The 144,179-nt window shown below is 39.4% G+C and overlaps 5 protein-coding genes and 1 non-coding gene across 8 annotated transcripts; 2 read left to right on the top strand and 4 right to left on the bottom strand.

The window, feature by feature from the left end:
* Positions 1 to 8,267: 8,267 nt before the first annotated feature.
* On the bottom strand, positions 8,268 to 11,108 carry LOC146436712 (calcitonin). Of its 3 annotated transcripts, XM_085063201.1 has the most exons (5): positions 11,083 to 11,108; positions 10,540 to 10,636; positions 10,018 to 10,113; positions 9,605 to 9,736; positions 8,268 to 8,801 (listed from the first exon to the last, which is right to left on the bottom strand). In XM_085063201.1, the coding sequence occupies exons 3-5, from the start codon at positions 10,101 to 10,103 to the stop codon at positions 8,603 to 8,605; spliced, it is 417 nt and encodes a 138-aa protein (XP_084919327.1). In that variant the 5' UTR covers positions 10,104 to 10,113; positions 10,540 to 10,636; positions 11,083 to 11,108; the 3' UTR covers positions 8,268 to 8,602. The 3 variants fall into 3 exon arrangements, with proteins under 3 accessions (XP_084919327.1, XP_084919329.1, XP_084919328.1); XM_085063203.1 differs by lacking the exon at positions 10,540 to 10,636 and having other exon boundaries at positions 11,083 to 11,102; XM_085063202.1 differs by lacking the exon at positions 11,083 to 11,108 and having other exon boundaries at positions 10,540 to 10,875.
* Positions 11,109 to 20,212: 9,104 nt separating this feature from the next.
* Positions 20,213 to 25,596, top strand: CYP2R1 (cytochrome P450 family 2 subfamily R member 1). The gene is made up of 5 exons (XM_085063199.1): positions 20,213 to 20,510; positions 22,323 to 22,464; positions 22,753 to 23,385; positions 24,404 to 24,733; positions 25,305 to 25,596. The coding sequence occupies exons 1-5, from the start codon at positions 20,241 to 20,243 to the stop codon at positions 25,478 to 25,480; spliced, it is 1,551 nt and encodes a 516-aa protein (XP_084919325.1). The 5' UTR covers positions 20,213 to 20,240; the 3' UTR covers positions 25,481 to 25,596.
* A 5,555-nt stretch (positions 25,597 to 31,151) lies between these two features.
* Positions 31,152 to 32,676, top strand: LOC146436710 (uncharacterized). The gene is made up of 2 exons (XM_085063812.1): positions 31,152 to 31,202; positions 31,249 to 32,676. Exons 1-2 carry the CDS (start codon positions 31,152 to 31,154, stop codon positions 32,674 to 32,676), a joined length of 1,479 nt encoding a protein of 492 aa, XP_084919938.1.
* A 9,780-nt stretch (positions 32,677 to 42,456) lies between these two features.
* PDE3B (phosphodiesterase 3B) lies at positions 42,457 to 122,405 on the bottom strand. The gene is made up of 16 exons (XM_085063198.1): positions 121,030 to 122,405; positions 60,588 to 60,638; positions 59,687 to 59,932; positions 57,068 to 57,213; positions 54,822 to 54,928; positions 54,444 to 54,654; positions 53,810 to 53,883; positions 53,206 to 53,309; positions 52,333 to 52,467; positions 50,380 to 50,491; positions 49,526 to 49,639; positions 47,729 to 47,913; positions 46,160 to 46,363; positions 45,765 to 45,926; positions 44,763 to 45,012; positions 42,457 to 44,423 (listed from the first exon to the last, which is right to left on the bottom strand). The coding sequence occupies exons 1-16, from the start codon at positions 122,023 to 122,025 to the stop codon at positions 44,197 to 44,199; spliced, it is 3,324 nt and encodes a 1,107-aa protein (XP_084919324.1). The 5' UTR covers positions 122,026 to 122,405; the 3' UTR covers positions 42,457 to 44,196.
* Positions 93,042 to 93,229, bottom strand: LOC146436709 (U2 spliceosomal RNA). Its single transcript, XR_014852958.1, has one exon. It is a non-coding gene; the product is annotated as a U2 spliceosomal RNA (small nuclear RNA).
* A 1,635-nt stretch (positions 122,406 to 124,040) lies between the features above and the next one.
* LOC146436707 (uncharacterized) lies at positions 124,041 to 128,753 on the bottom strand. Its single transcript, XM_085063200.1, has 2 exons — positions 128,204 to 128,753; positions 124,041 to 127,870 (listed from the first exon to the last, which is right to left on the bottom strand). Exons 1-2 carry the CDS (start codon positions 128,471 to 128,473, stop codon positions 127,661 to 127,663), a joined length of 480 nt encoding a protein of 159 aa, XP_084919326.1. The 5' UTR covers positions 128,474 to 128,753; the 3' UTR covers positions 124,041 to 127,660.
* Positions 128,754 to 144,179: the final 15,426 nt, after the last annotated feature.

Raw genomic sequence — 144,179 nt, 5'->3', positions numbered from 1 at the left:
GCAGCTTCTGCAAATCTAACAAGCAATGAAGATTTTGTCGAGGAGAAAGCCACTGGAATAACAGAACAAATGACACAAATCCTATCAAAAACTTCAGTCACAAAGGCACTTCAGTAAGTTAAATACTAAGTGCATATGGGTTTAAAACACACAGTTATAAACCCAGTGCTTTGACACATGAGGAGCAAGGTAACACATAGCTCTGCCATTGTCTATTAGAAAAAGGTGCTATAAAGATGTTTTGTTTCTACTGAGAAGGTAAGCTATTAAAAAAAAGCAAAACGCAGCTTCACATAATGCAAACAAACCTTTTGTACACTGAAATGTGTAACCTTAACAAGAACAAGCTTAAAATAGAAAAAACCAAAAGTTTATGAAAAAAAATCTTTGACTTCACTTTCAACATACATAAAGTCCTTCAAGTCACTTGGTCTCTCATCTGCTTATCTGTAAGCCTTTTAAACAAAAACTAAGGCAGCTTTCATTTAAACTCTATATTTACAGCCTTTGAAGGTCAGAACTATTTCCTTTTTCTATGTAATTCTCTGCTTCTATTACATTAAGAACACAAATCAATATTCATTTTCATAACTAATTTAGCTCTTAGATAGTATCTTTAACTACAGAATGATAAAGAAGGACCACATTTACTAAGAGTAAAACCTTCCTTGGGAAATGTACACACTCAAGAATGACCCTGGCAGCATTGTCTCCTTCAGCCTGACTGGCAGGATTGACATGCTAAAATGTTCCCCTAAGCTACTGTTCCATAGATAAAATTTGCCAGTCCATGTGGAAGTCACTGACCTACAAGGATTGTCATCCTTCCCCTGATGCACCTTCCTGGGATTCATTTCCAGTAACAGGCCATTCCTACCCACCACAAATAACAACTATGATCTTGTTCCATATAAAGTCATGGTCATTTCATGGGCTAAAAATGGAATTATAAACTATTTATTCAACTATTTTAGGAACACATGTTAATTAGAATAATTGGTTCCCTCCACAACAAGAGACAGTAAAGACCTATAACAGTCTTTCGAGCATGTCAGCAGAATAACACACAAATTAATGTGTCTGACACAATAAATTTGGACTTTCTGTGTTTGCAAAGCCACAAAGAAACTATAAAGACTCCAAATAGCTGTGTGATGATGTTCCTTTAGTGTGGTGGGTTGACCCTGGCTAGACTCCAGGTACCTACCAAATTCACTCTGTCACTCTCCATCCTCAACTGGACATGGGAGGGAAAATAGAATGAAAGGCTCATGGAACAAAAGAACAGGGAGAGATCACTCAGCACTCACCATCATGGGCAAAGAAGACCAAACTTGTGGAAATCAGTTTCATTTATTACAATCAAATCACACTGAAATAATAAGTAAAACTGAGTTTTAAAAATACCCCCAGCACACCTCTCTTCTTCCCAGGCTTGACTTTACTCCCAATTTCTCTACCTTTCCCCAGCTTGCAGTGCAGGGTGATGGAGAGTGAGGGCTGTGGTCAGCTCATCGCACAATGTTTCTGCAGCTCCTTTCTCCTCATGTGGAGGACTCCCTACACTCCTCCCCTGCTCCAGTGTGGGGTCCCTCCCACAGGAAAAAGTCCTCCACAAACTTTTCCAGTGTGAAAAAGTGGCTGCACTTCTTCATTAACTGCTCCAGCACTGGTCCCTTTTCACAGTGCAGTCCTTCAGGAACAGGCTGCTCCAGCCTGGGTCCCTCATGGAGTCACAAATCCTGCCAACAAACCTCCTCCAGTGTGGGGTCCTCTATCCATGTCTCCACAAGTCCTGCCAGGAGCCTGCTGTGCCCATCAGCCCTGGCAGAGGAGGAGGAGGAGGAGGAGGAGGAGGCACTCTGCAGCACTCTGGGTCACAGCTGCTGGGGGAGGACAGGACCCAGTGACTGCAAACACTAACCTGGCTGTCCTGTCCACCTTCTCTGCTCCAAAGGGATAGGTGGCCTCTCAGTGAAACACCTGGGGTGTCTGGCAGCTCACAGCCAGCACTGCCTCTACATCTGTGGCTGGTAATCACACAAATTGCTCAGTGTTTAAAGCCCTCGCAGCTTCGCATTCCGACTTAAAGGCAATTATTTGCTTTCGTGGAGGTGACACTAATAATTTAGCTGGGATCACAGCTCAGCCCCAGCCAAAAGAGTAATTGGTGAAAATAAGAGCTGTGGTGAAGCCAAGAATAGAAAGAAAAGATAAATGTTGCAACGATTCTGATTACTCCATTGAATCAGAAATCTCAGAGAGATCGGAAAGCTCACAGAGAAAGTATGACAATGTTAGGTGTAGTTTGGAAATGGGAATTATTTCCTTTTGAGGGATGGGAAGAGAGGTACTAAGCTCCTTGGACATTTTCTAGCAAAAAGACCCCAGATTTAAAATGCATAACGAACATCCAAAGTAGAGAACAGGGGAACTATGTGGTGTCTTTTAGAACAGTAAAGAGACAGCAAATGTGTGCACCATGCAGAGCCCTTGGAGCTGCCAGGGCAGCCCTCAGCTGACTGTCAGAAGGAGTGATTGTGACCAGTTTGGAACCAAGCTGCCAGTGTTCAAACCTGGGTGAAGCCAGGCTTGAGGAATCCAGTTTATCTCTAACAAGTGTTCACCTGTTCTGAGACAGTGCAGTCTAGAAAAATGCACAGACCCGAACTCTCCAGCATGTTTTAAACTCTTCACCTCTTAGAGATGTTCAATCTGCTAATTAGACATGACAATGCTGGATTAGATAACCAATACCAAAATTTACTACTGCCTGATATAAGTTGCTTTTGGCAGTGTTCAGTGTCAGAAGCAATAACATTAGCTCTGCTCCTTTCTCACACTGCAGATAATGGAAGCTTTCAGGAAGATGAATTAAATTTCACTAACAGAAGTAGAAAAAAAAATTGCCACAGTGGAAGTCCACTTGGGTTATTTCAAAATGATGCTCTATCAAGACATGCAGTGATGTCTTGGTGAACAATCCTGAACCAAAAAGTCAGATCTAGGAACAGGAGAACACCTGTCCCTTGGGGAAAACTCAGGTGGCTTTTGGGGCTCATGACAAGAGCAGGACTTTGCCTCCTGTCACCAGCTCAGCTCATGTCCAGCTGGAAGCTGCACCCAGCAGCAAGGCACACATCTGAGGGTCCCTGGATGCCCTGCTCTCACTGTGCTTAGTCACTGGCCACAAGATGGGGCTTTTTTACCTCCCAGTAGCTCAGAGCAAAAGGTAAAATTTATAACCTTTCATGGGCCCTCAAGGTGCATGTGTCCATATTGGTACTGAAAACCAAACCACTAGAAAACAACTTGCAAATTCAAGCCCCAAAAACTCTACAGTTACATGAAGACAGTCTACAATAAGTTATCCTCAGAAGTTTCTTTCTCAGAAATTTCTTCTGCTTTTCCCTTTACTTGCAAAGTACTCTCCCAAGACTTCATTTACACTCAGATTTAAAAAAAAAACCGTAGTGGTTAAAGGAAACACACACAGACAAACATCTAAAACATTAGAACCATAGTCAGGCTGCTACTGCCTCTTAAACAATAACACAAACATTGGTGCATGACTGATCTGTAGAGTCTTTGCTGACTGAATAGTTTGGGTTTAGTGCCACTCACATTCACTGCACCAACATTATCTTTTCCACCAGCTTTCAGTATGTTTAGAACAGCAATGTAATTGAAATAGAAAGATAAGTACATTAGAAACCACACTTTTCCTTTTTAAATGCTAATTCCAAAATAGATTTTCTCCTGAGGTACAATTTTGGGGTTTATTTAAGAGCTGACAAGTTTGGGTAATATTACCCAAAACACTACTTTTTAAAAATGTAAGCAATTTCTTCCTCTTGTTCACAGCTGGTCAAAGCAATAGATAACCTTCTAGCAGCTTTGCAATTCCTTCTACCATGTTTACTGCCTTAAAATTTATAAGAAAAAAATTAAATATTACTGTTTACAACTTTGCTTTTCTCTAGTTTCAATAACAATCTGCTTCTTCCAAAGCTCTGAGCATGTCAGTTTTGTGGTGAAGGGTTTCTATCCCTTCCCATTGTGGAAAAGTTCTTTTGTATTCACCCTTGCTTCCATAGTGCTCAGCCCTCAGTCCTTTCCAGGGATATGTACTGCTAAGTGTATTGCATTGAGGAGCAGACAGAGATGCTAAGGAGAAATAAGACAGAAGGCAAAACAGGAACACAGCTTGAGATGGGAGAGTAGCTAGTTCTTCCTAAGGAAAAAGAAAACAACAATCAACACAAAAACCATACATTAAAAAATTCACCCAGATTTCTTACAACCAGAACAACATAAAAGCCAGCAGCAAGGCTACTAGAATGTTTTACATGTTGGGCTTGTGCCTTGGGGAACAAGGTTGGTCTGAAGAAATCCCTTTGTCTGACAGAAAAATGCATAACTTTGTTAAGCTGACAAGAAGAACAAATGGTTTTTAGACTAGATGGACGCTACAGCTGTCATTTGATTACACAGAGCCTCAGGTGTATCTCAGCAGAGAGTGGCTGTAAATGGAAAAAATAAACTGCCTGGCCCTTTAGACTTTAAAGCCAGAAGGGGCCTATGAACATTCCTTGGCTTCTTGATGAAAATTAATCACTAAATTACATGTATTCACCCTGGTAATTGTGCTTAGCATTCTATCTTGGAGAAGATTAAACTGCTGAGTGCTGTATTAGGGAACAAAAGAAACAAGCTGCCACCTGTGCCCAGAGGATCTGCAGTGACAGGGAAAGGTGTTGCTGAGGCAGCCAGGTGATCCCAGCATATAATCCCCACTTTGTGTGAAGAAAAATGGACAAAAATATCTGAAACACAGCAACAAATGCACACAGGCTCCAAAAGTGACAGTTTGGCCAAACTCAACCAGCTCCTTGCACAAAGAGAGTGAGAAGGCTCATCTCCTACCTGGTCTGCTTTTTACACTGACTTACCAGGGCTGGTGCTCTCCACGGAGTGAAACCACAGCCAGGAGCAGCACGGGCTGGAAGCATCATCCCTGGGCAGCCTCACTGCCTACACCAGGCTGGCCAAGCTCCTCGTTTGCATTACACCTGCAGCAGAGACACACAGAGACACCATGAGAACCTTCACCTCTGCTTTGCACAGCAAGGGACAGCCTCCCTCCCTGGAGGTATTCCAGAACCATCTGGATGCAATCCTGGGCCGTGTGCTGTAGGATGACCCTGCTGGAGTGGGGAGGTGGGACCAGATGACCCTCTGTGGCCTCTTGCCTTGCCCATTCTGGGATTCATCTGAACTGATGAAGCAGATTTTAGGGTCAGGCTGTCAAGCACGAAACAAATCTAAACAAATATCTGACTCAGCTACTAAACTGAAACAGCAGCAGCTTTGAGAAGGAAGTTGGCAGCACCACTTAGAAATCGATGGAATGCATCCAGCTACCCTCTTCTCCACTCACTCTAATTATTTATCCCTGATCCCTAAATAGACTCTGTCTCAGGATTGCTTCAAAGAAATGTACATTTCCGTAGCTTCCCTTTCTCTTCCTAATTCACTTGTTTGACCTTACACAAAAATCCACAGTGTATGTCAGGCCATTTCATCTGAACTAGAGCCTGTATAAAAAGATTTAGTCTTAAACCACACATGATGAAATTTGTCTCCAGGTTTTTACTAAATGTATCTGTGGCTTTTTATTTTTCTAGCAGAAGTCTCACTAAGTGATGTCTTTTGGTTCGTTTGGGTTTGGTTTTTTTTTTTAATATATCTAAAAAGCAGCTCTTCTCTCTGTCCTGAACTTTTGACTCAAATCCTAGTATTTATAGTTAATAAAGCTGGAGCAGATCAATGGACTAGCTGATCTGCAATGATGTTGGCTTAGTGCCACATGCTTCCATAAGTGTGTCTAAATGAAAAATCAGTTTCTCAATCCAAGTGTATCTAAAATACTTTTTTTAATTTTGCGTAAATTCACAAATAATACAATATTGAAGTGATTTCTTTTTTCTTAAACATACTGTACAATCAGGTTAGTTAAGTGCTTTACATCAAGGCACAGCACACTGTATAATACACATATGCCTTGCCAGGCAGCAGTTTAGTATAATCCCCGAGATTTGGCAGTAGGGCCAGCATAAGTAGCATGGATCACATAAGCTGGAAGATAAATAAATAATAGATGCCGTCACATTTTATTTGAAATAGAGTTGCATATAAAAAGAATATACAATAATTTAACTTTAATAACTAGATTCTCTTTTACTATACATAACAGAAGTGTTTTCATTTGTATTAAATAAAACATTTTCAATAGTAGGATGAAAAATTAATCTTTTTGGAGGTCTTGGTTTATGAAGAAGAGTTGCTTCCATTAGAAATTAAAGTCGAGTTTTCAGTTTCATTGCAACCTGCAAGAAAGAAAACCACAGTTACTGGTATGTTGATAATGAAATTTTAATGGTAAAACAAGCAAATAATTCCCACCAAATTGTTGTGTTTAGTTAAGGTTTAGTTAAGGCATTGTGAAGGTAGTTACCCAAGAAGAACATCTGCAAAAGGTCTTCTCCACATGTCTTTGTTCTCTTTGTAGCATCTTTTTTCTTTTTACACTGTTACTTGCCCTGCCTTGTTACACATTACCCCTGCAGGTCTGTTATTCCATTCACCCAGACAAACCAACGCTTTGGTGATGCCACAAGCTGCCTGCAGTGCAGGTTCTGCCTGGTGCAATGTATTTACCATGTTCATGTCACCATTCCGCTTCTCATATCTGGACGCTTCTTCTTCGCCTGCCGAAGGCCTTGGAGCCCACGTTGGTTGGGACAAAGTTGTTCTTGCCCACTGCCCCTGACCTGCTCAGGAAGTCTGCCAGGCGGTGGGTCACGCAGGTGGCTGTGTTGCAGGCCCTCTTCTGTGCTGTGACACTGCTTTTCAGGAGGAAAAGGAAGAGTTAGTTGCCACAGCACATCCCCTGCACGCAGCGAGACATCGGTAAGGAGTGCTATGACTAGCAAAGACTCTTGGGCAGGATTAAAAGCAGGCTGGCTGTGCAGGCTTGGGCAGGATTAAAAGCAGGCTGGCTGTGCAGCAGGCATTTGCACCTCCTGTGAGCACAGCTTACACAACTGCCAAACAATGCCTCTTTGTGGTTTTCTCAACGTCAGGCTCGCTTTACAAAAGTAGTTGAACTGAAGACTAAATCCACTCCAGATTTTCACACCGGAGCTACTGCCTGCCTCTAGCTAAGCATTATGGCCACTGAGAGGTGCTAAAGAGGTTCAGGTCTGGAGCATGAAAACAATCCCTCTTCCTCCAAAAGCTCACATTTTGCTTGAGTCGTTCCTGAAAGGCAGTAGCAAACACAGATTTTTCACTTCTCACTTCAACACCTGTGCACCGTAACAGCCAAAAAAAACATGGAGTTGCAGCATCACTGATCACTGCAGGAGCTTTGTCAGTGACTCTGACAGGGCTGTACTTGCACAGCAGCTGACCAGCATAAACCACACATAAACTGCTTCCAGGTACTTGGTGGGAATGGGAGAACCTCTCTTTCCTGCACTTAGACCTTTGTCTACTCCAGCACTTCACCATGGAGCTGTTCACACTTTGACAGTATTAGTTCTGTGCTCACAGTTCAGCTAACAACTGTGCCAGATGGGGAACTTCAAGGAATATGCATTCACACAGTCCTTGCTTGAGGAATTTTCTACTAAAGTAATGACTTTTTCTTGTAGTAGGAGGGGTTTTTCTCAGCTAAGCATCAAAAGGCAGTTTATTAATGTTAACAATGATGAGTTGTACAATCAATGTCAACTTTTTGAAAGAGACCTCTGATTACAAGATAGGTGCAGTGCTGCAACAGAACTGTAAAGAAATCTGGCTGAATTGTAAATCAACAGCAATATTTTAAAGGTAAATAAGTCTTAAATACTGTGCAAAAACCTATTGTAAAATAAGAAGAAAAAACACAAAATTCTTACCTGGACATGTTCAGTACCCAGTTTTAAACAGGATTACATTTCTAGGTTTTTTTGAATGAATTTGTAAGAGCCTTTCCTGATGTCTTTGCTTCTCAGGATCCTTACTAACAGGATTGCATGCATGCCTGATTACAGCAGTACATATCAATGTACACGTAGAACTTTGACTTCTGAGTTATTTCAACTTTTCTAGAAGTTACTAGCATTGCCTCTCCAACATTAAGACAAATTGTAAAATTTTTCTAGCCTCATCTAGAACTCTCACATTCTAAAACAAACTGTTAAACCAAGCAGATCTAATCCTTATAGAAAAATAGGTTTATTGAATAAGTGCATGGGCAAGCACAGAAGAATCTACTCGTACATTTAGCAGCCAGAAATGAAGAACCTTGTTTAGAATTTTTTTTTTAACCAGTGTCTAAGAAAATCATTTGGAATGTCAAGGCAGTGCTGATCATTTTTATTTATTTTTTCCCCTAGTTTGGTATGCATGTTATGTTCTCTGTCTTCCTAACATTAGGTCCATCTCAAACATTCTCTGTCGAAAACAGAATCAAAAGAACATAGCAAAGTTAGCAATCAAAGTTAGATCCACATGCATCAGGTTAAAAAAGGGAGAGGGGGACAAAGAAACACGGCTAGTTGCTTCCTAGGGGTTCCCCATAGTTTGCATAGCGTTCATGTTCCAGGTCACTCAGCACATTCCGTTTCTTGCCAGGAGTTCCAGCCCCGACGTCAGTGCGAGGGTAAGTTTGCAATTTGTGCAATTCTTGAGACAGTTTGCCCAGCACACAAGTACTCAGACTGGCACAGCGTTTGGAAATGGGTCTGTCCAGGCTGCAGGGGGGAAAAAAATAAAAACATGCCCAAAGGAAGAGTAACCTCAAACATGCACTTTCATGCATTTCTTCCCTACATAAAGATCTACTGCTAGGAAACTTAAAACGTCATTCAAAATAAATCCAAACCCTCTGCATCACATTCCATGCAAGGCAAGTTCATACAAAAGCAGTCAGAAGGAAAACACCATTTGTTAATGAATCCAATTTTGTTGACAAGCAAGTCCATTAGCCTTTTGGATGCTCATATAGTCAGAGGTCAGGAAGCTGAACTTCCCCCATATTCCGCATGCTGCTCAGTCTCTCATCCATCCCCATGCATTGCAACGCAAATCCTGTTAGGATAATGCAAATGCTCCTGCATGCCTTTGGTCCAAGGGAGAGTGGTGCTGCGTGCACTGGGAGGAACACATCCCTCCTGCCAGGGACTTTCCATGCCTTACAACAGCATGCACTTGCAGGACAGAGAATCCAAGAGTGACTGGATAATCCCCTAAAGCTCCCACTGGGAGGACATACCTTTTGCTGCCATATTTTAACATAACCCCCTCATTCAAGCTCAAATCGCCCTCCATTTCCAGGGGTAAGAGAGAGATAGAGGCAGGTTAACTAGGTGGAAGCCATTCTCTTGACACCAACACTAGGATGTCTCTGCAGTATCATCCTTTACCAGTTAGCCATTACCCCAAGAAAACAAAAAAATCATGACCTGAAGAAGGTCTGCTCAGATGGCTTTTGCTAAATATCAAACATATAACCCTTCCAAATTGCTTTTGTCCTGCCCAGGACTGCAGTCCTTACCTGTTCCCCTCAGAGGCTTGCTCCAGTTCCTCTGCTGTCATCTGTATGAACTCTTTCACGAGCGCATTTAATAACCTCCGAGCTTCGTAGTCACTGAGAGTCACTCGGTCCGTTATGGACTCCAAGCCAGGTCTAGGCAGAGGCAAGGAAAACAAGGTGAATAAACCCCAGGCTGCTGCAGAGAGAGGGCTTTGACAGGCTGTGTGTCATTGACAGTGCCTTTCAGGGTGTGAATACGCAAACCCCTCATGCGCAGCGTCAGGCGTTTCACAGACAGAACCAAAAAGGCACAGCATAAAAAGCAGCCACCTTTCTCCTTCACTGTGGTCTGTTTGCCTGCTAGACCTCTAGAGAATATTAAGCATTTTCATACCATTCAGACAGAGTGCTCAGCAACAGGACCAGCTTCTTACCTGACTGGGGCTGCCTGGAAGCTGTCCATCTGGCACACAACCAAGGCATAAACAGCAAGGAAAGATGAAATCTTCAGCATGACCATGATTTCCTCTCTACAACAAAGAGGTACATCAAGCAATGGCTGTTTTCCATCCTCTCAATCCTGCAAGTTCCACTAAAGAGGTCATTGCTTCCTAGCCACAAGTAGCACAAACACTAACAGCTTTTTTTTTTTTTTAAGTTGACCTTTTGGTTTATTTTGATTATTGCTATTGTGCTTTAGTTTTCTCAGAATTCTATGGTAGCTTAGCACTCTCACAGGGCAGAAAAATGTGGCTTTTCAGACCTGCAGTTTTGTACAGCTATTTACATTCAACTTAATGCACTTTTCCTCAAACTGGAAGAAAACACCTTCCCCTAACTACTGCACACAATGTCACACACAGTGTATCCGACACAGACAGATTTGAGCCACAAAGAAAAACAAACAATTAGTGTTTAACATTTTTAAGAATGAAGTGCCCCTGTTAGCACTTTACCTGAAGCTCCTTGCTCCTTGCCAGCCAGCACACTAACACCCCAGTTCAGATTACACTTTATGAATTAAGTAGTTTAATTTCAATAAATATTTCTACTCTGAAACCAGAGAAGAGATAAGTTAAACACCAGTCAAAAGCACAAAACCTGTAAAAATATCTGTAATTCAAGATAACTGCTTTGAGATACACCTCTCTCACAGCATCAGCACCTCGGACTCCAAGAAGCACACCATCACCAGCACATCCTCATTTTTGGCAGCTCCCAGCACTCGACGGGGCTCCCGGGAACTACGAGCTCCCTTCCAAAGCACGTCCCCCTTCCCCACGGCTCCCCGGGCCGCCCCGGCCGTGACCTTTGCCGCAGCACTTTGTCCTGCCCGGACACGCCGCGCCGCTTGGGCGGGGTGAGCAAGTGACAGAGCGGGGAAGGACTGCCCGTGTCACCCCCGCCTTGGCTGTCGCTGCCTCGCGTACGCGAGCACATGAAGGGAGCTACCGAGACCCCGGGAGGGAGGCGCGCAGGGAGCCGCGGAGGGCGCTTACCGGGGTGCGGAGCGGAGCGCGGAGGGCGCTTACCGGGGTGCGGTGCGGAGCGGAGCGCGGTGGGGCGGAGGAGCGGGCGCGGTGGGGCGGTGGGGCGGAGGAGCGGTCGCGGTGGCGCTGCCGGTGTCGCCGCCGATCCGCGGTGTCACGCACTGCCCGCCGCCCCCTTTATACCTGCCGCCGCCGCCTCCTGCGTGGGCGCCCGCGCGCGCCCGCCAGCCAATCGCCGCGCCGGCCGCCCGACGGGGCGCGCTCCGCCATTGGGCGCCGGTGGGGCCCGGCGGTGACGTCATGGCCCGCTCCGTGAGCGTCCCATTCACAAAATCGCGGCTCGGGGCGAGGCGCGGCCGGGGCGCTGCGCAGGGAGGGGCTGATCCCGCCGCGCCCCGCGGGACCGCTCACGCGTGGCGACCTCTGCAGCGGTGGGACCGCATTGCAGAGCGGGGCCGCTCCCTCCCCGGGAATTCCCGCCCCCCCGGCCGCCGCCGCCGCTCCGGCGCGGCTCTCCCGGCGCCCCGACAGCAGCCGCGGGCGGGTGGGTGAGGGTTCCGTACGGGCGGGCACGGGCAGGATGCGCTCAGGCAGGGGCACGGCGGGCGGCAGCGCTGATCGCCGCCCGAAGGCAGCGCACCGGGGCCCCCTGGGCTGCCCGGCAGAGGAGGGAGCCCTGGCGGCACCCGCCGCTCCTCACCGGGGCGAGTGGCACCTGCGAGCGGCTCCCGAGCTGTGCCCGCCGGGACGGGGCCGCGGAGTAACTCCGCGCTCCTGGGGGAAACCGGCAGCGTCACCACCATCTCCATCACACAACTTGAGGGGCAGGTGCAGCGTCTTTCCGTGCGCGGAAGAGGCGCCCGGGAAGGGAGGCTCGCCCCCGCGCTGCCCGGCGGGGATTACCGGGCAGCTGCCCGCCTCCCATGCATCGCCCGCCGCCCATGCATCACCCGCCGAGGGCTCTCTGTCACGGCCGCCGCCGCACCTGCCCGCTCAGGATGTTTGCCCGGGCGGCTGTTTGCCCAGGCGCAGCAAGCCCCGGCGCGGCGGGGGCGGCCGCGGGGGGACGCGACACGGGGGGACACACCGGGGGCAGAGGCGGCCCGGGCGAGATGCTCTGCGGCGCCTGGGCGCAGACAGCGCTTCCACCGAGACCCGGGGAGCGCCTCTCCTGCCCGCCCGAGGTGGCTGGGCGTTCGCCGAGCGCGGCGGCACACGGGACACCCCAGCGGGCGATGCCCCAGCGGGCCACGGGCCGGGCCGGGATGCGCAGGGTCCCTGCCCGTCCCCGGGACCCCCGGTGCCCCGCGGCTCCGCCCGTCCCCGGCCCTGCCCTCGCTCTCCTGCATCGCTTCCCCGTTCCCGGCGGCTGCGGGCACCGCGGCGGCAGCGGTGGGAGACGCCTGTGCCGCTGTCGCTGTCGCCGTCCCCGGCGGTGACCCCGCGGCGAGCAGAGCCCCGCGCACGGTGCGCGGCCGCGCAGGGAGCAGGTGACCAGCGCGGCTGGATGGCGCGTGTCGCTGCTCAAATGGACGGGGAGCTTTCCCGGGAACAGCCCGGCGGCTCCTCGTTCCTGTCTTTGCAGACGCCAGTGACAGGGTGACTCCCGGCAGGAACTGTGCGTTCACCGGGCGGCGGATAAATTTTGGGGTAGGCACGGGGTGGGTGATGTTTTACTGATGCGATTTTAGCTGGGAAGTTTAGGAGAAAAAACCCACGAACACACAGAGACCACATGCGAGGAGAGGATGGCCACAACAATCCGGGCAGGGACTGTGGCCATCTCTCTCAGCCTTTCGGGGTCCCCCGGCCCCGTCCCCTCCCAGCGCCGGGGTGCCACCGGCGGGCGCTGCTCCGCTTCGCCGCCCTCGTTTTGCAGAACTATGACTGCAAAACCCTCTCGGGTTTTGGGGTCTGGATTCTGCTTTTTTCCAGGTGACAACCCAAGCCACTTTTTGGGGGGGGTTGGGGTTGAGGTTTTTTTCCCCCCCTCTAACACGTCTTCGTAGCGCTTCACGAGCTGCAGCCCTGGCGGGGTGGCAGAGGGGATGCTCTCCGGAAGGCTTCCTCCTCCCCTCCGCCCTGCCAAACTTGAAAGTTCGTTTTAAACAGCAGCTCCCTCGCACGTAGGGTCATCACGGGAATCCCGCGGGAGAAGGAGTCTAAGTATTTGATTTAATATCTCTTCCGTTTTCAGGATTCCTGGTTTTAAAGTAGTTTTTCTGAGGCTGCATTTACAAACATTAGGCAGCACCTAAAGGAACGGCTCGGCTTTGCTTTTGCTGTTTTAATATGATTTATACAGCTACACCAACAGAAATAAAATGTAGGAACTCAAATGACTGGGCTCCCAGTCTGATATCTCTCTAACTCCACTCTTCCTTTTCTCTTCCCATGCTAACAGTTAATCGTTCCCATTTCCTTGGGGGAATTATTTACTCCTTGTCCACACAGAATCTTCCCCGTTTAAAGTTAAAACAATACAATTCCAGACGATTCTGTTGTAATAGCAGATTTCGGTTTCCTCCTTCAGGGAGGGAAAAGCTAAATTTTGCCTTGTGGCTGATTCCAGTCAGTTCAAGCCCTTCTCCTGCCAGTGTGGCTGAGTCCCGGGCTGGAGCCTGTAGGATGCGGTGATTACAGGATTTCAGGTGCCAACATTTCTACTTTAAGCTTTCACAGGAAGGAGTGTAAATTTATACCAACAGGTACGAATGCCAATAGATCCACTTTTGTGCACGTAGCGATGATGTAGCACTTGGATGTTGGCAGGCACTTTGGCTGCTCCTTGCCAGCGCTAATGGAGGGACTCCCAGCTGGAACGCTTGTCCTATTTTCCCTCCCTCAGCTATATGTCATCTGTTCTCCCCAAATATATTTCCTTTTTTTTTTTTTTAAATCTCTCTTCTCTTGTATGTAAGATGGAGGAGAAGGGCAGTTTGACCAGTTTGCCTACTTCTGAAGCTGTAAAAAGGATACAGAGTTTTCACAGGACGATGTTCTCTCATTGCTTGATAAATCCAAAGCTAGAGGTTAAGTATTCATGGAAAATCTAGCAGAGAGGGGTACTTTGCAGCACTGCAAAGTGAGATATACTGAAACAATCTGTTCCAAGGGACTTGCTCTGCCTTTTTCAGTGCTAGGTATAGGTTCACAGCAGATCAAATAAAAAATCCACAGAATTACTGGATTGGTTTTTTGTTGATTTTTTTGGTTTTGGGGTTTTTTTTGTAATTTTAAGAAATAAGATGATCTGATGCAACCCACATAAAAGAAATTCCCTTTTCAAATAAATTTGTTTAAATATGTAGAGAATAAGAAAAATCTGGGCTATTTTCAAGTGACTTTCTCTACACTATATGCAACTTCTTACAATATTATACTCTTTGATAACATTTAACCAATTCCTTTTCCAAGTGTGATCATGTTTTCTGCTGTAAATATTGCCAATATGTCAAGAAGCCACAGACACTGCAGTGAAGTTCTTAAATGCTGCCAGCTGACATGCTGCTAAACAAAAATATCCCATTCATTCAGTATGTCACAATTTTTGTTCAATATTAAAATGTAATTCTTCAAGAAAGACAAGTCTGTGAGCTGCACAGGTGAAACCTCCATTCCCAAGAATGGTTCATATCAGAGAAAAGTGAACCCTACAAAAATGAAAGGGGAGACAGTGATGATGCCACTGTCCACAAACACAGTAAGTTTTCCACGAGGGAGGTGAGCATGATTCAGGTCTCTGCTCTCTCTAAGTTTGTTCTTCATAACACCTAATCAAGATTTTTTTCAGGTAAGGACAACTCATGATAAAGCCAGCTGTAAAAATCCGATGCTCTTTCTTTACAAAGAGAACCTGGGAAGTTACTTCTCCGGGTTTTTGGTGGATCCTGGTATTTCTAATCCAGCATCCTGTCTCCATGAGCAGCCAGCAAACACTGCTGCCTGCAAAGACTCTACAAGCCACATGGGGCAAGGTGAGCAGAGCTAACATTCTAACATTTCCTTGAATCCTGCTCTGCAGAAAATGAAATAGGCTAAGCCAGACTTAATGGTGTTGTGCTGCTGTAAAAGCAAGCTCTGTATTAGCAGGAGTATCTTGTTTAAGGCCTGGGAGGTAATCCTTACACTCTACTTGTTTCTGATAAGGTCTAGATCAAAAAGACTTGGGCAAGTTGGGAAAAGTCCAGAAAAATGCCAGTAGGAGTTATCAGAAATCCCATAAAATTATTTAGGGAAACAAGCTCAAAGATCGGGGAGATTTAACAGAAGGAAAAACTATGGAGAAAGGTGATAACAAAAATATAAATGCTTGCCACAAAAAAATAACAATCTGCAGTCTGGTACTATATGATATATATACAGTTTTGAAAGGCAACAAAGGAGACACATGAGAAGAGTTTTCTACAGCTGAGATTGATGACATGCAAGAATAGGTTTCATTGCAGTTATGGCATCTCTTTCAGTGGAGGATTTTATGTTACTCTAACATCTGTCAGGAGTGACATATATAGGTGAGATGCTCTGGGGAAGGAACATAATCCATTACATTTGTTCTCCTCATATCCTTCACCTCCAATTTCTGTGATACCATAATTTAAATAGCTTGAGAGTGGCTTAAACTCTGAAACCAACACTGTCATCCAAACTTTTGTAGGCATTTGGTTTTGCAAAACTTACGTCCCTAATTCTTTGCTTAACCCTGCTTCCATAGCCTCTGAAAAGCCAGATTCAGATTTAGCATAAAATCACATTAAGCCTATCCACATAAATAACATCGTACCTATCTATCTTGTAGTTTGACTTGAATTTGGCCCAAAAAGGAAAGCTTCTTTTTTATAAAAATGTAGTACTTTCCTGAGAACCAGAACACTGACATAAATCCCAACAATAAAGCATTTCCATTTTAATGGACGTTAAATCTGGATTTAGGCTGCTTCAGTGCCTACTTTGGAGAAAGTGGAACTGCTGTTAGCTAATTAGTGAAAAATCTATGAATCACTCTGGAAGAAAATTTTCCTCAAAAATGCCTGAGAAAAGCTCCAAGAATGATTTATGAAAGACATTTTAAACAGATCAGTGTTGCATTGGTTTAATCTCCTTAAAACATTCCCATTGCACAAGAAAAAAAATCTCGTAAGTTTTGTGGCAATTTCTCCATATATATTCAAAATCCAGTTTGGAATAATCTTTTAAACCAGACTGGGCCCCACTGTCCTGCACTGAGGTTTGCTTGGCTGGGCAGAAGGAGCAGACCAAAAGGAAGTTTGCTTTGACTTTGTCATCTTTCGTCCTGTGTTAGCACAGCTCAGGCTCACAGCAGGTTCTCCAGCCCTCTCCTGCCACTTGGAAAGACATTCCCACCCTCTGACAACTGGCAGAATTCCAGTTCCATCCCAAGCTACACCCCCAGCAGGCTGGCAAGGAGAAGCCCTCCTCACAGGTCACCAAACAGAGCCAGGGTCACTTGCAGCATGACCAGCATAGCACCTAGGGGATGAGCTGTGGAGGAAAATCTCACTCTGAAAATGTTTTAAAATCAGCACCTAGTTCCACTTCAGGTTTTTTTGCATTCTGCAGGTAAAAGCAGAGTTGAGAAAACAACCTCAGAACAGAAAACTCATCTTTGACTTCATTGCTTGCACAAGTGCTGTGATAGTATCTCATACATCATCAGAGCATGTCAGCAAAAATATGGTGAGAAACTGTCAAATCATCAAGTTAATCCCTGCTTGTTCTTTACAGGATATAAGGAAAGAGGAAGATTTCACGTCATCATTTCATTCTTTGTCTTGCCAGTACTGAGGTCTGATGGAGTCACAGGGTAGTTTTGTATTTTCCTCAGTCCTTACAGAGCCATGCAGTTGTCCTGACATTGTTAGGTCCTACAGCACTGATTCAGCCTCTGCCTTCAGCTAAATTTGGGGCTAAAAAAGATCTCTCTCCTTTCAGTACTGGTAAGCAGTACATGATGGCAAAGGCTATTACAACATTATATTTGCTAATCTACGTAGAGCAGAGTTTCTGGGAACTGATAGTCATGTGAGACTATCAATTAAAAAGATAAATTTCTAAATTTATGCATGGAATTGACCTAAGTATACTAGGAAAGAACCAGAAAATACAACATGCCAAAACTGTTTTTGAAGTTAAGCCAGTCTCTGAGCTTTCTGAGTCTGCTTGACAGACATGAAACTTTCAGGCAGAGTAGGACTGTGGTGAAGGAAAAGGATGTGACTGCAGGAAAAGGTGGGGTTTTTCTCAGCAATCAATCACCACATTCACAAGGGAGAACACCAGATGTGTTTTTCGGTTTTAGATAATCTGTAAAGCACCAGCATCATCACAGGCTTGGCTCAGGACATAACTGTACAACAGAAGGTGATCATTCACTGTGACCACCTAGGTTAAAAAGAGCTTTGTGAGTGTAATAGATAACATCTGCACACGACTCTCAACTTGTCATTGGGCTTATGAAATTAATTTCTTTCATGACAAGCACACCTGTTTTACATACATCTCTACAGATGTCTTTCTTTTCCCTGACTCACCATCAAAGGCTAAGAGAAGAATCTTTACAAATTTATCTATAAAGAAGTTGTTATCCTACATTTTATGAATAATGTCATGATTTCACTGGACAAGAGACATTGCTGTAGGAATGGAAAACACATTAACATGATAAAGGTTTACCTTGTGTTCCTGAAGTGCAGCAACAATGTCAAATGTGAAGAATACGAAAACCAAAGCCTGTTTCAAACTTGTAGCTAAATATAAGTTTGTGAGATATTTAATGGAACTTGAAAACAACTTAATTTTTCCTAGAGTGTAATAAAGTTATCATCAAGATCGTAACATTGCTACTAAAAGAACAGCCACACCTGTCAGTACATTTCTTCAAAAGTCAAAGCTATATATAAGTGTGTGTAGTCAAAGAATACAGAGCCAAATAATTGCTTTCTGATTTTCCTGAGAGGACAGGAATACAATCATTTCCTGTTACTTGATTGTCTCCGACTTCTGCTTACAGAATTTCCAGTGCTAAGTAATTGCAAAACTTGATGACTAGAATGTTTTAGAATTTAATAAAGATACATGCTTTAATGGGTTTCTTTACTCAGCCATCATTTTTATAATTGAAATAAAAAAACCTTTATTCATCTTAAGACTTTGCTCATTTGATCATCCATGATTAAGATGAGTAAAACGTTCCCAAAGAAGCAATTCAGCACAAGCTGCCCACACACTTCTGAAGGAATGAATGAATGAAAAAAAAAATAATAATAAAAAAAGATCAATCAGAAACTGGCAAGGAATCCTGCCCTTGGACAGCAATTGGAGTCTTGCATCCCTAAACCTGCATCCTTAAGTGATTTCATCTGTCCACAAGGGTTTATTTATCACTTACTTTTGACAAGTTTCAGTCATCTTTGTCCACACTGGTGCTTTTTGCCTCCATTTAATCACGCATCTTTTAGAGGTTCTCGGATCTTCAATCTTGGTTGATTCACCACCTATCAGCATTTGGCTTGCCCAAAATGGATTTTATTTGCCTGAAATCATGCTCTTCAGTTTCCCTCTTTTACAGTGGATAATATCACTGTCTCTTCTCCATCCCCATGGCTCAAACACTATGGTAAGGTCAGCTTTGGCTGTTCTCTCCTCTGCTTGAAGATAATTGTCAAATATTATTGGTTTTTTCCTCCCCCTACAAGTCTATTCCTTCCCTTTTAGTCAAATATTTGGACTTTTCTTCTGTATCTTTTCTCCTCCTCTTCTTGGGTCTTTCCTATACTGTTTTTTCCCTGTTTTTCCCCTTCAAAACACTTGCTGCCAAATCTGTTAACCACCTTTCCTTTCTTTTCTTACACAGATGCATAATCATCTAGAAAATTGGGGTGTTACACAAATAGCAGAACATTGAAGTTAATAAATAAACATAAACCAAAGCAATAGCACCTCTTCCAATGTTTTCTCAGATATTTGAGGAAGTGCACATCTTACTTTACTCCTTGGCCATTCATCCTCATTATTACTCTTGCTGGAGCCACAGTGAGGTCCTGAATCTCCTGCCCTTTGGTGAGAATTCTTGAGGCACTGATATTGAAAATACTGACCTTTTTTTGCAGCTATGACCTAAATAATTAAGACACCAGGCAGTATCATACTGAAAGAAAGAATGAAGAAATTACCTGGAAGAAGAAGGAAAATATAAACCTCCAGCAACACTCAAGCCACTTCTTAGTATTCTGACAAACTTGGTAAGATTTTGATACAGGATGCTGACATTGACACAAGTAATTAAGGAGCTTCATCAGCCTACATTCCTTACCTGTTTAGATCCTATCAATGTTTTTAAAAGTCTATGTACAGCTAGTTATCTCAATTCAACAAGAAGGACATCTCAAGTTGGAACCACATGGCATAGAAGTCGTGACAGGCCAGGAATGCTTCTGTTATGCCTAAAATTGCTGGTAAAATAGTAGTAATGTAATAGCAAAACCTGAGTGAGTGGAAACAAATCTGGGCTTGTTTACCAAGTGTTTTGCCCAGGATGTCACATGGCTCAGCAGCACTGCTCTCTGACCTCTGCCTTGGTCTCTCCTGCAGCTCAAGCCCTCCTTCCTGAGCCATCATTCCGCTGAGTAACAACAGCTTTGCGTGTCATATATGTGATCTTAGAGCGTGGGGACATTCCCTGCTGTGCTGCCTGTGAGCTCAGGGACTCCAGGCGCTTTCCTGCTGCTGTCCTGCCGGGCTGTGCTGGGCAGTGACCACAGGGAGTCACGGGCACCGCACACGGAGCTGGACACACCTACTGCCACAAATCGCAGCGGGATTTACCAACCCAAGGCTCCCGAGCCCGAGGTGTCTCTGGGAAAGACACCCCAAAACTGCGGGTTTGAGATTCCACAGAGGCTTAACGAGGAGCAGAGGAGCTGCCAAGCTCAGCGCGGGGAGCGCGCAGCCAGCGCTGGGTTTCGCCACTCCAGAAACCCCGAGGGACCAGCTCCGAGTATCATTCCAAGAAAAGCCCAGCAGACCGACAAAAAAAAGCAGAAGCGGTCCTGACGCGGCGGGCGGAGCCTGGGCGGGCCAATGCCCGGGGATCGGCGGGGCGAGGCTCGGCAGGGCAGGAGGAAGCGGCGCGGCGGCGGCTCGGCCCGATGCGGGCGGCGGCGGAGCCGGGGCAGCGCCCGGGCGCGGAGACAGCGACAGCGACAGCGACAGCGGGCGGAGGAGCCTGGCTGGTGCTGCTGGCGGCGGCGCTGGCACTGCTGCTGCTCACGCCGGTGGTGCGGCAGCTGCTGAAGCAGCGGCGGCCGCCCGGCTTCCCGCCCGGCCCCGCGGGGCTGCCGCTGCTCGGCAACATCCCCGCGCTGGGCGCCGAGCAGCCGCACGTCTACATGCGGCGGCAGAGCCAGATCCACGGGCAGGTACGGCGAGAGCCCGGGGCGAGCAGCCGGCCGGGAGCTGCTCCTGCCCCGGCCCGGCCCCGGGCGGCTCCCGAGGGAGGGAGCAGAGCCGCAGGGAACGGGACCGGGACTGGGACAGGGACCGGGAGCGCTGCTGCTGCTGCTGCTGCTGCCGCCAGCCCGGCAGCGGGGAAGGGACGAGGGCTCCCACCTCTCCTGCGCTCTCCAAGGCTCTTGGTTCCTTTTGCTTTAGTGCTGAAAGCAGTGTCCTGCAGCGAATGGAGCTCCCTTTTTCCATAGCCGCGAGCCCTGGGTTTAAAGTAACAAAATTACAGCACTCAGGCACGGAGATAAGGCAACATTTTCACTGGAAACAGCTTGCTTCAAAGTGCCTTCAGTGGCATATTTGGGATACTTTAACTCCGTTTGTGTAACTATATAAAAATTAACTTTTTTTCTTTTTTTTTTCTTTTTTTAAGTTGTCCTTTCGTACATATCTTTTCCTCAGCCAGTTTCAAGCCGCCAATCCCTTCTTGCAAGCATCATAAAAGTTAACACTAGTGAACAACCAGTTAAAGCTAGATCTAGCAGGGAAAGGCCAGAATGTCTTTTGGCACTAGGGGGCGGGAAAAAGGAAAATACTGGGAGAAATAGAATGGAAATAGGAAGGAAAAGGTGTCGTCAAATAAAGCAAGTTTTCTACTTGCCTGGAATGCTGTGTGGAGTTTTAGTCAGCTGCTCCCAGAAAAGATCCTGCAGAATTTGAGGGAACTTGGAAACAGCATGTTAGCATTTGGGGGACTCTGGAAAAATCCTATCAAAGGATTTTTTTTTTCTTAAATCATGTATGACAGAGGAATAAAGATAAATAAGCTAGATCAAAGTATACAAAACTCACGAATTGTTTGCAGAAATATCCTGAGAGTATCTTCTTGTCACATAAAAAGGAACAGCCACTATAACAGTGAAAATACCAAGTTTGCTAAAATAAAATAGTCAGACTCATAGAATCATTTAGGTTGGAAAAGACCCTTGAGATCATTGAGTCCAATGCTGTTTAATGCTGTTAACCCAGCATTAAACTGTGTCCCCAAGTGCCACATCTACACAGCTTTTAAATACCTCCAGGGGTGGCAACTCCACTCTTTCCCTAGACAGCTTTTTCCAGTGCCTGATAATTCCTTGGGTGACAACCCAGTTGTCACAGAATGCATAATTAGGCTAATATAATTCCATGTTGTGGAGGTCAACAGCTTTGACATGAAGAGAAATCTAGAGATTTGTATAGATAAAAATACAGATTTATAACACTGTATAGAATGTATAGAAAGGGATATAAGATTTCAATCTTGGGTTTAGCCTCTGTTTTAATTTTTCAAACATAGGTTAAGATTTTAATATTTTCGTCGTGTCTGTGCCTCCTGCAGGCTGTACTGCACCTTTCTCCAAAGCACCTCGTGCTAACCACGTGTGGAACCAGGAGCTGGGCCTGGCTGGGCTCTGCTCTCAGCTCTTGGCTGTCACCATGGCTCTCACTCCTGATATATGAACGTGTCCCCAGTCCTTGGTTTGGAGAGCTGATAGCTTTAGGTGCACTGCAAAGCACAGAATGTAGTGTGGGCTAATTTACTTTACCTTTTGGCAGACCAAATGAGCTCACAACAGGCTCTACTGTGTAATGCCACAGCTGTCCCACCTCTGTGCCCTTCTGAAGGTTATTCAAGCCTGCATTTTGAACTGATGTTTAGTGTTGTTTCACTTCTTCATTCCTTGTTCTCAAGCTTTGCTTGTGACAACATTTTACACTTTTTATTCCTTTTCTCCCCCCCAAAGATCTTCAGCCTTGATCTCGGAGGTATATCTGCCGTGGTGCTGAATGGCTATGATGCAGTGAAGGAATGCCTTGTCCACCAAAGTGAAATTTTTGCAGACAGGCCCTCTCTTCCCTTGTTTAAGAAGCTGACAAACATGGGAGGTGAGTGCTAATGTGCTTCATATAAAAATGTAATTTTTCTCCTGGAGATGAACAAATCAAGTGAAACGTTTGCTTTAGCCATTTTCTCTCACTTGGTGTCCTTTCATAAAATACTTGTTGCTTCTTTAAAGATATTATTTGGAAAGGATTGTCACTCGTGGACTCTGTTCCATAGCAAGATGTCTGCAATTTTTTGTCTCATTTTTTGTCTTGTTGAATGATTTTATTATCTTATGGGGGAAAAAAATAAAGCATTGCATAAAATACCATGTCAAAATATTTTTTCAGGCTTACTGAACAGTAAATATGGCAGAGGATGGACAGAACACCGCAAATTAGCTGTAAATACCTTTCGAATTTTTGGATATGGTCAAAGGTCCTTTGAACACAAAATTTCAGAAGAATCTCTGTTTTTTCTTGATGCCATTGACACATACAAAGGCAGACCGTTTGATCTTAAGCACTTGATAACAAATGCTGTGTCAAACATTACTAATTTGATTATTTTTGGAGAACGTTTCACATACGAAGATACTGAATTTCAGCACATGATTGAGATTTTTAGTGAAAACATTGAATTAGCTGCTAGTGCTTCTGTATTTTTGTATAATGCTTTTCCTTGGATTGGTATCTTGCCATTTGGGAAACACCAGCAGCTCTTTAAAAATGCAGCTGAAGTCTATGAGTTCCTTCATGAGCTTATTGAACGTGTCTCTGAAAATAGGAAGCCTCAGTCACCTCGACATTTTGTAGATGCATATTTGGATGAGATGGATTGCAATGGAAACGACCCAGAATCTACATATTCAAGAGAAAATTTAATTTTCTCCGTTGGAGAACTCATCATAGCTGGGACAGAAACCACAACAAATGTTTTAAGATGGGCAGTGTTATTTATGGCTCTTTATCCAAACATTCAAGGTAAGAAATTTGACGTTTTGAGGAACTGCTACACTTTGCTATTTCAAATTTAAAATGCTTTTTCAAAGCCGTGCTTTGACCCATAGTCATCAGCAAAAGGAAGGTTTGAATATATTATTCTAGTGCATCATTTACCAAATATACTGTGGGCAGAGGTGGAAAGTTTGTTTTAAATGCTGACAAAGAGGATGTCAAAAGTCAAGTGTCACAATAAAGTTTTAACATATTATTTTGTGAATGCATTTTTATGAAGCTTTAATGTTTTTAAGTATTTCTGATATATTTAAGTTTAGCATTGTGATGCATGGTCTGTTGTTGGCAGATGTACTAATCTATGTAGTTAATAAATAATAAGAAAATGCAATTCAATATGAAAGTAATAAATTGAAAATGTACAAGTGTCAGCAAAAATGTAAATCAGGTTGTGGTTAACAATTTAGGTACAACTTCTTTTTATCTTAAGTGCCCCAGTTCACAATAGATTTACATATTATAGACAGCAATACTTACACTTTTGGAAGAACAGAAATGGCATTTAAAGATAAAAAGATGTTTTAGAGTCATCATGAAGTAAGACAACACGTGTCTGAATGTCAGAACAGGCATTTTGAGCAGAAGTTTGGAATTTAAAAGTGAACAGTCATGTTTCTGGTTTCACTGCTTCCACTTCACTTTTTCTGTCAAAATTTAGCAGTGCTTGGTACAACTGGGACATCCAGAATTTGGAGGAAGAGCAGCCCAGATAACTTGGAAAGTTACTGCTGGTACTTTGACCCAAAAAACATCGCTCTAATATCAACTTCACCATTGTTTCAGAGTGGGGATAATAACACTACCTGTGGATAGGAATATAGAGTGTAAATGTTAAAGCTTGTAAGCTACTATATTTTGTGTAAGATATTTCATGTTGCAGTATTCTTTTAAAAGTATACATACATATATATATATAAATATACTTCAGCTTAAATTAAAGTGTACAGGCTGTTACAAAATAAACATCAGCTTTCATTCCTAACAGGGCAAGTTCAAAAAGAAATCGATGTAGTCATTGGCCCAAACAAGATGCCCAGCCTAGAGGAGAAGTGCAAGATGCCCTACACTGAGGCTGTTCTGCACGAAGTGCTGAGGTTCTGTAACATAGTCCCACTGGGGATTTTCCATGCCACTTCCAAGGATACTGTTGTGCGTGGTTACACAATTCCCGAGGGCACCACAGTCATCACAAACCTCTACTCTGTTCACTTCGATGAAAAGTACTGGAGCAATCCAGAGGTGTTTTTTCCTGAGAGGTTTTTGGACAGCAATGGGCAGTTTGTCAAGAAAGATGCGTTTATTCCTTTTTCACTAGGTAAGAGCAATTCCTTCCACTGGTCCTTTTCAGAAATCCAGAGATGTGTAACCTGTAAGTGGTGGCAGTAAATGATATCCTCAGTTCTGATGAAACAGCTTTAAAGATATCTAATAGAATGTGCTCTGGAGATAACAAATTTTAGCATAATACCTTTTATGTAGACGATCTCAGTATTATACATAAACTCATAAAAATCCACCTTACAAAGTTACAGTAATTGCCAGTTAACTGGCAGTAGATGTAATTAAGAAAACAGCAGGGGTGAAAGGATGAAATTCACATTATTTTTTAAAGCAGCTTCTGTCCAGACTGGCACTTCAAGAGAAGATACAGTAGTTAACAAGTGTATCTAAATAAATTGAACAGAATTAGTTCCAATGGCCTTTGTGAGGTGAGAGCAACAAATTCTCTGAAATCAGTTTCTTAGTGTAGGTTGTCACCTATCCTTCCTACAAAATACAACCAGAAAGTTCACACAGCACTCTTAGAAATGACCATTCCTCTTCATAATAAGAGTGAAAATGCAACTGAAGATATCTTAAGTATTAAAACCTTTGTTTCAATCCAGGAAGAAGACATTGCCTTGGAGAACAGCTGGCTCGAATGGAAATGTTTTTGTTTTTCACCTCACTGCTACAACGATTTCACCTGCATTTTCCACATGGAGTGACCCCAGAGCTCAAGCCAAGGTTAGGGATGACCTTACAACCACAGCCATACCTCATCTGTGCCGAAAGGAGGTGAAGAGAAGGGTTGGGATGAGCAGGTGGAGCACAAGCTGCAGCTCAGGGTCCACTTTGCCTTCTAGTCCTAAACGTGTTCAAGTCAGAATAACAAAAATTTAAAGGACTGCCAGATCAAGTCTGTTGGAAAATATAATTTTCCAGCAAAATTCATGCTAACCGAGCAGAACTGAGCAAGGCTTCAGTGTTCCCAAGCCTCAGTAAAATTCCGACAAGCTGCAGTAGTTGTTTGTCTGAGAATGTTTTGCGGGAAGAATGCCATGAAAAAGATTAGGAGTCAGGAGTGTTATGAGAAAAGAATAAGGGAGTTAACAAGAGAATTCCTGAGTGTGTGAGAACAGCTGCAGGTGTACGTGTGTATCTATGAATAGAAACTTCTGTAACGGTATTTAAGTCTCTCGTTTAGCGAAATAAAGTTGGAGCTTACTTTATATCTCATATTGAGACTGCCGTGAGTTTTCCCTCGCGCCGCATCTCGTTAAATGGTGACCCCGATGACTACGGACCCTGACAACGGAGTTTTACAACCCGGCTTCTGAGAGCGGCGCGAACGGAGAGGTGCTAGAGGAGTGCAGCCTCAGCGTGTCGTGTCTTTGCCCGAATTGGCAAAGGTCGGAAGACACAGGTGATTACCTGCCTACCGTGAGGGCTATAACTCGGTATACTGCACAACTCTGGCAACTTGCGAGCCTCGATCGAGTGCTTAGACGGTGTTGACCAGGACCCTGAAAACCAGCTGGACCAAAATGGAATCAGAGGTAGCCCAAGACTTATTATTACGCTTTTTAGAAAAGCGCAGAGTAAGCAGAGATGCTATAAAATACTTAAACGCTTTAGTTACTGCAGGGAAAGATAAAGGGTTGTTTGCTGACCCTGATTTATTGTTTGATGAGGTCGAATGGCGAAAAGTTGAACACATCTTGTTTGATGGATTGCTAGAGGGTGATAAAACGTGTAATAAATTAGCGAGACTGTGGAAAGAAGTCATTAATTGCTTACAACGGTTTCAAGCAGAAAAGAAAATAGCTGCCGTAGCTACTGATAAGTTGGGATCTGATGCCGGGGGGAGCACTTTGAATTGGGAAAAGGAGTGAGAGAGATTGAGCGTCCTGCCCCGGGCACGCTTGCTGTGGGCGCAGATCCACCCAGCTTGCCCCCGCCGGGAAAGTGCAAAGTGTTAGGAGCGCAGAAATCTTTAACTACACACTGTACTACATTTGATTTAAATCCTGTTAGTATACCAAGCTCTGACGGGTGGCCCAGCGCACCTCCCCCGCCTGCTGAAATTTGTGTCAGACAGGCTCTTCAGAGCGATTCTCGATTATCAGGCAAGCGCAGAGTTAATTGGAAAGGTGTTGCAGAAAAAGCTGTACAAGAGGGTAATATATCACTTGCAGAAACACTAACATTACTAAGTCGAGCCGAACAAGCATTTCCTGTACTTTTTGAACCGATAGAAGGGGGTGGGCAGCAAGCGACCCATGCTGCTACCGATTGGAAGCTGCTCACGCAGTTGCGTAGCACAGCCACTGAATCAGGGTTGCATGGTGAACCAACAAGAGTAATGTTGAATTATATTTGGGGAAATTATATATTGTGCCCAGAAGACATCAAAAATATTATTAAAATGATTATGACCCAATCACAACAGCTGCTGTGGCAGGCTCACTGGCAAGAGCTGTGCCATCAGTCAGCGAGCCAGCCACGGGGGGAAAATGACCCCTTACAAGGGGTCATTCCAGAACAATTAATGGGCCAAGGCCGGTGGGCTACAATTATTGAACAATTACAATTGGGTCCAGACATTTTAATAGAATCCATGCGAACTGCACGAGATGCTATTTTCAGAGTGCACACTACCCCCCCCACACCATCTTATATGTCTATTAAACAGGGCAGAGATGAGTCCTTTGCTAGCTTTGTTGATAAAGTTTCAGCTGCAATACTGAATGCTGGGGTAGAACCATGGATGTCAGGAGCATTATTGCGCCAGTGTGTGACAGAAAATTGTAACCAGCAAACGAAAAGTATTCTTGTCACACTGCCCGTAAATGCTACCCTGGAAATGATGTTAGAACGAATGAGTCGTGTACCGGTAGGCACCCAGGCATTTGTAGCAGAGTTAGTGACAGCTATGGGAGATAAGCTAGGAGAGAAATTAGCCCAAGCACAGTCTCAAGCCTTTGCTGCTTTAGGGCCACTGCGACCCCTTAGCTCGCCTGCAGGAGGGGAAAGGTTAGGGAAAGGTACGAGGTGTTATCGTTGTGGGCTTGAAGGACACGCAAAGAAGCAATGTAGAGATCCAGTCTGGTGTAAGAAATGCAACAGCGATACCCACGCCACGCTAGCTTGTCGGCGATCGGGAAACGCGAAGAAGAGCGCGTCCAGCCGCCGCGCCCCGACACAAATAGCAGCTCCAGCCCTCACCCCCGCGACTATCCCACCACCTCATCCTTCATACACAACGACATCTCCGCCGATGAGCTCGCCCGCCGTCAATCCCTTCGACCAGCAAGCATCCTCCGACCTGCCACCAAGGGAAGCCTCGGCCTGGACCTGGCAACAGCAGTAGGTGTAACAATCATCGATTTACGCCCTGTAAAAGTTCCCACTAGGATTCAAGGCCCGCTTTGTATTAACAACAAACCTGTGGGCGCGCTCCTAGTGGGTCGTTCATCTGCTAGCATAAAAGGACTGTTCGTCTTACCAGGGATAATTGATGCTGACTTTACAGGTGAAATTCACATTATGGTGCAAACTATGTTTCCCCCCATTTATATTCCTAAAAATACAAGACTAGCTCAACTCGTCCCGCTCCCGCAAATGGTTGCACAAATGCAACAACACGAGGCTCTCGTGGATCGTGGAGCCGGTGGATTTGGCTCAACAGGAGAACTTGCAATGTTAACAGTTCCATTAACAGAACGACCAGTTGTGGAAACTACTTGGACTCGGGGGGAAATCTCCCAAACACTGCCAGCATTACTTGATACAGGTGCAGATATTACGATAATGTCTACTGCTTGTTGGCCAACTGAATGGCCACATCACCATACTTTGAGTGGAATTGAAGGCGTTGGGGGATCAGTTTCAGTACAGCGGAGCTCTGACCCAATTCAAGTAGCAATCGAGGGCAGGGTGGCAACAGTTCATGTAACTATTATGCCCTTACCCAAAAAGGTGAATGCCTTAATTGGCCGGGATGTGCTAGACCAACTAGGACTCGTGTTAACCAATCAGCATTTTCCCCAGCGGTCGCTGTCAGATGGACTTTCCCGATCCAGCTCACATGGACAACAGACAAGCCTGTATGGATAGGGCAGTGGCCGCTAAAAAGGGAAAGTCTAATACAAGCACAGTTGTTGGTGCAAGAACAATTGCAACAAGGACACCTGCGACCTTCCACGAGCCCTTGGAACACGCCCATTTTTGTCATCAAGAAAAAATCCGGCAAGTATAGACTGTTACATGACCTGCGAGCAGTTAATGCTCAAATGCAAGCAATGGGGGCCCTTCAACCTGGATTGCCAAACCCTGCCATGCTTCCTGAGGGATGGCACCTGTTAATCATTGATTTGAAAGACTGCTTTTTTACAATTCCGCTGCATCCAGTGGACACTGCGCGATTTGCTTTTACCCTACCAACAATTAACAGAGAAGCCCCTTTCTTGAGATTCGAATGGACTGTTCTGCCACAGGGAATGAAAAATAGTCCCACCCTGTGCCAACTGTTTGTAGCCAATGCATTACAACCCATTCGTACAGCATGGCCTGAAACAGTGATTTACCACTATATGGATGACATTTTATTTGCTCAGGCCTCAGCTTTTACTGGCGAACAAGAGAATATGCTTCAACAACAATTAAGCAGACATGGACTAACCATTGCCCCTGAGAAGATCCAGCGTTCTCCTGTTTGGAAATACTTAGGATGGCAAATAACACAAGGGCATGTGAGACCACAAAAATTACAGCTCAACACACATGTGAAGACATTACATGACGCACAACGCCTCCTAGGCGATATTCAATGGTTACGTCCAGTTATTGGCATTTCAAACGATGACATTGATACCTTGCGACCACTGTTACAAGGCACCGACCCAACACGGACAGTACATCCAACCCCGCTGCAACAGCAGATTATTCAGAAAATCGGCACACAAATTGCACAACGCTGGGTTGATCGTTGCGACCCGGACATTCCGGTAGACCTCACAATTTTAAGCGGCGAAAAACAAATCCTTGGTGCACTTACGCAGTGCAAAAATAAAGAGAGGGAGAACAAGGTGAAAATATTGGAATGGCTGTTCACTAGCATCCAGCCCAAAACTACAATTCAACAAAAGATTGAAAACATAGCAGAATTGATCCAGAAGGGTCGCACCAGGATTTTACAGTTAACAAGCCAAGAGCCGGAAACCATTTACCTGCCGATGAAACGACGAAACCTCGAGTGGTATCTTCAGAATTCGCAAGCACTGCAAATCAGCCTACTGTCTCAAGCAGTGGAAATTAAAGTGGAGCCACTGCGATCTACCACCCTGCGTTGGGTGAGTAACCAAGATTGGATTACAATACCAAAAAGGAGTGAGCGCCCATTGCAAAACGCAGTGACAGTTTTTACAGATGCAGGACGGAAATCTCGACGTGCAGCAGCAACTTGGATGCAAGACGGCAAATGGCATCATCACATATTACCGGCGAAAGAAGAAGATTCACTGCAAACATTGGAACTGGCAGCAGTCGTTTGGGCCTTTGTGAACTGGCACTCTACGGAGTTAAATGTAATTTCTGACTCCATGTATGTCACTGGCATAGTACAGCGTATTGAAGATGCCCGGCTCAAAGATTGCCAAAACAAACGACTTTTTGAACTATTGAGACAGCTGCAGGCTGCAATTTATCAGCGAGAGTGCGCCTATGCTGTCATTCACATACGAAGCCACAAATGGTCAAAAGGCCTTGGGGAAGGCAATGAGAGAGCAGATCGTTTAGTTTCAGTAGTGGTGCCACTGAGCGAATTTGTTAAGGCCAGAGAAGCTCACAACACTTTTCATCAAAATGCCAAGGGACTCTTCCACCAATTTAAGATTACTATGGAGGAAGCAAAAGGCATTGTCAGAGCTTGTCCAAGTTGTAGTCATCATGGACCAGGCTTAGGAATTGGAGTAAATCCACGAGGGTTAGGCCCTTGTGAACTTTGGCAGATGGATGTTACCCATGTCCCTCAGTTTGGTCGATTAAAATGTGTGCATGTTACAATTGACACATACAGCAGATTTTTGTGGGCCACAGCTCAAACAGGAGAAAAGGCCACCCACGTCATACGGCATTTGACAAGTTGTTTCGCAGTTATGGGAGTGCCGCAGCAGATCAAAACCGACAATGGGCCCGCATATAGCGGTGAAAAAATGCGACAATTCTGTCAACAGTGGGGGGTCAAGCATGTAACGGGCATTCCCCATTCACCAACGGGACAAGCCATTGTTGAGCGAGCAAATCAGACTTTAAAACGATATTTAGACAAATTTAATGATGTTCGAGATGTTAGTGAAAGGCTAGCTAAAACATTGTTTGTGTTAAACTATTTGTGTATTTTTTCAGACCAGGATTCTCCTCCCGCACAAGTGCATGGCCGAGCTCCCGCTGCAGAACATAAAGAACCCATGATGGTCATGTATCGCGACCCGTGTTCAGGCCTGTGGCGAGGCCCAGCAGAAGTGAAATATATAGGGCGTGGTTACATGTGTGTGCTTACATCCACAGGTACACAGTGGGTCCCTGCGAAGTGGACCAAAGCTGTTCCTCGTGCTGCTAGCGATCAAGGCTCTAATATCGGGCTCAGCCACGACCCTCATAACGAAGGTTGAAGAAAGACAGAACCTGTGGGTGACCTGGGCCAGTGCTACGCATAACCCAGAATTTTGCCTCAGTTTGCAATCAGCTACTGCACCATTTAAAACATGTTTAGTCGGTGTGCCTTTGTTCAGTTTTGAGGCGTTTAGCAATTATAGCACCTATCTTAAATGTTTTATAGCAAAAAGCACCTCTTGGTGTGCTGCAAACCTAATCAATCACTTAAATACTACCTTGCCTTGGGACCCAGAAGAGTTACATCTCTTGGGGTCCATGAAAATTGGTAATACTTCCAGCAATTGGACCCAAACATGCATTTGGTTTGGAAATAGACAACAAAATCTAACCTTAAGTTATTCTATCAAAGGCTGGACAAATGTCAGCCCGATAAATGAAGCAGATTATTCATACAATGTTAAAGGCGGCTATTGCGGGAGTAACAACACTGCTAATCAAAGTTTGGGTGCTTTAGGAGCTGAAATAAAGAAATCGCCAATTACGATTTGGAACAACGGAACGCCAAAAGCGTTGCCCCCATCTGTATTTCTAATATGCGGAGATAGAGCATGGCAAGGAGTCCCTCATAACATCTTTGGAGGGCCATGTTATTTAGGAGAACTAACTCTTTTAGCACCCAACCAGCGCATGTGGCTTAGCGTAGTCGCCGAGCCAAAACGTCAACGGCGCTCTCTGTCTCACCAATTGAATTCACGGTGCAAAGATGATGTTGAATTATGGTCAGTAACAGCTAAAGTATTCACCTCCCTGTTTACCCCCGGAATAGCTGCTGCAAGAGCCCTCAGGCAAATTGAAAAACTTGCATGTTGGACAGTTAAACAAGCAAATGTTACTACTAATATCCTTTCCCAATTACTGCTGGATCAAAAGAGTTTGCGACATGCCGTGCTTCAAAATCGCGCTGCTATTGATTTCATATTATTAGCTCAAGGCCATGGTTGTAAAGACTTTGAGGGGATGTGCTGCTTTAATTTGTCAGATCATAGCAATTCTATCCATAAGCAATTAGAGTGGTTGAAAAAGCATACCTCCACAATTACAGTTGATGTCAATCCCTTAGACAAATGGTTATCATCCCTGTTTGGAGGTCTGTCACCATGGTTGATACCCTTGATTAAAGAAGGTTTACGTTGGTTATTGATTCTTATATTAATAGTTATTGTAGTGAAAATTACTTATAAGTGTGTTGTTAAACAAATTGATCAAACAACTGACGGAGTCTTGCTCGCCCAAAAGAGAAAAGGGGGAATTGTTACACAATGGCTTAAAGATCACGGACATGATTTATTAGAAGAATTGTGCGAGCAAGATCACTGTTAGGCTAAGTAGCACTTAGGCCATAAGCTGTAAAGTTATATTGAACAATTTAAATTACCTGTTAAGTACTTTTGATTAAGCATAGATTCTGTTAAAGTTAAGTAATAGTGGATTTAAATTCTATTAAGTTGTAAGTTCTGTTAAAGTTAAAATTCTGTTAAGTAATATTAAGTGATGTTAATTTTAAATTCTGTTAAGTTTTAAATCTTGTTAGCGTTAAGTTGTTAAGGTAATATCAATTTTAAATTTCATTATAGTTAAGTTCTAATTGTTAGTTTAAGATAAGAGTTATTAAGATTAAGTTTTATTCATTTTTAGTGATATTAATTTTAAGTTTTAAATTTCTTAGTTTATATTATTATTCACAAAAGCTTTGCAGTTTTATCTTTTTAGTTAAAGTTAAGTAATAATATCTACTGTTTTCAAATATTTCATCTCACCTTATATAGCTATCTATAAAAATAGTAACATGTTAAGATACTCTCCTTATTGATATTAATCAAAGCTTGTTTATAAGATGTTCTGAGAAAACCCTTCCACTTAGCACTTAAGCTCTGGCCAAGCTTTAGTTCTAACTGGCTGGGAAACATGCCATGAGTCTCAAAGTGTTTTGTACCAAAATATGATCAGATAATTTTCATTTACCAAATTGAATTTATAAAAGCTAAATCTTCTTCCAAGTAAACTTAGAGTCCTTGCCCGGGAAAGGTTCTCTAAGTTTTACCTGTGAAGTGAATGTTTTCAATGATGATAATTTCCAGACCATGGCAACACATTTAACTAATGAAATTTCCTTAAGTAAACTTATAATAAATCTAATAATAGAAATTACTTATAGCAAAGCAAATTAATTTGATAACAAGACAATGTCTGTTCTCACAAGAGAAACGGGGGAATTGTTGGAAAATATAATTTTCCAGCAAAATTCATGCTAACCGAGCAGAACTGAGCAAGGCTTCAGTGTTCCCAAGCCTCAGTAAAATTCCGACAAGCTGCAGTAGTTGTTTGTCTGAGAATGTTTTGCGGGAAGAATGCCATGAGAAAGATTAGGAGTCAGGAGTGTTATGAGAAAAGAATAAGGGAGTTAACAAGAGAATTCCTGAGTGTGTGAGAACAGCTGCAGGTGTACGTGTGTATCTATGAATAGAAACTTCTGTAACGGTATTTAAGTCTCTCGTTTAGCGAAATAAAGTTGGAGCTTACTTTATATCTCATATTGAGACTGCCGTGAGTTTTCCCTCGCGCCGCATCTCGTTACAAGTCTGACTACTTGCACAAGTAAAGGTTTTTTTTTACTTGGTTTTCACAGGAAAAAAAAAACCTGAACCAAAAGTGTGGAACACATCCTTTGTAAAAACGATGTTTTCACTCCAGAAGACTATTTTTAAAAAATCTAAGTTCTGATACAGTTTTAAAATACTTAATTGCTTAGCAAGCCATTTTCCTTTGAGAGTATATTTTCATAAGCATGGAGAATATGGTTCAAAATGTTTATACTTGAATTCATCCATGGAAAAATCATTTACATTATTCCACCTAAGCCATTCTTTGTAATTCTCCATTAAATTTTCATAGCTAACTGGGGTGTAAAAGGTCTCTATTTAAATATCTGTAAGCAAGAATAAACTATATTTTCCAGCCTTGAAAAACAGAAGATCAATTAATGCATTATAATCCTTCTTTCTCCTTGCCCTATCTTCCCAGTTGGTCATAATTTTCTAGTGAATCAGATAACTGTGAATTCACTTTTAAGAGCTTTTATGGCTTGTTTCTCACTTAGCATCATACACAAAATGTTCAATTATTGCCATACTCCTGACCATTACAGGACTGTTTCTTCTCCAGTATATTGCATTTCCAGACACCTGTCCTCCATTGCCTCCCAATACAAAGTACTGTGTAATGATTAATCTCTGCTTAAATAATCTGAAAAAAGCAGTGTTTGTGTTACCAGAATCACACACAACTATACTACAAGTAAAGAAAATAAGCTCTTCTCCCTTCTGACCAGAAGAGAGACTTTTTTGGAGAGGGCAAGTGGAATAGGATGGGGAAAAACAGATTTTAAATGGATTTTAAGCACAAATTTTAGGTGTGAGGACTACACTTGACTTCTGCCAGCTTCATTTACTGTCCTTGCTTTGTGGCTATTGGTTTGTGGCTATTGGGAGATAAAGATTTGTGTCTGCAGACCTTACAGGAGAAGCTGAAACTCCAAATACAGTGTGGGGAGAGAGGGCCTCGGGACAGGGTTCAGAACAAAACACACGCTGAGCCAGCAGCTATTTAAGGACAGGGCTCAGTGTTTGACCTCACTTTTTATACAGATAATGCTGCAACTTGGAGCTGCAGGGAAGCTGAAAGGCAGGAATTGGTGTTTTTCTGCTGACCTAATGTTTTCAGCTTATATTGAGGGGAAATACTTCCTTTCTTTTGAAACAGCAAAAGAGGAAAAATCAAAAGAGAGCTGATTCCAGTCCACTCGTATCACAGCCTGTTGACAAGATGCAGCAGGTCCAGAGTAATTTACCCACAGGTCTCACTGAGAGCACCTCTAACACATGTTCCTGTTGCTCTGAAGAGGCCACTCCACCCCCTGATTAACTGACTGCCTTTTGCAGAGAAGATTAAAGTCTCAAAAAGGAGAGGAGGGAGGCAAACCTGCTTGCTGCACGTTGGGCACACCATGAAAACTGTGAATAAACCACTCCTAAGCCACTGGCAAACAGTGGGGTTAGGAGTCATGATCAAGGTTTTCCTGGTTAGCAAGGAGATGTTTTGTGCATGTGAAGTGCATAAGGAAAAATTGTGGAATCTACTGAACTTCAGTGCCTTGAGGGTGAGGCACTGAAAAGTTCAGTGCCACAGTTTTGGACTCATGGTAACTCCTCCTGTTCCCAGCCCTGTGCTCTTAGATCAGACAGACAGAATTTGGTTAGTATCTAGTCTTGCCTTTTGGGTTGCAAGAACTCCAGGCCATCCTTTGGTTAAAACATGGTTCAAATGATGCTAATTGAAGTGGGGGGAGGATTAAAAACCATCTATAGCCAGTTCTTGTGGGGGGCTACACTCAAAATGCAGCTGGCCAGCCATAATTCCCTTTTGCTGAGGTATTTTGAGAGCTAAGTCCTGGCTAGTCTTTAATCCATTTAATGAGAGCCATATTGATTATATGTCGTTCTGGTTTCTAAATCAAAATGCCTTATAAAAGCCTCAGAATATCAATCCAAACTTTTACCATTATCTGCCAACTTATGGTCTCGTTTAAGCAATCAAATACATTTGACAAACTGTCTTTTCCATAAATCTGTATCAGTATTGGTTGTATTTACATTTCATTCTCTATCAACTTATTCATTATTTTCCCTCTGACTTAGAATTATCCTAATGACCCAATTTATTAATCTGAAATATTGACATAATAGTAGTTTTTTTTAGTCCTCTGGAATTTCTCCCCCATATCAACAGTGATTAGTAATGAACATCAGTAGCCAGCCAGATGTTCAGAATTTCCTGGTGGGAGTTTTCTACAGCTGAAATACCTAGTATGGACAGCAGCTGGCTGCTATTTAAAATTGGATTAATGGTTAATATATTAACCAGTGTATATCTTCTTAACACTGCTGCAAGAGCTGCAGTCAGCACCACCATACTATCTTAAATCCTCCTTTCCAAATCTCTATCCTTACATTTAAGTTTTTGGGTTGTTTTTGGCCATGTCAGGATCCCTAGAGATGGAAAAGGGAAGACTGCTTCAGAATAAATGCTGAAGAAAAATCTTACTCATTATCACTTAATTCTCAGAGCTTCCACCAGTTTCAGTGATACTGGTGAACATATCCTTAATGTGAATCTAATAAATGCAGTAAGGTTCATTAATGAATTAATTCAGAAATTAACTATACAAAGGGTGGTTTCATAAAATTTCAATTAACATTACTGCTTCTCTGAAAGCAAATAGTTTAAACTAATTGTGATGTATTTTCATACGTATCCAGAACGTGTTGTGAGAGAAAAACTTGGAAAATATTAATAATGCTTTTGGTGTTTTTTTAGTTTGCCAGTATGCACTGGAAATAGGTCACCTAACTCAGTCTGTATAAAAGCATGGAACTACATCTTTTTTCAGTCAAGAATCAAAGTGAGAAAAGTAGCAAGATCAGAGAGAAGCCCAGTGAAAAATAGTGAAATCCCTTTGGAAAATGACTGCAAATTAGATTGTGTCAATTTTCCAGCAATGCTGTGGATATGAAAACATAAGGATTCGGGATAAACAATGGGGAAAAAATCACAAAGGTGAGGATGCCAGATCAGAATTTGTCTTTGGTTGAGAAATGGAATGATGAAAACCCAAGATAGCATGGCCAAGTTCAGAGGATTACTCAGGAGGAGTTTGAAAGAAAAACTCTCAGTATCAATTGCTCTGTGAAGGTACAGACATGTGTTTTCATACCAACAAGTTGTCCAAGGTGATTTTTTGGCACCAGCCTGATAATTCCAACCCTTTTCCTAATGAAGATTGAGTTAAACTACAGCTCTGGAAATCTCCTGCCTTACTCTGTCCTTTCATAACAATATAAATTGAGCACCAGCAGATTCTCCCAGTTCTAGGTTATCCCTCCAGGCATTTTTGAAGTCTGTCAGCTATCTTGATGTGATTAGAAAAAGGCAGGACCCTCACTCAGTCATCTCTTCGGGAGACTGCCAGGCTTCAGGAGACATTACATTTGTTACATTCTCCCGAATAAGTAACATTCCAAATAGATTAAACCCATTAAAATAATGGAGCACATCAGGAATGTGCAATCTAATCCAATACCTTACTATTACTGCAGCAGATGGCTGCTTGCCCAAAATTTTACATGTGATGTAGACCAGCCTATAGCAATATCCCAGAAAACAGAGTAAATTTACTACTTACTCTGCTGCTGGTTTCAAGTGCTGACTTCCTTTTCTACACTCATGCCAAAAAAAAACTGAAATATTTTTAATCTGTGTAAACCCTGATTTATCAGAAGCATGAAAAAATATTAAGTGTTAAAAAGCTTTTTACATTGCAGTTAGTTTGTTCAGATGCTTATCCAGATCCAGATCCATCCATGCCCCATGGACAGTTAAACCCTCACCAAAACCAGGGGATAAAGGATGCCTCATTGCTCAGGTCCCCCACTAATAGAGGTAATACAAGTACATTTTCATACCAGTAAGGAATGAAAGAGGGAATAGAATCACTATGGTTAAAACATTTTCAAAAATTCCAGTTATTCTCAGGTAATTAATTTTCCTTTCTCCACAGGCATCCCCCTTTAAGGAGCCAAAGTGCCCTTTTGGTTCTCTTCAACTTAGAAAATAAGCTCAATTTAAAATAATAATAGTGCTGAACATGCAGCACAGCAGAATTTTGTAAGCCAGATTTTTCCAGGAAAACATTGTTACTTACGACACTTCTTTAGCTGATACAGCTTAGGAGGTTAATTTAATTGCCTTTTTTTGGAAGCATTAAAATTGCTTTATAAAGCCACTTCAGGACATTTTCAGATCCTGTTCCATCTTATTTTACATTCTGTAAAGACACACCTTTTCTCTCACAAAGCACGTACAGTTTAAACTGCCACAATATAAAAAGAAATGCAACATACCTTTATATTGCACTTATTTCAGCACAAATTGTAGGTATAATCTATAAAATATGCAAGCTCTTTGTACCATGATGAATGCCATGATTATATATTTGAGAAGAGACTATAAGAATAATTCATAGTTGATTGGAATAAAATTTAGTGCTAAGAGCTAAAATTTGTTTCAAAATCGCCAATCACTCAAATTAATTCTTTTGGTAAGTATATGAATTACATCATCTTCTAAAGCATCCAATGTCTTAAATATGCACTTTCTTAAGATCTAGAAAGGCCCACATAACTTGACAAATATTTAAAATATAACTAGCTTTAGCAAACTAACTTTAGATAATCATATTTAAAAAAAAAAAAAAACATTTTGGCTACTGCCTCTCCATTTATTCACAATCTGGCAATTAGACAGATTCTTATCTCTGGCTAAGGTTCAAATCTCGTCTTGAAAAGTTAGAATCCTTTTTTCAAGAGGATTCTAACCCTCTCCACAAATAAAAACTGGTGGGAGATGCATTATGGGTTAAACACATTTAAAATAAAAAGGTTTTAATATTGACTGAAATGAAGTTGATACATCAACTTCCTGTTGTTTGAATGTTATTATTGCTATAACTGTGCACATTTTCTTCTTGGTATTTATGGTTTCCATATCAGACCTCTACTCTCTAGTCCTAGTGTTTAAAAAAAAATAGGTTCAGAAAGGATCTCAGTAAGTTATGCAGTTCACTCATCCGGTTCACTAATAGTTTTACTAAAAGCTGTTTTTCAGATCTCTTTTTTATTTTCAGAGACTTTCTTAATAGCCCAAAACAATCCATTTCAGTGAGTCACAGCCCTCTCCATCCTTAGGCAATTAGTCATGTTGAGCCTTTCAACCTAAAGGTGTTACTTCTTGTCCTGAGCACTATAAACACTGGAAGCATTATTCTGATTACTCTAAAACAGTCTCATAAGGTAACCTTAGAATATCTCACTTGAGTCTCGTTTTCTCCAGATTAGGAAAAATCTCTTTAATTAATTTTATCTTTCTCCTTCTCTTCTGGCCACGTCATCAGTCTCACTGGTCTGTGCTGGAATTCTGCAATCTCTCTAATGGGCAGGGGTTTTTCCTGGGGTGTCACATCTGAAATTAGAAACAATGCTTTGGTAATGACTTGGGCATGAAGAATAGAACAAAATGATTACAAACCTGTTCTCAAAGATAAATAGGGGAGGCTTACTTATTCACTTTTTTGACTGAGAGGAAGCTTAGTTAATATGAGTCAGATAAATGGCAATGCTGCAGAGATTAATAAATTCTAGTAGGATGGATGGCATGATAAAAAGGAAAGAGGGGCATGCTAAGCCCATTTGAATGACTATTTATAGGAGCAAGTTTTCACATCTGACTGGCAAAGGGGACAAAATCTGCACTCTGCTCCTCGTGTGCAATAAGTAATGTCAACCCTGTCCTCTGGATTTTTGGTATGATACCTGCATTTTGAGCTAAGCATCACTCTTTGTTTTATATGCAATTTAAATGAAGATATTTTGATCTCACTCAAGGAGCAAAGGGTTCTGCTGATCTGGAGAGATGAGTCAGAAGTGACTCATCACCTGTTTTTTGGCAAGAAGTTTAGAACATGGACAACTCACAAGGTGAATGGTAGGAATCATTTGAAACTCTGTGGTCTTTCACCATTATTTAAATGCTGGGTTGGTTTAATGTTACCTTTTTTTTTCTTCTGAAACCTCACAGATAAACCAGAAGACAGAAGGTTTCACCTCACTGGAAGATTTTCACTCTCTTAGATTCCACAGATGGCAAAATTCTGCTAGGTGGCACAGCCTGTGTAGTAGAACTTACCACAGACACCAGTTGTTGTCACCTGTGATCTCTTGAAGTCCAGAGATCAAAAGATGACTTGCTGCACAGATCCCAGAAGAAACCTTCCTGTCAAACATTTCTGGCTGTGTTGTGCCCTTTTTAAAGGGTGTCTGTAGTATCACATAGAACCAAGTAAATGTCAATCACTTACACATCTTAAGCATTCATTATTCATTATTCAGTATCCTGATTTTATCACAATTGCAGTTAAAAGTCAGACCATTTCTGGACATATGTTTCAACCTCAGAACCAAAGGGAAACAGCTTCTTCTTTACTAGAAATACTTTCTAGCTTAATGCTGTTAATAACAAAACAAGCAATTGGTAGTTATTCTGCTTTTTGGAGGACTTTAAAATATTGCAGATACCAGGAATGAGACTAACCAGAACTACGATTTCAAGCTTAAGTCAGAAATGTCTTAGAGAAATAAGAGTAACAAATGGACAACAAAACCATTGAGAGGGAATGTTCAGTTCATGTCTATTAGCTGGATCCATAGGCTGTGGGGGCTTCACCCTATGCCACAAGGGTCACTGCAGACTGAAAGCAAAGTGCAATGGGATATTTATCCTGTAGCAGCTCAGTCCATTAACTTTCTTTCCTCCTTCCTCTAAAAACATGTCAGTCCTTCTCATTTAGCAGAGAACAAGTACACAGATTGCTTACAGACCTGTTACACCAAGACCAGATAGGGAGCAGTTAGCAGTTGTGTTCTTCTGTCAGCTTCATCTCTGAGAACCCACAGTGTATTTTTATAACAATTTAAAGACTTACTTCAGAAGATAGCAAAAGGAAAATAATGAAACCAATTCATTACCTCATTTGCCTTAACACAGACATGAATGAAGCAGCCCTTTGTCCAGACACAATTCTGAAGGAAGCTGAAGGAAAAAAAGCAAAATAAATGCTGCCTTGATCACACTTTTTGTACCTCATTTAACCAACTTTGTATATTTATTTTCTCTCATCTAATCCTTTTTGGCCACAGAAGGATCAATTTCCTAAAACTTTGTTAATCTGGATTTACCTGAAGCAATGTTTGTTAATCTGGATTTACCTTTCATTCTGAACATTACACTCACCATGTAACTTTCTCATGGAGGAAGAACTCACTGGAAGAGGTTCCAAATAATTCATTTTGACTAGTTTGGCACCTCCTTCACATGCAGGGGACTCCAGGAGCACGGAGAGAACTTTGTCCCTGTAGGAAACTTGGTAGTCTAGCTCTGTATGTACAGAAGCAAGTAATCCAACAACCATTGTAAAAGAAGGCAGTGAGAAGATGGGAGACTCAAACCTGAGAATATTATACCTAAAAGGTGTACCTACTGCATGGCATAAACTTCAGTGGGGAAAAATAAATAATTTATTGGAAAAAAATAAATGAAAAAAAGTAGTGTTGGATTAGAAAGTATTCGAAGTGTGTTCCTTTTTGTGGTTTTCAGCACTGCTTAACATCCCCTGGTAGCTGTGAATTGCAATGTGATCACACACTTAGGGTGATACACCCTGTATGGAGAGATGCTATTTGAGACAACAGCTCAGTCAACATTCAGAGTAACATCCATTGCCATTTTTGAAAGATTAAGACACCTAAATTTCAGTCATTTCTGCAAACATGCCCTCAACCAACCCTTGCTAACTTTTTTCCATTCTTTTCGCTTTGTTCTTAGAGTAAAAATTTGTCACATATTGTTCATACAAAAATAACAAACACTTTAAACTGGATTTTGAATACATTCATAATTAAACATATCTTTGAAGCAAGCTACTGTAACTTGGAAATATCTAACTGGAAATACATATTAGCATTATAGTTTATTAAACACCAAGATTTTCTGCTTGTTACTGGATTTTAAAATTGCTTCAGTATTCCTAATGAGTTTAAGGGAAACTTGAGATAAGAAAGTTGCTGGCAAAGATGTCACCAGATGGGAATCCTGCCAATATTTTAGTAAAAAGATAAAATGTTGATTTTTACCTTGTTATTCTTTCATTATTTTTAACTAATAACTTTTTAAGGGAAATTAGAAATGGAAACTTAGTATGTAAAATAATATAACAGCAACTTTAGACAAACTAACTTGTATCATTTTTTCAGACAGAGCAAAATGATATTAAACAATATTAATGTGATATTTTATGTATTCAAACACTGTCTAAACACAAAATGCTGAGAATGCAGCATACTGAAAGAAGCAGAATTTTTGTAGTCTTCACTTTATCTGTTAGAAAAAATAGATGACCAAAGAAATGTAAAATACAAGTGTATGATCAATAAGTGCCAGCTTCAATAGTGCAACATTTTATTAATGACAGAAATATCTGGTTTAACACTGCTCATGTTACAAAAAATCTGCAGTGATAGTAATAATGGCAGCATAGGGGGATTTGGCACTGAAGATATAGCAAAAGCACATTTCAGTGGTCTTTTAAGTGCATCAACAAAAAGCTTATTAGTGAAAAATGAAAAAAAAAAACCAAACCTTTCAGTTATTTAAACTGGCCAATGAAATAGCAAAACCAAAATCTGTGTAGAATAGTGAAATACAATTTCCACAAGGTTATCTTTTTTTTCAAGTCAATTGATGTAAATGTAAACACAAATATGCTGAGATACATTTAGAAATAGCACACGTGCATTTGGGTTTTATTCAGTTCAACTACACAGCATATAAAGGTTTAGTACTAAAAGGAGCACTTTTAAAACCAGGCTTATTGGTGGCTTTCTTGCTTACCTGTAACCTAATTTATGACTTTCCTGTTGGTTTACAAATTAGACCTACAACGGTAGTGTTCTTAAAAATGCATTGGTGTGGAATGTCTGTTATTTTAAAACTCAACAATCTAAAATGTAGTACAGTGATTTTTATCTTATATCAGGCTTTACACAAAGTTTCCATGTTCTGGTTTCCATATGTGTATTTTGGGATGTACATCAAACTTGAAGGCGATAAAAGCTGTGTTTGTGATGGAAGAAAAAGTGTGGGGCAAATTAAAATAGCCATTTTGAAACAGTAGTTTATGTCTTAAAAAAAAAAATCTTTAATTCTCCTAAAGCTTTACATACAAAGAATAAATGAGATAGGATCTTATTTCCTTCAAATTTAATATGGGAAATGGGTGCAAGATAAAAAAATCTCTGGTGTGGTTGACTTGTTTCTAAAAGTGAACCTGAGTACGGGCAGGAAATACAACATGACTTATGACTAAAAGAATAAAATTCCTTCATAATTTAAGTAGCTGAACAGGTTTTTAATGTTCTACCACAAAACAGCAAGGCAACAGATGATAATGGCCTTGTATTCAAAGAATTATCATGAACATCCACTGCAAACCTGAATATTTTCTGCAAAAATAAAACATCAGATTATGCACAATAATAAAAAGCATCAGAAATAGATGCACCTGGATTTTCTTTTCTCTCTTTTTTTTTTTTTTTTTTAACCACAAATATCAGAATTCAGCATTGATGTCACAGTCCTTGAACAGTTGCTCTGAGATGGCTACATGAAGCACACTACTGCACCGAGTAGACACCCCACAACAGGCTTGCACTGCAGCAGGAACAGAGTTTTCATGTAGGCACAGACTCCTCCTGGTTCATGTTCAAAAACAACATGAAGAAAGCAACTCAAGACAACGTTGGGGTTCATCCCGCCTTTCCTCGCCAGCGAAAAGTTCTTGCCGCTTTGGTTATCGGAGTCACTGAAAGTTTTTAAAAACTGCAGGTACCTCGAGGAAAAGAAGAGTTCCATACTCAGCAAGGCAGCATTATATCAGGATATTTTATACCAACTAAGGCATAAAGAACTTTGCATCAGGGTATACCATACTCAATTTCTGAACAAAGTTTCGTATTCGGGGTGGCAAAAGTGCATAGGAGTGGGATTCCACCAGAGCGAAAAGAATCCTCTCACAGTATTAAGGCCTTTCGATTTTATGTGAGCTGTGTCTGGCTAAAATCAGCACAGTGGAAAAAAACATAGGCTGTCGTCACACTGGACACCACTGGAGTTCCCTTAGCATGTCTTGTCTTCTCCTAGTTGTCGTTCATCATCTTCATCAGCTTCCTCAATAACCTGAATGTCATCTGCTTGAGGTAAAGATGAGATTTCAGTCAGCAGTTTGGCTCCTTCTGCTTTGTTTTTTTCTTCCTCTTCAATCACCTTCTTCCATATTTTGTGGTTTTCACTGAGGTGGTGTAATAGCTGGCAAAATATTCGTCTACCTTTTTTTCTTTGAGCTTCTGTAAAATTATAAGCATATGGGATTGTTTGACATTCCAAGTAATTGTATTTTACACATACAAAACCAATGGCACATTGCAAGAGAGACATGAATTTGGGCAAGGCACAAGATGATTATTCTGGATATTTAAACAGTGGCATGGCAAAAAATATCAATGAGCTTCTGCTTCAAATTGCAAGTCTCCTGGTAGCAACAAAATTTTTATTAAAAGAGGAAAATTTATGAAGCAGCATAATAGCAAAATCTACAAGATTTGTACTGCACACTTTCAACTGCCATTGCTATGTCTGAAGCTACTGAATGACAACTACACACCAACTGAAACACAGAAACTTACTTAAAATAAGATCATCTTCCATTTCTTCATCATCGCTCTCTAACTGTGCACCATCATCATCCTCAGTGCTTTCTGCATCCTCCTCCTCTTCATCAACCCACTGCCCTGGGAGCAACCCAGCTGCATTGTAGGAATTACAGAGGGGGCCAACGATGTGGGTGATGAAAGATTCCTGCAGTTTGGCAAGCTGGGGAGAAGAACGATCCATGAAGGGGCTTATAGGTAACCCAAGACTTGCTTCCTCATCACCCTGAGAAAGAAAGGAAAAAAAATCATCAGAATTTCTCACAAAATTAACTTTAAATTCTTGTTCTAAAAATTAGTTTCAATTAACTGGGTAACCTACATCCTCCTCACAAGGGGAAGGCATTCTGCAAATGGCATCCCCTCTGAGGCCACAGAAGAATGAAATTAACTATAACATCCAGAGAAAAGTGGTTTGGTTTGGGGTTTTTTCTCCCCATTTTATAAACTGGAGAAGAAAAACATTGAACAGTTGCTCCTGGAAAAATCTGAGCTATAATCATTTACCTCAGCATTTCCATGGACCTGATTATTTTACAGTGGAACATATATTTCCAGTCTTGTGGAATTTGTACATATTCTTTGACTAGAAACACATCTGTGAACTTAACTTCTGAAAGTGAAAGAAGTTATTTTGTTTTATCAGCATTATCCTAAGGAAAGAAGCTCTCCCCCTCAAAAATCCCCTAATATCTGAAAAAAGGAGAATATTGGCTAGGAGCTTGTTTTCTAACACAATTAATAGAAACTAAAAGATCATGCTAGGAAGCTACTTGTGAAAATAAATTTTAGTACTTAGAATGAGAAGATGGACATGTCTAACCTGAAGATGTAAAACAAGGAATAAATCTTAATTTAGTTAAACAACTGGTAAAACAACGAATCACTCATCCACCCATCATTAAAAAGAAGAGAATTTTTTGTTTCCATTGTTTTGTTTATTTGGTTTTTGGGTTTATTTGTTCTTTCCATACCCACCTGTTCATAAAACTCATTGACAATGCCTTCAGTCCATTTCAGATGCAGCTCTCTGACTTTGGCTGGGCCATTAATATCAGCCAGTTTGATGCATATTTGAAGGGCCAGCAGGCGATCATTCTCATTGCTCCATTCTATGCCATTGCTGTTCATGTCATTGACCTGGGGTAAGCACAGGCAGCAAGTTAAAAATGTTCATCCCTGGGCTTAACAGACAATCTACAAACCATCTACAATAGGTTTGTGCAGAGGAAATACTTTATTTGCATTTTTAATAAATTTAAAGAATGTAAAACTTTAAACGCAAGTTATTAAAACTAGCGGTTACTGAGAAGCAATGACAGCATCAATATATCAAGAGCAGATCTGTGCAGATACTAAAAAGTGGGACAAACCTTGGCATTAAATTCTGCAAGGAAATCAAAATGCTTCTTGAGGTCTGTGGCAAGGATTGCTTCAATCACCAGGAAACGAAAACGCTTGAATTCTACGTGATCAAGGTTTGATAAAAAGTTGTATTCTGGTCTTGATAAGAAAAGATTCCAGGCAGATGCAGCATGGTGATTTTCTAAGACTGATCTGTCGTTGTAGAGAACAGCCTAAAGGGAAAAAAACAACAAACAAACAATCATAAATTACACAGGAAATTTTTAAAGTTATAATTAAATGCAGTTTAATTTATTAAACTTATTCAACTCAAGTGTAAGGGCTAGTCAGAAACAAACATTAGGTTAAAAAAAAATAGAAATTATATTTTTCCTTCTAGTTTTGTGTTAAACTGACACAAAAATGACAGATGAGGGGTAAAACCCCCAAAAATTAACAATTAGCAGAGTCTTTTGTTTCTTTAAAAGTCCATAACAACATCTTAGTGACAGCTACATTCAGACTGTAGGCACACATACACAAATCACTTAAAACTTGGCACACTGTATGTGTGGAGCAATGTATGTTTTATGTCACAGTCATGAAAAAAAAAAAAGGAAGAAAAAAAAGAAATCTAAGAATATGCTTTTAATTCCTCTTAATTGTGTTGGAAAAGCAAAAACAGTAACAACCAAAAAAAACCCTAAGAAAACAAATAAACAAAAAACACAACAGAAAAGACTCCAAAACATATATGAGCTGTCATTAATGGGAAATGGTGCAGAGTATCACTGGTTTTCAAGGGGCTATGTTTAATGTTGGTGCAAAAATTTTATCTGTAAATGAGTTAACTAAACTATAAAAATAGTAGCAGATTTTACTTACAACTTTCATGTTTTTATAAAAAACCTTGGGAAAAAATTAATCAAATATGGATTAAATAGAACCTGAAAAAAGCTTCATTTTGTCAATGCTTTTGTGCATATTTTTGAAGAATATTTATATTTTTGAAAATTGGTGATGGATGTCTGTGGTTTTGGTTTTGTTCTGCCTTGTATGCTGTTTTCAGCAGAAATACATAAATGCCTACATCCTAAACTCGTTCTGTAATAAGGAATAGTTGAAAACTGATTGAAAAGTTCACTTTCAAAGTCTTTATCTCTTAACAAGCTGTTCAGTTTTCCAATCCATTGTTGTTGATGTTGTAGTTATTATTTAAGTTTCTTGTCTGTAACTTATTAAGCTAAAGTTATGAGAGAAATCCAAATAGCCATAATAATTGCTTAAACAGACCTAGGGCCAGCTCTCTATGAAATAATCCTTTACTCTGTCCTGCACTTGTTTATGTTGTTATTTTCAATTTTGCCAATGGAAAGTTGTTTTTTACATAAACACACAACCAATACTAACCAAACACATCAGAATTTACCAGGGAAGAAAACAAAAATATTGCACAGGTACAGAACAAATTAATTCCCCCATTTCTAAAATCGGGCCTGAAATCCTAAACAACTTACATTAGAGATAGAGAATATAAAAAAATTCTTTATACTGATTTCAGACAAAGAACTTTCTGGTTGAAAAGTTGAGGTTCTCACCTGAGGTGCATTTGTGGCCACTAGAAAAGCATTTGTACGTCCAGGATGATCATAGTCGTGCATGGCAGCTGCTACATATAAAGCCATCAATTCCAGAGCAGGAATGTTGGATGCCAGACAACCATAACTGTCATCAGCAATAGGACAGCTCTTTGAAGAAGTGTAGCTGACTTGAACTGCTTCATCTAAATAAAATTCAAAGTGCAAAAATGGAATAGTTTTCAGAACAGTATTTCATCCATATTTGTAATACATTATAAATGGCTCAGCCAGACACTGTTGCAAATATGGTGGTGTTATCCTTGCAATCACAAAACTGAATAATTGGCAAAGACTTATACTCTGAAAAAGAAAAAGTCATATTAATGTCTATAGCTAAATTAACAATTTTGAAGAAAAGCTGAAGTGCCATTGAGTTGCAAATTTTTAGCACTAACAGAGCATTCTACTGTTTGCCTCCAAACTCAATTATTCCAAGAAAAGATCAGTCAGCACCTTCCTTAGTATTTCTGTAATTTGCCCACTTTTTGAATTTGCAAACCCACAGAAAAACCTTGTGGGGGCAGTGGAAACTACTGCAAAAGGAACTAACTCCATTAAGTTAGAAATATTTGCTTGGTAAGAGGATTCACAGTTTTATTCTGCTCTTTTTCCATTGATAAAGTCACTACTTTTAAAAAAAAAGGAAAAGGAATAGCACTTATTTCATCAGTGCATAATATAAGAGGAACTTCTTTGCCTTAATAGAATAAACAAGAATTAAAAATCCTGAAAATATTTATACTGGAAGAGTTTCCCAAGCAGTAGGACTGTAATTTCTTATTTTAATTTTACTTATTTTATAGGGGAGAACAAAATAATTTTTATCACTTTTCTCCAGTTAAGTCTCCACTCCCAACCCATTTAACACTCAGAGAAAGAAAAGGCAATAGGGTGCAATCAGAATGTGGAAAAACAGGAAAAAGAGAAAATTCCAGCCCTTTAAAAGCCATATGAGTTGCACCTTGTATTCTTCTACTGCACATATAAAACAGAGTTCTTGGAGAGTGCTTGATTTCCCCTTTACATTTCTCTGGAATACAAACCATTAAGCATGAATATCTAGGTTCACAATCTTTTTTTTTAATCCTTTACTTACAGGATTTTAGTAAAAATTACAAATTCTAAATTTGAAAGTTAGTTCTATGAAGTCATAGACAATACAGAAGCCAACTTTACTGGAAGTAACTTCACACAAAATTCGAATTTGGAGTCTTTATTTAACTTTCAGGGATGCTCTTATGCAGTTATTGTCAGAGTGGTCACTTCCCTGTCTGAAAGTCTGCATATGATACCTAATAGAAAATTCTAAAATATTAATTTTTATACTAAAGCCATTAAGGAGAACTTCAATTAAGTTAAATACTTTGGTATTTTTTGTTGGTCAATTTAACTTTCCAATAAAGTTAAGAAATATTAGTCTAATGTATTTCAAATGCTAAAAATACCCTGACTATGGCAGAATGCAGAGTTTTTGCTCAGCATAGAAAATTTATTAAGTGAACCAGTATTCTTGGCTAACAAACTAACCATTACTCATCTCATAATTTTTCTAAAAGTCAATTGCATGATATTTCTGAACGGTGTGTGCTTTGTGATTTTTTTTTTCTACAGCCTTATATTAAAGCACAAAAAAAAAAAAAAAAAGTGAGTCATAAGAATAATTAGATATTTTCTTCCAGAGTAACTTGGTTTACCTACTGTAATTTCATCTAGACATTTTTCAGCAAAACAAAAATAACCCTTTTGACTACTTACCTATTTCACTCTCCATGATGTGCTCGTTCCGGATTTGCTGAAATCCAGGAATGGGCCGAGTTGTGAGATACCACACTGCATGGAGAACATCTGTGGCATGGATACGGTTGTGATCTGCAAACCAGAAAAATGTAATGAAAAAATATTGTCTGAAATGTAATCAAAGGGGAAAACAACAAAAAAAAATGTAGGAAATGTACTGGAAGTGGGATTTGGATTCAATATAAAAGGAAAAACTGAATTTGGATTGTTGGTAGAGGATGTATGTATCACTAAACACTTCTAAGTTAGGTAAACATCAAATATTGTCTATGCACACTTCATCCCACCTGGGCCTCAGGAAGGGATTAAATGGCCTTTTAAATCAAGGATGGTGAGAAACAAGCATGGCCTGCAATCTAATATCTACAAGTGCCTGGGCTGGGCAAACATCTGTGGAGGGGGGAAGTGTATTTTTCCCTTGGTTTTCCAACAAAATTGGCTGCCCTACACAGCAAGGTGAATAACTACCATTAAATTCTCCATTTGCTTCTCATTTTAGCAACAACCTAACCCAAATTTCTGCTAAAGCAACAAATATTCCCCCATTGATTTCAGTATGTTTGATTCAACTGCTAATTCAAATTCTTCAAGATTATCCTCAAAGCACAAATTAAAAAATTCAGTTTAGAACTCATTTTGTCCTGCAATTCATTAGACAAGTTCTAAGTTCTGTGTATTCATTAAAAACACACTGAGCTCAGACACCACCTAGAAATAGAAATGCACACACTCAAGGAGATGCACTTATAAAATATTATAAATATAAAATATTATAAATATAAAAATTCCATGTATAACCAGGGAGTACTTACAGGGAATATCCCGGTAGCCGTTCTCTAGCGCACGGAAATAATTCATGAATTCTTGAGTGGGGATTTTGAAAATTTCAAACAAGCCAGTGTCTTGAAACAAGGTATAAGTTACCTAAATATAGATTAAAATTAATTTAAGTCTTAAAGATATATCTAAGCATATTCTGCTTTCTCCACTTTAAATATATTCCTTGTTTTTTTAATTTTACTGGCTGACAGATATGGAAATTACTGAAATTCTACTAAATATCATCAGGATGCTATTTTCATAGAGATGTATTTAATAATTTTTTTGCAAAAAACTGTGGGGTTTTTGATCCTCTCAACACAGGATAATAAAAGCTTTTATTTCCTTACAGATAAATTCTATGCACAACTGATTGTTTTTAATGATATTCCCCAAAATTTTTTGTAATGCTAAATAAGTCATGCTTTATTCCATTAGTGGCCTCAAAAGAAGAAATTTATATTCTGGCTTATTATTCAAAACTTCAAATTATTTAATTATAACAGCAGAGTCACTAATGATAAAAAAAAAAACCACACAAAAAGAAACAAAAATAAACAAACCACACTCCCACCACCACCAGTGTGGTTATTTTTGAGACTTTGGCAAAGAGATCTTATTTCTTGTATTTATTATGATTTATCTAGAGTGTTTTTAACAGAAGGGGAAGGGAGAAAGGAGAAAGGAGAAAGGAGAAAGGAGAAAGAAAGGAGAAAGGAGAAAGGAGAAAGGAGAAAGGAGAAAGGAGAAAGGAGAAAGGAGAAAGGAGAAAGGAGAAAGGAGAAAGGAGGAATGCACACACAATATCAGGAAGAACTGGTACCAAAATTCAGGTAGAGTCAAGGCCTGAACACCAAAATATTCCAGATATGAGCTCTGCCCTGGAGTGCACACAAATGGAATGCAAGCCCATGTGGATCACAGAGCATCCTGCACTAAAAACACCACTCAAAAATGTCTCAGGGCATTCTAGTCTGCACAGCGACACTTGTCACTAAATCAGGTGACAAGAGACCTGAAAGCATTTGAGACTAATTGAACAAGACTAATTCAAACAAGACTAACTGAAGATTAAAAAAAAAGAAAGCAAAAAATATTGTGTGTTATGAAAGAAAAGACTGTGTCTAATGATAAAAATGAAATTATCCCCATTGTTTTTCCCTGACTTCAGTACAGGTGCAGGCCTGTGATTCCAGCTTGTTTCCTTCCCTCCAGCTGGCTGTCCCTGACACTGCCCTTGAACAAAAGTGACATACATTTCTCTCCAGGGTGGAAAACTAAGAGACTGGAAATAAAACTATTTAGTGGTCAGATGAGAAGCTCCATGGTTGCTAAATCCTCTCTAAAGGAGACAGGAGCTTCCAGATGACCCTGATGAATGGGAGAAGCTGGGGAAGAGCAAACAGAATCCTACTTTTGCACCTGTCAGCAGGTTTGGCTTCAGCAAACATGAAACTGCAGGAAAGAGCTCAGCAATAAGTCAGAAAGAGATAAAAGGGCACTAGATGCAGGAAGCAGCATGGAAAAAAATCCCACTGTTTGTAGGATCAAGAGGCAAGACTGCCTAAAAGATCACTTCTCTTCCCCAACAGGTGTAGCTCTGGCAGAAATATTTTACTGAAATAAAGAAAAATTAAATGGTTGACAACCAGAGTAGTATTTCTGAAAGCAGGAGATTGCTTTGCACAGGAAATGGTATATTATGACAAAACAAAGTCAGTGTCAGTATAACCTGTTTATATTGAGAATAAAATTGAGAAAAACTGGAGCAGGTTCTCTGAAGATAAACTGCTTTTTATGGTTTACAATGGCATGGAGTATATGAGAAATCATATTTTGGTTTTCAAGACAGCATTCTATATATGTTGACTGCAAAACTTCTTCATGGTTTAAATAAAATGTGTAAGCATGACATACCCTCCCTCGTATAATAAAAGACAACAAACCTGGCTAAGGATCCTTCCAGACTGATCTCCCATTTCCTTTGCAAGGTCAAAAATTTGGAAATTCCAATTGTTCATCTTCTCCATTAGTGAATCATGGTCTAATAACATTGTTTCTAATGTAGAACTCTGTTCCACCTGTATGAGATTAAGATACTTTATCATCTCTAAAATAACAATGCAAACTAATTTATCAGTTGTGTTGGCAAAAAAAGCCATGAAAATGATAAATCATTAGTGAATTTATTGAATGGTGCTGCAACTACAGCTACAAGAGAATCATAAATCAATATCACAAATAGCACACTTAAAGGCTTGACTTTTCCTATTTTGGGACAGCAGATTCCAGAGCTCTCTGAGATGGTGCTGAATTCTCCTTCTTATTCCTTTTTAAACAAGATGAGCTAACAAAACAAAGCCAAAATATGCATAGGCTAACCAAAGATTTACTGAGCTTTAAGAGTCTGTTAATTGGCCAAGCTTTAAAAATATCTGATGTATAAACCCAAAGTGTTGATAGTATAATGTGAATGTTCATTTGTAATGAACTGGAAATGCTGCATCTTTATTTATTAAATAATAACTTTCAAAAAAAATGCCAGCCAAACAGTGTTTGGACATCCCCTCTCAACATTCGGTCTACACAAATCAAATTTGATCAATAAAATCAATACAATCACAACCTTTCCTGTCATTTATGCAACATAGAAATAAACAATTATTAAGCAAAAATTCAAATTCCAGCAGCGCACCATTACCCTTTCGAAATTTCTATTTTAGCAATGCAAAAACCTCTTCACAGCAAGTTAGAAATTATGACGAAATACTGAATAGATAAAAGTTATTGCAAGTTTTTTTTTGCAATTACATGCTTACAAGCAGTTTATTTTCTGTTTGGTCAATCATTTCCTTCCTTTCATCTGTCCTCTTCTCCGTATGGTGAAAAGATTCTTTTGAAACATGAGAAATTCCAATTTCACCTTAAAGGAAACACATAAAGAAACACCAGATCAATAATTTATTTGTAAATTACTACTTTCTAATAATTTTTGAACTGATCATACAGATTTGTCACAGAAATATAAGTAATAGCTTGTTTCTAAACGATTTTATTTAAGAAATATATCCAAAAATGTTGTAAAGAACAACATTTATTAGACAAAACCTATTTGAAGATTAAGAAAAGCTAAAACCATAGCTTTTTATTTGCAAAAATTGGTTCAGTGATTAATTCAGCATGGTTGATAGAAAACTTGTGTACAGAACCATAAAGGTAATAGTGGAAGCCTGTTTTAAAATCCTTACTATGAAGCAGGGAATATTTTATATTATTTTGATTTTTCTAAAACAAAACAAAGTGAAATAAATACATATATAGGAAAAAATTTTATGTAGAAATAGAAACATTTCAACTTAACTGGCTTTAAAATAAAAAAAGCAGCAAGTTGATGTCAAGTATTTGTCTATTTTGAAATCCTACCTGATTTTCTGTCTCTATATTCTGCAAATTCTGGTTCTGGTGTTGGAACAGGCTTGAGTATCTGACGTCCACAGCTTACAGAACACATGAAAAATATTTATAACATTCAGTAATTTTCTTCTTTTGCTACTGATGTCTTCTACTGAAAAATATCTGCAGATTACTTTTCTTTAAAAAAGATTTTCAAAGGTTCCTCCAAGAATTGACCTTAGTATTTTCTCCTGAATTTGGCAGACACAGATTTAGTCTGTCCTTACATAATAATCAACCATCACCTCCCCCAGGCTTATATTCCTGAATTAATAAAATAAGCTCATGACTAAGTATTCAGAAACACAGAATTCAATCCCCAAGTAAGAAACCCTCATTTTCTAACATTCTATAAAATATTGTTCCCCTACAGCTGCTGAGAAAGATTGATCATTTCAAAGCAATCACATGCATTCAGCATTCTTTATTCTCCTGTAGACACCACAGCTAGAGATTATCATGAGCTCTTATGCCCTTTTTCAATCCCAGTAGTTAAACAGGTCTTGGTTTTCTTTTTGTTTTGTTTTTTGTTTGTTTTTTTTTTGTTTTAATTTTAATTTCATTCTTTTCAACCCCTACAAAATGATAACAGAGTTCACAGTACCTGCTGCACATATAACCTACAGGTGTTTTGACAGGGTGCTGAAAATCTGGAGAGCTAGGTGTGTGTCCTGGAGGCTTGTGTATGTTAATGCTGGGCTTTGTGAGGAAATCAGCAGTGTCAGGGAACTCTACAGGTGACCAGTTGCTGAAAGCCCCACTGGAGACAGATCCATGGCTTGGAGAACCCACAGGACTCAGGCCAGGAGAAGCACCTTCCAAAAAAAATGACATGGGGGTCAGATGACAATGAAGCCATTGCTGTTTCATGAAATAATAATTAAAATAAACAACAACGGATGTGCTGATGTTATTTTAGCACTATTTTACATCAACAAACCCGTGATATAGCACCTTGTAACTATAAATTCCTAGATCTTACCTGCCCGCCTGGGACCCATGTGGTGAGCCAAGGTCACAGAGGATGATCTTTGCTTTGGTATTGTCAGCAGGTTTGCACCAAAAGACCCATTGGAGTGAGATCCTTGGCTGAAAAGAAAACAGACCCACTGGAGTGAGATCCTTGACTGAAAAGAAACCAGTAAGATATTTTTTCTTTCCTGGTTTGTCTTCAATTTTTATTAAATAGAATGCTTTTAAAATAGCTGCACTGCCCTGGGACAAGTCCACCACTGTTCAAGAGAGTTTTAGAAAGCAGTCAAATTCAAGACCAGCTAGAAAATATATGTCAATTGTATGAAATAAAAACTGATTGACAGCAACAAAAAACTTTATACAGTCCTAAGATGACACAATAAATATACTCAGGCTGTGTGTGACAGGTTTTACTTTCTAATTTGCTACTTTTCCTGAACATTTGAAGCAGGCTGTTTCCCAACAGATTGATTACTTTGGAAATACACTTAAAACCTCACAGAGCCATAGTGATTTTCAAATAAATTCTTCATGTTCGAATAATTATTTTATTTATTATAAACATAAAACTAAAGCAGTTTTTGACATCAAGTCACATCATGCTTCAGTGGCCAAATCGTTAAACCCAATTGCTCAATTCTGCCATCTGCTGTTGCAGGGACCAAATTTCATGTCATAATTCAGATTATATTTCCTTCAGTAAACAATAATGGAATATGAGATTTAAAATAACTGTATATGTGTACTTCAAAGTGAAAACGGTTCACATAAAACTTTCACTTCAGGAGGGGGAAATAGCATTTACTAAAACAGATTTAATCTTGCTTCAGCCAATTGCAAAAAATAAAGTCAAATACAGAAATAATACAGTAATAATAGTAGTGATATAGTAATAATATAGTAATAATGCAGCAGTATTTACTCTAGGAACACTATAGGTCAGTTCATCTTGAGCTGCTGTTTGAATGAGAAGCCAAATCAAGAATTTGTGTAGAAATAAAACTGAAGCTCCCAAGAGCTGCTTTTGAACAGTGAGGAAAGTAAGGAAACCAAGGAAACCCTCTGCAAATGTGCATTGAGACTGCAGCCAGAGGCCTGAGCCCCAAATTGACATCCCATGGTTGCTAAGGTTAAAGCAATTTCTCTGCTTATTTCCAGTGGGCACAACTGGGAAGTTTGTCTGGACATTGGCAACCAAATCAGCAAATATAATCTTTAAATTACTAGTACTTCTAGTATTAGAAGCTTCAATTATATTTTATACACAAACCACAGTTAACTTTTACTATGTAAAAACTTGAAGACCATACTTAATTCAAGGCAGAAAAACCACTGAAAAGGTCAAATTATTTAAGTGATTCCCTTTAAAATCAAATGAAACACTAATCATATAAATTCTTGGATGTGTGTATATAAATTTTCATCCATTACTAATAATTATCAGTTATCAGCATAACTCACATTTTCTCTTTAAAAATGCATTTGTTATACTTTCCTTATGTCCTATGTAGAACCATTAAAAAAAAAAGTGAACTAAAAAAAATTAAAAAAATAAAAAAACAAAAAGAAGAGAAGTAAAACCACACACATTTTATAGATTTCAGGAACAAAGGCATACTCATTTATACAGTTAAATAAAACTAAATGTGTGAATTTTCAGTCATGTACAACATTACACAAAGAGAAAAAAAACATTCATTCTAATCCTAATTCAAAAGATTCCCTCAATTCTGGAAATAAAAGCTCTATTTGCACCATATTGACTAGCAAGGAGAGAAGAGATTACTGTCTTAATCTATTTTAGAGCTTTCTGAATGGCTGGAGGAATAATAAACATTTTAATGAACACAACAGTGGCTACCAAACACGACAAAATTGTCTCACCTCTTTAATTATATATGCTCATATGGAAGCTGGCAAGTGATACATATTTTAATCAAAAAGAAGGAGGAAGTCAGTACAAGTTTAGAGACTAAACTAGTTTGGTTTGCAATCATGTATGTCAGACTTTTTTTCATTTCCTACCCAAGCTTATATCCAGGCTTATTTATTATGACAGAGCACACTATTTAACCTCAGAATGACCTGGTTTCTACTCAAGATCAACCAGAGTTACAAAGCATAGTACATAATTAACTTTTCCAGTTTATGCTGGCAGAACTTGGAGACTTAACTCACAAGACTTTACATCAAATACTCCTGCTGCCAAGTTCCAGCATTGTTATTGCCCTGAAAATGCTGTTCAGTGCTTACCCTGGTGTGTTATATTCCTGATGGGATCTCTTGCTGATGTTACTCCTCTCCCATCTCGATGATGTTGATTCTATAGGTGACAAGCCAGAAACTCCTGAAGATCTTCTCAGCTGTGGGGTTGGCAGGCTGCTCCTGCTGCTTAATCCCTGTTGAGCAATTTGGCCATGGTTAAAATCCACGTCAGTAAAAACAGATTTTTAAGTTTTATTTATGGTTTGTAAGGGCTATTTATTGCTAATTTTTATAGTGAAACAGCTGATATGGTATCTTACCACAGGTAGGGTATCTTACTCCTGGTGGGGGTCTCCCAAGGGCAACAAGACCAGGAGGTGAAAGTGGAAACTCAAGGGTTTGCCTACACAAATTTTACTTGCCTAAACTGTAGAAACTATTAAAATCATGGCTGTTAAAACAGCAGAAATCCACCAATCTGGCAAGCATTCTACTGTCATACACCAGAAAATCTGGGCATGTTCTGGAGACAGTCATGATGGAAGTGGAAAGTGTTTCTGTTGCAGAGCAGCCTTGCAATGTTTTTTTTTTAATCTAAATTTCATTTTTCTTTTTTTTTTTTTTTTTTTGAATACTGAGCAGTTCACACTTCCAAGAAACTCAGGGGGAAGGGTTAGCATTAGATAACCAGTTATGACTAGCCCAGGGTCTGAAGCCCAGTTTCAGTTGCATTCTTTTCCTTGTTTTTAATTCCTTTCCTATCAAGGAGAGCAGGCAGCTCACCACTGAATCACAGAACAGCCTATGTTGAAAGGAACCTTAAGGATCCTCTGGTTCCAACCCACCCTACCATGGACAAGGACACCTTTCCCTAGACCAGCTTGCTCAGAGCTCCATCCAGCCTGACCTAATATCTAATCCAAGCCTGCCCTCTTTCTGTTTGAAGCCATTCCCCTTGTCCTGTCACTACATGCTCATAAAAATAATCCCTCTCCATCCTTCCTGTAGATTCCTTCAGGCACTGGGAGGCCACAATGAGGTCATCCCAAGGCTTTCCCTTCTCCAGGCTGAACAAACCAAATTCCCTCACCCTTTCCCTGTAGGAGAGGTGCTCCATCCCTCTAATCAACTTGGTGGGCCCCTAAACAACTTGAAAATTATAGCTGAACACACCTTGGGAGCCACTCTGGGAAGAGAAATAAAGATGTACATAATCTGCAGCAAAAAACATGGAGTAGATCTGTTGTATTCCAAGTCAGGGAAAGAGAGAATAGGAACCTTTCAAGATACCCCACTTTGAAGAAATACTTTCATATTACTTTTGTTGGAGTTTGTGCTCATTTACCTGGTTTTTGAAAGATAATGAAATCTTTTTCTTGCAGTAACATACATAGGGGGAAATATTTTGGCTTGCTCTTACATATATACAGAAGCCAAACAATCACTGAATGATAGTGGCAAGCACTAGGCAAATTTTTATGCAGAAATCCTCAAAACTTGAGGTAAAAGTTACTTTTAGGAAGGAGAAAAAAAGAATATCTTCAAAAAACCATAGTCCTTCAATTTCACATACTCTTTATAAGTAGTCTCCAGCAATGAATATTTTTCAGTGCACACTATTTTGACTATCTATAAAGAAATTTTAAAAATCAAGAGGTATACCGATCCTTAGCAGCTTTTAAAGAAATCCACAAAGATAAACGTGCTGAAAGACTGTGATCCCTGCCCAGCTGTTTTCAGCAGGTACCCCTGTGACATTCCAAATAATGTCATACTGCAGTGATTCTGCAGGATCTTCCACGGGGTAACCTGTAGACACTGAGTTTTTTCCCCAAAATCATCGTTCCCAACAGATATTTTGCAGGCTGAATCTAAATCCAAGGTAGTAAGCCAACAAGTTGATCAGTTTGGGCCAAGATGCTCACTTCCTGGAAATGAAAACAACTACAGGGCATGTCCCACAGCAGCCTCCACAACAAACAGCCTCAAGCTGTCAATACTGGGCTGGAATTATCAGCTCTGGTGTTCCTCAGCTGAGTTTCTATATTGTAATGTTTTTCCACAACATTCCTCAGTAATTCCTCAGTAACTACATTCTTGCTTGCACTTATGATCCCTGGGTAATGGAGAAGTGACAGTAGATTACACACTGGTCTCATAAAGTCATTTGTTGGGATTTGAAGGGATATTTTTCCTTTTACACAGCTGATTTAATTCTGTCTGATGGCTGGTCTGCTCTCCACTAGAGTAAATTTCTTGGGGAAAAAAGGTCAATGAAAAGCCACACTGACAGTAATGGTTAGATAAAGAATGGGGCAGAATCAGGAACAGCCCTGTTTGTTCCATATCCTGAGACTACAACATCTTCAGGTCATATTTGCTGTTGTTTTGAGGAATCATGTGGTCAGGTGCAGAGCAGTGCAGCCTCTCTATCCATTTACCTGTCTGGCTATCCATCAACCACTTGAATTTGCATTTTGGTGCCTATCTACCTTTCACTCAATGTGTTTTCACAGCTGCTCTCTTTGACCTTAAATATCATCCCCAGCTACTCAGTAAAAACCTACTGTGCATACAGGAGCATTATTTCCACATGAATTTCCCCTTTAGCTATTTATTTTTTTAATCGCACCAAACCCACGCACGTGAAAATGAAAGCCACTTGACCTTGAGCAGCTTTCGGTCTTTTTCAGCAGGATCCTCTATCTCAGGGCAGGGGAAGAAACCAGGGAAAGGTGTGAATGGGCTGGCCTTTGGCCTGCATGCCCCTGAGAAAGCACCGATGAGGCTGTTAATGCTTCGAAGGGAGGCAAGCACGTGTGGTGGGAGGGCTGGGTCAGCCAGGAGCTCCGAGAGCATGTTGCGAGCCTCGTGGAGCGCTGAGAGATCAAATCCATTCCCACTGCCAGAGCTCTGGAAGAGAGGGAAGCGTTGCAAACTGTTAACAAGGCAGAGCACTTCGTGGGGCTCTAGGTTTTAAATAAGTTTCTCGCGTGTTGCGAATTTTAAGAAGTACATTTTTAAAAATCAATGCAATGTGGTTTTCTTTTAAAGAAAATATATAAATTTATACACATATAGACATTCAGACAGCAGTTTCTGCCGGTTTGTATCACACAATAAAAAGTATTTCAGAATTCAACATTAACTTGCAGTTAATTTTTCCCTGTTAAATATCTGTTGCCAAATTTTTTATCTCTATATTCATTACTCTGTCTCAGCATTAAACTGAGCATTCAATCTCTTCTAACAATATCAACAAAATTTGGCAGCCAATCTGTTAGAGCCCCTTACAGAGGTACAATTTCCACAGACTCATAATTTTTATTAACTCTGATACTACTGAAAGAAATTACAAAAATTTTTCCCCCCCTCAAAAAAGTGATTAGTTTTAATTTTACATAATTCTCTGAACAGGAACAACAATAGCTTACTACAATATAAGAGACAGAGGGCAAAATTAGGCAAGTACAACATGAACAGAAGAACTGAAATTTGACAGTTTACAGTGACCTCTGTACTCAATCACATTTCACAAAAAACCCAATTAAATTCATAATATACTGACCTGGTAATAGGGCTTGTACCATTGCTTCAAATCCCAATCCCAAAGTATCATCTGTAAAGATAAAAAAAACAAAATGAAGGAAAAAAAAGATAAATTGGTGATATGCTAATGTTGAAAAATAGCAGTAACATAAATCTTGATTATATGATTTAATGAGAAGTGTTTCCCCCTTCATTTTGTGTATGTAATTTGGGCCATATTCTCAGTCAATGCTACCCAGCAACAGCCATAAAGAAGAGTTTAAGGCAATTGCATGCAACAGAGATATTGTGATGACAAAATAATATGGTTTTATTTCAATTTTTTTGGATTCTTATAAATTGCTTAACATGCACATTAAATTTGGTGGTGAAAGTGCTTTCCTGCTCTTATTCACCTCAACCTACAAAAGAAAATCTAGCCTAAAACCTCCAAAATACTTTTTTTCCAGAATCATCCAAATGGTTGCAATTTTTGTAAATACAGTGCAGAAAGCATTACATTAAACCATTTCTTCTTAAATAAGGCAAAAAGCTGCCCAATGTCTCAGGTTAAAAATTGGTATTTTTAAAAACCATTTTCTTGTGGGAGGTTTTGTTAGGCTTTGCTTGAGCATGGCTACAAAAGCTCCATGTTCTGAATAACCTCACTAAACCCACCAAACCCACAAAAGGACGTCAGCAACACAATCTGAAGATACTATCAGCTTCAAGTACGTCAACAGCACTCACTTAATTTGTCTTCTATACTGACAAAAAAATGAAAACAACAGGCAAGAAATGAAATTCAGCTGTCTGTTTTGTTTCAAAAGCTTTCAGCCTTCTCGACAGATTCTAATTATTCTCTGATAAATTAATTCATTTGCAAAATGCGCATTCGCAAATTAAACATAGCTTTTCACTCTTTCACATAGCTACAGAGCGCAAATAAAGTGCCAGTGCCCCCCTTGGTAGCTCATATTTCGCAATCCTGGAAGTTTTTCTGCTTATTTTTTTAGCTGAGGGCTAGGTATGTTTTTATTCCTCGCGGACTAAGAGCTCTTCCATGTAGAAAACACAATATTTCAGTCTGGGGCTCGTCCAGAAGGGGTGCAGAAAGCGTCGATAAAGAAGCACAGGTGGGGCTCTGTCAGCAGTGCCCAGGCAAGGGAGGCACTTAAAGGCTCTTTTTCCCTACAGTTATCTTCACAGAGATACCACTAAACCATGTTTAAAATTAGTAGCTCTGACATCCACTAGCTAGGAAAACTGGAGAAATCTACCATGAAGCATGGGCTTGAACTGGGAGTAAGTTGTGCTCTGTCAGAAAATAATATTAGGTAACACTAGGTAAAGCAAGCAGACAAAATTCAAGGATTAAGAATTTAGGTATTCTAGAGTTTGGAGGGTTTTTTAAGTGATTAATCTACTATGTCTTTTTTTTTCTTTACTGTTAGTCTGCCACTGACAAGCAATAAGATAATCACCAACACTCTCTGGCCATACCCCTTTTGCTGTGCTGCATTTGGTTTTAGCAACACCTTATCAGGCTGGGGGGATTTTTAATCTGTTTGTTTGTTTGACTGTTTGTTAATTTTCTCTGCTGTGACGTTTCTCTTTCTCGATTGATGTTTATTCACTGCACCGAACACCAGCAAATCTTTTGGTTTCACTCTGTCCTCGCACACAGAGACTGCATTAATCTGCTTCATTAACTTTTGACTCAATCAGCAGCAAAGATCAGCTGTCCACATGGGTTCTGTTGGTTGTATTAGTAACCTTTGATACTAATGGGCCACAGAGTTGCGTCAGCTCGCTCGCAGTCTTGCAACCTCCATTAGGTTCCCCTCTTGGAGCATTTTATTTTTCTCTTAAATATGTGGTATGTTAGCTAATTTTACTTATTTGCTGCAAATCAGCTCTTGATAATAACAATAAAAAAAACAAACAAAAAACAAACCAATGAACATTTTGCTAACTTCAGAAAATTTCAATACTAAACCTTTTACTGCCACTCCTTTGTTCACCCTTTAAGCCACAAGTACACACATGCTAGCTTAAGTTACAATTTTGGGGGTCAATCTTTGTGGCTAAAACGGTTCAAAACCTTCCTTTTGGCTTTAGCCCTGCTATGGTAAATGAATAGGCTCTTGTTACCCTTGCTCACCCAGTATACACAAGGCAGAAAAATATTCCAATATACTTCCAAATGGTTTGATATTAAATGACAGGGCATCATTTTATACAGAGTTTTATTTAAATGAAAATAGCTTGGATTCATCACTGAAAGATTTCTGCTGTCATTTAAAGCAGAAGATTTAAGCTTTTGCATTCATACCAATTTTACAGCAAAGAAAGTAAAACAGTTTTGAATTAAAGAGAACTTAAGTTTACATGTATTTTTCTATCAGATTTTTCTTTAATCCATTATATATCACCATTAATTAGAAGCAATATCACCCAAGAGAAAACAGGATAGTACATCAACACAATTCCTATGCTACTACACTGTCATGTTTTTAGGGCTTATTCCACATGCCACACATCAAAGTAATTAAAATGAACCGATGAGAATTTTAGGCACAAAGTAGCAATCTCTTCTGCTAAGCACAACTGGGAAAAAATGCAGATCTCTAAACAATGAATATTTTTCCGCGGTAAATCCGACTTGGTGCACTAAGCAAATCCTGGCAGGTGAGGAGTGCAAAGGGGGTTTACCTCTCCTCAGGTGCTTAGAAGGCACCACAAGATGGCACTCAAAATCCAGAAAGCCTCCCCCTCAATAACAATTCGGGAGAAAGGAGCAGAAGCCAGCAGGCTGTTCCTAAACACACCTCCTGCTGAACTGACATGGTTTGAAAGACAAGGAGGGTGACAACTTTAAAGTTTAACAGCTGATAAATTCTATTTCTCTGTTTAAAGAAGAACTTTCTCCTTAGCACTAAGAAAATTTTACTTTTTCTCTAACTACCAACCAGACTTAGTTTAAGTATATTAACTCCATGCCTTGCAAGCTAAATCTGGAATACTAAACAAGCAACATTTCTAGCATTATTTTCTGTTGAGATTTTAGCAGTCCAAGTTTCATTTCATTACTGTGCATCACCAAAATTACAAAGTATTCCCAGAGTTGCATTAATCTTACAACAGGAGTGAAAAGACAGCGTTTATTTTGACTAACTGTGAACAGAACAAGAGACCTTAAAATAGGTCTTAGGCAGAGCCTCAGCAATTTCTGATTTTGCAACCGTGAGACTTGTTGCAGAAAGATCTGTACTCTGTAATACTAAGATTTTGTAATCCATTGCACATAACGTTCTTCCTCACCTCCTCCATCACGAAACACCTTATCTAGGATGGACTTGAGTCATAAAAGTTCCAAGCTGCAACTTAGACCTCTGCTTAGTAGCTCACACACTTTGGCTTTGAGCATCCATTGTCGGTGGTAACATCACAGCAATTGGCACGTTTGGGAGCTCCTCTGAAAATCAGACTTCAGTGGGCTCTGATATTGCAGAGGAACTTCTGAAAGGTGAGAAATCTATAGCCATTCCCACCAGAAATAGGTATAGAAAATTACCAGTCAGCTTGGAGGAGAAGTTCTCCTATCAGCCTGACTCCAACCCCAGTCTTTCCAATTTATCCAGAGAGCCAAGAGCACACTTTCCTGGTTTTATTATCACCTCTGAAGCTGAGCAGGGGTTTGAAGGAGAGCTAATAGGAAAAACAAAACGAAACAAAACAAAACCCCACACGTAACACTATGCCTTGTTCTTTAAGTCAGGGACTGTATTACTTTTAACAATACTTGAATCTATTTAGCCTCTGAAATAAATTCCAGTATGGTTAAAAGAAGACAAGCCAGCTTACAAAACCCCTTTAAGAACAAGTGACCTTTCCCAATCTGGCCACCATATCCCAGTGTAGGTCAAACTGAAATTTGTCACTCAGGACAGGCTAAGTGTCAAGAGAAGGAATTTGCATCACTGAAAATAAGTCTTTTTAAAGGCTAAAAAATTTGTTAAAGCTCAACAAACTCTCCACAATGTTGCTGTTCTGAAGAGTGAACACTGCCCTCAGTACTATGGGTGTTCAGTCAAATCTCAGGAGATTTTAAATACTTGTCACTTAGAGAATATGTGTGCAGAAAATTGACATATTGCCCTTGGCTTACAATTTCTCACGGAATAAAAACAGTATTTCCGTATACTCCAGAGGAACTGCCATGTCATTTGAACACAAGAATATCAACCTAAGCATCACCAAAACTCGAGGATGGCACTTCTGCAATGCACACGTTGTTAGCAACACCAGAAGAGTGTTAAAAAAAATCCACAAGGTAACAGAAACCTTCCCTAACACAGCTTATATCTCCCACAGCAGCAGGAACAAGGCAAAGTTATTTTTCACAAAGTAAAAGGCAGTAAGTGCTCCTCTGAGAAGTTTATAGTCTGAGTAAACTAAAACCAGATGAGAAATGGGAGAAGACAGTCAAGGAAAGCCAGCAGGGCTTCAGGAGGTTTTGTTTTGAATTACTTTTGCATAGGAAAGGTTATCTTTCCTATCACAGTGCACCCAGCAGTTCCAGTGCATGGAAGAGATGAATCTTTCAGAAGAGTTGATGCCATGGAAGGTGGAGTTTTTTCAGACCTTCTTTATGCAAATACCACAACTCCATTTGTCTAAATACATGTTTGAGGAGTATTTTCAACTTCCAAAGGCTTAAGCATGATAAAAGATTATGGATTTTACTTTTGTCAAGCTATAAGCCACTGAAATTACAATAAAAGTACACTAAGCATTTTTAAACCTTTTTTTAATTGAATATTGAATTCAAAATATATTTGACTAGATAACTGTGCAATGAGGTTTTCTTAATAATTTAACTGATAACATACAAAATCATATCAGCTTAGTTACCCCAGAATTACTTGTGTTTGTAAAAAGTTACACCAAGAACAACACTAATGCTTATGCAGAGATTTTAAATACACAGCTACCAAAAAAAAAAAAAAGTGTTTCAGAACTTAGAAATCTAAAAATCAATTTTAAAAGTCAAATATAACCAACAACATTCTCCATGCCCAAAGTGCACACTGTCTAAGGTCATACACAATGCATTTGTGGCATTGCTGTATGATTCCCTAAACCCAAGTCAGGATTTAGATTCACTGATGATACTTTTCAGAAGGAGATTCAACATGTGCTTTAATGCTTGCAAAGATAAGAAAACTTGTCCTGTTTGAGAATATCCATTACATTCCACGCTCCAAAATTTTAATGGAGAAAAATGAGCACAAAATTGAGTTTCTACTTCTGACTGAGTCTTTCATTGATCAAATAAAAAGGATTCCTAGTTGCCAGTAGCATCTGTTTGACACCATTAGGCATTAGCTCCGTAAATAAGTATTTCCATAGCAACCAAGCATAGAATTAACGAAACAATGAAACTAACACCATAGCAACTTGATTCAGAAATCAACTCTGCGAAAAATCACCTCATTCAAAAGCCAAATTCTACAACTAGATAACTGGAGAAATAAACTTATTGTAAAATATGAGAAAGGTTGCATTACATATGCCTGTAATTTCATGACTACCTTTCAAACAAGATTGATGTTAGATCCATTGCTTTTATTTCTAGCTCACAATCAATTAGCATTTTTCATCCCTGTAATTTAATAACACAAAAAAAATCAAAACCCCACAGCAGTATATAACCTAGAAGTCTTGGGGGTCTTATTTATTGTTAGAGGTCTTTTCTCTCTCTGTAGAAAAAGTAGATGTTGTATGTTGTTAAGTAGTTAAGTAGCATTCAGTATGAACTAAAGGTGATGCAAGCAAAGAATGACTCTCAAAGTAGGGGCAGAATTATTTAGATAACAAAGACAACGTTCTGCTGTGAAATCCTGCAGGCCAAAACAGCAGCCACTTGAGTAGATTGCTGTGATCAAGGCAAAATACAGCCCTCTGTATGATACTCTGGGCATTTAGAATCATGATGGTATTTCTCCACTCCCTAAACCTTCCCATGAAAATAAATGGAAGAGGAAAAAAAAACCAGGGTATTTTTGGAATCCTAACACTTATCACTTCCTGACTCTATACACAATTTATTTATCCAAGGCTGTAAAATGGCCAATGGGTTGTGAAGTCTGCAGATAGCCACAATCTTTGAACAGAAGCTGTGTGTGCTTTCATGGTTCTGAGGTTTGGATACACATCCTGGCGGAAACAGTCATATCCCCTATCCAACGACTCCGCTGTTGACTCTGCTGCACTCCTTCATGAAATGCATTACTTTTGCTTTTTTAAGAGCCCTAAAACCTTCCTTCCATCAAAAGAGGTTTGCTTCTTCTTAATTGCTTAATTAGCAACTCTTCTATGCATCAAATAGTACTTGCAGTGTATTTGGCTGGACACACAAGAACAACACTGGATCACGCAGGTGTCTCACCACTATAATATTTCCACCAGACTCCACAGAATCCTGATCTTCCCTGCAAATACAAATCTTTGACAAGAGCTGCACCTAAGCAAACTTTAATAAGTCACTTCAGAGTTTTCACAAGCTTAGTTACTATTTTCAGTGACTTTGCCCTCAGCACAGGTACAAAAACAGAGCAAAAATGCTCCACTGTATGCTAAAGTTTCAAAGAAGCCTTCAGCAAGCTTATTCTTACAGCTAATACTACTCCCTGCAAGCAGAAAAATACTTTTTGTTTGGCTGGGGTTTTGTTTCTTTTTTTACATGTTTGTTTCATTTGGTTGTTTTTAAAAAGACATGCTACTTCTGCTTTTGTACCCAGGAGTATCAGCAGGACAGCTTCTACTTTGCCTGCTGAAGAAAGTTCTCAGTTCTTCTTGCCTGTTTTATTTGATCTTATCTTCTTTATATATATATATATTTTTTTTTTTAAGATCTTTAAATGTTTCAAAAAGGTTCTAAAAGGTGTTTTGTGTATCAAGGGAAAGTAGAGGGTTTTTTTTTCTTATTATGTAGGTAATGAAAAAAAACTGTCTAAAACCACACTTAGGTCATTTCCTGTTCCTTCTAGGTTTTGTCAGACTTGCACGTCAGAGTAAAGGCCAACCAGTAATTTATGGCAACAGGGGGAGGGAGGGCAGAGGGGAAAAAAAGAAGCCTGCTATGTGCAGATCCTTTAATTGCCCATTATAAGCATTTTCCTTCGGAGCATGTGGTTCTAATCACCATCAAAGCAGAGCAATAGTGCTAGGTGGATTACCGCTCTGCTCCGGTGCAGTTGCTTTGGTGTTCTGGCATCCTGCACCACTTTTACTGTCATCCAAAACCCAAAGCCGTGCTTTAAAGTCGTGTTTGTTTTGCAAAAAAGCAAAATCTAGAAATTGCTCCCCAAACATCCTTTTCGCATTTACCTATTGGCATTATTTTACAAGCACACACAGTAAAAGCCTTTACTGCTGTGTTGACACGCTGTTAATGCATCACGTTGGAGCAGACAGAGGGAACAACCTTACATTTTATCTCTCTTCAATTGGAGGATGTGCAAAAATCTTGTGCTGAAACATTTTACTGTATGCTGATGGATTTTTAATGCAGTACCTAAAAATACTTAGAGCTGAACCAATTTCTCCCTCTAATGACTTACGTTTTTCAATCAGTTGGTGTTTTTCTACCTATTACTCTGGAAATATAGGTATGAATCTTGGAGTTTTTCTTTTCAACAAAGAGAAACTATCCCATATGAGCACAAGCCCATATTGAGCTGAAAAAAAATGGGGGATACTGAATTTTTCACAGAGAGTTTTCTCACAAATTTTCTTTTTAATATCTCATATATATGTATAAAAACACATTTCCTCTCTCCCTCTCTAAAACAAGAAGCATAAAATCAAACTGTACAACTCTCTCAGTCAAAAATTACCATGAATCTGAGACTGGTTAGCACCAAATGAATGAGACCAAATGATATCTAGCCCATTATTTTGTCATTAGCAACAGCAGCAACCTCAGGATAAGGATATTCTTGAGTGAACAGCAACACAGCCCAAGAAGCCGTATGTGACAACATATATAACATGTATCTTACAAAAGCCAGTCAATTTCTTACCTTTGCATTTCCCTAATCATCTTTCTCAGACCTCATGTAAAATTCTGACAGATCCAACATCATACTCAAAGGCATTTCACAAGTTAAATGCAGATTTTGCAAAGCTCCCTCCCATCCTGGGTCTGTCACCGTGGAAGCTGCACAGTGAGGAAGCAAACAACCAGCAGCACTTTCATGCAGTTCACCCACTGAACAATTTGTTTTTGCAAAAGCTTTGAGTTGTTCTCCAGCTGACTTCAGGCACAAGACAAATTTTTTCAGACTATGAGGCTGCATTTTCAAATCCCTCAGGCTATCTCAGAGACACAGCACCTTCAGCATAACAAACCCCCTAAATCACAGCACTTTTTCATTTGATTGCATTTATTCTCGCCTTAAGGGTTTTTTTTTTTTATTTACAGAATTGCCACAGGGTACAGGTTTTACACAAATGAGTGCTTTTTTCTTTCAATGACTTGATGGTGGCCCAACAAGAAATATTACAGGGGCTGGAGTTAGAGAAGTAAGCTGAAAGGAGCTGGTCAAGATGCCAAAGAAGATATTATGTCATAAAGGAAAGCAAATATTGCTGCAGTGCTTTGGTTGGAAGTTATACACTGGGGCTGAACCGACTCCATTCTCAGTTGCTCAAGCTAAAGACTTAAAAGCAATAATTTAAAAACAGATGAGAATATAATTATGAGGCTGATTACAAGAGCAAATATGTTAGTGAAAGTTAAATCAGTATTAAGAAAAATTATCTTAATGGACAAGTTTCTGGTTGAAGTGCCAGGAAATACAAGATGAATTCTCTGAGGGGGGAGAAAAATATTGAAACTCTGAAGAATGTAATACAGATTGCTCTCAGAAAGAGAGGGGAATGCAAATTGCTGCATTCTACAGAAAGTGCCAATTTACTTTCTCTAATGTATTCATGGTAAGTAGTACTTTAGTTGGCAGCTTTGTAAGCAGCTGAGAAAAGAATCAAATGACAGCAGATTTGAAAGAAAGCAGAAATTTCTTTTTCCCACATGGTAACATTGTGATGCTGCTCTAAATGAAAAAATAAACAACAGTGATGCCTTCCCACTTGTTGGAGCATGAGGTGATGACTAACTTAAACAAAATTACTTGTGAAGATCCACTTGGTGCCCAAAATGCAAGTCTTGCATAGATATATATTTACCTTGCATGTGCAAAGTGAACAAAGGAATTATCACTAGCACTATGGGAGAGTCACAAACATCTTTGCACCTTGCTTTGTGATCAGTTCATATTTCTAGGAAGAAAATGTGGAGTCAGAACCCTCTGCTAGTGGTTACCATTTACTAGTCTGGTGAAAGAGTTCTCTGTGAAAAGACTGAGGGATGAAGAGGCTCAGATTTCATTTAAAAGAGCAAAAAAGATTCCCAAACAGCCTAAAACTCCAGAAGTCATTGTGAAATACTGTGGGTTTCAAAAGTTACAATTCGTAGTACATCCTTCTTAATGTGATCCCCTTTGAGTAGGTGTAAACTGAATTTCACATTCTGCTAATGTGGTAACTAAAGGGGCACTTCCAGGAAAGAAAAATCATCTCTGTCCCACAATCAACATCCCCTAAACTACACATCCTTTTCTTCAGTGGCTTTTTATATATTCTGTTCCATTCTGTTGTTTCAGCTGTCACAGGACTTGCACATCTGAAGACATAACTTTGCAACCTATTCTACACAAAGGTAATGGAAAATTGTATCCAAAAACTTGTTTCCATTCCATTGTTTTGATTTACTCTCTAAGCAACTTTGCTACCCTATTTGTAGAGCACAAGTTAACTACCTACAGCATTCTTAATGCAAAGGTTTCTAAATACCAACAGATCAAAGCCTAGCACAAAAGAGAGTTGTGACAGCAGTGACGCTGACTTGTTCCACTGTTGTGTTTCTATAAGTTTTCCTACAATTTTGATGAGTGGAATCCTAACCCAATCCCCCCTCCATTAAAAAAAAAGAAAAAAATCAAACTTTTGTTTCTATAACAGAATTTACCTATGATTTTGATGAGTAAAATCATTATCCAAACCTCCCACTGACCTCCAAAAAAAAAAAAAAACCCCTTATAAATACCCAGACTTAACACAATCTTATTTTTTCTTTCATTTTGGTAGCATGACTCAGATGGAGAAACTAATATGAAAGAAGGAGGTCAAGATGGGTCAAGTGTCTTCCATTGACTGTAAGATAATAAGAATAGCTTGCCAGTTTTTTCTATACAAGCAGAAAAGCATTGGGATGTCCTTTTAAACTGCAAGACATTTTTAGCAAAATCATCACAATAGTGAAAGTTACATAAACGTCTACAGAGAGCAACATTGGCAGTGAGAATATAATTTGCCATTTGGGACAAGTATTACTTACAATAAAGTTGCAGCATAGCATGCCCAATAAATCCATCAAATATTGTAAATGCATGCAAAGGAACTTTTCCTTGGGGAACAGCACTAATTTTTTTCATTTCTCAGCCTTTTTCTAACAGCACTTAATGTGTTTGCTATGAAGTCTCCTACAGACTGTGTTTTCAAAATAGCTGCTAATAAGATGAACTTAAAAAAATAAAAAGCCTACACTCATCTGTGACTAATTCTATGTTCTTATCAAAAAATTCAGCTCTCAACTAGCATTTCATAGAACTTCCATATGTTTTGATTCACTTTCTCTAAAGCAGAAAAGGGGAAAATATCAAGAATTTTAACCATAGAAATGCAATGGGATGCCAAGACTCCCAGCAACATCTGACTAGAAAAATACTGCCCCAGTGAGACAAGCAGGAAAGCCTTGACATAACCTATCAGACCACTGTAACTGGTAATCCCATTAAAAAAACAAAACAAAACAAAACAAACTGCCCTCATGATCTTTATTAAAAAGGCAAATATTTATATAGCTTGGGGGTTTTAAACTGAAAGCTATGCATCTTATGCTTTAAAAACAAACATTTTTCCCATTTCAGGAATTATAATTTCATTCTAAAGTTAAGACATATGACATATATCTTCTGCAGCATTTCATTACTTAATTTAAACTGATATTGGAAGCAATTGGAATTTTTTCTCTATTTTAGTATTTTTAACTTATCAGTCAACTTATGACATTCAAAATGCATATTTCAATCAAATACTCCTGCAAAGCACATACAAATTAAAGTAGGAGAATGACTGGACAAAATAAATAATCAGGTATTTAATTTTGTTTAATCCAATGCATGTAAGATAAGAGTTTATTCTAGTAACCTTCAAAGGAATAAAATCTGTGCATTGTGTTAAAACCAATCACAAGCTGTGTCTTGCACGATGGGACTAGAAAATGGCAGCTACACCATCAGCTTTTAAAAGATTCCAGGAGAATGTGTGGAAAATGTCAGACTAAATGGACAGAAATTGGGGGGATGAGATAGGGACAGAACCCTACAAAATTAATTTATAGCTGCACCATTTAAAAGTTATAGTGACAAAAACCAGGAGGGTTTTCCTACACCAATATCTTACCAAACAAATCTACTGGACTTTTAGAAACAGACTGCACACACCAATAAAAATGGGCCAGTCAGTGAGTGTGTTTTGATTTAAAAAAATGAACAAAAACAAGACACAGTGAACAACTTTGACATGGTCTCCCCTTAATGGTCCTGAAGAAATCACATTTACATGGGAAGAAAGGAATGACTCTCTTCAGGATTAATAATTTTTTAAAACAAAAAATGTAAAGAATGAGAGTAGAATGTTCACAAAAAAAGGGAAAAATTGCCAATAAAGACTTCCTTAAAGATTCAAGCTGGGATCTATCCTAATCAGCCCACTCAAAATGAATTGAAATAGCAATACATGTCTGAAGTGTCAACATGCACTGATGACACAAAATTCCTGAGGATATTCAGAAACAGAGTTGATTGTGAAAAATCATCAACAGGCCTTAATATAGTGATTAAATAGGAATAAGACATTGCTGAAATTGTGAACTAATGAGTAAATGCTGAGAACAAAAATAAATTTTGAACATTTATGTAGAACACTGAGCTTATATTACATCAATAGAAACCAGAAAAGAGATCTTGGAGTCATTTGCATCAGCCCAATTCTCCAAGATGCTAAATGAAATATTGGAAAAGGAGCATCAAACAATACAGACAAAACAGCATTACTGCACAGATCCATGCAACACCCACAGTCCAAGCTGCAGAGATATAAAAGTACTGAAGAAATAAAAGAGGGCAGGCTAATGAGAGAAATCAAAGGGCTGGAGCAGTCTGTACTCTGAAGAGCTGCACAGACTGAGCCTGGGATCCCTGAAGCGTGAGGAAAACAGAGGGATTATCACAATGCTCTGTAGTTACCAGTGTTATGGAATGGTTGGTGAAGAATGGGGGCCATGTAATTAGACCATCTGGCAGCAGGCTTAAAACAAGCCTGAGGAGGTATTTCTCACACACACTGCGTAAATAAATTATTGCAGTAATCGCTGCTGTTTGTTACAGAAATAAGAAATTAAACCAAAGATGTTAAAAAACTTCTCATGGACTCATCAGTCCATGGCTACTCACCACAGCCCATATGTAAGGATGGCCCAAACTGTGATTGGGCAAAACATGGCAGAGAGCTCCAGAAGGGAAGGATCCCACTTCTGAAAGAAATGCCACTACTGACTGTTGTTAAAGATAAAAAGCCTGGGCTGAGTGGGCCAGTTTGATATTATCTCCAATTACTGTAAAAAAAGTAATTATAAAAATGACCCATCTTAACAATCTTCCTAGTTGCATAAAACTGTACTATCCTTTGTATCCTTGGGAAGTTTCCTCCTGAGGCCTGCATATAGAATTGCTCCTGTCATCCATCTCTGACTGAATTAGAGGTCTCCAGCCTCTTTCTGTAAATCTCACAGAATCACGGAATTGTTAGGGTTGAAAGGGATCTCTGGAGATGACCCAGTCCAACCTCCCTGCCAAGGCAGGGTCACCTAGAAAAGGTGACACAGGAACACTCAGGTGGGGTTTGAATGTCTGCAGAGACGAGACTCCACAAGCTAAGTGTGTAGCTTCTTCAAAACTTAAATACAAAACAGTTTAAAGAGCTTGGAAAAGCCTAATTACATTCCTTTTCATGCTGTCTGTATTTTTATATATGCATATATGCACATGAATTTGTATATGTACACATGTATATATACACAAACTCTACAGAAAAGGGTATATGAAGCATCTAATCACATAATAAAAACCCTTTAAAACATATCATTGCACTAACAGTATTATCACCTCTGTCATACCAGAGCAAACTACCTAACACAATAAATGAAGAAACACATTAAAACATCATCCTGCATAATGCTCAGAAAATGCATGGGAAAAGTAAGCTACAGAACTTTTGCTTTTTCAAGCAATCCATCTCATCTCTCTTATTTTTCATTACACTTTTGGAATGTGATCATCTGACAGGCAACTAAAAATAATCAGGAAGGTTCAACAGAGACAAATAGGAAGAGAAACACTTGCAGCAGCAGAGATCTCCAAGTGACAGAATGCAACACCAAATATTAAACACAAATCTGAACCAAGCGCAGACAGCAAGCCAACAGAGCTGAGAACTTGCTTACAATTATACTGAACTAATCAAGCACACTGATCAATCTGTTATCACATATCCAATTAGAACCTATTTTTTGAAGATCAGAGTGAATTGTAAGTCTGATCTGAAGGTGACAGGCACTGTCACAACTGTGACCATAGCTGCTGTAAAAGGCACAGGGCACATGTCTCTGAACATCATCACTGAGCAGCTTAAAAGAACTTAAATTCAGAAAAGATGCCTAAGAATTCTTGAGGAGTTTAGCAGTTTCCTTAAAACTTGCTAGAGACCTTCAGAAGCTGCATTTGAAAGTTGGATGTATTCATTACTAACTACATTTCTAAATAAAACACGTTTAGTTCTTTCCTCATTCTTTATCCTCTAATAAATTTACTATTACTGTTTGGAAAGAAATTTGATGAGCCACATCCTGAAGGAGGGGAAAGGAGAAATAAGTAAGGATAATATAATTCTGAGATCCTAAGTTACCATTCCTCAGCTTGCTATTTTCCTCCAAAAGGATTATTTAATATTTTAAAAGCACTTTACAGACTTCTCGGATTGTCATACAAAGGGCCATGATCTGCTCTATCTACACAAGTGCTTATTTTTTAATTTGTTGGTGATGGCTAATGAGCACATGATCCGTAAGAAAGAAGAGAGAAATGACATTAAAATACATATGCCATGGGTACCATTGTAAATAAAGATACTTTGCAGATGAAAGGTTTCAGACAAAAGGTTAAAATTAGGCAGCCATTAACTCAGAAATGTAGAAATAGATGGACAGAACCGTGTCTGAAATATATGAAAACACAGAATCATATTGTTTAACTTTATGTATTTGTTTCTGCCAAGGACATTCAGATGGCCAATAAGGGCAATTAAGTCAGCAAGACATCAAATAATTGTCATGCATATTGCCAGGGATTTTGACCCAAAGACCAGTCAGGAGGAAGTTGATGGCAGGGAAAAAAAACAAAACAACCAAAAATCTCTCAAATTTTGAGGAAGACTGACTTCATAAAAAAACAAAACCGAACAAACAAAGAAAACCCCAAACCCAAATCACCTGAAAATTGCCCATTGTTTTCCTGCTTCTTTTTTTCCTGCCTACATATTTTTACAATAAAAATCCATTGCAGTTTGCCCTTATTTCAAACCCCTCTCTCCATCAGACCATTAAGATTTCAATCTTTCTGTGAAGACTGCAGTGGTTCTTTCTTGGTCAGAGAAGACAATCATCATGGAATCACAGAATACCCTGAGTTGAAAAGGACTCACAAGGACCATGGAGTATCTTTTAACACTGAGGAAATGCAGCCACAGCAGCTTTAACAGCAGATGACAAAGCAGGATACACAAACACTTATTAAATATTAGGCCCAGAGGGATTAATTTTGTTCTTTAATTACATAGGTCAGAACAGATCATAGTAATTTCTGCATCCATCCCATAACTACCAACTGGTTTACTCTAGAACCTATTTTTAATGGCAATGTCTGGGTCTTATCACAGAAGTTAATTTTAGTTGAAAGAGTATGTGTGAATGAATGTTTTAAATATTTGCTCTAGATTGTGTCATATGCAGCATAACTAGGATTGCACTAAATCACCTCATCTCTACAGACTATGTGGGAACACAGAAAATTCATCCCTCAAAAATTACTGTTGTTTTAAAAACTAATTCTGTTTTGAACAGCAAGACAGAGTTTATATCAATGTTCAGATTCCAACTTCCTACAGTATCTTTTGCAAGTGCAGAGAGTCCTACAACAAGTTTAGCAGGGCAGGAAGATCACTGTTACACTTCAGCACTTTCTCTCAGTAGTAAAAAAACCCAAATCTTCCATTTCAAGAACATTACAAATATTGGGAGGTTGGGGGATCAACATTTGTCACAACCACAAAAGCTAAACTACTTAAATATTTTAACAACTAAAAAGCAATTTATAAATGACATCATGATAAAGACAGACAGAGGGACTTTGGTTCTGTGGCCAGTTTGTAAGCAGAGCTGCTCCCAAGTGCTCCACAGTAAGGCAATGAAGCACAGATTTAACAGCAGCCCATGTACAAAGGCAGATTGGAACAATATTATAGATCAAAAGCTCTGACACAGCTTGACTTAAGAGAATTGTTTCCTCAAGGAGGAAGCAAAAACTGTTTTCTCCAAGATAAATTTGGTTAGAGACCAATTCTTTTTCAGAGCCTATTTGCCCCTCATTTATAGGAGGTCCTAACTGAGCGTGAAGTAGATTTAGAGACCTTCCCAACTTTCCACCAGAACGTGAAACTTTAGGACTTCACTGGAGAAAATTATTGATGTTTCCTCTGAAATTCCTTTAATTCCTGGAGCATGAGTGCAGATCGAATATCACATTTCTCAAACACAAGCCTTATTGCAAAGGTGTACATGGAGACATCCAACTCAGAGGCAGCCTCCATAGCAAAGGTAGTTCTAAAAACCCACTGGAGGATTGCAGGCATGGTTAAGTGTAACAGAGAATCTTTGAGGCACAAACTAGAAAAGACCAAAAGCAATTTGCTTTAACAGATGTTACAGTGTGGGAACAAAAGGATATTCAGACAGCAAAAGTAGTAAGCTGCTCTGGCTTGAAATTTCAGTGTAGTTTTAAGAAATGGTGGATCTAGGATTAAACTTCTAGGATTAGAGTGGTTTATGTCAGTGAGAAGACATAGAGGAACACAAGGTTTGTGTGTGTGAAAGAAGGTTTGTGTGTGTCCATGGGTCCTGATTGTGGGAGAATTTTTCCACTCTCCAAAGCAGCAGTGTGTGTACACCTATGGAATTTAACCATGGATGAAGAGGCATGATAGAATTCTTAACTAGAAGGAAGTTGCACAAGTCTCATACAATTTTTTAGAAGCAATTTTCTGGAGATCTAGCTGTTAAACTTCTACCTGTGAGCATGAAGTCCAGGAGAAAATAGTTACACACAAATATCTAAAACACTCAACTGGACCATTGAAGTTTCCCTATTGTATGCTATTCCATTTTCTCTCTTGCTACTGCCCTCAAAATTGCTCTTACTCTCATTACATGAAGGGTATTTCCTCCTGCTGATATAACTTTTTTTCCACAACCTTCTTTCATATAGAAAGATCACCAATGGTTTTTAATAAAGTTTAACATTTTCATGCTGGTTACACTTTAATGTCTGCGCTGTCCTGTAATTCTTTTTAAAATATAAAGATGATTATAAAACATGCTATTTAGACACTTACAAAGAAATTGAGCAGGGTGCACAAAACCCACTTTGAAACGCCATCTCATCAGGTTTGCTCTCACAGAACAGTTTGAGAAAAGTAGCAATGCCCTAATTTATGGGTGCTTCTCTTACAAACCATCTGCCTCAAGCAAAACAGCTGCCAGTGATGCAAGCTGGGAAAGTGGCCAATCTGGCTCACATGCAACTATATACCCAATAGAGCAATTAATAAGTCACAAAACAGTACCCAATTATGCAAGCATTTCTGAATCTTGTGGCTCAGAACAGGGCTGAGAGAGCATGAGACAGCCTGAAGGAACTCTCAGCATTCAGCTCCACTGGATGGATGCTCCTGCACCACCTGATCTTTCCTTCTTACTAAGCTTCTTCAAAAATATGAGCCCAGATGCCAATATTTAAATTGCAGGAAATATCTTAAATAATTGCTTAAGCCCCAAGACTCACATAATGCTACTTTTCATTCAAAAAGCACAGGGTACTTATTCATGAAAAATGACTCAATAATGATTTACACAAGTGACATTATTTTACCCTACTTATTTGAGCAAATTAGAACAAACATTATTTCTACGGTCTCCTTTCAAATATCACCATCTGAGTTTCATATATTTTGTTCTTAAAAAGAATTAATAATTTAAAATTTAATAAAGAAATCCTCTCCAGACAGGAACTGAAATGCAGCCAGGGATATTTTTTTGGCAGGTAGAAAGCAAGATTCAAGCTGAGCACATCTGAGTAAGTTTTGACAGTTGTGTCATATCAAATTAATTTTTCAATGCTCTTTTGTTCACAGCAAGTCTCACTAATTGTCAAAATATAGGAAAATTAAGGTCTACACATGTTTCATTTCTCTGGGGGCCTTCATCATGAAAAAGTCAGGCTATGTTAGAGCTAAAAAGGTTAGTCTACACTTTGTGTTTTGTCAGATTAACTGGAGGAACTGTGTATTACAAGACTGTCTCCAGGTTTATTGAAAAGAACACACACTGATCCATATTCATAATATAAAAATCAAACTGGAAACATGATTGAACATGTAAATGTGCCTTGTTTAGTAGCAGTTTTCTGATTTGTTTCCTGGCATAGCAGGAATAATTTTTTGTCAAAATATTATTACAGCATGACTGCTTGGCAACCTTCACTATAGAAGGAGATAGTCTAAAATAAAGATTACAACTATACCTGTGTTACAAACCCTATCCCAATGTTACCTCCCCAAATAAGAGTGTAAAGTATTTTAGTTTCAAATGCAGACAATCTGACAAGATGCCTAAATCAGCTCTCTCTCTTACTTTCTCTGTCCCCCCAAAACAAATTATTCATAAAACATAGCAATTTGTTCACACGTGTGCTAAAATAAAAAAAATATTCTTTTCAATAAAGTAGAACATTAGAAATCATGAGATCAAAATCAATTTGGCAAATTTTAACTCCAAAGGTGTAAACATCTTCTAAGATGTATGCAACAGTCACATACTCAACCAAACTTCTTGGTTCAACAAAACACTTTTAGAATAGACAGGGAGCAGCTGGAGGAAGACAGAACCATAAAGAACTTCACATCTTTAGAAACTTCAGAACAGCAAGGCAACAGGGAAACTCCTGTTGTACCTGGTACCTGCAATGTAGTTAAAGATTTACTGAAAAGAACTCTGCTCCTTGTAATTTTAGCAAACCTTTCAGAAAGGGATCACTTAAAAGTGAGAAAATTAAGGACCAAAAATTCAAGGCTAATGTGTCAAAATTCATGTAATGAAATATTGTGTCATACAAGGGAAAAAAAGGAGCATTCAAAAACTATACACCAGAAGTTTACATTGAAACTAAGATTGCCATGCAGTCACAATGTTTGTGAGGTCTGTCTCCCACAGTGATGTCTGTCTAGTACAACACACACAAACGTTTGCCATGAAATCATTAATACCTACAATCCCCAGAATTATATGGACTGTATCTTCAGTAAAATAACTACTTCTCTATCATTTTTTTTAAATGATGCAACATGTCCAAAAGCTAGCAAGCAGGAGGGGAGAGATGTACAGGTAAATACAGACAGCACAACCACTGTCCTGCACCTTTCTGCCTGCAAGGCAGAATCACATAAGCTTCACTTCCTTTGGACACTGAGCTAAAATACATATTATACCCCCAATACTATTTACTGAATAAACATACCTCTTCCTCTGCAGGATTTGTTCTTTCTGCTCTGCTAACTTCTAAAAAAGGAAATATAACAGTTCAAATCTATCAGTTGCATGAATCTAGAATGGCAAAATTGTGAATGGCATGAAGAAGTGGCTGGCAAAGCCCCCAGAACACTGAAGGGATGTAAAGGAGCTGTGGCTCTCCTGCCACTGCAAGATCTCTCCATTCCCATATCACACAGCAATTCTGAGGCCATGCAGCTGCCCCTGAGACTCAGATAAGGTCAATATTTATCTCTGACCTCAGCCCTGGCACAGTTTTGTCACTTATACCGTCCTAAATTTAGCTTTGTAAGCCTCAACACAAAGAGTGCTGTCAATACTCACAAATGCATTTGTCACCTTTAAGTAACGAGACAAAACCAGTCAAAACCTTTACAAAATATTTAGATAGACAATAACTCCACAAACTTTTATGACACAGCATTTGCCCAGCTAATAACTGGCTTTAGAAAAACTTCATACAGGCTTCCTCTTACCTCACTATTTTTACAGAGAGCATAAAGCTGACAGGACAGAAATGCCTATTTGAGGGCTGCCATTTATTTAACAAAGTCAGGGCATGAAGCACAAGCCAAGGAGTGACCACTTTGGAGCATCTGAAAACCAGCAGCCATCCTGCCTGTGCTTCAAGGGCCGTATGAGCATCTCTAGTCAGCCATACCCAGGGCACTGTTGTGAAATTTTCCATTCCACTGCACAATACTCCTGATTTTATGGGAAGTTTAAACCCATAAATAATCATTTTGCATAATAAGTAAAGAAAAGAAAACGGGTCTTTATGTAATATAGACGTGGTTTGTGTAATCTGTAAAAAGATTAAGATTTCAGTTTTTGTAATGCGGTCCACTTGAGCAAGGATCAAGTTTAACTTGAAAAGTGAAAAGAAAGTTACATGATTTACACATAACAATAAGATTAAAATGTATGAAATTACTAAATAATTATTTTCTTAAGTATTTTATCTATGAAAATGCCAAGCACTTTTCTCTTTATCCCCTTCCTCCACCATGAGCCCTTGTGTGTTTAAAGAATTTAAAACAATGACAAAGACATTTGCAGGAAAATCAAAGTGCTACAAACCAAGGAAGGTCAAAAATGTGACGTCAGAACTGAACTTTACAATGACACGTTTTAAGCCTCACTATCACATTTCAGCAGAAACCAGTTGAATATATTTTACCAGTTTATTTTCAGTGCAATAACTGTAATAGTTTTTAAAAATCTACAGACCTCCAGAGTCCTCTTCAACCTTAACTGTGTCATTCTGTGATTGGCACACAGAAAGTGTAGAGTCCCAAATGAGATCAATTAGATCTTCAAAATTTCAAGCAAATTCTAATATTTTTTTCTCATCATCATACCACTTTGAGAAAAACACATACTAATTTGCTTGCATGTTCACATCTAGACATGTTGAATAACTTTAGAATTGGGATAGAAGTTGATTTCCTAGTTATGCTTGAATAGGAGCCTTTTGCCTTGTTTGCTTTTCTATACTAGGTATTACATTTTGAAACAAAAGAATATATAAGTATGCACCATCAGAACATGAACCAAATACAATCAGTAGACATTTCCAGGGGTATGAAAATATACAGAAAAATCCTATAGGCTGATTTCTCCACCATCAATTTCCTAATTTTAATTTAAAATTCCAATACCTCCTTCCACCATTCCCCTTCCTTTGTTTGTTGCACTCATCTTAAATAGGAGGGATTAAAAAACTACTTGATGGCTTATAGTTATTAGAGCTACATGGTTCACACTATGGTTTTCTCATGCTTGAACAGAACTTTCTGGAGGTAGCCTAATAAATGCCCGTCCCAAAAAAGCTCCTGAAAAGCCTTCTTACTTCAAAACAGTCAGAGCTTCTGGTAATGCTAAAGGTAATACCATGCTGGTCACAATTTTCTACACAAATACCATGCTGGTCATAATTTTATACACAGCTGCTGAACACTGAATTCAAGCAATGTTACCTGAAACTTTGAAAGGCCTAAGGATGTATCAGGGGATGCTAACTCTGCTCCTGCCTTCAATCAGCTCAGGTAACAGCACTGCTGCAGCAGGGAGAGCTAAATTCATTTAAAACCTTTTACCACAGCTCTGTCATTTCAGACATACATCATCATGGCCATTAGGGAATTTCAAAGCACTTCAAGCTCCCCAAATCTACATGGTGCCATGGTTTTGTGCTGAGCTGTGACATAAAAGGCCCTGAATCTGGAAAGTACTAAGTGCCATTTACAAAGAGTTCTTCAAACCTGGGGAAATACTTCAGGGGGTTTGAGGACACAAAGCTTGGATTATTCAGCAGCTGATAACTAAGGGCTGATGATCTTGTTCCTCAAGCATACATTCAGTGAGTCCTCTCTATGGCATCATTCCAGACTGATGATGTGCAATGACTGTCAAACACAAAATATTTGTTTACTGAAACTACAAGATTGGTCAGTAATTGCAGGAAAAGTTTATGCCCTTCATCAGTTTGACACATTGGATATGGAAGGAAAATTTTTAAAAAGGCAACTCTTTTGTCTGGAAGACACTTTCTATGAAATGCCACCCACTATGCCCCTTGGCTGTGGTGGGTTTTGTGGCAGTAACATAAACTTTTGGTTAGCCTGAATTGCTAATTTATTTTTTTTTTAAACAACCTGTCTCTTCTTCCTCTGAAGAGCTTATATTCCCAAAACATGTTCCTAAAATCCAGGGTTAAACTGAGAAAGGGCAAAAAGAATCACACAAGCACCACCCTTTCTGGAACTTGCAGACAGGCTTATTTTTTTTCCACTCAGAGACAACTTGTGAGTCGCATTTTATAATATTATGACAACAGAGGCTACTTAAGTGGACAGACTGACAGATAAGAGAAAACAAAAATATTTTTCCTTTGAGAAGACACTAGTCTGCACTTGGACAATGCCAAGAGCCACTGCCAAGCAGAAACAAGTTTAGAGGTCAAAACCTAGTGCCAGTATTGCTATCTTGAACAATAATCACTGTATCCAAAGTATGCCTCTGCTGCTGCATTAATATTTCCTCTGTGATGAAGGAAAAATGCAGACTGAACCTCATAGGATTGCCAGATGTCCTTTATAATTAAGAAGTTATGTTCTACTGGTCAATCTAAAACCTTGTGGAAAGCATTTATGATATTGTTTTTTCTGCATTTCTGTAGTATTAGCTGTTTTTCCTAACACACAGAAATGGAGGGATGCAGAAAAAGTGGTTATTATGCAGATAAACTGTACTTTCCATGCACAGTTAATCTATGTATGCACAGTTTAGTTCTCTGACTTCGTCCCAGATTTTAGCATCTAAACTCTGGCAACACTAAAACATTGCCAAATTTCTACAGACAAAGAAAGAGTCTGTTTCAGCTCCAGATGTGATTGTGACTAAGGAGCTACTTCTGACCCCCCTCCTCTCTCCCACTGACCTTGGCAAAATACTTGTAAAATGGGACTATTTATATTCATGGATTGCCCTCTCAGAACTGGTTCATTACTGCATCCCCAGTCTGTATACAAAACCATTACTGGTGGGAAAAGATGCAAATTTGACTTTTCTGATATTATTAACATGCAAATGTTGAACTGAATTGCTCCAGGCTGATAGGAAAGGAAAAAGAAGTCAAACTGCTGAGAAACCAGAGTCTTACATAGGGAGCAGATACAAAAACTGTCATTCTGAAGAGCAGAGCTTGCACTGATGCCGGCAGGGAAAAGCTGGGAGATGGTTTCTCACTGACAGTTTAGAAGAACTTAAGAGGGCAGTGGAGTAAGTGACAGAAATTGCCTGTCACTAGCAAGTTGAGACAGTTTTCTAGCCAGATATTAATTGGACTTTGTCAATTTTAACCTAAATTTTCAGAATATATGTCAAATGATGAAATCTTTAAATATATATATATAAATATATAAATGCATAATTATATATATAAATATATAAATGCATAATTATATATATTACAAATTATATATATAAAAATATGTGTATATATATATATCTCAAGAGACTGTTATCATCTGTTAAAACTGTCAGTCACCTGTGAAACTATTGGATCAAACCAACAGGATAGGAATTGTTAACTGAACCTTTAATCAAACCAAAGAGAAATACTGAGATACCTAATAATGTTGTAATAAATTAAATCAACCCATTTAGCATTCTTATATGGCCTGTGCAAGCAGTAGCCCAAATTTCTTTGGCGTATTGTAAAGAAAGTGCAAAGTAAACACCTGGAAGTTATGAATAAAGTAATAAAAGCACTAAAATGAAAATAAACTTTTGAAACAACATGATAAATCGAAAACTCTCAATATATATCCCTTGTAATTCCAGGAAATATGAATTACCAGATTTCTCAAATGATAGAAGCTGCAGTTTCAGGTGGAGGTGACTCTACCCCACCTCTCTGGGACATTTTTCTAAGCATTAGTGCTCCTCAGACACATCCATTAGACAATTAGTGTGGCTTGAGCTGCTACTTTTCAAATGTTCCAACAGAAGCCTCTTGCTCTTTTTAAAAACCAAAATACTTCAGGTTATCACCCCTCAGAGATACACAGGGAATGTCTCACTGCACTGGAAATAAAAGCAAATCCAGGGGCAATTACTGCAGAACAGCTGATGTACCATAAGCCAGCCAAGCCATAGCAACACACCCACCCACACAGCTAAAAGATCATGGGATAAAAGGTTAACTTGGACCATTTTAGAGCAAGGAAACAATTTAGTATTTCTTTCTATTCCACACTTTTAGTGTGACCTCATATGTTCCTTACCGTAAACCTGCCAAACTCTGATACAGATTAATTTTCTAATGTGTTTTTTATGATGATATTTTAAAAAGCATCTTCTCCGAGACAGATGAAAGCATTATGATAAATATTTTAAAGGCAAAGACAGAAAGGCAATTGAAATAGACTGGTTATCAGCATAACAATGCTGCACAGGGCAAAGATTCTTTGTCATTCAGTTTTTACAACCACAAAATTATCCTCTCTCTTCATACATTCAGCTCTTTCAAACAAAACAACACATAGCTCTTAAAAAGTCTCATCAGCTGTGGAATTTATTGCATATCTCTAATTACCAACACTGATTATTTTCTCTGAACACATCCCAGTTGTACCTGGAAAAGAGAAAAATGATTGCTGAAAAAGGAAAGGTTTTATGATAATCCTGTGCAATGGAAGAGAATGGAGGGCTATTAGTATGGTGACATTTCAAAGCATAAATGCAGGTTTCTTAAATGCATCACATGCTTTACTGTACTTAAAATTCCAATATTTGAATTGAAATAAATAAAAATCCACTATACTGTATAGTACAGTATACACTGTATAAAATACATATATATATATATTTTTGTAATAAAGTTGTTAAATATATAAGCAGCACTCACAGTGTTCTAGACACCAAAAATATTAATGCTTCAGAACCACAGTACCACTGCCACGTGCTGATGTGTTATAAACACAGATTTCAATTTCTGACTGACGGCACTTGTTCTATTGCAGCAGAACAATTAATGAGCTGTCACATTCCTTTCTGGTGATGTGTGCAAGTAGTTCGTCACCACTTATTCCAGCAAATGGAAAGCATTTGCCAAAATTCCATGGAGGAAATGTATCTCTGAAGTTCTCAGTCACATAAGGTAGCCTGGAGTTTGATGCAATGATTGTGTTTGGGAAACATCGTGCTAATGTGTGTGTCTAAACAGAAAAAGAAACAAACACTCTCAGTGTCAATACACTAAGACTTACTTTTAAGGGACTTGCAGATGGGCAAATGAGGCTGAAATTTTGTCTGCCAACAAGAATTATAGCAAATGTGAGTTGTCACATTTGAAAAACAACAGATCAAGTCCACAGAAAGAGCACAGTTCTCTGCTGCTTTATTGTTAAGTGTACAGCCCCAAAATTGCTGACTACAGTTCAAAACCGCTCAATAATTTTTCTTTTCACTTCCTCTGCTTTTGGTGTAGTGCCTTCCGTGATAACACCTGAATATTCACAAACATGACTAACAAAATGCTTGCAAAATATTGCAGTACTTCACTGATCAGTACCTCAGATAAAAAAAAATAAATAAAAAATAATCTTGCTAAATTGGGATGTCTAACTGGATGTTCAGTTTCCTTCACCACAACTTAGATTTCAGCCACTCAAAGCAGGATTGATGGACTTCAGTTACAGCAAGGAATGTTTGCTGTTACTGCAGAACAGATCCATAGTCCCAAAACACAAACCTAACAAATAAAACTGAAACACACAAATGCAGTTAGGAACCACCTGGGAATAATAAGATTTTAGTGACATGCCAAGGATCACACACACACAAACAAATTTCAATGACAAAGTCAGAATAAAGTTCAGTTCTCCAACATAATCCTCAACTGTCTTAAGCCTAAATCCATCTCTTCTCTTTATTCTGATCTCCAACTCAATTTTTTTACACTTACTTGGGGTCATAGAGAACTGGGCACTACGGCAAGAAAACAAAACAAAAATCTCTCATTGCTCACTGTTATGTACCACAAATTTCAGGATTTGGAGGGGAAAGGGTAACAGAAGAGGTGTATGGAATTACATAATTAGAAATGGCAGAATCATAGGCACTTTTATTTCCAGCATTACTTAATTTTTTAACCTTTCAGAAACACAGCCCATTTTAACTTTTTTGTTGCTACTTCCTAAATGTTCTCAAGGCAAACCAAACAAAACTCTCAAATAGCCCCATATGCTATCACCCTGATGGAGTGACAAGCCAGATCTGTCCCCTTGGAGCAGGGAATGGCAGAAGTCAGGTTAGCACTTCTTACTCAGATGAGTGTTAGAGAACACCAAGAGCCTTTCTCAGGAGCTCTTGCAGCAAACAGAAAGGGTGTCATGCAGGCTCCTGGTGTTCCTCACCAGGCTCAAATTTCTGCATGTTCTCTCAAATGCAAGATTTACAGCCCCATCCCTTCAGCATTACTCCAGACCCACCCCATCCCTCCTTATTCCAGTTTCATTCTTCAGGTATCTCCAGGTATGTTTACTTCCCGAGCTTCTCACCATAACCTCCTTGTCTAGCATGTCAATCTCATTACTGCAGACATAAAATTATCCCACCCTCATTCGAGCTCAAACCACCATCTGAGCCTCCTCTCCTTCAGTCCCAACTTCTTCCAACTTCCCAACTTCTGCTTGCCAAAACATTGGATTTATTTTCTTCTCCACACCCACATCTTATCCCTACTGCAATCAAATCAGGCAAGACAAGGCAAGGGAGAGACAAAGCACAGAGGAAAGTGTTCTCTTGTTCTGTTCTGGGGCACAGGCCAAGCTCAGAGAAAAAACTACAGGCCAAGTCCACTTCAGATCAGATCATACACTTTGTGATGAAATCTCCAGGTACTCTGCTATAAAGATAAAAGAAAATGGAGCATATGCACCATTTAAAAAAACACAGCTAATCTGAGAGCAGAATTTCAGAGAGACAACACCCCACACATCCTTGCCATAAAGGCCAATTCTCCTCAATTTCCAGGCTTGTCCTACAACAGAGGACTTCGAGACAATACTCAAAGCAATGAAGGAAAAAGAAAGAAATGAAAAGGTAAGTTTAATCCATTACAATTTTCAGATTGGAAAAGAGGGGCAAAGACAAATTAGATTATAATTTAGAAATCAATTTACTAATCAATTTTGGCTAGACAGGCTAAACAGAAGCTTGACTTCACTTCAGAATCCTGTATCTAACCTAACAAATATGACCTCCTCTGTGCAGAGCTAAAAAACAAACCCTACAAATATCTACTCAAATACATCTGCATTCAGTCCAGGTTTTACATTTTCATGATTCATAGCATTACGTAAAAATGAGCTTTACATGCTTGTATTTTGAGCTGCTCCAGAGGGACTCCATGCATTCATACTAACAAAATACATCAAGTAAAAGCAGCCCCTGTACCTACTGTATATGGTGTAATACCTGCTGTCACATACACCCTGTCTTTGCCATTCCAATCAAACATTCCAATCCACATTCTTCCAGCTCCTCAGATTCCTGATAACTGGTAATTCAGGTGACAAAGAGGAGGGTGCACAATCTTTTAGAAATCCAAGCAAACTGTAGCAGATCAATCTTTATTATCTGCAAGCTTCCAACTCCTTCAAAAAATTCTCACGAGCTTGTTGGATGCAAGACTCAGTGACAGAAGCAGTGTTGATTCTTCCCCAAAACATCTTTCTCTGAAGTAAGTCATTTAATATTTGTTATGATTTCTACCGATTTGCCTGCTATGAAAGTTGTAATTATTGGCCAACAGTTCTTTAGAGCTTTCTTGGAAAATTTCATTAAATGACTTGCTTTGGCCAACTTGCAGTCAACAGGGACATAATCAAATTTAAGTAAAAAGCTGTATATTACAGTCATCCGTTTGGGTGGTTTTTCCTAAGTGTCTCAACAACCTTGGGCATGCATTTTCTGGTCCAGAGAGTTTGCTGTTCTTCTGGTAACAAATGTAGTTTACAACACTTAAATTTGACTTAAAGCCTGTGAAACGTTGCCTGGAAATTCCCAGCACAGGCATTTTCTCCAAATTCTCCCACAATGAACTTTATCAAAAGAATATTTTCTTTTCCTGCTGTGGCCTCATCTTGTATGGATGCTCCTTCTTTTTCTGAGAGCCTACCAGTCCTATAAGCATTCTAGGAAGCTTCAAGCTTCTAACACATTTGTACAAATATTATTAATTTTTAATATCTTTTCTACAAGTTGGTTTTCAGATTATTTTTTATCTGCCTTGAACTATTGCATTTATTCTGTATTAGATTCAATTATTTTAAGAATACTTACCTTTTCATATGAGCCCTTTTTATCATCCTCTTCAATCATGGCATTTGTCTTTTTATCTTTACATCTTGTTCTGATAAATTGCATTCATTTGCCTCAAGTTTCCAGCAGGATGTCTCAGAACTGTCCTGATCCTGCCTGCAGGGATTCTACTTTGTTTACTTTCCCCTTTTATTTTAAAAGTTTTTCTGAGCACAGGTGTAACTGATATTTCACCTTCCACTGCTCCAACATGAATTTTGTATCATTGACACTGCAATCATTATTACAGAAATATTCCCCTGCTTGCTGTTTTGAAGGAGTTCCTAAATATTCCTCAGGAAGAAGTTAACAGTTGTGTTTCCTTTCCTGGTTGGCTGCACCAATAAACAATCATTGATGTTATCTAAACATTTCATCTGAGCACCCCAGCCTCATGCAAAATCTGCACAATCTACAGAAAGATAGATTTCATTCATGTAGTTTTAGAATTTTTTAAGGTACCAAAAAATGCAAGACCTCTGAGGGGAGAAAAAGTCTTCAGCTAAAATTATTATCAATATTACCTCCAGCTCACTCAACCTCCAACAATTTATAAATATCTGGATTCTTTAGACTTGTGAGATTTTCACTATTCTTAATTAAATCTGAAAGCCAACTTGTAAAACATGGCAATAGTACTCTTTATTTCTTTGAGACTCAAACTCTGCTAGTTTATGTTATTAGTTAGTGTTATTTCTGCCCATGACATCATTCTTAAGTTTCTAACTTTCTGAATAAAGCCTGGTGTAAGGGACTATCCAACTTTATAAGTCCTATAACATAAATCTAGTGTACTACTGATGCAATGAGGAATTATTACGGACCTTAGAAGCAGATTTTTCTGTTAAAGAGAATTTGGCAATGATTTTTTAGTGGTCCAGTCTATCAAACAGCCGCTTTAACCCTTGTAATAATGAAGATACTAACAAGCATCAAAAAAATAAGAGAACTAAATTAAAAATATCCACAAGAGGTTTAATTTTTGAAGAATTCTGTCACTGACATTAAAGGCAACTCAAACTGCAGTCAGAGGGCATTGCAACACAGAGTAAAAGCACGTGAACATTTTCCTCCAAAATTCCCAAGATTTAATCAAAATGCTGAGTTAAACATAAGAGCAACTAGAAGTTTGTGCTGTGTTATTGGAAATGTTCAGATTTCAATGATATTTAAAGGCACAATGTGATTTGAGCACACAGTTGCTATGACTGCTGTGCTACAGAGTGGGAAAATTTTAAAAGCATCTAAAATGCCTCTTTCAGAACACTAAACATTTAGTCTGCTCCCACCACCTCCTGAAACACAGATTTAATACATGCTGATAAGTTTACACTAAGACAGTGAGCTAACAGACTGTTCCAGGTCCTGGTCATAGCAATGAGGATATCTGGTTTTTTGCAAGTTTAATCCTGTGAACAGAAAGATGGGATATGTAATGAAATATGACCTATTTCCATAATGCCAGAAGAGTTATGAGTAGCCATCAAAAGCACTGAGCTGTTTCCAGTTCATTCATAAAGCTAGCAAGGAGCAGACTAGAACACTAGAGAGCTATAAGCTAAAAAGCTCAGGCAGTACAAGCTCAGTAGCCACTGAGTGGCTGGAGTTCAACATTGACTCAATACTTAAATATTTGCTCAGCTCCTTTCCCAGGATTCACAGCCCGAGAAGAATTGTGTGCTACTGCAAACATGCCCTCAGCAGTACCTGTGCTAGTTAGTTGTGTCTACACAAAACTTCACACCAACAGGTACGTTCTTCCAGCATAATTCTGCTTGAAAGGAACCTCAAGGGGTCATGGAGTTGTAGTGTGTCAATAGCAGATGTTTTCTATGAAAGAATAAACCTTACCCCGTGTCCCAGTCTCACCTTTACGCCAAACGGAGCAGCTGCCAATTTTATTTCCCTTGTGATAAGTCCCATTTCAAGCCTCATTTCTCCTCGGGTTAGAACTCCAAATGTTAATGAGCAGTTAAGCTTTTACACCAGGGATGGAATTCCCTTTGGAACTGCTGTTACTCCAAGTAGGATGACAACTGTTGGTCATCGCAAGCAGTTTGGGGAAAACTGATGTACAACACATAAGAGAACATTGAAATTTGGCCAAGAATGGTCAGTTTCTGAAATAAGGCAATGAGGCAAAGCTATCATGGACACAAAGAGAATAACTAATATTTCCCAAAATATGCTGTGAATCCACTCTAGAAACACCACATTAAAATCAGTGCATCCAAAAAAGAACAAGGCAAATGGAAATCACAAAATCAAGCCCACATGTCCAGATTCCTCCAAGGACTACACTAGACATTAACATGCTGAGTTGGAACTAATTCTTTCAGTCATACCTAGCTTATGTACAAACCTTTCTCATTTTTTTGGCATCCATATGTGAAATATCCCTTACTGAAATGATTATTCTGGATTACAGAGACAAAAATGGTCTTAACAACTTACGTATAAATATATTTGACTTTTAACATTATAAATGCACCCTACTAGCAAGCTTTCCTATTAATTGTCTAACACATGCTAACCAAACCCAAGGTGTATCTGTTGAAGTCTCCCAGCATTTCAAGGTGGTTCTGAAGACAATAGCTTTACAAGTGTTCAACTTTGTATCTGGAATAAAAGACAATAGCTTTATAATTGCTCATCTTTATATCTGGATATAAATTCATTTATATCTAGGAAGAAGACATTTACAGGATCAAAGATCAAATGCATGTTTTCTTAATCTTTCTATAAACAAAAAATAAAATCTCACTGTTAGCCAATTATCAGTGAAAGATTATTTCATTTCTAGCATCTCATACTAACATGCACATCTTCCCAAATTACTCTATTTCCTTTTTAAAGAAATCCAGCAAACAAGTAATCAAAAAGTTATAAAGAATCAGCATAGGTATCCTTGCAAGTCTAGAGGCAAATTCTCAGTTTGTCTATTATAAATTTACAGATAGCAGGTTTTGGATCACAGCCCAGTTACAGTTTCTCAAACTAACATAACATACAGGATGGTAACTAAGAAACCTGAGACGAGAATGGTTGTTATAGGTTGTAGTGCAATTAAGAAATATAATAAAAGCCTGTTGCTTTGTCTCAGTTTAAAATAATTATGGTTAAGTCGCAGCTGTTCTTGAAAATTTAATTTTAATATTTTATACCCTTAATTCAAGAAGAAGTTACAGTAACTGCCTAAATTGTTTAACAAATTAAAGAGGTTCAGTAAAAAAAATCATCATAGAAATTAAATTTCTTTTGTATAGTATCCCAGAGCAACACTTCGAAATAGGACTGTTATAAGATCACTAGTCATAAAAAATTAGTTTCTTTTGAAAATATTTAACTATTATTTTTACTGTTAACACAACTTAACACAGAAACAATGACCTTTCTGTCTATAGAATTGTATTTTGGGATCTGCTGTGACTCCTTTTTGAACTCAGTGACAATGAAAGAATAACTTTTTGAATAATTCATTTCTTAAAAAAAACTTTAAAAATTTGCTCTCTGTGAATAAGAGCAGCACAAATAATTGCAAAAACTCAAACAGTATGCCCAAGGTGTACCCATTTCTCTGGAATTATGTAAAGACAGTTAATTCCAACTGCTCTCACAACACCAAATCAACCAATTCCCCTAAAAAATGAAACTAACATTATAGCATGGTATCATAGCTCAGTGAGTGGATTTTTCTGCTCTTCTTTTGTCTCCAGGGGTTTTCCACAAGAGCATCTGCTGTCATTGGGCAGAACTTTGAGCTGAATCAGCCTGAGACAAAAAATCCTAATGGCAAATAGTTATTAACCTTCAGGAAACAGAAAAGCTGTGTATTTCTGCAATATATTCGGCCTAAGAACATAACAACTCATGAAGTTTGATGGATCGAGAGGATTTCTAAACCACCTTAAAGTACTTTTTAAAGAAATGAGTTATTGTCATTGCTAGATGTCATGTAAATTGCTACAGCAAGGTCATGATTGTTGCAAATTCTGGCCAAGGAATTGGTCAGCAGAAATTTAAACACATTGGGGTAGTTTTTTTACAGCACAAGATCCAGAAGCCATTACCATGGGCTAGGAACAAGCCAGTGCAAACCAGAAGGAGACAGTTCTTCCCTAACAGGTAGGAAGAAACCTGCTTTATCAAAGGATGCAAGGAGTTCAAAGGAGTTCAAGGGAAAACTGGACAAAGCAGGAAACATCCATATGTTGAAAAGGAGAGTGAACAGCACTTGCAACTGAATAGCTGAACCACATCAGAAAGTCCCCCGAGATGAAAACAGGTGGAAGCCAGGAGAGTGTAGGAAGGTGGTATGGGAGAAAAGAAAGAAGAGTATCATATGTGATCATATTTTTATCCTTCCATTGGCTTCTGATTGTGGCTACTTTCTTTTCCCCCGTGACCTTTAATGCATTTAATTGCACATTAGCCCTTGCAATGGACGGGAAGATGATAAGCAGCAACTTGTGATTATAGTTTTTATTGATTTTTCCCTTGGTGTGCTGCTTCTAGAGACACTGCAGTAACAGGCAAATGCATTGGACAGACAGAAGAAGTTCTAACCCATCTTTTGGCCCCGAAAGTCTGTTTAATATGACATCTTCAAGTCGAGGATGTAAAAGATATTTAACTGTTATGAACAGATGTTAAACTTGACCTTAGACAAAGATCAGAGATTAGAGACAGAATATTAAGATAAATGAACCCTTAATCTGAGCTATTTTTATGCTTTAATACTAAGGAAACTCACAAATAACTTCACCTTTTAAGAACAGTTTACCGAATTAAACGTCATTCCCTAACTCTACTTTTCCAATTGAAAGTTGAAAAAAGAAAATCTTATGGTAAGAATGGGGTTAAAGGGAATGGAGAACCTACCCTGTGAGGAGAGGCTGGTCTCATCCAGGCTGCAGAAGTGATGGCTTTTTGGCTTTGGGGACTTGAGAGCAGCCTGTCAGTGCCTGACAAGAGGCTATCACAACAACAAAGCCAGGCTGTACACTGTGGTGCAGGGGGGGAAGATTAGAGGCAATGCTGAAACAAGGAGTTCAGACTAGAGGCAAGGGGGAAATTTCTCACTGTGAGGAGACACAAGCAGTGAGACAAGTTCAAGCAGAATGGCCAGAGAAGCTGTGCAGTTTTCATCCATGCAGGTGCTCAAGGCAGGAGTGGATGGCACAATATAGCAGTACAGGATATGTAAAAGATGGATGGGGACTGCAAGGTTGGCAAGATCATCACCACAGCCACATTCCAACTGGACCTTATTTAGCTTGACTTTTTCACCCTTATGCTTGCTCATATCCTCCTATGTCCCACAGGCACTTTTCTAAAAATTTTAATCTAATTTAAGTAAATTTGGAGCACTTGCTCTTAGTTTTTATTTAGTTCTGAAAGTTGCTGCTTCTATTCTTCAACCTGAAGAGGAGATTTTATACTTCTTGTCTTTCTTCCTGCCTTATAATGCCATACAGTACTACAACTACAAAAGCTTCACTTTTTGGCCAACCATGATTGCAGTCCCTCTACTTTTAGAAAAAGATTTTCACACAAAGAGTTTTTGCTACTGGTAATTTCTATTCATTGTGGGTGTGCTGCAAGTATGTTCAAGCACAAAAAAAATTGCAAAGGTATTTTAGCCAGCTCCACTCCAACTCTATTTGACACAAAGGCATGCAGTAAAATATTCCAAGAGTATCATTCCAGTTTTTCCAAACGTATAGACTCTGGCCAAAAATCTCCAAGCAAAAATGTTTCACTTAAACTGGAAATTTTAAGCCTGTTTTCATTTCTAGCAGTTCTATTTCTAACCTCAAGATCAGGTATGTGAAAGCTTCACGCCATGACACACACTCCTTTTAAATTCTCATTTTAAGAGTGCTGCAGAAAAGGAGCAAAGCAGCTGCCCCTTTAAAGCAACAGCAAAGAGAATATATACCCCTCTTTATCATCTCCTGCAAACAAGATACTGTGGCATATGCAACAGAAGATACAACTGCTAACCAAAACAAAATACATTAAAAAAAATAAAATACAACAAGTAAGGCACTGCAAACAGTACGTATGCTTATTTAAAGCAGTAATCTCTTTGGTCTAATCTAGTTACATACTTTCGTCTTTTCTAAGAGTCTGCCCACAGCAGATAAACACACAAACCTTCTTGTGCTGCACCGACTGACGTCAGCAGTCGCTTAGGAACCGCGTTTGGTGCAAAAGTGGTAGTACCGAAACTATGTTTACAATTGAAAAAGAATGAGCTGTGCAGGGCTCACCAGAGCTTCAGGAAAAGAGATACGCATTTGTAAATGTATAGCTACAAAGGAGCTTCTTGAAAAATTCACAGGGCTTTCAAAGAATGTTTATCTGGCAAATATCTTTTGGTGAATACCAAGAGCAAGAGATTTATTTTTTTTTTTAATTTCCATGGTACGATTTTCACTCTGACTAGAAAAAAAAAAATAAGGTAGTTGTCAGTTTCATCAGTTTTGGAATGTAAGCTTTGAGCTTCTTTCACTTCTGTATAATCTGAAAATGAAAATTCAAATCCAATAATAACTTCATTGGGTAATTCGTTACAGGGACAAAGCCCTGTTGTTCCCACAGCAGGAAAACAAAAGATCTCACAAAACAACCTGTACCAATAGAAATAATCATCCCATCACTATTTTCTAAGTAGTCAATCATTTAGAAAGTCTAGTATTTAAGGAACTTGCAAGTGCTGTATTTTAAGTAACTCAGTAAAAAAATTATTTAGAAAATCCTGAAAAACAAACATCGTATAACTACACAGATGCAAAGCTGCTTGAGACAGCTTCCCAAATAACCTGAAATTTACAATTACAGAATTTTAATTTTGAAAACGTGCATGAAAACTGTATGAACAGGCTTATTTATTAGACTAGTGTAATTTACAAGCCCAAATCCTGAGCAGCCTGATACCTTCCATTCTATAACAACATACAGTAAACTTTCTAACCACTTGTTACACTTCTGGGAATCTATTAAAAAAAAAATTTCATAATCTATACAAGTTTAAAAAACTGTATTTAAAGTGCTACATACATGTATTATACCTCTAGTAAGCATTCTCCAGCTTCAGCCTATGGAAATGAAGCAGTTTTCTCATCAGAGCTGGGCCTAATAGGAATGCACTGTAATGTTAGACATCATAACAGAGGGAGTCTGTATCCTGTGTGCTCACATTCCTCCTGCTGCCTCTGAGAAAACATGAAGGAAGAGGCTAAAACTAGAGTGGCCAAAAAAAGGACACTGCAGAGAAGAACAGTGAATAATTTGAGTCAATATTACAAAACCCCGAATGCTTATTTTCATATTCTTTTGACAGATTTCCAATGAGAAAATTTCCCCACATTCAACAGTCCCTCTCAACCCCTGAACTATAATTAGTTCCTCAGACCTGAGGCTGAGTGTATTTATCACAGGTTTTTGCTGCACAAATCTCCAGTAAAAAAAAAAAGAAACAAACAAAAAACTGCATGCAAAGAGAACACAGTCTGCCCAATATAAGCATTACTAGAAATTTAGGAAGGCTGACTGGAATATATGTTATATCAAACGGAAGTGATCAAAATCAGGAGCACTCCCCCTGCACTCCACCAGACTTCCCCCATCCATATGCAAAGCAGAAAAACCAATAGAAAAGGCAGTAAACAGGGGTAAACCTCTCTTTTTAAATGCTTGCTTCCTGACATGCAAACAGTTTTACCAATTCTCTAAAACCAAAACAAGCAAAAGGAGCAAGTAAAACCACGTTGATCTGAGGCAGATAATGACTGAGTTTACTCATGTCAGTATTTTTTGGTCTTCTATCAGGAGTGGGAGAAAGCTCTGTGATTCCAATGTACCCCTAAAAAATATTGTCTCTGGATAAAGTCCAGAGGAAATTTGGGCCAAGAATAGCTATATGATCCCAAACTGAAACATTTCAACACCATCCAAAGGTCTGAGTAGCTTATCTGGAAGAGAAGCAAAGAGATCTGAAGAAAAAAATGGCTCTACTGCACTCAGCAATGCCTTCTCATTGATTCAGACAGAGTTCAGAAATTGCCTCAGCTTGATTTCTGATTTATATGCCTGTACCTGGGCTCTAAGTCAACTTTTCCAGAAGTCTGAATTTGCTTCCCATCACACCTCTCATTGTGACAGCTGAAAACTGAGCTACCAGTCTTCCAATACCCTGGGAAAACAAAGCATTGCTTTTCTGCTGCTGTATCTGGAACCAATCAAGGTGCTGAAGGGAATGACTTGCTGTTCAAATTGCTGTGCTTTGAGAATTTTTGAGGGGCTAGAACACAGTTCAGCTGTGATTCCATGGACAGCAGCAGCAGGAGACTGTTCTCCCAAGTCCCACTGCTGGTAAACCTCCCAAACAGAGTCCTTCAGAAGCCACCTGGATAATCTTTGAAATATGACTTGGGATAGGAAGGAAAGAGCCAGAAACAAATGTCCAGTTGTTACCAGAAATGCAGCCTATGCACTAAGCACACACTATGCAGAATTCTAGTCAGAATTATGCTCCCACAATGCCAGCTTTGTGACCCACAAAGAGGTAAGACTTACTGGGAGATTAATTTTGTTGTTCTAATAACTGGTCTTGGAAACTGCCAAGTTTTAAGTATCTTTTCCCTTCTTCACCTTCTCCTTCCTGATTGTTAGCTAGTTAATTTTAAAACAAGCAAAAACATCACCTCACTGCTCAAACAGATGGCACATGCATATGAGCAATGTAAGAAACTGTAAACATAAAAACCATCTTATTTGCAAACAAAACGTGAATTTGGAGATACAAGGAGAAACATTCTTCACAAACACGTAAGTTCCTTTTCTTAGAGGGGGGAAAATAACTCTGAGGATAAGAAAAGATAGGAAAATGAATGCCAATTAATGTTAATAAAGCTTCATGCTTTCTGGACATTTGGTGAAAAGAAATTCTACGAAAACTCATCTTTTGCTTGAAATGCAAGCTTCTTTGCTTCATCCTTTTATCTGCTGTCCATTTTATGACTCAGGGCTCCACAAGAATAGACTGAGACCTATCCTTTTACTTCTGAATAGATACAACACAAAATAAACTACCAGTGAGGCAACTTTCTTTCACATCCCAGCAGCACCAGCCTCATGCCAGGTCAAAACATGTTTGGGCTCCTCCTCCAAATAATGGCCACTGTCATTCCTATCTAGTAATGCTGCAATGAAAAAGAAGTTCTAATCTCTGTGAGGAAGGCTCAGAGCATAAATAAACTAGCCAATAAATAAGTCAGCATTCCATCTATCTTGGAGTTGTCATTGCTAGACAGCTCTCTTCCATATCTGGTAAAGACTGAAGAGCCACAAATTAAGTCCTATATTATCACAGGAAACACATTGGCATGTTTCACTACTTAGGGCAATCTTCCCAAAATTTGAATAAACATCTCAACAAGGAGTCTCAGCACAATAAACATACTTCTTCAATAAAAGGGGTGAGTACCTCTGTGAGGAGCACAAATTATGAAATCCTTGGAACTTTTGTCTGATGACTGACTGGATTACCTGGCAACTTGGAATTGGATGTTTACCCTCTGCTAAATTTCACTGAAATAAGCCAATGAATTCGAAGACAGTAACAATGAATATTTCAGGCTGACAAAGCTGAGGCTGTTCAGCCTGGAGAAGATTGCATGGAGACCTCACAGCAACCTTCCAGTGTGTGAAAGGGGCCTGCAGGGAAGGCAGAGAAGGGACTCCAGCAGGAACCATAGTGACAGGACAAGGGGAGTGGCTTCAAACTGAGCAGGAGCAGGTTTAGGTTAGATATTTGGAAGAAATTCTTTGCTGTGAGGGTGGTAAGGCACTGGCACAGGTTGTCCAGAGAAGTTGTGGATGGCCCATCCCTGGAAGTGTTCAAGACCAGGTTGGATGGGGCTCTGAACGTGGTCTAGTGAAAGGTGTCCCTGCCCATGGCAGGCAGGAGGAACTAGAAGAACTTTAAGGCCCCTTCCAACCCAAATCATTCTATGATTTCATGAATGATTAAGGTATTTGAAGTAAACTGCAATGTGTGCATACTTCCACTATGTGTAAATACATAATTTTGTCTACATTTACATTAAGGTCATAATTCAATAGAGAGTTATATCCCAAATAAATTACCCTAGAGAAGTATGTCCAAAAAGAAGGTCAGAATGGCCACATCAGAGAACACCTGGAAAACAGACATCTGGGGTAAGGCAGCAAAAGCTCTTTACCAAATCCAGTTACAATTACAGAATTTGTAAGGTTGCAAAAGAACTTTAAGTTCATCAAGTCCAACCATCAACATTCACCATTAAGCCACGTCCTCAAGTACCCTAACCACATGTTTTTCAAACACTTCCAGGCATGATGACTCCACTGCTTCCCTGAGCAGCCTGTTCCAATGCTTTACAACCCTCTCCATGAAAATATTTTTCCTACTAATCAATCTAAACCTCCCCTGGGACAACTTGGAGCCATCTCTTCTCATCCTGTCGCTTGCTGCCTGGGAGAAGAGATGGACCCACCTGGCTACAGCCTCCCTTCAGGTGGTTGTAGAGAGAAATAACATCTCCCCTGAGCCTTCTTTTCTCCAGGCTGAACATCCCCAGCTCCCTCAGCTGCTCCTCACAGGACTTGTGTTCCAGACCCTTCCCCAGCTCTGTTCTCTGGACACAATCCAGCACCTCCATGTCCTTCCTAAGGGGCTCAGAACTGGACACAGCATTCCAGGTGTGGCCTCACCAGTGCCCAGTGCACTGGGCAATCCCTGCCCTGGTCCTGCTGGCCACACTATTGCTGACACAGACCAGGTGCCATTAGCCCTTTAGGCCACCTGGGCACTGCTGGCTCATGTTCAGGCACTGTCAACCAGCACTTCCAGGTCCTTTTCTGACAGACACTTTTCCAGCCACTCTTCCCCCAGCCTGTAGTACTGTAGGGGGTTGTTGTGACCCAACAGGACAGTGTCTTTTATCAGTATTCAACAGGAAAACAAAATAGGAAACAGGAAATAATTTCTTCAAGAGTTTTTGTCTTGTATCATAAACTTTAGGGATATATTTATGCTTTAGCTTCTCATTATGGTTATGATTTCAAGAATGAGTGCAAGTGCAGGACTAAAGCTTCAACCATGAAAGAAGTTCAGAGGAAACGAGAGTTCACAAAAATGAGTGGGTTAAGACTAGAAAAAGCCACTTATAAAAGAAATACTGAATCAAACTGTTCAACTAAATTACTCTTCAATGAAAAAAATCATATTGGTGCCTGAAAACCCTGATATAGAAACTTCATAAGTTTGTAAACTGTCATAAACTTGCTAACTCCATAAGATTGAGACCATTACTATGTTTAAACAATGTTGACTTCCACTTTCACACTGACAGAGTTTTAATTAATTGCCTGAGGACACAGAAAATGAGCTACTACTTTGCAAACTAGAAAATGCAGTTTCTCAGTGTGTATAAATGGTTATTAAAAATTATTATAACTGCTTAAAGACATAGTGCACAGTTTATATTGGTTATCAAATTAGTCAGAATACTCAGCAGTATGTTTTAAATGTCAAAATGCAAAAGCTTTTTTCACTTCCATGATTTTTGATTATATTTTTAACGTTGGCAATTTTACTAATATAAAAAGTTGTGTAGTTGCCTTGAAGTTATGAGACTTCAGTGTGAACAAACAGGGAACTTTACAATATTAAGTCATTAAAACAGTTCAGTCATTAAATAAACAGATCTGAAAATGAGGAAGAAAAACATGTATGTTCTGTGAATGTTGGGCATTCTAATTTTGGTTTTTTCTTTATAAAAAAATTTAGAATTTTGGGACATAAGGAATTTTTTTTAAATTTAAGCTTCAAAGTAAATGCTCTAACAATCATTAGCGAGTAACAAGCACAGCAGAATACAGCAATTCTTCAGTCAAATAAAACTAATAAAACTGCACAAAGAAACTAAGAAGAAGCTGTCAAATGAATGGAATTAATTATCTCAGTGTTCCTAATACTCATATTAAAAACTTGAAATATTTTGAAGACTTAGTTGAAATTTTCTGACAAAACATTGTCTTCTTAAAGTACTGTCTTTAAGCATTTCGTCAAATTAAGAATCCTTACTTTATAAGTGGTCCAAGAAGAGAGAGACTAAAGCTTTTACATAACAAAACCTAAAAAATACAAATCTATGACAGCTTTTTTTAGCATTTTAACAAATCAACAAAAATCTGCAGTCTTACTGTGAATCAAGCTATATATTAAATACCAAAACAAACACTTAAGAGATTCTGAAACGGCTTCTGTTTGATGCTTGTTTCTGACCAATACGTAATGGGCGATCTTTATTTTTCCTCAACACACACATTAGCTGTAACCAAGCTAATTAATTAATTAAAATCTGCACACAGGACATTTGCATTGAGAACCAAGACTATAAGATATAAGAAAGACAGAGATTTGACTGGAGGCCCCTAGACAGAGAGGTTTAAAAAACAGAGCAGGGAAATCAGATTAGAATGGCCTGGTCTGGCCTGGGGTTATATTCCCGATGGCACTGACCATTTACAGGAAACATTGGCTAAATTCACAGAGCAGTCAACTTTTGACAGTTCATCAGCCACAACAAGGAGTTTTGGCAAAATATTTAAGTCTTGCGGGCTGCTTTTTCCAAATATTTAATTTATCAAAAAGATTAATGGCAGAATGGAATTCTACACAAAATATCCACCCATGCTCACCCAATTTCCTGAGCAGATTTCACAGTGTGCTGTAATTTGTCTCAACTGTACCATTACCAGCCTTACATACAGCTGGTTTTAGGGCCACCACAAAGAGGAGTCACTGTGCCCCTTTTCTTGAGATATTTTTGGGTCATTTATACCTCTTTACAGCTGGAACAGTGGAGCACTGCTAGGAGCCACACTCTTCAAAATGCTTGCCAAACTGCCTCGGCCATTGAATAATTTTCCTCAACTAATTCTTACAAAACATCGCTAATCATGTTTTCACTGCAAAGTCTTTGTTCTATTTCAGCTCCTCAGTATATTTCTGCCAAGAAGCCATATTTACTAAAGGCCTTACAGAACACATCCCTGGCAGTGCTCAAGGCCAGGCTGGATGGGATTCTGAGCAGCCTGGTCTGGTGGAAGGTGTCCCTGCCATGGCAGGAGGGGTGGAACAACATGATCTTTCAACCCAGGCCATTCCATGATCCTGTGATATTCTGGGAATTCTGGTGACAAAGGACCCTGAGTATCCTTCGTCCTTCACACCACATTGTCTAGAACACATTATCATGTACAATGATTAGCAAATAGATAAAGCCCCAAAAGTTGCTTATTTGACATAGTAAAATTAAAGTGTTCTAACTCCATCTTCTGGCTAGGAATAATTGATATGGAAGATCAAAAATGACCAAGTGAATTCATCTTGATACCAGGCTTTACTTACAAACTTCAGGCTTCTAAAATTTCTTCTTTATGTGATTAAAGCTTTCTCTCCAGTTTATTTTTCACTCCTCTCTCAGTTCTCCCAGGTCTGAGTTTGATCTTTGTCTTCATCTATGTAATCAACATTTTTGTTAATATTTTGGTTTTAAAAATGTGAATTTAATCAAGAGCAAATTTCCTCTTTATCTTCCTGAATATTATTTTAGAAGAAAATAATAATAACAATTAGGTGATGAGTAACTGTCCTTGTGTTAGGAAAGCACCATTAGTTGCATGGTGCAAGACTTAATATTTCAGATTTCATAAAGGAACAGAGCTAACAACTCAAAACAGCGTGGCCACAGATGTTTTCACACAACTTTCTCTTTGATCACAAACCTCAGGCTGACAGTAGAAGCAAACACAAAAAGTTCACAAAAGAAACAGATACCTAAAGCCATTTGTGTCTATTCCTCAGCAGCTGAATTTGTTCAAAAGCTGAAATGAGACACGTGGAGCTCCTGCTTCCAGCTCCACTCCCAACCCCTCCTGCAAAAAATTATCTTGGTGGCTTCATGCCTCTCACACTGATGATTTCACTGGAGGGGTGACAGACAGAAAAGAGGAGCAGATAACTCTACAGAATGAACAAACCACAGATTAAGAGGTGTCAAAAAAGCAGAAAGTGGTACATGATTGGATTGCCCAGTACCACATTGCAGAAAATTACAAGCTGGATGGAACAAAGGAATTGGCAGGAACAAAGCTGTGAGGCTTTTTCGTCCCATGAAGTTCAGCCTGGGCTTGAAATATTAATGAGAAACTGACATTTTCATCATATTTTCTTGCTGGCACATATGTGATTTTTTGGCAACATGAAGATTAAGAGCCAAGGAGGATTACTACAAAGAGCAGGATAGAAGCTTCCTGGCTGTAGCAAGTCACTGATCTGGAATTTCAGGTACCCACAAAAGTCAGAAAAATCATCACATAGAAGCATCAGAGGGAGAGGCACTTCCTGCCTCAGTATGAGAGGATTTCCACTTCTGCATTCCCAGGTAATAGCTTTTCTTCACTACCATTTTGTCCTGTAGATGGAAACATGATGAATTATGAGAGTCCAGGACTCGGAAGGTGACTCACAGAAGTGTTGTTACAGTTTTATAAAGTGTTTGTTTCATTTTGCTCCAAGAATTGTGAAGAATTTTCACATAAACAGAATGGAATTGAAGCACTGTTTTAAAAGGGTGCAAATACTCTGGTAGTTGGAAGAGCTTAATTCACATGTGCTCTTTACCAGTTCATTCTCTTTGGATGTCTGAATGCAGTATGATTCTGTCAGCAATTGCACGATCTTAAGTTGTTCCTCAAACAAAACCTCTGCTCCATTTTTGTACAAGCCCCACTTAATATCCAAATTGCACCTTCCCTTTCAAGGTCTTTGTGAAAACTTTGTGTAGAACATTGGAAGTTGGGAGCATGGTACCACATCTGACTGCAACTGCTGAATTTTAACTACCTGTTTGCCACATTCCAGCCATCCAATGCTGAGGTGTTTTGCCTGTTTACTTCAAACAGACAATGCCAAATAAATGGTTCATTCAAGACACAGAAAAAAATATAGAGGTTTTTGGGCAGGAGGGGATGCTCTTTTGACTGATTTATTGGGAAGTTCTAACACATCCATTCTTTCACGGCAGTGCCATTAGTTCTCTTAAATCAGCACAACTTGGCACGGCCACAATAAAGCAGCAGCCCTGCCCTCCCTCTGCTGCTCATTCCCATCCCTGGGTGATTCCCTCCCTCCCTCCCTTTTGCAGCAAAAGCCTTCACTCAGACACGTGGCAAGGAGCTACAAAAAAGAACTGATTACTTTTAACATGGATTAGTTCCCCAATTTAGTTGGCTGAGGAGTCCCATGAATGCTTGTGTCAGCACAATGGGGGATGGTGAGGGCTGGGAGAGACCACTCCTCTCAGTGTTAGTGCCATAAAGCATTCAGGGAATTGGAATAGTTGAGCAGAGGTGTTCAAATTAGAAACCACACATCCAAAGGTCGAAGTGAAAAAATTCTCTTTTTGTGGCTGCATAAAAATGAATCTAAATTGGACATAGTGGCACCAAAAAATTGTGCTCTGACCTCAGAACTCACAATTTTAATCAAGACTTGCACTGCAATTGTATCTCTCAGCCAACAAAATTTGCTGTTGCACCACACATTTTACTTGGTCCTGCTGCTGGTATTATAAGCAAAAGAAAAGGCAAAAAAACCACCAATATGGGGAGGAACAATGAGGAAGACTGGGGGGAAAATAGATTATAGGAGAGACAAATACAAGAGGTCAGCATTCCAATTTTTAAAGAAAAAATAAATAAAGGGTGGGGGGGGAAGGAAGAAGGTATAGAAAAGTTACTGATAACACTAAATCGCTTGATTTTAAAAGTCAATCAAATCTTGGCCTCCAGTGTGCATCCTAACAAAAACATTTCCTTTAAATAGGTACAATCTACAGAGGATAACATTTTAAGTCAAAAATGCTTACAAAATTACTGTCCCAGAAGGAAACTGTAGGGGTTTTAAATGGGAAAAATGTAGTGGGAAAAAATCATCTGCAACTGTAATCTAGAGCAATGAGAAGGACAAAATGAGCTCTCTGTTCCACGGGATTTTAGCAAACTTACATTCTATTGATTAGTTAAGGACTCAATTTCTGTGTGGATATCAAACACAGAGAGAGCCTAACACTGAAGAAACTGGGAAAAAGTTAGTTACTTGGACACAGCAAATAAATAAACTGTGAAAATCACAAAATAGTGAAGGAAAACTTGTGACATGCCAGGAAAATTTAGAGATGGCTATGGCATGCCTCTCTGTTATTCCCCCTAGCTTTTATCCTCTGAAAATCCAAAACAAACAAAGAAGCCCAATGGCAGGTTTACCACAGGCTGAAGTTGTGATGTTCTAGGGTGGAGATGTAGAGAAACTTCCTATTCATAAGAAAGGGGAAGATTTTAGTATCAGGAGAAAGGGGCTGGTGAACAGAACTAAGTCTACATAATTTCCTCTGTTGATCTTCATGATTACATGGAAATAAAAAAACATTCCTGACAAAGATTGTTTGAAAATAAAAAGGCAGTAACAGAACAGTATGAGACAAGTTGACTTGTCATGACACTGACAGATATAAACCAAATGTTTCCCAAGGAATTGGACAAAACTTCACTGATTTTGCTGAAAAACATTCAGTCTCTTACTGTAATGCCTGAAAGATGAAATAGCCAAGCAACATCCAGTTCCATCTGTTATTACAGATTTATCTTTTGAAACATGCATGTGTACCAAACAGTCTGGCTGAGAATCCAGAAAACAACAACTCAATATTGTCAGCTCTTAAATGCACTTTCAAAATAGCTAACCAGTGCCAGAATGAAGATCAAATTTGGATAATTAAATAATATTAAAAGTTATGCAGAAATATATGAGCATGTAACTCCCATTTCCTTCATTGAAAGGGAGACTTCATTGAAAGGGCTAAAATACTAAACAATGACAAAACAAAATATTCAATATGTCTGATGTACTACATAGCTTGCAGGAATTGCCCTAAAAAATTGGCAGGATTACGGGACATAATGGAGCCCAACAGTGGCTTGATGACATGACGTTATACCCTCCATTTTACTGTCCAGAATAAAAAGGGCAAAGAAAAGGAAGGACAAAATTCACAACTGTGATTTCCAGATCTTGCCTTGTTAACATCTACACTAGCTGTTTGTTGATCACACCGATTGAAGTCCCAATACCCACTGCCTTCAACAGTAAAACTCCATATCTTGCCGTTGAGCCAATGCAAACCCACACCAAGTACAGCCCTGAGCAAGCAGAGGCCACATGCAATGTGTTGGTGAGGCTGGGAAAGTCAGCCAAATTGCTGTGAACTCAGCAAAACCTTCCTTTATGATGGCCAATAAACCCTGGCTTTAGCCATCTCCACACAATTTTTTTTTTTTTTTTTTTAAATTTTAGGAAAATACAATTGAGGAGAAACCTGTACAAAGATCCAAGGCCACACAGGCAGTGATCACCATTTGGAATGCAGCCCCAGTGACCAGCTAACCATAAATGACACTGGCCTACAGTCCAAAAAATGCCCTAAAAATATGGGCTGCCAGACTCTTACAGCCAAGCTGATTTATCATAAATGTGCAGAAATGAAGATACTCGATCTTTCTAAGCCTTGTATTCCAGGGTTTGGGGACAAAGGGGAGGAGAAAATGGGGCTCAAAATTGGGGAGGTTTGGTGATTTGTTTGTCTCTTTTCCTTTATTCTTTTAATACAGACTAAATTCTTTGAAAAGAATTTGAAAATCCTAGTATTCAAATTATATTGACTTTTTAAGCTTCACACAAACTGAGGAATATGTGTATTCTGCATTAACCCTGACATTTTAACAAGTCTGGCCTTCAGCTATGTATTATAATTTTAGTTAGTTAAAATCTAAATTTATTCATGTGTTTGCCTATCCAACAAATCTATGGAAAAATAAAAACACAAACATTTCTGGTTTAACCTGTTGGTCACTGTGTGATTTTTCCCTAAAATCCCCCAGCCACAGCTAGCCATGAGGCAATACTCATACTAACAATATGCATCAATATTAAGCCGGTTAGTGTAAATTTGTTTACAGTTTTTTAAGTGAAATACAGACGATATGATGATTTTCTGAGATAAAACACACACTGCTTTCAACACCAAGTGGTTTATATCAGCGGCTAGGTAACCACTGGAAGTTACTGAATTTTAATCAACACAGAAAAAAAAGGATTTAAAAAAAAAACCCTCGCTTTAGAGGTTAAGCCTCAGGTAACATTAATTTTGAAAACTATATTTAAATATGTAGCACACGAAAATACTTCAGACTAATTGCTGGAAAACCTGGCAATATCCAAAATGCTGGCAAAACTTGCAGAGCTCTTAATTTTGGTAACTAGGGGAGGTCATTTTCACACAGATGACAAAAATGCGATTGTATGATTCACCAATCACACAATGAGAACCAAGCTCAGCTACAAGGTTCTTCACAGAAGCAGGCTGGAAAGTTTAAATAAATTGAAAAATCATCCCGAGCAGCGCTTCACAAATTCTCCTGCAAAGCGCTTGAGATGGAGCCAGTGGTTCCCTTTGTGAAGGCGAGCTCAGCTTGCAACACTATCAAAAATAAAAGAACTGTAAGCTAATTGCTGGCAAGTATGACGCAAGCAGTTTCCCAGGCAACAGCCCAAGTTGCTGAAGTGCCTGATCCAGCATTTCCTCATCTGTTTGCACTCACACCAGCAGTCTGACAATGTAGTCACTGCATCCTGTTTCACTCAGCAGCCAGCGAAACGCTCCGCTTAACCCTTCCGTTGCACAGCGCCAGCCAGGAGCTCAACATGAACTTTTCTCAGCCAAGATCGAGCAGGCGTTTGGGTTTTCTCGGCTGCCTGCACTGCCTTTTCTGGTTTGAACTGAGAGAGAAAACAAGCTAAAATTAAAATAAATACATAGCGTGTATTTTAATTTGTGTTCGCGCCGCTGAAAGTTTCGGCTGCAGATAAAATTTTAAAGAATTGGTTGCCTGCAGATTTTACATAAAACAACGAGCAGTAGGTATTTATGCTCTTAACTTTATAGTTGCAGAATTTTCCTGATTTCATACTATACTTAATTAAATACAAATATCAATATTATCTACCAAACTGCTTCTCATTCAGTTATATATCTATTCAGATATCTATTCTGCTACCTATTCAGATAGATATATACTCATTTTTAAGTAACAAACACGTTTTAAAAATACATCAAAAAACATATCTGCATATGTTTACACTAAGGAAAAAAAAATTAAAATCACATTTTGATCTAAAAAAAAAGTAGAGAGCAAGGATCTCATCAGTGAGCAGGGAAACTGCAGATTCAAGAGAAAGAAATTATAAAAAAGAACAAATGCTGGCCTTTCTGGCAGTATATTGCGCACACACAAGAAACAGATTATTTTACAGTTTACTTCTTAAATGTGAATTTGAATTTGGTCATTTCAGGACATGAACAAACATGAAACAAACTATTTTCAGCACACAGCTTTTATGCGCTGACATCAGTCCTTATCCGGTGTAAAACTCGACTGTTTTTCTGTACTATAGGAATAGCTGTGGGCCACAAAGAAAGCAAAAAAGGTGAGATTAAATTAATTTTTTGTTGTTGTTAAGAATTCTGGGCAATGCTTCACCAAGGAAAAACGCACATGAAATTGCCTGGTGAGAAAGTCTCCCACCTTCACAGACTGATCTCCTCAGTGCACTTTCAAATGGGAAATCCCCCTTGAGCAGTCTGAAACAAACGACAGCCAGAACAACCTGTCACAGCAGCTTTCTGACCACCAGAGAGAACTGGGTACTGAAAATGTGAAGGTGCAGGCAGGAGGCAAAGGCAGGGACTTTTCAGAATTCCTTTCCCAAAAGCTTACTCACTCAGGGTCCACATCACACCACAACTGCTCTGCAAGGAGATCGAAAATATCCTGATTTTCCACTAACCAGCACTCTCATTCCTCCTAATACACCGTGTTTCTCCAGTTTCTTGGGAAGCCTTCCTGCTCAAATCCAGTATCATAATGTAACAATATTGCAAAATATAAAATGCCAAGTTTTAGGCTGAAAAGCCCAGAGGTACACAGAAAGGAGCAGCCTGAAATAAAACTCCCGAGGAACACTGCGCAGGTATGCACTGTCAGCTGTACTTCTGTAGAAAATAAGAAACCAAAAAGTTAACACAACATCGTCAATGCTCTGGCTTAGTCAGCAATTAACTATTTGCTAGCACCTCAGTGATGTTTTTTCTCAAAATACAGATGTTTCCATCAGCAGGGTTTTCTACTCTATTAATATAGATTTTTCTCTGCATCACTTCTTATCCTCTTCCCATTCACCTGCATTCCTCTTATGTTATTCCTCTGTGCTACAATATCCACAGAGTCTGTAGGAAGGCAGAAGGAAAACAGAAGGAAGTATTTTCTTCACCCATAGATAATTTTTCTCAGCTGAATGGAAAGCCAGCTCAGGAAAAAAATAAAGGAAGTAGACTGGTATGTGATTATGGAAATTCCAGAATGAGATCAAGAAGTTTCAGGGATGAGGAGGCAATGATAGGCAGAAAATCTGGGATGGCACAGGGCATGTTGAGGGACCCAAATATCCCTGTAGGAGAGGAAAGCAAACCAGCACAGAGTAACAAAAGCATTGCTGCAGAGTTATGCTGAGATACATAAGATTCCCACCCTAACTCCATTCTCCAGTGGATTAGGGAGCCCTGAGAGAAGTCAGGAGACACATGATGGCTTTGGGTTATGGGATTCAAGGTTTGGACAAGTTCTCCAAAACAAAAGCATAAAATGGTTGCTGAGGGTATTTTTGATAAAATGTGTTTTTAGGTGACTGGATTATAATCAGGTAGAAGGACATTCACATACAGGTTCTGTCAGAGGGCACTAGAAGAAACTTATAAATAAATATGAACAAAAGCCTCTACAAGGTTTGGAAATCTATCCAAATACTACTGACTCAGTACTTTTACAATACTTAGAATTGTCATCTGCCTTAAAACAATCCACCAACTATAGAATCCACCATCTCAATATAGTTTTCTCCAGCTCTGTCTCCTGCTACACAAGAAGAAAAATACAGCTCTGGCCACCAAGCTAGGTGACATCCCAAATGGTGCTCATGACAAAGCAGATGCAGGGAACTCGCTGCTCTTTTTAACTCTGGCTTTTCCTGGCTTACCCCTCTTACTGAAATCTGCAGGGGTACCACTGCAGAACCTCTCAGAGAATGAATCAGAATTGATGGGAAGAAAAAAACAGACCTGGGACACAGCTGGGAATCTAACAGATATGCTGAACCAAAGTATTACTCAGAAATTGGAAACAAAGTTCAAAATTTCCTTGAAATAAAAAGTTCTGCAAAAGTCTAGTTAAGTGTGCTAGCCTTTGAAGGTAAATAAAGCTCAAGGCATCAACACAGAAAATATTCCTCTGCTCTTACCTATCCTTCTACAACCCAAGCTGCAATCAGAATGAAATAATTAAATTGAACATCAGTATTATAAAGATCAGGCAAAGCTTTCCTGTAGCTCTCAAACACAGCAGGAAGGTACAATGACAACTACAAACCCTCTGATTCTTTCCCTCCATTTTTATTGGTGAAGAGAGGAAGATGTTCAGTATTTATTTCTTGAGGCACAGCTCAATCCATGTTATCATTAGCCAGCCACTTTTGCTACAACTGCAGCACTTCAGTCAATACTACTCCTATTTCTACCTCCTTACTAGCTTACAATAGAAGAGAGCAAGGCAAAACATAAACAAGACACCTAAAGGTTTAGTCATCTTAAAAAAAAAAACAAAACAAAACAAAAACAAAAAAAACCAAACCTCAAACCAACCTAGACAACCTGTGTCCCCTCCATGCAGGAAATAAACAACCAGGATTGTTTTGAGCTTTGAAACTACTGAAGACATGCACATTCCCTTTGGGCAAGGAATAAGCTCCCAGCTACCAAAGCCCATATCTCAAGAGCTCAGACGTCACAAAGAAATTTGCAATTATGCTTATGGAGAATGAAGCAGATCAGTGAGCACCTTGCATCTAACCTGCAGAACCAAAAGAGCAAAATGGACAAAGAACTTAACAATATAATGTAGTAGCAAGGTAAAAGAGAGAAGGTCTGCATGATTGTAAAAAATAAATGTATGCACCATCTTGAATGCAGTCTAATTGGGTATAGCTTTTCAATAATGGGCAGTTGCAAGTAACAGATTCTAGAAACATTTTAATGCTGTAAGTGCAAATAAATATTGAATTCTTCTGTGTCATAAATTATGTTACCCCCCACTCTTTTTTTTTTTTTAATAATAATTTGATTGCTATGTTTCTGAAAAGGTAAAGTATTTTGATTCATAACATTTTCATGTCTCTGTTGAAAGAGACACTTGTAATTTTGGACCAAATTATGGTCCTGGTCTTGTAACAAAGAAAGAGAAAAAACACACTGGTAGGAAGATTGCAAATTATTGCAAGAAAATGATTGTAAAAATAAGAAAAAATAAAGGCAGGGAGAAGGAAAGAAAAATGACATTTTGAAAAAGACAAGCAAATAAGCAATTCACTACTGAACATTAATCTCCTGGGAAATTATTTTTCTTGTATTTTCCAGGCCAAATAATTAAAAATAAAAATGCAGCTTCTAAAGGCACACCAGTCCTATCCATCACCAGACAGGTGAAAGAAACATAGCCCTAGGAATGTATTCAAGACTGTTAACACTTGCTGAAGTTATAAATTACATTAAGCTCTGTGAATTTTTAAACAAGTAAGGACTATAATCTCAATCCTTAAACACTGCAAAACACATGTTCTTTTCCACTTGAAAGCTTAAGTGCTCTGCTGACTCCAGGGAGCTTCCTAGTAGAACAAGTGCTAAGGCAGGCATGGAAGACTTACAAATCTTTAGCAATGGGATTTTAACAGCAACTACTCTCATAAAAGACAAATTACATGAGACTAAATATACCTTTATAGGTCCATTATTGAAGCTGTACTGACTTTTGCAGATACCTGAAATGGCATTTCCTTATTACACAAAACAGAGTTTAAATATTTTCTGAAGTTGTAAGATGCTTTCCTAAATAAGATAGCAATTTCATGTTTACAGGTGCAATGTCAGTTTTTAAATTAACTTGTCCTGAAATTTTACACCTAATAATGAGTTATGCAAATTTTACATGTAAGCACTGAGTTTTACTGAGTTTTAACAAGACTGCTTGAAGCTTAGGGTCTTTTATCTAGCTTTGATTTTCCCTCTTCACAAAAAATTCCTATCCATCACACATAGAATAAAGTACTGATTTTTCCATCAGAGCATTCTGCAGATGTCTCTGACATGACAGTCATTGTCTCAGAGGATTTGAAAACACAGATGACACTTAAAGCAATAGCCAGCATCGCATCTGCCTCTGCTCATCCATTCCCATTTTCTTGTTTTCATCTTGACATCACAGAAAATCACATGCAAAATTATTATTTTCAAACTACTTTGAAATTCTTTGGCATCAAATGAACAGGCTGCCAGTTATAAAAAATAAATTAATTAAAAGCAGTGATGAAAAAGAAGACTGGTCATTAACACAAAAGCTGTTCCAAACTATTTCTTCTCAATTCAAATTGTTCAAGCAGAGACTCCAAACAGAAGGAAAAATTAGACTTTCAATAGTATCAGAGCATGGAAATATTCTATTTTGCTGAATAAAAAGTAGCAAGAAATGCTGATACAAATTCTAATTAATGCATTCTACAACTGCCTAAAAATAAGCTAACAGATACTTAAAATCAAAATACTTTCAACTGTGCTTTGCCATAACAACAAAAAGCTGTTATTTACATCATGGTAATAACTCATTTTCACTTCAGACAGACATACTATAGCTCTTTATTAACTGGAAAGATCGTAAGTAACATTCCACAGCCGTTTTACTGTTTAAGGAAAAAAAAAAAACTAGAAAATGCCTAAATATCTGCGTGAATAACCTATGGAAATTCTCTCATTGCAAGGTTCGTTTGAAATTTGCTTTGTAAGCATGTTCCAGCCATCCCCAAAAGGATACTCTGCCGCCCCAAAAATGCAGTTAGCTGAAACAAGGACATGCAGGGTGGACAAGAGAAGCTTGTTTGTGTTTTTTAGTTAAGATACAAGATATACTGCTCTATCCTATACTAACGTGCTAGAAATAATCATGTCATCATTAATGATTTATTTACATCTGTGCCTCACTGCCCTTTTGTGTGGACAATCTCAGTGGAAACAGTAAGACCTGGACCAATATTCATCTTTCCCTGAGCAAAATAAAGTCTGCTGCTTGCAGATCTGAGTGGCCAAGAGGAAAACTGTGCAAACTAACGTGCCTTTTCTCCTTCCAATCTGAGCCAACTCCTTCGGGGCAGTGGCTGCCAGAGCAGATGGTGTTTCACAGGCACAGCAGGATCTAAACTTTTTCAGCCTGCTAATCACACCTTCAGGTTGCAACACAAATTTCCTTCCCCGACACATCTGAACGTAGCTGCTTGGATCTACAGAAAAGCAGTTTCAACTAACTGATTTTTAATTCATAGCATGTAATGAGGCTAATTCTAAGGGAGGGAGATTGTGTAGGAAACTAGGGAATTGCAAGAGCAGGTATCAAAAGCCTGTGAGTGTATTTACACTGTCCTGGTGGCAAATCAAATGAAATTAAGGCTACTGTGAACACCAATCAACACAATAATCACTTAAGAGTTCTCTCAAAACAGACTCCTTTTTTTTAAGTTAGCATCATTAAACCGTACATGACACTGTAATGATTGCACATGTAATATCAACCGACTCTAAGAAAAATAAAAATACCCTAAATGAAAACACAGGCCTACAGTTTTGGGTCATAGTAGAGAAAAGGTCATGCAGACATTAAGCCTAGTGTAAGAATGTCTTTTTTACCCTTTAATTTAGCTCCTATCTTGTTAAATGGGGTTAATTAATCAAAAAGAAATGAAGCATGAACAGTAATGAAGGTTAAAGAGACAACCCAATACCATAGTGCCTATGCAGGGAGTCATAATTAAGCTGTTATTTCAATAAAACTGGTGAAATTTCCCTCTGGTAACTTTACCTTTCATATACTTTAGAAAAGTTCATTCTAAATCATGGGCTTTGCTGATAAAACCATCCTGACAAAGACATTAACAGGCAGGAGTGACTGTGGTACAGCCTTGCTGTATCCTCACCCATCAGAGGTACAGCTCCTCTGGGCTGCTCTGGGCACAGTGAATGAATTCACCCCAAATTAAACCTCAGTCATATTTCTCAGTTACCATCAGCAGCATGGATATAGCTAAACCAACACACCTGTATTGCTAATTCAGACAAAATAGCCCAGACTGTTTCTCCTAAAAGAGGGAAGTTCTCTCACAACCAAATCCAAAGCACTTCTATGGTACATTTTCTATGGTATCTTGAATAACTTAAAAATAGCAAATTATATTAGGAATATATCATTTTCATGTTCCATAAAACAAACTCCTATTTATCAAAAGAACAACGAATGGAACATTTGCTGCAAATATGCCTTTAACTTAGTGAAGCTATTTGGGTTTGCATAAAGGGACATGAAGGTTGGCAACTCAACACTGGGTCACAAAACTCGTCAACATTATCATTTGATCAGTCACTGAATTGAAAATATGCCAGGTTTCTTCACACACCCCCTGCACAAAGTGAAGTGAGTACTGGTGGTCACAAATGTTTTGCATAACAGCACTGTTTTTCATAAATATTGAACTACCAAAAAACACAGAGGGATATAAAAAAACTACTTGGGTATCCATACCCTGGTCTTTCCCTCTCCCAATAAATTTGCACTTGTTTCAAAGGAACATGTTAAATGTAAAATCTCTGTATGAAAAAGTGAGGATGGCCCAACACATCCAAACTTACCCCTGGTCACCATCTGCCTGTGTTTCTACGAATGATGTCCTTCCCCACAGCTGTATGGTGCATTTTCAAGTACAAAACTGCTCTAGAAGCTGACATTTTGTTCCAGCAGTCATGTCTTGTTATGGCCCTTCTAGCTCCTAGAACAGTTTGTTTTGCCACACTCATCAATAAGGCCATTCACTTAACTGGTCTTCCTTAAGCACAGAGTTCTCTGACCTATTTCTTTCACACTTCCCTTCCCCAAATATCATCATTTGCCAGTTTGCTTGTTACCCCATGAACTCTCATTTATTAACATCCATGGCTCCTGTCTGTTTTGAAGGCTTTCAAAGCACACTTTTAGTGCCACTGGATCCTGATAATTATTGATTATTTTTATGCTCCAGTAGCAATCACTCAGACATTGCACAGTCTGCCCTGACCAATCCAAGCCCTAGCTTTAACCTTAAATTTTCATTTCTGCTATTGAGTTGCAGGAAAGTCCCCCTTTTTTTTTCTTTTTTTATATTTTCACTGTAAAAACATATTCTGTTTTGTTGTTGCATCTCATTAAGCATTGTTTTCAGCCACTGGAAAAGACGCTGAAATTCAACATTTCCTTTCACTCTCTTTTATTCTCACCCTCAACTATTCTTCCAGCTTGCTCTCCATGTAGTTTTATCCTGGAAAAATCAGTGAGATTCCAGCAAAATATTCTGTGTCTATAGCCTCCTGTGGTCTGTCCTCCCTTCTCAGTTGGCACACACAAGTTTCTCATCTGTTTTCATCCAGAGTTTTTTACATCAACGATAGAACTACATCCCCCAGTTTCCCTGTCTGTAACCCACAATCTTTGCACAAAGGTACAAGATTTACTCTTACCCATCTTCAGCAACTGGTATCATCTGATACCAGAACAATGAGAAATGCAGAACAAACCTGCATTTGGCTTTGTTCCAGTGGTTTGTTTTGAGGGTGGTAAGGCTGTGTGAAGTTTTCATTTTAAAGTACCAGAAAAGCAAAGCAAGAACAAAAATACTACAGTCAGCTCCACTGGTCAAGTTCAATGATTAGAATAGTACTATTAAGCACAGCCATGCACAGACATACATTGTGCCAAAAGATGAGTCTTTTTCTCAGGAGAATATTCCCAGCTCCTTGCAATTCTCTTCCCTTTCTTATTTAACCTCCCAGAATACACTGTTCACAAACCCCAGCACGGAGGCTGCCCCCTCCTTGTCGTTCTAGAGACTCTCCTGGGAACCTTTTGTTTCTCATATCTACAAGTTTCTTTCATAAGTTTAAAACCTCTTCCTGGTCCAAGCTGAATATTAGTACTTCATGCAATTTATTCCACTGTTTTTCTTCAATACAGTCAATCATGCAGTTGCTGGAACCCTCTCCCACAGTTTCTTTCATTTCTTTCCTGTTGGTGCTCTGTAACATGCCTCCCTCACCTTCCAACAAATTTCTCCAGCATTTCCACAGCAGCGGTCTTTGATCTCCTTCCTTTCTCCACTTATGTTTCCTTTCCAGGAAAACACACCTGAAGCAACAGTCAACTTCCTTTGCTACACTGACAACTTAGAGATGCACTTGCCTGCTTTAACTCATGCAGAATATAAACTGCCATGAAGTTTTGGATATCTAAAATCTAGCCTAAGGTAAACTTGGCTAACAGAGTTCTTAACTGCACTCACTTAACTTAACTGCACTTAACTGCACCCTAATTCCCTTCTTTGTCGTTCTCAGTGATGGTCCTGGGAGTCCCTTTGCCAGAGGATACCATCCTAAACTCTGACCTCTCTCTGGGCAAACCATGCTTCAATCATCCTTTCTTTGTGGCATAATAATAGCAGAGAGAGAGAAAGAGAGAGAGAGAGAGAGAGAGAGAGAGAAAGAGAGAAAGAGAGAGAGAGAGACGCAACTTTTACCAAGAGCCTCCTCATTTCACATTTCATCTAGCTCAAAATATTTTGTCAATGTCAGAGAGAACCAGACAGAAACAATAGAATCCTACTCATCCAAAATAGAGTTGCACAAACAGTTTTCCAATTCTGTTGCTTTCACCATATAATCCTTCTCTGTGCACATTCCTCACACTCAGCCACATCCCATTGGAACTGATCCTATTCACAGCTCAACACTCACTGCTACCTTGATTTTTCCCCATAAGACAAAACCTAGAGACGGGAAGATTGTGTGAACAACAGAAAAACATCTTGCCATGCAGGTACAGCTGTGATAACAGTCATTGTAATTGTGAGGGGGAAACTTCAAATAGCAAAGAGCTGGTTTGCCAAATACACTGCAAGAAAAATTGTATTTTGTTACTGGCAGCACTCAACAGGTGAAAGTTCACATGTTTCTGGGCTGTACATGGTACCTGAATGTAACAATTTTAAGACACTCTAAAATACACATTAACAGACAGCTTCTAGGCTAGGAAGTTTATACCGTGAATTCTTAAAGACAAAGTATAATTTGTTTCACAAATAGGTAACAGACACAGATGTAAATTTCCTGAGCAAATAAGGAACTGCATTAATTTCAAGTTACACAAACATTTTAGGCTCTTGAAATCAAGTCCTGATCTTCCTAAGGTAATACATCAAAAGTACGAGATAGTTTGGAACAGAAACTGAGGAGAGGTGATGGTCAATCCAACCCTAACCACAAGATAATTCTTCCTGTAATTACCAGAGTGCAACATGAAAGCAGTCTTTGTCCATGAAACATCCCAGCTTTCCTACATGTTTGAACCTAGTCAGATAACCAGAAAAAGTCTCAGCTCTGTTTGCAGACTGTTTAGGACATGTATCATGTGTATTTAATTAGGAAGGCCTATTCTTTACTCAAGGAAAAATATGAATATTCTTTCTGGATTCTCAGAAGCTCCTATATATGGCTTCCTACACAGAGTTGTTTGCTCTCATACACATGTCCACTTTCAAATTAAAGAAAAAAAACCTTACTATCATATTTTTCAGGACGTAGTGTTTACAAAATCTGCTATACTGACAAGCACCTTTTAGATTCCCTGGTTTGGCTTTCAGACAAAAAAGAAATTATAAAATTAAGTGCTAAATGTGCAACAGTCAATAAAGATAAACCCTTTGATATCAGCAGCAATAGGTAGAGCTAACAGATTAGCATCCAATTAATACATGTAGTCAAAATATGAGCTACAAAAGATTTTAAATACCAATCAATACTGCAGCAGCCTTATAGCAATTCCTATCTAGGTCCAAAATGAATATTGGAGTGAGAACCCAAACAGCCTGTTTACTGCTAAAATCATATCAATTTCAGTGAGCAGACATGTTAATATTGTAGAGTTCAGAAAAGGCATTGCCTTTGCAAAATTTTTAGCCATAATTTTAATCATGTTTCCCTCTGTGTATTTATATTTTTTGATATTGGCATGTTAGTATACTTCCATAAAAAATAAAGATATAATCTGTTCAAGTTTCTTTCCTCCCACCCCAAACTACGTTGCAAGACACGTGTACTGCAGAACAGCCCCACACAGCAAGAATTTATACACTTTGATGGCTAAAGTATATATGGATACTCATATAAAAGGTAAGAATAATCTAATTTTATCAGCCTTCCAGACTTACAGTTGCTGCACCTGTCGAAGTACAGAAAATAATATCTAAATATTTGTCATGAGGATTGCTCAAATTTGTAAGCTTTTGCAGGAACAGGCTTACAGGGCCTCTTTCTGCCCTGAAAACAATGATAGTTCCGTCCAATTTCTGTGTGCATGTGCTACTGGTTGCACACTCCTGTGTGTACTGGTATTCCATCCTGTTCCCATCCCCTCCATGCACACAGACCCCTTGGAATGCTGGCTGAAAAAAACCCCAGTCAAATAAATATAATCGTTTTCTTGTATAATTAAGTAGACAGAGAGTACACAAATTCAAATCAACACGTAACTGAAAATTTAAGGTCAATACTGGTATTCTCCATTTTCAGCAAATAATAACTAAAATCTACACAAAAGGAGTTTGGGGGTTTTTACAATGAGAACAATCAGCCATTGGAATAATCTCCCCAGAGAAGTAGTAGATTCCCTAATATTGGACAAGTTTAAGAGTTAGCTGGACAGGGTGCAGGGCCAACTTGTCTAGACAGTGGTTTTGCCAAGAAAGGTAGGACCAGATGGCCCTTGGGGTGCCCTTCTGACCTGCTATTCTGTATTTGACATAAACTTCTGCATACAAGAGGTTTGTGACAATCACACAAAATATATCTAATAGAATCACAATAATAACTTATCTCTCATTCCTCAAAGTGTTCCTGTCCTGGTGGGCCAGCAGCACATTCCTCGTACTGATCTTCCCTTCCTAACAATGTTCATTAAACTCCTTGAAATATTACTATTGGAAAAGAACCACTCTGCTGCTTTATAAAGATTTGCAAAATGTGTAATCAGCCCTTAAAGAAAAGTCACACAATTGATGCTCTCTGAAAAGCATTAAGTACATAGATTCCTTCTGTTTCAATATAAAAACCTTCTACTGTTTATTCAAATAAAGTCACACTCTACAGGTTTACTTCTCCCTACCCCTGCCCAAACAATTGATTTTTTATCAGCTCTGCAATGTCTGATCTCTCTCCAAGTCAGACAAGAGATCAGAGGATTCAACCTGTGTTATGCTTGTAAAATTGCATATAAAATACAGCAGAGAACATGCATCTGTGAATCTCATTTACACTGCACTTAACAAAGCACAAATATTTATTGTAAAGCATAATGGACTATTAGGTAAATGAACTTCACATCTCTTTGTTGTTCACCTCTAGTGATAACAAAGATATCAAATTCTGGAAGTCTACCAAAAAGTTACATTTTATTATGAACACGTATGATTTAAGCATTGCCAATAAATTCTGCATATTTAGTTATAGCTGACATTTATGATGTTACTTGAAGAATAATGAATGCTCTAACTTGAAATATGCACATGCCTTTAAGAAGTGAGCCTAATGTCAAAGGAAGCTTTTAGTAACTTGCATATGAACAAATATCTTCTATCATCTAGAAAGGTTAATGAAATCACATTTTCTGAGATTTCTTTGCTACAGACAAATGTGACAGAAAAAGAGAGCATTTACTATCCAGAAGGGAACAGAGAAAGTAAATTATTGTATGGTAGTCCCTACATATCTTAACTGCTAGTAAAATATTTTAATGTTTCTTTCATTGTATGCATTAGATAATCTGCAACACGCTGAATGAGTTATTCCTGAAGACTGTCACAGCATACTTGCAGTTTAACCTTTTATGCAGAAACAATTACTGTATTAATCACTGTAAACAATTGCTGTATTAATCCTGTTGTGCAAACTCAGTGGGGAAAATGCTCGAAAACTACTCCACCGTTTCAAATTCCCCTCGTATTTCCTCAGACCTAATTCACAGTCAATCCCAAGACCTGCCTTCTAGAACAAATGTCGAAGAAAAATTAGAAAACTTCATTTGGCACCCATGAATTTCAGCCACGACACTAACAGACGGGGGGTTCTGCAGCAAACAATCACTTGCACATCTATTAAATACACTCCCCTCGTTCTCCCTCCTACCACGGGCTGATAATCCACTTGCAGCAGCCTCGGGCCAGTTCCAACACAGCTCGATGTTCCTGCAGTTGACGTGCAAGTGCCCAAATAAAAACAAACTCCCCCACACGCATGGGGGTTTACGCTACAAAAAACAAGACTCATTGAAAAGTTTTCCGGGAGGTAGAAACCAACAGAGTTCCATTCAAGAAAACTGAGCGTTTCGGGCATCCCTCCAGCCCCTGCTGAACAGCTCTCTCTTCAGTAAAAAGAAGTTTCTTAAAACCCATCAGCCCAAAACTAACGTTAGCTTAGGTGGAGCGAGGAGCAGGGGGTGAGAGAGAGGAGAAAGAGGAACAAACGACAGTAATCTGCAGGGCAGAGGGACAGCTGCCACTCAAACAACGCCAGCGTTTGATAAATAATATCCCTCAAAACCTGGTATTTCTCTAGCACTTGGCAAACATTTTGTCGATAGAAAGCGGGAAGAACCAGAAGTGCCGAGCAGCTTAGAAAGCTGTGGTTTCTTTCTCTCGGAAAGGCTGCCAGGCGAGGAGGAGGTGGGGGGCTTTGGAAAAGGAGCAAAATAACAAGGTAACCGATAGCTGAAGCAGTCTGGTTTGAGGTTTTGCTCTAATCAATAAGAACCGCTGTTTAATAATTGAGCTTGCATAAAAAGCGAGCGAGCCTTCTGTCCTACAGCAAACACATTATTATGATTTAGCACCCACGCAGAAATAAAGGGTTATATCGATTCTGCAGAACCGAGCTGAGAAACCCGCTAAGGGACTAACATTCCCCTCCATTCCTCTGGCAGGAGTTTCTGAGCGAGCAGACATCCAGCACAGACACACACAGCAGGCAGGAAAAGCTATGGAGTGGCGCTCATTCCTCCGAAAGTTTCTCCTCCAAGTTTCGGAGAAACCTACCTGCTCTCTGGAAATGCAAGGCAACGAGGGTCTCCTAAACATTTTGCAGCTGCCGTAGTAGCTGGCCGAAGTTTCCCCTAAGGACACGCAGCTAGATCTCCTCCTGGGTCTGATCACAGGCACTTTTTCCTCCACGCTGGGGAGCCGTGGGTGGCGGTGATGCTGGTGGTGCGCTCCTCGGCTCTGCGCCGAGAAGATGCCGTGCTCGCCGCCGCACAGTGCCAGGAGGCAGCCTGCCACCCCCACCGTGCCGGCCAGCAGCGGCCCGAGCGCCGGGGGCAGCGCCTGGAGGCTGCTGAGCGACACCAGCCACACCAGGCTGCACAACGCCAACACGAGGAGGCTCCGGCGCAACTTCAGCGAGCTCTGCAGCAGGGTCAGCGCCGCCACCGAGACCAGCACGGTCAGGAGCCTTCCTAGGAACATCTGCGGCTCCTCTTCGCGCCCCTCGGCGGGCGGCAGCCACTGCAGCGCCACGAAGTCCCCCGAGTAGCAGCACAGGGGCAGCGCCAGCAGCCACCAGCGGGTCGCGCCGCCGCCGGGCTCCCCGCGCCGGCCGCCGGCCAGGTAGCAGGTGAGGAAGAAGAAGGCACAGGCGATGCTGAAGAGGGGGCTGAGGCAGCGGGACAGGCACAACAAGGCGTGCAGCGGCCGCGGGCTCCGCCAGCCGCTCCCGTCCTGCTGGCCCCGGGCGCTGCCCCGGCCGGGAAAGGCCAGGAGCGAGAGGACAGCGGCGGCCAGGACGCCCAGAGCCAGCCGAGCCCGGGAGGAGGAGGCGGTAGGAAACAGCAGCAAGGAGAGGAAGCTCTTCGGGGGGTCCTGCCGCAGCGGGGTCGCGCAGCTCTTCACGTATCCGTTCCGCAGGCTCTCCGCGCTGCCCGGCAGAGCCGCGGGGCTGGCCGCCCCGCCGTCCGGCTGCGGGCAGTGCTGCGGGGCTCTGCCGGCCCCGGCGGGGGAGGAGGCGGCCGCCGCCGCAGCTTCTCGCTCTTCCCTCATGGTGGTCGGGGACGCGGGAGGGGGAGGACGGCGGAGCGGCGCGGGTCGCCTAGCTGTGTCCCGGCCGCGCCTCCCGCATCCCCTCAAGAGGAGGGCGCCGGGCTGAGCCGCCGCTCGTCCCCCGCGGGCAGCGGCGGCCGCGGCATGGTGGGCGAGGAGGGCGGAAAGAGAGAAAAGGTAAAAGTCTGTCTCGCCCGCTCGCGTTCCCCACACGGCTCGGGCGGCCGGCGCTCGCTGCCGCCTCCCCGCGCCCAGCGGCGGCACGGCCGAGCGGCGGGGGTGGGATGAGGCGGGAACGGGAACAGCCCCCGCCGGCCCTCCCTGCCGCCCGCCTTCCCGCCCGCCTTCCCTCCTTCCCCCGGGCCCCGGCAGCCGCACTTCCCGCGATCTTTTTCAAAATATAAACCTCTGTATGTGTGTGTGTGTGTGTGTGTCCGGCCGCCCCCGGGCAGCGTGCGGGGATCGGGCCGGGCGCGCCAGGCGCCGCAGCGATGGAGGGGCAGCAACGCCGAGCTGGCGCGACTCGCTGCTTTATCTTGTCAATTAGCTTCGAGATGCCGCGGAAAACTCCGCCTGTAAAGCACACGCAGAGTATCGAAATATTTTCTCTCTGAGGAGCATCACTTTTTCCTTCTTATTTTTTTTTTTTTTTTACCACCCGAGAAGTAAGTATGGATTACAGTAATTGCCTTTTTTTTTTTTAAGCCCTCGTTAACTAAGTTGCAGACTAGACCGCATTGCGCGACCAGGTTTATTTGCACAGCTAATCCCTTTGGAATGGATCAAAATCATAATTTTGGAACGGACCGTTGGAAGTGTTTAGACTGCTGTAAGGGAAAATAGGCAGCTAATGGGATTTTGAGTAATGCCTTTGCTCATTCATTCTGTTTGTTTGTTTCTGGAAAAGTAACTGCTACGCACTTCTGAAATTTACTAGAATTGTGCATGTTTACCTTGTTACTTGGAACAAAGGTCCTTTGAGCCGTGTTTCCACATACTATTGTGCTGCTTTCCTTACACTGCTTCAGAAATCGGTTCGGGTAAGTCAGTGGTTGCACTTTTTGCTTTTTTATTGGAACAAGGAACTCTCAAAATTATTTGGTGCCGTTGCTGGTGATTCCCTCCCTCCGAGCAGCCCCCGAGGAGCAGCAGGTTTGGGGAAGCTGGGGGTGGCAGGAAGTGCTGCTGCAGGACACGGGCCTGAAAACTGGCTGTGTACAGAAACCATCGAGCGTGATTCCTGACAGAAAATGCAGCGTGCAGTGGCAAGTAGAGCAAGTCCTGTACATGGGATGGAAATAACTAATGAATTCTTTTTTAAAATGGATTTTAAAATTCCATCAATCTGGTGGAATTTTAACACCATGGAACGGACCATTTCTCTGTTAGAAATACTCCTATACTCTTGTCCCCCCCAAAAAATTCTGTTCTGACTTTTTACATTTAAAAAAGATTCTGTGCCATCATATTGGTCCTAACAAGTTTTTGAAAAGGAAAAATGTGAAGTTCCTTTACGATTAAATTCTTACATTTACTTGTATTCATATATTAGTGATTCTAATTGGACCACAATCAAATGTACACATAAATATTTTCAAGGCTGAGGTATACCTTGCCATAATGCCTATCCTTTCTCTTTTTTATTCCCTTGAATTAATCTATAAATAAATGTATCTTGCATATCTGGCGTAGTCTTCATTAAAACACATTTGGGTATATTTGTCTGTAGCAGTGGAGACCAGAAAGGGTCTGAGGAAGACTACAGAGATAGGATGTCATATGATGCCTAAATAGCATGAATGCAACCATCTGTGGCTTCAGCACTTTCTGAATCAGAAGTGGTGTCTTATCCTAGAGAGTTCTTAGTAGGTTTTTAATCCACAAATTCGCTCAGTATTTTTTTTTAAGCCCACATGGGTTTTTAGCATCTGCTGAGTAGTACAAGAAAAAGTCCTAACTCAATGCAACTTGACTATGTATTGTGTGAAATGTGATAGTTTTTTTCACATTCCCTCTCTCTCTTAGTTTATATTCTTCTCATTTAGATAGAAACAATAAACAGGTGCCCTCTAGTCACCTCCCCTCTTCAATTCCTGATTTTGTATCTTTCCTCAGTCTTGTATTTCTTTTCTAAGCTGAAGAGTTTTGGCCTTTTTTTTGCTTTTCTTTTTTTTTTTTTGAGCACCACTATATCCTTTTGGAGCAGAGGAGAGCAGGAGTTACACCCAGAATTCAATACACAAGTGCAGTTGAAATAATGGCTTCTCTCCTTATAATTCCTCTCTCTCATTTGTTTTGCTTTGCTAGGGAAATGAGAAAGCAGATAAACTAAGCATTGTTGAATGTTGTTCTGTTGAGCATTGAACATCTTTCATGGCATTAGATCCCAGGCTCTATGTTCTGATTGTTAACACCTACACCCACTAGATAATTTTATAGGTAAGATTAGGAGTTTTTTCTGTGTTTACATTACAGTTATCTACAGTAAATTTCACCTGCCTATGAACTCAGGATTGTGAGGCTGTAAGCAGATTCCCTCAGACAGTTCTATCTTCACTACCCTCAGTAGCTTTGTATTATCAGTATACCTTACTGCCTTACTATCTGTTTTCAGATCATCTATCATTAATTAATTAGCTTTTATTTCAGTGATATGTGTGCTGAAGAAATGTATACATTCCAAAATATCATGGAAATACATTTGGTCTTGAGTAATGTCTCTGTTGCCTAACAACACTCTATCTGGTACATTACAGGACTCCTGTCTTGAAGAGTTTCCAATCTAATAATGAAGAATTTCAGTATAAAGAAAACTTGGTTTGGGTAGTTCAGTATCTATTGTAAATTAGAAGAGCATTTGCTAAATTGTTTCTTGCAACAGAATAATTTTTAGAATAAAGAAATAACTTTTCATTAGGTTTTTCATAAACAATTACAGAAAAACATATTGTTTCATTAAAATTGGAGTGAAGAAATTTATTTCAGGGGAACTTTTTTTGTCACCTTCCAGTTTCACTACCAAAAAATGGGTAGCTCAGTGATTTGAGTCAGGTTGGCTATCTCTATCTAATGATAATGAAGAATAATACAATTAAATATCCATTTTAATTGGTGATAAACAAGATTTTCCAAGCTAAATCTGTTTCATCAGTGGCTTCCCTGTCTTTATCCCGAGGCAACTTTCTTGTTCCTGCTTCTTTTATTTTCTCCCCTGTCCTCCTGCGAGGAGGGGATGAGCCAATGCCTGGGTGGAAGTCTGGCTGCCAGCAAGGGCCAGGCCACCCCAATAACCTGGGAGATCTGATCAGGAATCTACTGTTAGTTCTTAGCTTTTCATTGCAAAGACTGACCCTGCTGCCATCACTGTGTTTTAATCATTTTCATTTCTCTGGTCAAACTCAAAACCAGACTTAATTTTAAAGTGGAATTCTTCATGGATGAGTCTATGATGAATGTGGTGTTTATACCCACAGCATACTGGCCGTAGAGTAGAACAACTCATAAATGATTTGGCAATAAAGACTTGTTTTTTCTTCACTAAATCTATACTAGCAAAATTCATAAGGTGGTGATATCTGTCTCTACAGAGCGAAATATTTGTTGAGTTTATTGCCAATTTAATGTCCTTTGTCAAGTTTTGTTGGTTAGTTTCTATCGATCCTGAGACATGTGAAGTTACTTTTGCTTCCTAGGTGATTAAACTTGCAAACACTTAAAATCAGATTTTGGGAAGATGGGTGTATATGACTTTGCAATTGATTTCTAAAAAGCATAACAATGATTAATATTTCATATGGAAATTATAATGTTTAACATAAGAATATGAACCAAAAGCAGTCATGAAACAGTTAATTGAAATCTCCTAAACCTATTTTAATAGCTTTGTTTTGAGGGTATGTTGTTTGGAGTTTTTTTGGCTAAGGAAATGGCGAGTATTTATTTATCCAGCTACCTCCACATTTTCCACTCCCATTACTCTCATTACACCCAGTGATCCCTACAGTGATAAGTGGTCAATAACCCTTGTACGGGGTGAAATACAGGAGTCTTACAGACTTGCCTGTTGTTCATCACAGTGGTAGAACCACTGCAACAGCACAGTGATATTTTGCTGAAAGCACACATTTTTCCCAATAGGTTATTACACACATGGAATAAAATGCTTTCTTAAAAACCGACCGAGTCTTTTTCCACCTAAAAAGTCACTTTTGTTTAGTTTTTTCCTTAATTTGGTGAAAGATACAAAATAAAAAAGGAAACTCAGAGGAAATGCCAAAACTACCAGCTGGTAGTGCTTCTGTGTGAATGTCCTCATTTACACACTCAAACTTGCTCCTAGAGACCTTCTTAGCCATAGCTTCCCCTAGGTTAGCCATAGATTGCCAGCAATTTTTTCCTCTAGAAGATGAGGTTTTTCCTGAAGTTCATGTTCTAGATAGCTGACAGTTTTTTAAGCACAGAAGTTGTTTTTCATGAAGTTCACGTTCTGGATAGTTGCTAGTTTTTTAGGCATAGGTGAAGTTTTTTGTAATGTTCATGTTCCGGAATGTTGACAGTTTTTTAGGCGTAAGGTTCTCCCCATGTACTCTTCTCAGCCCCTAGTTGTAGATTTTGAGAGAAGCCCATTTGAATAACATTTACTTCTTACACACATTGCTGTGTTATTGTCTTGATGTTCCACCAGAGAGGGGACAGAGTGATTTGGTGGTTTTGCACGGGAGCTCCAGCCCAGCCAGAATGGAAAGCCTGAGTGTAAAAACAGGATTTGAAAGAGTGTTAAGGGCAGCTGGAAAGAAGATGGTGGGCAATATCCTCCTGCCTCCATCTTCCAAGGAAGCTTTGTTTGGATCCCTGTCTGCCCTGTGCAGGGAGGCCCCCAAAGGTGCAGGGAGGTGTGTGGGTGACCCCAAAAGGTGTTTGCAGGACTCTGGAGCACTAGAGAAGGGGCAGGAGCATCCCTGGGTGCTGCAAGAGATGCCTGTAGGGTCCATCCCTGGGGCCCAGGCAAGGGTTGCATTCAGGCAGCTAAATGCATCCAGGAGCTTCTCAGGCTCTGCCAGGGATCAGTGCTGTGAGGCCCTGTTCATTTTCATATCTTTGTATTTTCTTTGTATTCATCTCTTTGTATTTACCATGGTGAGCCTCAGAATGTCATTAGAAATCATTTTTCCTCAAAAACATCCCCCAACTTATTTTGGTTATAGGAATTAACCAGGTGTACTCCCTGATTAAATGGCTTCCCCATGACTTATTTTGCCTTTTGCTCCTTTACACCACCACCAAGCACCTCTGTGAAATAAAGACCCTTCATTGGAAGCAGTGCCATCTTGCTGTTTTCTGAGCAATGCTAATTTTGATGGCTTACCCATTCCTACAAATCCAACAGGGCAAAAACCTACATATCAGATATAAAATTTCACAAGCTGTTCCCGCAACTCTTACACATCAGTTCCATTATTGGTCGTGTTCTGAAGTGATACCAAACCAGCACAGAAAAAAAATTGAAGAAGAAATGCAGATAATCAGCAGTTGACAGCACCTGCTGATGGGGGATGTGGCAGTGCCTGGGCTGAGCACTGAGCACACATCCCCTGCAATGCTCTGCCAGCTGAGAAGCGAGCTGGAGCTGGGGAGTTCACAGCTGAGGGGACAAGTGCAGCATCCTCCTCTTCCAAATGCCGTATTTTGCTGGTGTCTTCTGCCTGGCTCTTTTCAGCAAGCTGTACTGCAGGCACAGCAGCATCAGGTCTCGATTGTGCTTTAGCAGCTGCAGCAGCTCCTTGGGGCAGCCGCGTCTCTTGCAGCAGCATGGTTTTGGAGACACCGAGCGGCGCTGCTGCTTCTTCTGGAAGACACAGCACAGGGAGAGGATGGGGCTGAGCCCTCTTGGGATGGCTTTGGACACCCCGGGAGAGACTCTGACCTAGCTGGGCTGCCCTGGAGAGATGCTGCAGCAAGAAGGGCTCCAGCCGGCTCAGTCTGGTGTTCCTGGGGTTCAGCCCCTGGGCCTTATTACCCCCTTTGCCTCGGGGCCTTGGGCAAAGCTCTGTCCAAGAGGCCCAGGACCCTCTGGGATCTGCCCAGCTTTTCTCCACCATGGGGGCTCTCACACCTTGCCTGACACAGGCTTGACCCAGGCTTGCTACCTCCCAGCCCCTGCCCGATGCCCCTGCCTCACCTCTCCCCAGCTTTTCCAGATCCTCTTGCGAAAGCAGCATCGGAGGATAATCGCCGTCACCAGCAGCTCCAGCAGTAAGCTGCCCAAAGAGACCAACACCATGGCCCACAAGGGGACTGGTGTGGTGTCCATGTCCTGCTCCTTCAGCTCCTCAGGAGGTGGAGCCGAGATGTGCATGACCCTCTCAGGACGGCTGGACTGGCTGAGGGGTTGGAACAGCATCAGGAGCAAGTAGCCTTGCAGAAGCCACATGGGCCATTTGCTAGCCATGGTGCTGTTGTGGAACAAGGTGGCACTACAGCACAGGCTCTGGACGTCTCGCCACGCTGACTTCTGCTCATGCTCTGGGCACAGCAACAGGCTGGGGACAGTTCTCAGCCACTGTGCTGGCTCCAGAGGCTGCAATGTCACAGAACCATGGAATCAATTGGCTTGTAAGAGCACTGTGAGGTCGTCGAGTCTAACCTGGACACATCCCCACCATGGCAAACCCAGCAGAGCACTGGATGACACACCCATGCTTTCTTTGAACACCTCCCTCCACAGGTACTCCACCACCACCCTGGGCAGCCCTTTCCAATATCTAACACCACTCTGTGGGCAGAAGTTCTTCCTAAGGTCCAACCCAAACTTCCCTTGGTGCAGCTTAAAATCCTTGTTGGCATCAGATCTGTCTTGTCCTTGCCCATCTCTGAGAAGACTTCCTAATGTAGTGCTGCCATTCCAATCAGTTTCTCACCACATGGACAACTTTAGCATCTGTTTAATAACTATGGACATTGTCTTGCCCAGCTCTTCACTTCATGAAACCTCCTTGTGCTTTCTTTTGTATCAGCACAGAATGGTTAGTTAAATTCTAGCAAGTCCTCTTTAAAGTTTCTCTTCAAGCATTTCATACTGTTATGCACCACATTAATAACAGACAGATCTAATTTTATTGTATGTAAACAAGCCCTGACTGTAGTCCTTGCCCTTTTTTCATGGAGAAAGAAATTACCAATTTGGTACCTAATTTGGAAACTTTCCCAGAGTAATGTTACAGGAAATTGTGAGACACATCAGTGCTTTCTAGATTCTTCTTTTTGGCTTTCTCATCATAAGCTGGGATCATTTGTGTAGAAAGTCTTGTGCATGATCAAAAAATCAGTAAATTGATGCCTTGTTCAGGGAATAATATTCTATTTTCTGACTTCTGGTGAGATATAGAGCATAGGAATAAAAACGGTGGGAAGAGAGAACTTATTTTGTCTGCGAGCTCTGAGTTAAAATTACTGCTTTTGCTGCTTTTCTTTCATTCATATCCATTAGGAATTTGATGGCCAAATACCATGTTTTGAATTAGCTTTTCTTCTAATATTAGTGTTTGAGAAATTAATTTGTCGGTTAATTTAAAGACAGTTAGGATTACGCAGGCAGTAATTGTCTGTGTTTACCTGAACTTTTTTATCAGTTGTGCATCAGATGCTTGAATAAAGACATGGTATTATTACAACATAATCAGTTAGCAAAAAAAACCCCAACCAAACAAGAAACTAAAGGAATATTATGCCTCCAGAAAACCCATGCAAGTGTGGCTCACTTAGGGAAACCAAAAGTTTTGACCAAAGTTGAATGTTGGGAGAAACACCAGCACTGAGCCTTATCTTCCTAAGGTCATGTTGTGACAATCACTGTGGTTACTCTGTAGAAACATGTACTGCAGCCAGCAACTGGAGCTGCTTGGATCATCTCCTGTTTTTCCATGTGCTACGTGCTCCCTTTTAAATGCAGCCTATATCAGCTGCTAAGGTGTTTGTATGTCTGCAGTGCTAGAGACTGAGAGAGCTGAGGTGGTTTGTAGGCAACCAGACATAATGGGAACAAGCTCCTGAAGGATATGGCAAAATGCAGTTACTGGAGGAATTACAAATATACAGGTGAAAGAGACTTCTTATACAAGGGTATCACTAAGCATTTTGTCAGTATTCTTGCAATTAGGTGTTGTTAATCTGTCATGTCTGAGGGTGGCAAAGAGAGATTCAGTCGCATTCCACATTAAGCAAAGCAGTCAGTTTCAAAGTAGGTCACAACATTTTGATCTTCATCATGTGGCAGCAAAGACCAAGTTACTGCAAATGGCATCTTCTAGTTGAGTTTGTCAAAAAACAGGCTCACGGGAAAGAAAACTGGAAAGGAGTAATGAAAAGTAAGTTGTTTCTTGCATGATAAGGTGTCTTTAATGGATGCAGTTCTTGTCAGCTTAAAAAGCATGGGCAAGGCACAGGAAAGATGGAGCTGCTAAGGAAGGCCACAGTTAGATAATATTTCCCATGTCTGGTGAAGGAAAAATATCCATGAGATGATCTTTGACAAACTATCAGTGGGTAGCAGAAATATTGTATCGAGTTAGTGAAACACTAACTCTCTTCAGAAACTACAAGGACACAAATCTTTTGCTGAGCCCATATTTTTACAAAAAGAAGTAGCAGCATGTTGGCTTTTGATACTGTCTCCAGATGCTTCCACTATTTTATTTTTTAAGTCTGAGAAATCATCCTCCTCATCTGAATAAACTCAGACTCTTTGGAACTGGACCAACATGTACATCTCCAAAAAAGCACATAGTGATGTGGACCTCTACAGGTGAAATGTGTTTTGGTCACACCCAGGCTCTCACTTTGAAGGTGAAAATGTCAACAATGATTTTTAATGTTTTACAGACAGTATCTATTGATGCTGATGTGTTTTCAGCAGTTAGGCCACATATAATCTGCATATTCCTTCAAATAAAATTAAAAGTCTAACACTTCATATTGACTGTATGGAAAGTTTTAATGGAATTCCATAACTTTTTAAAACATTTTTTCTTTTGCCATATATAATGTATACATTTAAAAAAAAAAAATTGAGAAGCTGTCCAGAAATTACACATTTACATAAATTAGGATGTCTTTGTCTTTCTTTTTTTTCCAATGCACCATGAATTTGGATGTTTATATCCTAGTAAAAATAAAGATAATGGCTTATCATACTCAACAAATAGCTGTCAAAGTTCTGGCTCTAAGATATTTGAGAATTGTGTGATTATATATGGTACTAATTTTTTTACATGAACTTATGTAGAGAGTAGTGGTGTAGTTTGGGGCTTTTTTAACAATAAAAATGCAGAAATTCATCAAATATGACCAGATTTCACTTTTTCACCCTCAAGTACAATTTGTCATTCTATAAGTGATATTGGAGGCTAATAATAAAACAGAAGGTAAGTGCCTTTCTTCATATGTAACATTTCTATAAAAAGTTTATTTTATGCTGAATCATGTTTTATTATAAAATCTGCACCTTCAGTGAAATAGCATTAAACTTAAGAATACATACTAATATTTCAATGTCAATTCAGTCCCTAACTAGCTAATTGAAATTTCTGTCTTGAATTGAAATAGAAGCATTTTATGGACTCTGCTTATTAATAGAGTTAAAGATTAAATCTAACTAGGGAGCTAGTTTGATTTTTCAGAGAAGTCTAACTTAATGCATGAGCATCAGATGCATAAATATATTCTGAAAAAGATCTAAATCAGTCTGAATCAAGTTACTTATTGGGAAGGAGAGGGGAGAAAAAAATGAGCTGAATCTTTCAGTGAGCTTCCCTCATTTCCAGGTCTTTCAGATACCCATTTTATTGACCTTAAATCATTAAGACAGGTCCTTGTTAATTAACATTCATTTAAGTTCTGTTAAATTGCTAAAATTGCATTATATTGTCAGCAGGCATAAAATAACCCAGTAAAGAAATTTGCTGAATTATACCTCTTCAGGGTCTGGCCTGTTTCAGCACATGCTTGAGTATAATCTCAACTGTTTTGCTTGGCTGTATTATTCCATTCAGTTTTGTGCATGAAAATTTTACAGGCCTTAATGAATTTAGAAATTCATTGGACTTTAATGCTTTCTTATGGTAAGTACTGGAAAAGTTTGGACCTTGAAGAAAATAGCATAACCATAGTCAGTAACTGTTTTGCTCATAGTTCAATAAAACTGGAACCTTCAACTCGAAGTATCAGGCTGCAGATGTCTGAATAATAGTGGAAATATGTACAGCATCTTGCCTCTTGAATAAAAAAATCTGGACTCTTAAGCCTTCTTGTCTTCTCTATTGTTTGGAGATTAATTTTGTTTTAGCATTCAAAGCAACAAAGGTCTAACAAGACTGTCTGTGTAAGCAAATCTCCAGAACAAAACATGTTCCAAAGAAGGAGAAATGTAACAGAATCCTATAATTGTGACTTAGTAATTATATCTGCTGGAGATTCCACATCAGATTAAAAAAACAGCAAAATTAGGCAATTAAGCTAATTAGCTCATTAATGTGGAAGTATTTTGTCATTCTAATCACAGAAGGAATTCATCTGAGTAAAAAAGCAGACAGGAATAAATTGTGGTAGGAGACAGAAATTGTCTGGTTTTAAAATTATAAATCTATGTGGTTTATGTCTGTCTTCTAAAACGTAAGCACAGCACCTGCATTTCTTAGGTTAATATTATTTTTATTACTTATTAAGACCAAGTTGCTCATCACACATAAACTGAGCCTTCCATGTTGTTCAGGAAGCCAGCACATACAAAGAGTTCCAGTTTCAAAGTGTTCCAGTTTCAAACAACTTGGCTTAATAATCTTTCCTATTTAAGTCTACTTTTGTAACTAAAAGTCACTTTTGTTCCTCATATAATGAAATGTTTTTGTAACTCTGATGGGTTTGCTGCTCTTGTCTCCTCTGTACAGCACAATGACACAACCCTCATGTTTGTAAATAATCCTAATATATTTAGTTGTCAAAGGCAAACAAATGAAAGTAAAGCAGTGTTACAAGAGCAAGTAACAGGGTAAGTGACTGGGTCATTTAACTCACCTATTTTTGTACTCAAAACTAGTGCTTATCACCCTAATGCATTATGTTAGTGTAAGAGGAAGGGAAGAGCTGGATGTGGAAATGTGTTTAAATACTTCCAAGATGTGTATTTTTGTCAGGTGATATTTTTACTAAGTAGGATCTTTTAGAAAATTGTTAACAACATGTCTGAACTGACTACATAAGTAAAAATGAGAGTATGCTATGGAAATTTTACAATTCGAAATCGAGATAATGGAAGTTATTAACTTCTGTTGACTAAATTTTATGTGCTTGTTTGTAGCTAAAATGAGCCCAGTATGCTGGTATATAAAGTAATGATGTAGAAACAATCAGCTATGTGCACTTATTGGATATTTCTTGCAATGAAGGAATAACAATTGACCTGCAACAGCAAAAGCAACACATTTAGAATTGTTTTTCTGTTGCTTCAGAGTTTTTGTGTTTGAATTTACAACCACCTTTGAGGAAAGGACCTTGAAAGGAAGCAAACTGGACAGCAATAAGTTTTTACCAGAGCTGATTAAGGAAACCCTGAGGCTGACATTATGACATCTTTGCACTTATGCTCAATTAGAAATAACGAGCTAGCAATGACTGATGCTTAATATAACAAACTCAAACACTGTATCAGCCAAAAGCTGTGTTTCAGTTTACATCATTAACGATGTTCCTAGTTGCCATGTACTTGCAATATAATTTATACCATTCCATAATGTTTCCTGTTGAGATTGTTAAATTATGAGTGACCTTATTGCTCTCTGCAACTGGGGTCGGACTCTTCTGCCAGGCAACCAGAGACAAGATGAGAGGACACAATCTTAAACTCTGCCAGGGGAGGTTCAGGTTGGACATCAGCAAAAATTTCTTCTCTGAAAGGGTTGTTAAACATTGCAATAGGCTGTCCAGGGGGGTGGTGGAGTCACCATCCCTGGAGGTGTTCAAGGAATGATTGGATGTGACACTCATGCCATGGCCTAGTTGACAAGGTGGTGATCAGTCAAAGACTGGACTTCAAAGTCTCAGGGGTCCTTTCCAATCTAAATTATTCTGTGATTATATAAGACTTTATGAAAGCACAGAAAAAACAATCTGAAGGGATTTTTGTAACCTGAAAATGTCTACTTCAACCTTGATGGAATTTTATTTACATTTGGAGAAAATATTGTATCAACTGCAAATTATATGCAACCCGTGTATCTTATTTTCTTATAACTAATAGCACAACAATTACCATGAACTGAGTTACAGAGGGTTTTATTTAGTTAATGTTCAAAATTTTTTTCCAGAGCAATAGATATCACATAATAAATTTCACTGATACGCTATTCACTAGCACTGACCTACAACAAACTGCAGTGCTATGTTTACTTGAGTACTTTTACTACTACATTAAAAAGGTCATATTTACTACAATTAGAATGTTTATTAAACAAGAGTATTGTGTTATGCCAATATATTGCTAGAGAGAAAAGCATAGTGAACAAACATAATTAGCAAATGAAGTGAACGTGTACCTGTATTACCCTTTATTATTGTTTGCTTACTGATTTGTAAAAGTTGCTGGTTTGTAATCTGTTTCTCTGTGACTGCTGCTAATTACAAAGACTCTAAAATTCTTAATTACTGCTTAGTACCAACGTGTGCTTGGTAACAGTTTGAAAATTTGTGATTCCTGGCCACTTTGCTATTTAGTACTTAATTATTGTAAGGCTTATTGCATTGTAGTAGTTTCCTAAATGTAGGTCTCCTGGATGTATGTAATCTTTGGGATTTAAAATACTACACAATACTTTCATTATTCAATGTCTAAAAATTTAAAAAAAACTATGTACCAGGAAGTAACCAAGATAACAAAGAAGCTGAGTGACATAATTTAGCTGAAGTTGTTTACATCATGTATTCGAATTGCTGCTGTTAATTCTGAAGCACTTTATTAAAAAGTGACCACCACATGTCAGGTGGTAGTGTTAAATTTTGGGTCTGAACAAGATTTTATGATCTGCAGTTTTAGCCTTGACTTCTTACTGTGAAGTTGTTTAAGTAGTTCTGATCATTAAATTATTATATACTTGGCATATTTGCTTTCTTTAACACTGAAAGTGAGGAATACATCAGCTACACATAAATTTAGTTTTGCTTGTATTTATTACCATTTCCCCTTTCCATGATTGATGCATTCTTTTATGCAAGTTCTGAAAGGAGTGAGAAAGAAGGCAGGACAGCATTCTGGTTTTAAGGAAAAGTTTAGTTAAATTTTCAGTGCTTTCTGATATATTAGAGGAAAAAAGGGAACAATTTTCCAGACTCAGTAGTTTGGGAGTTGTTAAAAGGTACATAAGACAGTTATGGTGTTAACTGAAATCCTGGGATGGATCCTATTTAGTTACTTCCCCAGTCAGGTCTCCTACACAAATAGGTCTGTACCAAATCTAATGGTAATTAAAATACTGAAGTAATTCTCAGGTTTTGAGTTGAGAGGCCTGATCCTTTACTGCCTAGCCAAGTAAAAAGGCCTTAGAGAAGATAGGGAGGACTACTGCTTCAATATATATATTCTCTATACTTGGACTTTAGACAATAGTTATCTATAAACATGCTTCTGGAAGGTCTAGCTAAAAGCCTTTTTTATATGGTAGATACAGGAATATCCTGACTTGGGACATGAGTGAAATGAGCATATAATAAATAATAAATTACTATGTGTAAGGTAATAAGATTCCAGTTGCCACAGAGTATCCACAAGTGTGTATGGTTTTGGTTTGTATTAACCTGAAACATAGAGAAACTATTTTTATAAATGGACATGGTGGTTTAGAAGATATTTGTGAAGTCAGGCCAAGCTTTTCAAGTTACTTGAAAAGTTTGTATTAAGTGACAAAATGACCTGCAGAAGTTTAACTTATGTGAACCTTAGCCAATAGAATGTGGCACTTCCCATGTATTGTTAGTTGCTTTATCACCAGGAATAATTCACAAATGCAAATGTAAAATTTTTAGCTATGGAATGCAAACAATGTGTTCCAAGAGTCGAAAGTTGTTTCTTCTGATAAGAAATCTGCCATCTGTTTTTCCTCCTTTCCCACCTTACCCCCCCCCACTCAGCTTTTCACCTCATTTTTCCATATGGACAGGCTACAGGACTCTAACTGTTCATGTCTTAGAAAGCTTTCTTGAGGATTAAGAGTAAGCTAAAGACACTTTGTTTGAATTAGGCAAAGATTCTGTCCTCTCTTTATCAGCTGATCTGTTTCTGTTCACCCTGAGGGCTTTATCTGTACCAGTGCTGCAGGCCAGGTAATCTTACTGATGGCAGCAGGGGTGGGCACAAGAGTCAGCCACCTGTATAATGACAGTGGGACAATAAGCACAAACCTATTTCTACTAATTGCTCTGAAATGTCCACTGAATCAACGATTCCTCATTGCATACAGTGGGAAATGCTGACTCCCAACCTGGGAACATTTTCAGTTTTCTTACAGCTAAGAGGATGTTGGCTACTGCTGGCACTTCTAGTCTTCCTTTGGGTTCTGCTTTGGGGTCTTGAGAGGTGCATTGATCTTGGCAATGGTTTCCTAATCTCAAATAATCATTCCCTTTACACTGATAGCCAGTATTTCTTGGCAACTTTCTCCTAATACCCACTGATGTCATTAGCACTAGCATAAGGAGCATTTCTTAATGAGGTTTTTGGGTTCCTCTGGACCAAATAACAAAATACCTTATTATCCCACCAACACAACTAGAGAACTGCTCCTGAGCATTCTGTTTTGATCAGAATGGGAAACAGCAGTATTCCAAAGACAAAATCTCAAAGCTGGGACCCTCTGATTCCTGAACAAGACCTCGGTAGTAGATCAGCTCCATGATCATTGTGGCAATTGGAGAGGCTTGTCAGACCTGCAACATCCCACTGCCTATTTTCCAGAGAGCCCTAACCCAGGCTTGCCATGTTATGGTGTTGTGACCAATATCTTCAGCTCCCCTCAGTGCATCGTAAGTACTTTCCAAGGCAACTTTCCTAAAAACTCAGGAGTTACTTGTGCTACATAAAAGACTGGACTCTCCAGCCTCATTTCAGTTCCACATTTGGAACTACCTTGTGTGCTTCTCAAACTATATCCACACGATCTTTGACCATCTGGTGACCTTTATCAGATTACTGCCTAAAGATTTTTGCCAGAAGTTTGACACTCCAATTATTGAGGGTCATATATCATCTAGAACAATCCTGCAGGCCTCACTCGATGCAGCAGGGACAGCAGTCTGTGCTTTCACCTCCCCCTTATTTTTTAGGCAATTTTCTTGTCTTCCGTGTTTCCAGAGTGAATAATACCATTATATATTATTATAAAGAGATTCTTTAGCATCCTTTCCAAAGGAGCTTTATGGCCCACAAAGGGGTGTGAGCTGGAGCATCATACCAGAAGTAAGCAGAAGTGGTAGGAAATAACTTCTCTACTGGTTGTTTTGTCCTTTTTTTGAAGTACAGACTTTTCCATGGCTGAGTCTGAGCAACATTATTATTATAGCGTTCTCCTAACTACCCATTCTCCCTGGTCTTTGTAGCAGACTCTTGCTTTCTTGGCTAGAAGTTGTGTCTGGGTGACTTGAGATGGGAAGGAGGTATGCTGCCCTCTCCAGAAGTAAATATATCAGGTATCAGACACATTTGCTAGCAATCTGCCTGGGTTCTTGAATGAGCTGGAAAACAGATTAGGTCAGTCAAGCATCCATATCACATGCAGGAAGTCCATGCCAATGTTCTTGAGACTTTTCTATAGGAATGTGGCTAACCAAGACCTGTTCTTCCCGTGGATGCTTTTTACTCCAGAGTGGCTTCCAGACTCTTTTGAAATCAATTGTTAAAGGAGACAAATGCATTCATGTCCTTTTTTTTTCGTTACTGCCCAGAGGGATTTTTTTTTCTCTCCAGGGGTATACCGTAATTAATAGAAGAACAAGTAAAAGCCAAATGTATTTGGCCAAGTGGACTTAATTTTCCATGTGACACACAGGAAAGACCATTTTCTTTTCCTTGTACTCCTTGTCAGGAATTCTGCTCTGTTTCCTGGATGGTGCTGGATTGCTCAATCAGCTCAATCTATTTGACAGCTCTTTCAGCTCTATCCTTCCAGGCTAGTACCTTCCTTGGTTTTGTTGCTACAATAGTAATTCTGTCATGAAGGGTGTGTTAATATTTTTTCCTCCTTTATCTGCTACTTTTCAAGTAGGTTCTGAATATCATAGTTGTTTCCTTTGTCTCTCAACACTTTGGAGTGATCAGAAATGTCACTTGAGTTTTGAAGTATTTCTGAATATTCATCAGAGACCCTTCACAACTCAGCCTAATTGTAGAAGAGTATGCATTAAGAAAGAAAAAGTATGGAACAACACATGCAAAGCTGGATATATGTTTAAAAAGTTATCAACTATTTAAAGAAAAGGCTTTAAAATGGTGATAATGTTTATGCAGCAGTGCAGATTAAGAAATGGTATTTCCTGAGCTGAGAAACATTCTATGAAATTCACATTTGCTTCACTTTTCAGACATGAGCATGTAATGAGTTCATCCCTGGCTAGAAACCAGAGAAAGTTGGTCAATTTGTAACCAATGCTCAAAAGTCTGCTAAAGCCGAGGTAAACCCCTCCTAAGAATTAAGTGCTGCTGTCATTTTACTGGTATACTAGAGCTGCACAATGCTGTGTTATTAAAAACTGTGTAAAAATACAAATGTGCATAACAAAGTTATTATATGTCAGTGCCTGACATATTTTAAAATTTCTTTCCTTCTTTGTGGCTAATCAGATTTAGGCCAAAACCCAGAAGACCATTCATGCATATGTTCCTGGAGGGTGATACTCAGTATCTAGATTAATCCTTTAAATGTGCTAGGCAGGTGCCATGACATAAAATTTGGAGACACAGTCGTGTAACTGTCAGCTCTTACTAAAAGCAGAAATAAAACATATTTTATATACTTTCTTAATTTGATTTAAAATTGGCAGCACCAACTACATGTTGAAGACCTAAGTTAAACAGTGGCTATGCTGAAGTCAGTAAAAAAAAAAAATATTGGCAATGCTGTAAAGAGTGTAACTCAGAAACTGGATTTTAAAACTCAGGTTGAGTATATTCTGAAGCAAAGTTTAAGGAGTCTGATTTGCATTAAAAATACATATTGATGTCACTTCAGTAGAAAGCTACAATATGAAAGGGCAAGCTACATACCTGGGAGAAGCTTGGTAATTATTGATAGGGAAGCAGCACCAGGGAATACTTCAAACTGTATAAGTGATTTTTTGGATAAGATCCTAAACAAATAAACTTAATGTTTTGTTTGAGTGGTAAGAAGAGTATTTTTGTCTGAAACTAATCTAAATAACATGTGCTGAGTATTGTGTAAAGTTAACAGTGAGAATACAGAATTTGATAAAAGGAGCATTCTGTTCAGGAGGAGATTATTTTGTAACTTTCACCCATGTGATTTTGTGGAATTTTAAAAGAAATACAAATCCATTCATATTCACTGCTCACTGTGAAATAAGTAGGTGCCCATGGCTTTCTGGTAATTGTATTGCTGTAATTGATTTCAAATTGCATAACAAAAAATTGACAGCCTCTATTGTCCCTTCAAAATCCCAAGGCACATATTCAATTTCCAACCTGGAAAATATCTTCCTGTGCTTATTAAGTATTATAACACAGTTGAAAGGGTCTACACAAATGCAGAAATAGTCTTCTGATTTCACAGTCCATATTTTTTTTATTTTTAATTTCCCTATTCCAAGTATGAAACCTTCCATTTGGTAACAACTTTTGTCTGAATAATTATTATTCCCGTTCACTTAATGATGTGATAAACACAGCTTAAATTTTTTTTTCATGCAATGGAATCTGTTGTGAATGAGACATCTGTAGTCACAAATTTATTTGATACATACGTGTTAAAATCCAAACCAGATGTGAAGATGTGTAACTCTAGAGTGATATGCTAATAACTAATGCAGAGGTTTTTAGATACTTGCTACATTCAAGGCAGGGTGATATCAAGGTGGTCTGGAATTAATTTAGAGACCTTTTGGCCCCTCATGAATCCTTCCATGGACCAGGCATAGAAGCCAAGAGTTGTGCCAAATACTCTGGATTTAGAATTATCCTTACATCAATGGAATTTTTTCATCATTTAAGCATGTATGATGCAGCGTCTGAGCTCTGTGATTTGTCAGAACTATCGCAGACAATGGACACAGCAGTGCCAGAAGGTCTCTCACATTTGTCAGGACAGGCTTAGATTTCTGCTTGCATTGTTGTTAGTTTAGGAATACATGCAATAAGGATGACAGTGCCAAACAAAATTTGTACTATGAAAACTGGGATATGCATGACAGCAAAGCTGTTAAAATCCATGTAGCAAAATTAGGAGCTTGGCAAACAGTAGAAAAACCAGGCTGATGACAGCAGAATTTTTAAGACTAAAGCCTACTCAAACATCTATTTTTCCTGTGTATTAATTCTCTGTTGTAGTCTTTCCCAATCAAAAACTGAATCCACATTAAGAATAGACTGAGTTACTTTTTAAAAAATGTATGAATACCAGAACCATTGCCTAAACAGTGACTATTACAATGTTTAACCCTCCAACAGAACTTGAAAATGCCTATAAAGAGAAATGTCACTGAAATCTTCATCATTTTGCCATGAATAATAAGTTATTCCTAGGGCCTTTTATCTCCCTTCCTTTTTTTGTTTTTGTTTTGTTTTGGTTTTTGGGTTTTTTTTTGTTTAATATCCTCTGGCAGATTTGTTTCTGTATGTGAATATCTTTCCATTTCTCAAGCAGAAAGTTTTGGCAACAGTAGATGTGGCAAAAATATTGTGAGCATTTTAGTGTGTGATCTACATATAAGTACTCACTGTGAAATATTTATGGCACATAAATGCATAAGTGAGAAGGTAATATTTTGTCTAGTCATTAATTTAATATGACAGCAATGTTGGTGGTAAGGAAATGGGATCCATTAGTGGTCTCATGGCTTTATTTCTGTGCCACTCTGTTATTTCCTATCTGTGAGGACAATTACTTCTTTCATAGGCAGAAATTTTGAACATAACTGAGAAAGTATTTATTTGTGAATCTCTTCACCCTTCATAGATGTCTCAAAATGTTATATATCCACTGCTGAAGGTTTGATGATGCTTTGGTTTTGATTCAGATATACCCAAAAATAGTTCCAACAATATGAATCAACAGAGCAATTAATATATTTGAAAGAGCTTTTGCAGATAAATGCCCACTGAAATCGATCTTTTATCAACAGAAACCTAGTAACTGCCATTTCTTTTCATTTAAATGAAAAGCTGAGCAGATTTTCTGATAACTGCAATAATGTCTCTCATAATTCTCCATAAAATATGGTAATAATTTTCCAGTTGTATTTTGATGACTCAGACAATTCTATGTGTGCTGTTTAAATCATAACTTCTAGGCTAGCAAGCAATTTACAGCTCAAAATACATTTTTCTTGTACGGTAAAAGCATATTATACAGAAATCCTTCCTCACTCAGAGTGAAAAAATAAATTTCAGGTCCAAGAAATAACTAACAATGATATCCATGTAAATTTATCTTTAAATATATTTTCATTCAATTCAGGCGAAAACTTACAAATAAAAACTATTTCCATTACCAGGCTCTGCTACAAGAGCTCTGCCGTGTTGAACCTTGTGCCCTTGTTTGTTCCAGAACTGGACAGAAAGAGCCAGACTCTTTCCTGCAGTTCTCTTTCCACGGGGATTATTTAAGCCTGCTTTCAGCATTGCCTGGTCTTTCCTAGCCAGCTTTGATGATCAAGCAAGGTTAGTTGCCCTGTAGGCCTGCCCTGAAAAGGTCGACTGACGTCAGTCCACAAAAGCTATGGATTAAAAAAAATTAGGAGTGAACTTTAAAATGTGTGTAGTTAACACCTTTTGTGACAAAATATTCCAGTGATTTAAGCTGGTCAGTAGTTCAAAAATGGCAAAAAATGCTTTTGGCAACATGAATGCAAATTTGTCACAGCGATTGAAATGTCTGCACCTCTACTGAGGTGCCAGCAAAAGAATAGGAAATAAATCTGGTGTAATTTATATAAAGAGGTTATTTTATTCAATTTACAATATTAATACAAAATTATACTTTTTGCTTTGTAAGAACTTCTGAGATTCTCTTTAAATGATTCTAAAGACAAGTATGTACATTTATAGCAGCTGTCAAATTTTTATTTTTAGCCTTAACCTACTTGATGAAAATGTCATCAAATATTACATGTGTCATTCAGCAAGGCTTACAATTAAGTAGTCTCATCACCATATATCTATTAATGAAATAAATATCTTACCTGTATTAAATCCAAATATGGACTGTTCACATTGTCAGGGGAGTCAGACAGTTCTCAAAATAACTTAGCCAAAATGTTCAGTCCTGAATGCATTATGACAGCACTGCTATTTGTGGGCAACCACTTGTCCATCTGACAGGAGTGGCTCTGTGATCTCTCTGGGATCTACCCTTCCCCTTCTCCAGGGGGATGGAAGTGCTGCCTTCATTCAGTCTGTCTCTGGCACAACAGTTTTCTTACTTCTCCTTTTGCGGTCTGCTGTGCCTAAGCAGCACAAAGTGCAGCCCCTGGAAGTGCTACCACAGTGTTACCACTGACTTCAGAGGAGCCAAAAAGCTCCCTATAACTACAGGAGCATAGCACACAGGGGTTGATGCAGGCTGATGGTGAGTGGTATCCCAAAAGGAATGTTGTTTCCTCTCGTGAATCAGCAGAAGCGGAGGCATAATGGCCTTGCCTTTCAGTTGCTGTACATTAATCTCTGCAGAGCAATGCCTGTCATCGCTCAGATGTCAGATGCTGTTTATAACTCTGCTGGAAACACAGCGTAGAATAAAACAGGCTCATTAGTTTCTCTTGAGACTGTATATGCATGTTTTAGGTTAGTAATGCTTCCAGTGCTGCACTTAGCTCAAACATTGTATCAGCAGCATTGGCGGCTCGGGAAGTTGTTTAGTCTGTGAATTTGTCCAGTTGCTCTCTCAATATGCTACCAAAAGACCACGATGGGTTCAGGTGCAGAGGCTTCCACAGCACAGGTATGGCATGATTCAGAAGTACCCTCTTGTCCTGGCTTGAGCCTGCTGGTTTTAATGACACCGCATAGCAGAGCTGCAGGACAGAGAGAAGCACTGAATCTCTTCAGCATCTCTGTGCCAGTTGTGATTTGGCAAGTGCTCAAAATCTTCCCTTGTTTGTCTGCTGTTTAGACTGTCGTTCTTTATATGAAGCTATTCCATAATTTGAACACTTCTTTCTACTTTTCACAGTGCCTTCAGTGCTGCCACTTCATTTCAAGGTGGGAAACAAGAGTCACAGCCAGTGTTCAATGGTGTCAGATACAGTATGGATTTATACAGCGGCACAGAAATGCTTTATGTTTTGTTCTCCTTCCTAATCATTCCTTACATTTAATTTGGACATTACTGAGCACTGAACAGTTCTCATAGAGCTATCCATTGTGTATTCATTGCTCTGAAGTGATGCTGATTCTCAGGTTGCCAACTGTGAAACTAAAAGTGAGAAAATAATATTTTCTCCTAACTTAGATTTTTAATAAGTAGTTCATTTAAATGTGAGGATAGTTTTAGCTTTACTTTTCAGCCCTGTACTCTTTTATATTGTGATTTCTTGATGTAATATGTTGACCGCTGCTTGTCATTCACTTTTTTTCTCTACAATTAAATTTGTAACACACGCAAAATGCTCCCTTTCTGGTTTGGTGTCTCTGTTATCCGAAAAAGAGCTATTCGATTTTGCCTTGTTGATTTTACCTTTCTCACCTTCCGAATCGGCACATTATACCCTCAGTTCAAACACTTCAACGAGGAATTGGCTGGGTGCTCTTTAACACCAGAAATACACCTCCAACCCTCTGGCTTTAGCCCTGCCTGCACAGGTCTCGCACTGAGCCCAAAGGGCAAGCAGGAGCATCCAGAAGGAAGTGAATGACTTCCTTCCCCGGCAAGCATTTCCCCTGTCTAGAG

Source organism: Lichenostomus cassidix, chromosome 5 (genome assembly GCF_008360975.1).
Source record: "Lichenostomus cassidix isolate B80296 chromosome 5, HeHo_3.0, whole genome shotgun sequence".
In the NCBI taxonomy this organism is placed as follows: Eukaryota; Metazoa; Chordata; class Aves; order Passeriformes; family Meliphagidae; genus Lichenostomus; species Lichenostomus cassidix.
Note: the sequence above shows the minus strand (reverse complement) of the source record. Positions and strands in the feature narration are given on the sequence as shown.

Bases quoted from the DNA above. Each gene is read 5' to 3' on its own strand.
- LOC146436710 (XM_085063812.1), top strand. From the start codon at position 31,152: ATGGTCATGTATCGCGACCCGTGTTCAGGCCTGTGGCGAGGCCCAGCA. The intron at 31,203-31,248 runs GTGAAATATATA...TTACATCCACAG, and splicing joins TGTGGCGAGGCCCAGCAGAA to GTACACAGTGGGTCCCTGCG.
- CYP2R1 (XM_085063199.1), top strand. From the start codon at position 20,241: ATGCGGGCGGCGGCGGAGCCGGGGCAGCGCCCGGGCGCGGAGACAGCG. The intron at 22,465-22,752 runs GTGAGTGCTAAT...ATATTTTTTCAG, and splicing joins GAAGCTGACAAACATGGGAG to GCTTACTGAACAGTAAATAT. The intron at 24,734-25,304 runs GTAAGAGCAATT...GTTTCAATCCAG, and splicing joins GTTTATTCCTTTTTCACTAG to GAAGAAGACATTGCCTTGGA.
- LOC146436712 (XM_085063201.1), bottom strand. From the start codon at position 10,103: ATGGTCATGCTGAAGATTTCATCTTTCCTTGCTGTTTATGCCTTGGTT. The intron at 9,737-10,017 runs GTAAGAAGCTGG...GCCTCTGCCTAG, and splicing joins TTCCAGGCAGCCCCAGTCAG to ACCTGGCTTGGAGTCCATAA. The intron at 8,802-9,604 runs GTAAGGACTGCA...TCCCCCCTGCAG, and splicing joins CAAGCCTCTGAGGGGAACAG to CCTGGACAGACCCATTTCCA.
- PDE3B (XM_085063198.1), bottom strand. From the start codon at position 122,025: ATGAGGGAAGAGCGAGAAGCTGCGGCGGCGGCCGCCTCCTCCCCCGCC. The intron at 47,914-49,525 runs GTAAGTAGTCAA...AATTTTATTTAG, and splicing joins CATCATGGAGAGTGAAATAG to ATGAAGCAGTTCAAGTCAGC. The intron at 45,013-45,764 runs GTGGGTATGGAA...TTTCTTTCTCAG, and splicing joins TCAATGAGTTTTATGAACAG to GGTGATGAGGAAGCAAGTCT.
- LOC146436707 (XM_085063200.1), bottom strand. From the start codon at position 128,473: ATGGCTAGCAAATGGCCCATGTGGCTTCTGCAAGGCTACTTGCTCCTG. The intron at 127,871-128,203 runs GTGAGGCAGGGG...TGTGTCTTCCAG, and splicing joins TCTGGAAAAGCTGGGGAGAG to AAGAAGCAGCAGCGCCGCTC.